This window comes from Mixophyes fleayi, chromosome 4, assembly GCF_038048845.1.
Source record: "Mixophyes fleayi isolate aMixFle1 chromosome 4, aMixFle1.hap1, whole genome shotgun sequence".
Taxonomy (NCBI): Eukaryota; Metazoa; Chordata; class Amphibia; order Anura; family Limnodynastidae; genus Mixophyes; species Mixophyes fleayi.
In genome coordinates this window covers 200,246,587-200,375,215 of record NC_134405.1, presented here as the reverse complement: position 1 = coordinate 200,375,215, position 128,629 = coordinate 200,246,587, and the positions used below count along the sequence as shown (strand labels likewise).

General features: G+C 43.2%; 1 protein-coding gene across 8 annotated transcripts; it reads right to left on the bottom strand.

Moving 5' to 3' along the window:
- Positions 1–16,581: 16,581 nt before the first annotated feature.
- Positions 16,582–121,183, bottom strand: BRD8 (bromodomain containing 8). 8 transcript variants are annotated; one of them, XM_075209106.1, is made up of 28 exons: positions 121,118–121,183; positions 120,828–120,924; positions 118,780–118,849; positions 118,342–118,391; positions 116,788–116,910; positions 115,927–116,007; positions 115,745–115,809; positions 115,227–115,363; positions 114,900–115,118; positions 114,654–114,780; positions 114,193–114,366; positions 113,708–113,973; positions 113,098–113,478; positions 112,919–113,006; positions 106,934–106,974; positions 106,627–106,850; positions 106,434–106,526; positions 105,626–105,694; positions 104,879–105,056; positions 104,561–104,665; positions 101,361–101,405; positions 74,359–74,580; positions 73,582–73,833; positions 36,655–36,833; positions 36,190–36,279; positions 22,313–22,381; positions 20,995–21,172; positions 16,582–17,045 (listed from the first exon to the last, which is right to left on the bottom strand). In XM_075209106.1, the coding sequence occupies exons 1-28, from the start codon at positions 121,134–121,136 to the stop codon at positions 17,013–17,015; spliced, it is 3,675 nt and encodes a 1,224-aa protein (XP_075065207.1). In that variant the 5' UTR covers positions 121,137–121,183; the 3' UTR covers positions 16,582–17,012. The 8 variants fall into 8 exon arrangements, with proteins under 8 accessions (XP_075065207.1, XP_075065208.1, XP_075065209.1 ...); XM_075209107.1 differs by having other exon boundaries at positions 114,193–114,249; XM_075209108.1 differs by having other exon boundaries at positions 114,193–114,249; positions 114,696–114,780.
- Positions 121,184–128,629: the final 7,446 nt, after the last annotated feature.

Genomic DNA, 128,629 nt, shown 5'->3' with positions numbered 1-128,629 from the left:
TTGTATAAGGGACCCCCTGTAGTGTTAATTTGATGTGAAATCAGTGATCCAAATTGATTTAATCCATTAAAAATAAGCTTTTCTGAATAAGAAGCTGGAGCACGAAATAGAAACGAATAAGAAGCTGGCCGAATAAGAAGCTAACTTCAGCCTCGTGAAATAGATAGAGGAGAGTGTTGCTTAGTGGTTAGCACTTCTGCCTCATAGTACTGGGGTCATGAGTTCAATCCCATGGCCTTATCTGTGTGGAGATTGTATGTTCTCCCAGTGTTTGAGTGGGATGCCGAATTAGTGGTGTCATATAAATAAACATTATTATTTTTAATGGTATGCATGTCTAAAGATTGTTATTTATAAAACCATGTGTAGGCTAACAGTTACCTTTTACACCTCGCTGTCCCTGCATAGATGCTAACTGTCCCTAATGCCCGAGGACAAATGTAGGTTTTAAAGGTTTGTCAGCATTGACCACCAAACTTACTTTTATTCATGTTAGATACAATTTCAATTATCTATTCTTAATATATGTAGGCTTTATAAGTTAATATTTATTAAAACAGTATTTTAAAATGACACTATTATAATGGGGATTTTGGCACTCTAAGTTCAGTAGTATTGCATATGAAGCACTTAGGTCATACTTGTCTACTCTCCCGGAATCCGCGGGAGGTGCCTCACAGACTCCCGGAAGAGTAGGCAAAGCTCCCGCATTTGCCGAAATTCACGGCAGCGCGGTGGCTCAGTGGTTAGCATTTCTGCCTCACAGCACTGGGGTCATGAGTTTGATTCCCGACCATGGCCTTATCTGTGTGGAGTTTGTATGTTCTCCCCGTGTTTGCGTGGGTTTCCTTCGGGTGCTCCAATTTCCTCCCACACTCCAAAAACATACTGGTAGGTTAATTGGCTGCTATCAAAAATTGAACCTAGGTTCTCCCTCTCTGTCTGTCTGTCTGTGTGAGTGTATGTCTATATTAGGGAATTTAGACTGTAAGCTCCAATGGGGCAGGGACTGATGTGAATGAGTTCTCTGTACAGCGCTGCGGAATTAGTGGCGCTATATAAATAAATGATGATGATGATGCAGTGAATGGACGGGGAGGGGCCTAATTGTGTCATTAAGCTCCGCCCCCTCCTTTCAATGCAGTGACATTTCGACTTTTTAGAGGAGGGGCGTGGTGTCCATGGAAATTGTAAAAGTTTTTGGCCTCATTGTAGTCCGTCCATAGAGCCGATCTGCTCCATTTTGGTTGCAGGATGGTTCTATATGTCATATTTGGGTAGCTGACCTATACCACTTTTGAGGTGGCAGATGATTGGTGCACGGGAGCAGTAGTGGTGCACATGTCATATGGTAATAATTCATATTATTACCATGTTTGCTCCACCCCAACACATGCTGAAGTCAGGACCCTGGTAGATGTCCCTGCCACAACCATGAGGAGGCAAATAGGGAGAAAAAAATTGGAAATGCCCCGCTCCATTCTCCATTTTTGCCTTTTTATATAAACCCCTTTATTCATATTGCTTTGTTTGGGGTGTGGATATATAGAGAAAATACATCCATTGACTCATGAACATGCCTCTCCAAAATGTGTAATAGTATTAATCTGGTGTATTCTTGCTATATATTTTAGTGTTTTGCAGTATCTAGCAATGCATAGAAAGTTATGTTTGATCAAAATTTGAACCTGGAAATCTGCCAAAGTCAATTCAAGTTGAAGTTCACTTTTGTAGAACTTTAGTTTTTAGGGGTAGGAAGGGTCTAGTCCCATTGCAAAGAGCTGGTGTGAGTATATAAGGGTGAGTGTAAAGTCTACAAAAGTGAACATTTCTTTTTAAAAATTACAACGTTTTTGCTGCTTCGTGAACGTTTTCACAATTTCATGGTGCTTTGTTTCACCACGACTTATCTTTTTGTTTCTAGGACTACTCAGGTAAATTTTATATTCTATTTTTAATAAAGACTGATATGGCTTTCTTTTGGTAGTAGTTTTTTAATAGATATTTTATTCTATTAGCACTATAAAGAAGGGTACAATTAGGAAAACAGTGCACACTTCCACAATTGTTCTGCACATTGGCAGTTAGCTTGTGTTTCCCCTTTGCCTGAGGTAGATTTTGGTCATCTAACACTGAACATAGCAGAATGCAGCTCAGACAGGACTTTAAAAAAAAGGTCATTAATCACTATGAGGATCACAAGCACCATTCACAGGTCAGTAGTGACAGTGCAGGGAGAATGCTTGATGCATCTTGCACTTTTGTGTTCTGACTATTCTCCATTGAGCTTTCTCTTTGTCTTAGTGGCGGGCATCGCCTCCCCGGGCCGCTATTAGGGCCGGGGGTAGGCCGACCGGCCGCCCCCGGCTGCAAAATACAATTCTTTCCCCCGCGGCCGCATCTGATGACATCAGATGCGGCCGCGTCAGCGCACAGGCGGCCGCATGACAGGGGATGCGGCCGCGTCATCAATGACGCGGCCTCTCCCAGCCCGCGTCTGCTTGTCACTAATGGTCATGGCCTTTGTAATTCTCAAAGGTGTCAAAAATCCTTTTTAAAACACCTTTGCTACATTATGCCTATGTACATGCAACCTTATTGCAACCCCAGAATATTACCTACCTAATTTATTCAACTAATCTTAAAAACAATATAGCTATGCCAAATACGTGTACTTTGCTCAAGCTCCGATGCTATTCTAAGACCCAGGACCTTAGAATATAGTTTAGTTTATGCACAAGTAAACCTATTTTTTTGTCATTAGTGACCTAAATAATAAACCTGAATTAAGTGTTTTATTTATGCACAAATCGAATGAGCATTCTTTCTGTTCTATCCTTTATAGAAAGCAGCCATTGCTTAGGAAAGTGGCAGTAAAAATCCTGAACTTGTCATTTGCTAAAATGTATCCAAGAAATGGAAATGCTCTATACAGCTGTGGAGGGATGCTCCGGCGACGAGGTGACCGAGAAGGAGACGCCGGAAGAAGCTGCTCACCAGTCCAGCGGTGAGTATCCTTCTCTCTTCACAGGGTCCGGGGGCAGCGGGCGGTTGAGCCAATCACGGCTCACTTCCCGCTGCTGGCCAATCAGCGGCCGGATTGGCGAGCCAATCCTGGCTCACCTCCGGCCATTCAAACTACTGGCGCCGATTGGCTCGCGGCGACGACTGATGACGTCAGCGCGGCGACAGCTTTATAAGCCGCAGGGCGCCGACACGAGGGCAGTCCGGCGGCGGAGGAGAAGGAGAACGTCCCGTCCAGAGCTCCAGCGGCTGAAGCGGCAGGGAGCCCTTGTAAGGGCTGTGAGCTACCCTGCCGCCAGAAGACTTCAATCAAGACGGCGGGACAAGCAGAGTTTCCTGCGCGGAGCAGGTGAGTATCAATTACTCTTTTAGGTCGGGCACAAGGCCCGGGGGCACCTTCAGGCACTAGGCCTGTGGCGCAGCTAGGGGCAGCCATTGTAGGTGTTCGAAAGGGCACAAGGCCCTAGTCTTTAAAGGGCACAAGGCCCTAGTTGTTAGGAGGGCACAAGGCCCTAGTCTTTAAATGGCACAAGGCCCTAGTTGTTAGGAGGGCACAAGGCCCTTGTTCCTTAGGGCACAAGGCCCTTAGTTAGTGGGGCACAAGGCCCATAGTTAGGAGGGCACAAGGCCCTAGTCTTTAAATGGCACAAGGCCCTTAGCTGTTAGGAGGGCACCAGGCCCTAGTGTGTTAGAAGGGCACCAGGCCCTAGTTAGTTAGAAGGGCACCAGGCCCTGGTCTTTAGAGGGCACAAAGCCCTAGTTGTTACAGGGCAGGAGGCCCTCAGGTAGGAGCGCGGCTCCACCGCAGGGCACAAGGCCCTTAGGTGGGTACAGGGCAGGAGGCCCTCAGGTAGGAGCGCGGCTCCACCCCCACAGGGCACCAGGCCCTTAAGTAGCTTCGGGCTGTAGGCCTGAATAGGTAGGAGCTCGGCTCCCCCGCAGGGCGCAAGGCTCTGGACGGTAGAAGGGCGCAAGGCCCTCTAGTGCAGGGAGGCATAGGCTTCTGGTTAGGGAAGCGATAGGCTTCCGTGAGCGTAGCAGGGCGGCTGCCCTGTAGCTTAGCAAGGACTCCGGGTCCTTGCTGGTAGAGGGACATAAGGTCCCTGACGGTGAGCGGGCAGTAGGCCCTTGTAGTTGGCAGCGGGCATTCAGCCCAGATCTAGCGGGATGCTAGGTCCTGACATAAAGTAGGGAACACTTGGTTCCTACATAGGTACGAAGTAGAGTCCTGGAGCGGTGTTTAGAACCCCTCCATCCGTCTGGAAGGGCACCTAAGTCCTGAGCCCCAGAACAAGGCGGGCTTAGCGGCCTGTGGGGGCACAGCGTCTCAGGACGTGAGAGTGGTCGGTCGGAGGTAGGTATGGTGTGGTGAGGTTCATAGCGTTCCCTCGGGATTGGGTAAGTAACAGAGGTGTTGGGGAAGGGCTGTTGTTGTGTTGTATTTCTTGTCTTGCAGGTGCTGATCGGAAGACAAGGTAGCAGGCAGGAGTCCAGGGGGCATTGGCGGAGAGTCGCGTACGTGAGTATAGCCGCGGCGAGGACTGTTTCCTTGGTGCACTCACCTTGTGGAGTTGTCCCTCCCGTATTCTCCCTTTCCCTTACAGCAAAATGAGTGCCCTGTACACAAAGTCAGGGGCCATCTCCCCCTGAGGCGTTTGGGTGCTCGGACATTCCCCCCCCACCCCTCCCCCCGGGGGCACCTCACACAGCCTGCAGATTTGTATTTTCATACAGCAGAGTTACTGAAAGCACAATTTTCAGGGAAAAGGCAGCTACGCTAACCATTTACACTACTTCACAATGATCTCCACATTGCAGATACCCCAAACTACTGCATATAACACTTCCCCATGTCACAGAAAACCCTTTTTATTGAAGATTCCCCATTCCAAAGAGATTCTCTCTATCCCACAGATCACTCCCCATTTCTAACCTGCCTTAATCCTGTATTGCACTCATTTCCACTTTGTTATGGACTCATTTAGGGCTATGAGCATCTCTGAACAGAGACATCCATAACACTAAGAGCGTCCCTATGAGGAAAGATGATTATCGCCTAGAATGGGCCCTGAATGTAATACAGTAATGTGGTGGACGATGAACAATTAACCTGTTTCACTAACCTAAAAGGTCAGGGTAGGGGAAAGGGGTCTAGTACTGACAATGTGGTTATTCATGGGAAGGTGATGTAAAGTAGGACTTGCACCTCAGCTGTCACGTAAGCTAATGGAGCCATAGCTGCAGCCTTCTGGTTCTCAGGGCGCTGGCCAAAATGCAATAGAGTCTATGTCACTAATAATTCTGCATTGTAACTTTTTGTTGTGTAAGATCCCATTGGGACACGGATCTAAAATGGAGGCATCTTCAGCTATCGGAAATTGAGAAAACGGCTATTGTTCAATATCACTTTATATTTAAACAGCGGTATAGTGGAAGGACAAAGCAAAACAGAACAAAGTATTTTACCATCCTGTTTCAAACATGTAAAAAAAAAAGGATTTGAAAAATTACCAAAATTAGCATATATAAACAAGGCATCTGGGTCCCCCTTGTAGTTCTCACCTCTGCTAACATAGTCTGTCATTACGCTCCTTTACAGTTGTTCAGTGCTTGATGACTGCTCTGTGTGTATTTCTTTATCCAGTCACTATATAAGGAAATTCATGACCGCCATCACAAATAGTGGGGAGAGAGGGCAGATATGTATTGGTTGATGCCACATGGGGAAAAAGAGTCCTTGCTCTGTGTTCAGCAGTGAGCATGATGGCAAAGAAAAAATACTGGGCACACAGCAACTTAGAACTGGTAGAATTGTACGTATTCCCAGTGTGAAAACCACAGAGAATAGTTGTAAATGTAAACAGAGCGTCTTTATTTTGAATACCGGTCACACAGGTTATAACTAAATGCAGTCAATGGTAATACAACTATCACAAGTCCATAAGTACAACAGGTAATTCTGGTTATATAAATTGCAGACAGGAACAAAAGTACTTGAAAATGTTGGTTAGATATATTGCAGATTGGAACAGAAGTACTTGGTAATGCTGGTTACCAGGATTAGCAGATGAGCTGGAGACTAGGCACAATAGGTGAAGTGCAGATTCAGGTTACCAGGGCCCGTCAGGAGGCACGAAGCACTGGATGATCTACGGTAGAATTAGGCAAAAGCAAGGTCAGGCAAGCCAGAAGATCCACAATATGCCAGGGAGTAAGCAGAAGCAAGGTTAAACAAAGCCGGGGTCTGGGTCACAAGAGGAGACACAGGACGATGGAACAAAGCAGGAGTCAAATGCCATGGAGAAGTCAGGATCCAAACAGGAATATCACAGAAACCAGCTGCAGAGACAAACAAACTGGCACTATTCTGTAGGAAAAAGCAGTCTCAAAAAGGCTAGGTGCAGGTGTTCACAAACCAGATCAGATGATGAGGGCTTATCTCTGTGCAGGCAAGGAGAAACTCCAGGTATAACGTCTTCAGAACCAGAAAAGGAATGATAAAGATAAATGGTGAACAATAGTTATACTTACCAGTAGCTGAATGTCTTAAGATTTCTACAATGACTAATTCTTTTTTCGGATCTCTAACTTCCACTGTCTCTCCTAGTCCCAACCATTTCAAATCACTAGTAGCTGCACAGAAGTACCAGTCACCAATGGTAGCTTTAATATTTGTTGCCGATAATACTTCTGCCTTACAGTTCACACAAACTTTTCCAACAGCTACAATTGTTATTACTTTCATTTATGTATCAATTGTTCTATCATTATTTCTTAGATTGTAAGCTCATTAGGGCAGGACCATCGTTACCTTCTGTTTTATGTAATTTATTAGTATCATCCCTCGAGAACATTGCTGCGTAACATGGTGGAGCATTATAAAGAATAATAATATGTACAATTCAATAAGAAGGCTGATACTTCCCTAGTGAGCTCAGACAATACTGTAATGTCACCAAGGTGGCTTCATCAGGGACTTTCCTCAGTGTAGGGTAGCCCTGATAGAGACAGCGAAACTTGCATCTAACATGGTTAGATCTAGGTTACACTGAAAGTTGACTACAGGGGAGCTTTCTGGTTAACAAATAAAGAAAATATAATATAAAAATATAAGATTTCCTTATATTATATTTGGTATCTGTCAGGATATTCCTGCAGGCCTCTGCATTACATGTTGCTTGCATTGGCAGCTCCTTCCTCCTGGATTTTTGACTTGTGTTTTATATATTATCTGCAGTGCCTCTGTTAACTAGAGATGCTGCTATTGTGCCTTCCCTTTCATCGCTAGGGGTTGACTTGTGGCACCAATTATGTCTTGCACCTGGGTGTCTCTCTACTTATACCTGCCACTGCTTGCATACCTTGATGGTCGTTGTTGTTGTATGTTGCAGTGCTGTTCCCTGTTGTGCTCCTGGTTCATCTGTTCCCTGGGATTTCTTCATAGTACCTGTTCACCTGTACCAGCCATGTCACTGGTATATATATATATATATATATATATATATATATATATATATATATATATATATATATATATATATGAAGGTACCTTTTTGAGTGTCTGGATGTAACTCTCTTTTGATGTTATCACACTATGTTTGGCGCTTCTCTTTCTGTTTTTTCTACATCAGTTTTACATCTGCAATTTGATGTTATAGTGGAGCAGCCTACTGTATGTGATTTCTGAAATATTAATCACGATGTCACGTGAATTTTTTGATTATTCACTAAGCGCCTGTTTGTCTTTTTCACTTTTTTGGTTTTATATATATATATATACTATATATATATATATATATATATATATATATACTATAGGGGGGGCTGCATACATATATAACAACACTATAGGGGGGCTGTATATATATAACACTATAGGAAGGTTGGCTGCATGTATATCACAACACTATCGGGAGAGGGGAGGCTGCATATATACAGTCATAGCCAAAAGTTTTGAGAATTACACAAATATTGTTTTTCACAGTCTGCTGCCTCAGTTTTTATGATGTCAATTTGCATAAACTCCAGAATGTCATGAAGAGTGATCAGATGAATTGCAATTAATATCAAAGTCCCTCTTTGCCATGACATTGAACTTTATCCCAAAAACAACATTTGCACTGCATTTCAGCCCTGCCACAAAAGGATCAGCTGACATCAGGTCAGTGATTCTCTCTTTAACACAGGTGAGAGTGTTGACGAGGACAAGGCTGGAGATCACTCTGTAATGCAAATTGAGTTAGAATAACAGATTGGAAGCTATAAAAGGAGGGTGGTGCTTGAAATCATTGTTCTTCCTTTGTTAAGCATGGTTACCTGCAAATAATGTGCAGTCCTTATTGCTTTGCACAAAAAGGGCTTCACAGGCAAGGATATTGCTGCTAGTACGATTACCCCTAAATCAACCATTTAGCGCACCATCAAGAACTTCAAGGAGAAAGGTTCAATCGTTGTGAAGAAGGCTTCAGGGCCCCCAAGAACATCCAGCAAGTGCCAGGACCATCTCCTAAAGTTGATTCAGCTGCGGGATCAGGGCACCACCAGTGCAGAGCTTGCTCAGGAATGGCAGCAGGCAGGTGTGAGTGCATTTGCACGCACAGTGAGGTGAAGCCTTTTGGAGGATTGCCTGGTGTCAAGAAGGCCAGCAAAGAAACCATTTCTCTCCAGGAAAAACATAAGGGACAAAATGATATTCTGAAAAAGGTGCAGGGATTGGACTGCTGAGATCTGGGGTAAAGTCATTTTCTCTGATAAATCCCCTTTCAGATTGTTTGGGGCATCTGGAAAAAAACTCATCCGGAGAAGAAAGCTGAGCGCTATCATCAGTACTGTGTCATGCTAACAGTAAAGCATCCTGAGACCATTCATATGTGGGGTTGCTTCTTAGCCAAGGGAGTCGGCTCTCTCACAAGTTTTCCAAGAACACAGCCATAAGTAAAGAATGGTACCAAAACATCCTCCAAGAGCAACTTCTCCCAACCATCCAAGGACAGTTTGGTGATAAACAATGCCTTTTCCAGTATGATGGAGCACCTTTCCATAAGGCAAAAGTGATAACTAAGTGACTCTGGGATCAAAACATCAAAATTTTGGGTCCATGGCCACGAAACTCTCCAGACCTTAATCCCATTGAGAACCTGTGGTCAATCTTCAATAGGCGGGTGGACAAACTCCAAGCATTGATTAGGCAAGAATGGGCGGCCAGGGACTGATGTGAGTGAGTTTTCTGTACAGTGCTGCGGAATTAGTGGCACTATATAAATAAATGGTGATGATGATGATGATGAGTTTTGTGTTGGCCTCACCAACAGTTGATTTGGTCTCACCCACATGAGCCTCTCCAAGAATTTTTTCCAGGGCCTCTTTAAGTTCCCAATACGCCCCTGATGATAATCCTCAGAAGATTTGACACTCAGTGCCTAAGCATCACATTTGGGACTCTCACCAGCTAGTGTCTCATAGAAAGTAAAAAATGTGCAAGATTTTGATTGTAGGCTGAGAAAATAACTCATATGAAGAACAGGGAACAGAACAATCTTGGTTAAAACTGCAAATATAGACCTGAAAATTTAGCCCCCAGCTTTGGCTTAACAATATCCATGTTGTCACAAAGGACAGTGATGGGCCACTGAACTCACAGCAAAGTATTTGAACCCATTAGGATCATTAATTGGTAACTGACTGGCCCAAAGATGCCAGAGACCTATGGACTCCTCCCACCACTCAGCACCAGATGGCTTCCAGATATACGCCTCTAATAAATTAAATCAGTTTAAGTTTGAATTTTCCCTAGATCTTTGCAAAAACACCTGTCAGCAGTCGCCTTTCCACTTGTTCACTATAATACTGGTAAGTGCTTTTCAAAAACCTTTTCATTGCTATATCTTCATTTGTGAATTGCCCTGTTTATTTTGCCTAACAACCACTAGTGGAAGCAATCACTCCTTTTCCAGTCTGTACATCTAGCATGTATAAAACAAGCTTCAAGCTGCAACTTCTCACTATGAGACCCTTCATCATCAACAACATTTATTTATATAGCGCCAGCAAATTCCGTAGCGCTTTACAATTGGGACCTTAGGAGTATATTTACTAAACTGGGTTTGAAAAAGTATAGACGTTGCCTATAGCAACCAGACTGTAGCTTTTGTATAATGTATTAAGTAAATCATAACTAGAATTTGAGGGCCTGATCCATTAAGAAAATGTAAGCAAAAATTGAGTAAGTTTTCTTACTCAAGTTTTCTAGAAAAAACCGTTGTACACTGAAATTTAAAGTTGATCTAGGACATGCCCTACCCCAAATATAAATTTGCCATCACATTTTAAACTTACCTCCCCCTTCAAAGCAAAATGGTTTTGCCTTACTCACTTTTTCTTAACTTTCCTTAATGAATCAGGCCCTGAATCTCAACTTTTTCAAACCTGCAGTTTAGCAAATATACCCCTTGGTCTGATAGGCTAAATTCTCAGTAATTTCAAGTTGCCAAATGGCTCTGTAGTGTATGTTGAATAATTATGTAATAACCCATCTTCATAGTTTGGATGTATGTTATTATGGGGGAAAGTGACTGATAACAGCCCTTCATGCCACATTAACTCAAGTGCCTCAGCACATCTCTGATTAAACATGAATTTATTACATAATGTGGAAAGACAACAAAAGGTCTAAGAAGTGGGACAGCTATCCAAGAGATTTCTCTCCTCATCTACTATGTACTTAAAAAATTCCTGATTCTCTCTCCAGCAAACTTAAAAAAATAATACAAATTCTGCAGCACCTCAAGTTCCTCCCCACTAAGTAATACTTTGAGACTCTTGAGCGTCATATTCAAGAGCCAGTTAGAGTGGAGGTGGCCAATATCCATACCGAAATATCCAGCCTTACAACTAGGCTAACCAATCTTGAGGAGACCATGAAAGACCTCAGACAACTTTTGCTCCAAGTTACAGTAAACAGTCAATAAGTAGTTACTGAAAGTTTGATTATTGCAGTATGAACTTAACAACAGAGATTGTCATAATAATGTATGCACTTAGAGCATTCAGGAAGACATTCCCCCAGGGGGTGGACAATGAAATGACCTACACTTTTAATGAGATCCTGGAACAGAATCCAAACTCATAAATTGCTTTTGACTGGGCCCACAGAGTTTTCCGGCCACAAAAGCATAGAGATATTATTTTGCATCACCAGAAGAGATTTTAGAGAAAGTCAGGAAGCTCAAGTTTATCTATTTGGAAATAGAAATAGAGTTCAGGTATTGCAGAACTTTTCCTGTTCACGTCTAGGAACTACTCGTGTAAGTGGATAATTATTTGCACATGTCAGATGCGTGTGGTTGTTAATAGTACACAGTTTATCCTAATCTTTCTACAATGTTCATTTAGCTGTGGTAATACAGGGCTGCTATTGCCATGTGTATCCTGTGCCTTAAACCACTAATATTAGTACCAGACCATGAGTTTCCTTCCAAGGCTTTCTTGAGCAGTTGAACTATAATACATTTTTATGAGTATACAACCATTTGTTAATGTGTGTATTTCGTGTAAGTGTTTTATGACCCCTTTTACCCTCTATCCCTTTTGTTTTTTCCTCTTCCATCCTTGTCCTTTACCCCTGCTCCCTCCCCTCCCCATACTCACTTCATGACTCAAAATCCCATTTTTCACATAGACCTCAACTTCAGAGCCTGCAAGTCTTGGCATTCACTATTCTCTTTCATCACACTAAATATGGTAGATGGGTTAAGGATGTATTCTGTTAACACTAAGAGGATAAACATCTCCGAAAAGAGATCACGTTCTTTACAATCATCATATAAAGAGAAATTTGACAGCCCTTATGCAAGATACCCTCCCAAACATGACTCAGCTCAATCCTTATCGTTCCTATCCAAATTTTGTTTTAGTGATAAACCTAGTGGGAAATAAAAAGGAGAATCAAATGTGTTCTAGAGATTGCTACACTGAGTTCATTAATACCTGGTTTGATGATTTGAATATTACAGTCTCTCTTTCAGGTAACTGATATTCTTTCTCAACTGGCTTGGTTGACATATTCTTAGGTACTTCCTCTCAAACCACTCCCCCCCCCCCCCCCCATTTTAGGGATATGACTTGTTATTGTGAAAGGTTCACAATTGTGTTTTTGATTTCCCTTTGAATGTTAGATTGAAAGTCCTTGTATGACAGCACATTAAAAAGAATAGAAAATATATTTTTTCATCCACTGGGACTCTGTATGTATTGCAGATGGATCCAATAAATGCACTCTTAGAAGGGTCCTGAAGGCTTTTCCGTAACCTTCCTCCTATCATCTTTCCCTTCTTCCTTTGTTGGTGTTTCCATTTTGTTTATGTCACCTCACTCCCTTTTTTATCTTCCAGAGGATGTGGTCTAGGACCAATGAAATGTCATTGTTAAGCTAGAAACACACTGCAACAAACTACCAATGGTACGATATCTTTACCAATTTAACGAACGAGAAAACAAACAAACAAAAAAGTCCTGATCTGCATGTCGATTGAAGTGTACATACTACACCCGATTACCTCCAGATCTGTGCTTGTCATCTGTCATAACCATCGACTGAAAAGTAGCAGCATAGTGTCCTCTACTGTTACCCAGCTAAACACATCAAATAGCCTTTTGCACAGTATTGGCAGCGGAGCATTCTCAGAGGTGAGACACCACCGGAACAATCACATTCTTTCCCTTGAAACGCTAACTAATCTAAATGACAGTTCTGCCATTAAGCGCCCAACTCCCTCAGACTTTCGTTAGTCCCATTAAAGAGTCTATATTTTTTTGTACACCTTACATGCCATAATATGCATGGAACACACACTGTGCATGATTCGTTCTGATGCTTGCTACATGTCTGCATACAAGTGCGCTTGGGGACGTATAAGTGCTCTTTGTGAAAGTGTACAAAGAGAAGGCAACTCAGAGACCATGGGGCATATTTAACAAAGCACGATAGTGCTCTTATCATGAAATTAAGGTCCCTCAGTGTCCTCCGCATATTTATGAAAGGTGCATCGCAGCAGATATCGTGGATATCTGCTGCTTTGCACTCCTCTTCGTTTTTGGGAGCAGTCACCATTCAACATTATGGTGACTGCTCCTGGCCGCAATCTAAAAAACATTTTTTTCGGAAACTTGTCTTGATAATGTATGCCAGCTGAAGCTGGCGTATATTATCATAATTGTCAGATTTCAGGGCTGTCAGCTCCTCTCCGAAGAGCAGAGCTGGACAGCGCATGCGTCCCTCCCTGTCACTCACCGCTCTCTCTGCAACTATAGTTGCAGAGACAGAGCAGGGATGTTTTTTTGCGCATGTGCAGTTTTTCAAACTGCACATGCGCAGTTCCAGAGTAAGGAAAAATGAAGAACACCTGGAGGAGATCTGTGGACACCGCATTCCGAAGAGGGGGGTAAGTGTGATTTTTTTATCACAGAAACAGCAGTTTATCGGAACTGCTGTTTCTGTGATCCTTTTAAATAAATTTGAGAAATAGTTTAATCCTTATCCATGCGATAAGGATTGATAACTATTTTTCATTTTTGGCGATGATTGATAAATGTGCCCCCATATATCAGACTTCTCATTGTTGGACATCCTATTCATTTATTCAGGAGATATGTAATATGGAGTGCCAAGAAAAGTTTTAGCAAAATGAATAGTGTTTGTAAAGAGTAGTATTTGTTCAATCAATGATACGGTCATAGTAGCGGAGAATGTTTGGATGCTTCAGGTCCCGCAACAGGCTCACTTCAGAGACCAGCATCTGTTTCTCTGCCTCACTCATGGTACCATAGTCCAGCTCTTTCCATACCAACAGCTTCCCGTCCCCTCTCCTACGAATCATCTGGCACTTCCCATAGGACCCCGAAACTATTGTGTACATTACATCGTAATCCTCCACTCTTAACGGCATCCTCCTGTTAGCCAGATCTATGCTCCAGCTGCGCCTCGTGCTCCATTCCTGTACCAGCCCACAGGACAGCCAGACTCCACAGCAGCAGAAACGGTTTAAAACTTCTGTTTAACGCAGCAGTTTGGAACTGTGTTGGGAACTAGTGTGATCAGGGGATAGCCGTTTGTAGCATGACAGGTACAAAGCGCGGTCCATGCTAGATGCCGGTGCTGCTCAGGAAAGGGGCCATCGTATTTCCAAAAGCCGTACTGGCGCATAAGGAGAGCGCAGCCTGCATGGACCCGTTCACACATACTTCGGAAGGGTGACAGCGGCTTTTTGCAGTTCTTCAGACAGATCTGAGGGTACATGCTGCACAGGAAGAATTTCAGATCAGGCGGGCATGTAATTGTAGCCGATGCCCTTACACAGAGGCACAGTGATCTCTTAGCAGGCCAGGTCGTTGGCAGCAGCACTTTGAGCTGTGGGCAGTCACTACCCAGTGATCAGAAACAGCAGCAGGCACATCTCCAGCCAGCAGCACCCCTCCTTTGTGCACAGTTTCTGTTATAAATCACTGCAACACACTCTGAGCTGTCCCGTGGATTATCTATTATATCTGCTGTCACAGCCCAAGGTGAAGGGTCCTTTCCTCACCTTTCTGGACGACAGTTGTGAGAATGCTGGATTGGAAGCTGATCGGAACGGCAAAAATCAAAGAGTACGACCAACGAAATGAGACAATGATCGGCACTTTGGGACAACTTTCGATCATCGTGTAAGTATACACACTCACATGATATCTGGCCAATCAGTAGTTTATCGTCTGATTGGCCCGATAATCTGCTGAAAACAGTGTAGTGTGTACCCAGCCTTACTGGCTACATATTTCGTATCACATCTCATGTGCATCAAGCCCGGTCTGATTCATATACATATTTCGAGGACATTAACTGGGAGTCTTACTGTTACAATATATTACAGATATGCCTGTTATATTTTCTGCAACCATCAATAAAAAAATATTATACAAAAAGGGCTAAGGTAGCACTAACTAAGTGAAGAATCATGGAAAAGTGTATGTTTTTCCCAGTATAAAGTACTGATTTTTTTTTTACTAAGCTATCAAAACGAGTACAATCTATCCCATAAGAAAGCTATGTTGAAACATAATTCGCATTGTATCCAACAAACAGCAAAACTGTGAAATGTGCTCTGTTCACAAAGGTGTGAATGCACTCTGGTCAAAAAGAGGTTAATGCAGTGGCCTCCAGTTCCGTATTTCGGCACAGACCCCGGTCCTAGACTCCTTCCTATCTGCTAGTGCTACTCTGAATTCTGTCAGTTTACGGAGCATACCTCAGCATTCCCTAGACAAGGCAAACGTCCTAAGGCAAAAGAACACTGAAATAGAGCTTGGTAATAAGAGCCTCAGTGCTGTTCGAACTTGGTATATTTGGTATTTGGGATGAACGGATGGATTTAAATCAGGGGCGCAGAGAGGGGGGGGGGGGGGGTACTAATTACCGGGGCCCGGGCCCACACTACAGACTACCAACGTTTTTTGGGTTTTTTTTGACTAATTTAATTTCTTCTGCTATTTTGTTGTGTTTTCTGGGAAGAAGGAGGGGGGGGGGGGGGCAGCCTATGCGGTCCCTGAATAGGCTGTGAAGTCGCATACTACTAAATGCGGCAGTGTCATTCATTCACAGAATATTCTACATCTTGTAGTACAATATTCTATGAATGAATAATGCCCCCGCAGTGAGTACTATGTGCTGTCACAGTCTATGCACGGACTGCACAGACTGCCTGCATCCATCTCCATAAGACAGGGGCCAGATCCCGGTCCCTGTGACATCAGCAGGTCATGTGGCTGTGATGGGGAGGGGGCATGTGTGTTTAAAGCTGCTGGTCAGAGGGGGGGCAAGTGTGAGTAAAGCTGCTGGGCATTTCTGTAATGACAGTGCTACAGGGCTCCGTCCTTAAACTAAGAGAGCCCTGTAGCACCAAATGATTGTATGCTCTAATGAGGATATATTAAATTATTCCTTGCCTTGCACTTTTTACCTCCTAAGCACGCCCCCAATGATGCACAGCCACACCCCCAATGATATTACCACACCCCTTTGACAGTGTGCCACTGTTAAGCGCCGGAACATAGGTTTCCCTTCTTTTCGATTATGAGGCGCCCCATAAAGTTGCTGTACCGGGGCCCAAAATTTCTCTTGACAACCCAGATCTAAATGAGTGTTGCCAGCTTCAGTGTAATAAGTAATAATATTTGCCTGGGCATCTTTAGTAACTGTAACTATATCATACTTGCCTACTTTCTCATAGCTCTTTCCGGGAGAGGGGCGTGACTAGAGGGCGGGAGGGGACGGGGCGCCGGAAAATGCGTCATTTTGTCCCCGCAACGGATACGCCGTTTTGTCACAGTGGGCGGGGCCAAAATGACACGATTCACCGCCAATCTCGTCATTTTGGGGTGCCAGTAGCTGGATGTGGGAGATTTTCCAGCTCTCCCGGGAGTCCGTGAGACCGACCCGAATTTTCGGGAGTCTCCCGGACATTCCGGGAGAGTTGGCAAGTATGAACTATATGCAGACTAATTAATTTATAAGCCAAATAGATATTGATTATAGAGATTATTTTATTGTTTTCATTTGTGTTCTGTTATATTAGTCAAGTTGGTTATAAGGGGTGATGTATAATGCATGCTTCAATCATGGACCAGAGGTTTATAATAAAAATGTTCATCTATTGCTAATAAAAAAAATCATGCAACCACTTACTGTAACATATATTTTTTAAACTTCTTTTCAAACAATACTAAAAATACACTCACAGATATATTAAAACTTCAACAAAACACATAATTATACAACATTGTTTCCTTTCAACAACAAACAAAAAAAGGACAATATACTTATAGATTATGGACAAAATAGCACATATCACTATCACTGAGGTTTGGACAGTAAATCTGCCCAATGTCCTTGAATTTTGGATTGAAGAACTGGAACATACAGGAATGGTCCTTCTCATCCACTGTCATTAAGCTACCTAAGATGTTTGGTCCACTTGCAAATTTAGAACCTAAAACACAAAAAAAACTTTAGTTTAGCAAGGGTAACTGTAATGTAATTTCTGCTCATGTGTTGACACCAAGGGGTATATTTACTAAACTGTGAGTTTGAGAAGGTGGAGATGTTGCCTATAGCAACCAATCAGATTCTAGAGTCTGATTCATTAAGGATCTTAACTTATGAAACTTCTTATTTAAGTCTCCTGGACAAAACCATGTTACAATGCAAGGGGTGCAAATTAGTATTCTGTTCTGCGCATAAGTTAAATACTGACTGTTTTTTCATGTATCACACAAATATGAACTTTAAATGTCAGTGTACAAATAAGCTATCAAGTATTTGTGTGCTACATGAAAAAACAGTCAGTATTTAACTTATGTGCAAAACAGAATACTAATTTGCACCCCTTGCATTGTAACATGGTTTTGTCCAGGAGACTGAAATAAGAAGTTTCTGAAGTTAAGATCCTTAATGAATCAGGCCCCTAGTTATCATTTATTTAGTACATTCTACAAAATGACAGCTCGAATCTGATTAGTTGCTATAGGCAACATCTCCATTTTTCAAACCCGCAGTTTAGTAAGTCTACCCCCAAGAGTATATTCCTACAATGAGGTAAGCTGAGGCAGATGTATCAGAAGGTAGCATATTTTGAGGGACACAAAATGAAGAGAGTTGATTTTTTTTTTTTTAAATGACCATTGCAAAAGTTCCCCAATAATGCTTAAAATGACAGTTATAAATAAATAAAGTTACAGATTGCTCTAATCCATATAAAGTCATGAGGCCACACGCGCACTGTAGCACTCCATAATTCTTATAGCAGTGCCTATACTTGGAATTCCCTAAATATAACCATGGTGGCTTGTCGGGATTATTACTTGATGATTTTTGTACTGCTTTTTGTTTTCACTTACTTTTTAAAATCAGTAGTTTAATAATAAAAATACACAAACCTAACATGCAGCATAGGGTCAGGTGCAGAAGAGACCACTTACAGATGTCAACTTATGAGAGTATTTACAACGATCAGTGTTCTCCCCAGCACCTATTTCCCGGGCTCTTGGAGCCCAACAGAGTACTATTATAAAATGGAAAAGGAATTAGATGGCGCTATTGATGTTTACATACAATAAACAAAACAGTCTGAGAAATAAATGAAAAGTCCATAAAAAGTCCAGAGAAAACGCTCATGAAAAAACGCACTGTCACAAATCCAAGTCCACTCCGGATAGTGTCTTTCACCTTATTTCAACACTAAATGAGCGTTGCCACACCAATTCGTTTCAATAGATTCCATAAAAGGAAAAATACATAACTTTAGTGTATCTCTTATCAAATGTCTGTACTATTGAATACTTTGATGTTCCCCTATTTACCCGAGGAATAGTACATATAGCATGCAACACCACGTGGTGAACTCAATATAACCTTTCTCAAGGTATACACTTACACCAAAAAACAGGATTGAGTCTTATGAGATGATCACTTTAACTTCTCTGAAGTCAATCTTCACTCCGTTTCATTATAGAAAGAAAGGAGGAGTTGCACATGTGTAAAATCTTACATTCATTTATTAAAACAGTGGGCACCAGCCCCGATAAAACATAGAGACAGAAAAATATAAAAACCGCAGGATCATACAGTGAAGGTGAACTCTTACCCCCACTTAGAAGATAACGGGCATGTAGAAAAGATGTGAATGTCCGAATCCGGACCGCCGGCTTGTTCATACAACATTCCCGCTACCGCCGGGTGGAAGGGAGTTCTCCTGAACGTTCCTGACGTCACCTACTCCTTGCCGACGCATTTCGAATATCAAATCTTTATCAAGGCATCTTGGTGAAATAAGGTGAAAGACACTATCCGGAGTGGACTTGGATTTGTGACAGTGCGTTTTTTCATGAGCGTTTTCTCTGGACTTTTTTTGGAATTTTCATTTATTTCTCAGACTGTTTTGTTTATTGTATGTAAACATCAATAGCGCCATCTAATTCCTTTTCCATTTTATATTGTTACTTTCTGATGCACAAAGGGGGTTTTGTGCTATAAGGAATAAGAGGCTGCATTTGATTTTTGATGCGCAGGTGCTTTCAATCATTTTGGTTTTGTATAGAGTACTTTTATAATAGAATAAACCATTGTTTCTCCTATTAGAACAGGCACTATGGAGGTAATTCAAAAAGCCGGCATTGAATCTACCGTAATAACGGTATTTAAGAGCACTATTACTGTTATTATGGTAATAGTGCGCTTAAATACCGTTATAACGGTAGATTCAATGCCGGCTTTTTGCTCGCAGCTTCCTGAGCTGCGAGCAGAAAGCCAGGTTAAATTTACTGTAATAACGGTAATAGGGTTAATGCTGCGCTACTTTGGGGGGGAATTGAATACCCCTATGTGAGCAGTACAGCCAGCAGTGTGTGTTAGACCACTGACTACCAGTCTGATCAGTCCTTGCAGGTGTGGGCAATAACCTCCAACATTTTTCAATATTATTGCAAAGTATTACAACTGCCCCTAACCGGCTACTTCTTAATACCAACGAATGGCAACATTTTCTGGGGAGAACACTGACGATATTCTTAGATACATGTTGGACAGATCATATTAGGTGTATAAAAGAGGATGCAAAACAAAGAGACTACACTCAGCATTAATGGGCGAGATATCTTCTACCAAACTCAAAATCTATACCATTGGGTATAGATCTTTTCCAGTGATCAGTCACAAAGTCAACATTATGTTTCCAGAACTGCACATATTTTTTGCTGAAACACATGACTTATCTTCCTGCTGTTGCTGATGTTTCTACACACCACATGCACATAATGCCACTTGTATCTTTCCTAACAAGGATGAATACCAATCTTCACCATTTATTTATATAGCGCCACTGATTCCGCAGCGCTGTACAGAGAACTCACTCACATCAGTCCCTGCCCCATTGGAGCTTACAGTCTAAATTCCCTAACATACACACACAGATTAGGGTAAAAAAAAAAATATATTTTTTTTTGATAGCAGCCAATTAACCTACTAGTATGTTTTTGGAGTGTGGGAGGAGAACCGTAGGACCCAGAGGAAACACACACAAACACGGGGGGAACATACAAACTCCACACAGATAAGGCCATGGTCGGGAATTGAACTCATGACCCCAGCGCTGTGAGGCAGAAGTGCTAACCACTGAGCCACTGATATGATAATATAAACAATCTTTGAAATGAAAAATACATGACTACTAAGATTCATGCTTTTCAGGCACTCATATTTCACAATTGGTCTGGCTAACATTTCTATAGGTTCAAATGAAATACTGAATCATCCACGAATACTGCAATCCAGTGCATTGTGGACAGTGCAGCCCACCTACTGCATGCTTCCAATATGGACTTATCACCATTAGTTATATAAGGTATACAATAATCAATTGCCCTCTATCATTGTCAATATTGCAGCATGTAACCCACTTTTCTAGGTTAGTTTTGTTAAACAACATTGTAGAATTGTAGAAGCATGGGTGACTTGGAAGTGTACAATACATCCTCAATATAAAAATGCCTCTATTTAGTATTCAGCAGCAGCATGAACAAACCACCAGGTGGCGATCCCTCTATATCTCACCCAGCTTGTACTATGATGGAGGTGGAAAGCTTGAAATATCCCGAGGAGGATAGCTATCTGTATTACCATCATATTTCCAGGTAAAGGGCAAAACATTTCAGTCTTCTCACAACGTGTTTCCTGGAAGAAATCTTACACCTGATCAGTAAAATGCTATCTAACATAAGTGTTATAATCATGAATTTTCCAGGCTACTGGTAAAATCTGCACAATCCATTATGAACATCACAATAATTTAGACATTAAATAGTACAGTTGGGGATAATTGCATGTTGTGACACATACAAACTTGCAAAGACAGGGCTTAGCACATAAGAACTGCATTAACATACCTTTAGCAGCTCCTCTACATCTCTCTGCATCTCCAGGGCTTTTTGGTGAACACTGTGTTGGATGCTGTTATACATGACAGAGTTTTCAAGCATTAACAAGACATCTCTCTGGAACTCTGATTTTGTCTTAATCCTTCCCTTCGATATCCCACGTTTTATTGTAGTGAGGTCCATTGGCCTAGAAGCACAGAATACTTACATCTGTAAGAAAATTCAGATTTCAGCACTGTATACACCCCCTCACACAATTTAGCGTTCATCATTGTAGGTTTAATACAATGCTATAAATCACATTTTCAAATCCATCATTCAAAAACACTGGCATGTGTTGAAGATGGATGAGGACTGCAATAAAATCATCTCAGACAGACCAAGAATAGTCTATAAAAAAGCGAGCAATCTAAAATCCATTCTTACTGCCAGTTGTATTCCACCCATCTTGGGAAATAATGACACTCATTCCTCCAAAGGTTTTTTCTTTTGTTTGAATTGTAATGCCTGTAAACATCTTGGCATTAAGACCACAATAGCCAATTACTATAAGATTTTATGGGTTTAGTATTGCAACCCTTTTAGATTGATATACTTAATAAGTTTACAATTTCATTGAACGAAGTGGTGGTTTTTGATTTTTTGATTTTTTAGTTTCTGATTTTTTTTTTGATTTTTTTTTATCTTTTATCTTTTTTTTATCTTTTTTTCTTCTTTTTTATAACTATATATTTCACTTTTCAGTGGTTTGTGTCAGATATATGACAACATTACCATTTGAGCTTTATCTCCACGTTTAATAGTTATTTTAATCAAGCAATTAAACAATTAAGAAGAATGAATAAAAAGCCCTTCTAACAATGCAGCAGTATTCTTGACAAAATCCCCCAGTGGATGAAATGCGTTGAACTGACTGCATCTTTTTGACCTATCCAGCACATCATAGTAACAGGAACCACCGCCGAGAGAAGCTGCACAAACATCGTTGGAAACATACAGGAGACGTGTGCGCTGTTAAGCGCCGGAGGAACAACCTGGACACATCACCTCCTGGCCTCACGGAGACATCGAGAGGTAGGGTAAGCGGTAATGAGGTTGAGGGAGAGGTTTACTGGACACACGCGCTGGACTGCTCACAATTGCAAAGGAGTGTAAACATTGCCACTTTTGATCTATGTTTTTCTCTCCTTTGTTTGTCATTATATCCGCAGCTATTTGCGCTCCTTTTTCTGCCTTGAAACAAAAGTGATTTCTAAATAGGATTTACTTTACCTTTAAACATAACACTGGGCATATGAAAAAAAAACATAAAAAGTTTTTCACTGACCGTTTAACTATCTCTTTGTATCCTGGAGCCTCTCTGTCTTTCACTGGGGTCATGAATGCTCCTGCGAATCTGCAATGAAATTAACACAATACTAGGTTGGTCAGGCCAAAAATGTCTGTGTATATATTATACTCTTTGTTTAGTCACATAGTAGTTATCTGTCCCTAGATTTGACATTATTGACAATGAGAATGTTTCATATTACTGACAAATTGCACAGCAACAAATATTTAATTCTGTGTATTGGATGCAGTTATCAGTATATGCTCCCAAGTGATACAAAGTGGCATTAATTGAAGAAGTCATTACAAATACAATCGATACAGAGAAATTTATTAACGGCAGTTATGGTGGGTGACACCCTCCAGTTATTAACACTGACAAAATAAAATATGGCACATACGAAGCTGTAAATAGCATTAGGACAAACAGGAAAGGGTATAAAATTATTTAGTGCAGCAAACAAAGTCCATATTCGCCATACAAACACGATTCTCTGATAGGGCTGGTAAAGTCCACTAGGTACAGAGATACAACAGAGTCAGTAGTGTACAGATGTAGCAATCATGAAATCTCCTTAAGGCTTGTTAAGCCACACAGACACGTTTCTCTGATAGGGCCACTGGAGTCCACTGAATTACCAGAGATAGCGACAAAGTCAATTCTATGCGTGTCAGACAGGTATAAAATCTCCTTTAGGAATGTCAGCCGACATTGTAATCCGATAGAGAGCGCCTAAGAAAGGCTGGGTGATAGAGGACTTACCCTCAATGTAGATGGTGTTAAGTGCATATTGTCGCTAACCAATAACGATTGTCGAACCTCGATTTGTGTTTCCAAAGCACTAAGATTTATTCTCAAAAAGTAGCAGAATAATTCAAGCGAAATAATAATAATAAGCACAGCCGTTACTTATCGCAGGCGCTCTGGATCCAGTGTGCAGTCATTCAATCCTGAAGTCTGGGGACAAGATGTCTGAACACTAGGGGGTAAATGTACGAATCTCCGGACTCTTCATCTCCGGCGTGTTCAGCCTCTTCAGTGCTTAAATTTAAAGCGGCGCTGCATTGTAAAGGGAAACTTCCCTTTACAATGCAGCGACGCTTTAAATTTAAGCGCTGAAGAGGCTGAACACGCCGGAGATGAAGAACCCGGAGATTCATACATTTACCCCTAGATGTGAAGCTGCTGCTTATATGCACACAGAAATACAGTAATACAATGAAGATGGTATAGCTTGCTTCTATTGGTCCAGGTTTCAGGAAGGGGTTGTCAATCATTGGCTAGTTCATCCTAAGGAATCCAAAGGAGGGGGTCATCTCTCCAGGGGGTATGCTCTGCTCTTCCTGCCAAGATTCCTTAGTCTTAAGTAGTTCATAATTCCCTATCTTTCATAACTTGTGTATGCACTCTGCGATTCCTTCGCAGAGTGAACCAAACAGTAGCAAATGTTAAGAGGTTTATTATGATACCACACATGAAATATGATTCCTTCAACCTGTTCCATATATTTCACTAATGTGCATATAACTTATATTATAACACATAAATACTACTATATTTCGACATAACTGACTATGTGTTGCAACTACCATTAATGTGTACTATTTTACAAGTATGCGTGTTTGTGCGAATGTATGGTAAAAGACCAAATACTGTTGCTGCCACGTGTAGTAGCGGAGTACGCCCTTCCACGCCGTAGCGTGCCCTTGTACGCCGTAGCGTACCGTACACATCTTTTCAGACAAAGACAACCAAGTTTGCTCGATTTTAATTGAAATGACTTTATCCAATTTGCTGACTTCGACAATGGGCTGTGATGTCCTTCCAAATAGTCCTGCTATGTGCCAAGATAGCCGATATGGGGGCACATTTATCATTAATCGGCAAAAGTGAGAAATAGTTATCAATCCTTATCGCAAGGATAAGGATTGAACTATTTCTCAAATTTATTAAAAAGGGAACACAGAAACAGCAGTTCCGAAAAACTGCTGTTTTTGTGATAGAAAAAAATTTAAACTTACCCCCCTCTTCGGATGCGCTGTCTCGGGATCTTCTCTTCGTTCCTCTTCTTCCTTCAATTGCGCAGTGGATTTCTTCAATTCTGATAATGTACGCCAGCTTCAGCTGGCGTACATTATCAAGACAAGTTCCCGAAAAAAAAAAATTCGGGACTTGTTAGATTGCGGCCAGAGCAGTCACCATTCTGTTGAATGGTGACTGCTCGCAAAAACGATCAGGAGTGCAAAACAGCAGATATCCATGATATCTGCTGCGATGCACCTTTAATAAATTCGCGGAGGGCACATCGGGACTTTAATTCCACGGTAAGTGCACAATAGTGCACTACCGTGATTTGTTAAATATGCCCTATGGTGAGCACGCTTGTGCCATCCCGCTGAAGTGTGATAGTCAAACCCGGAAGTCGCTGGCAGTATCGCAATCTTAGCAGAGTTGCGCATGCGTGAAGTGGGTCCGTTCGCTTCCCACAGCGGCGGTTTCTGGTGTATGTAGGGTGCCTGTGAGAGGCACAAATATGGTCAGTCAAGTGTGCTGTAGGCCCCAGCTGGAGTTTAAATATATTACTTCCTGGAAGTGCTCCAATGGTTAGTGACCTGGGCTGGGCCTGTAGATGATGGGCAGCCGGATCGTCCAATCCGCGATTTGTATTGGTTTATTCTAGATGAAGATCTGTAAACAACATCCACGTGTATACAGGGAGAGAATGAACTGAAACATCGTACCATTCAGTATATAGCTAGTCTTTATGGTTTTAATTGCATTATTTCCCATTTCCATATTTATCTCAGAAAAAGGAAGGGGAATGAAAGTCACTTATAAAGTACAAAGCGGCACTGTTATATTGCCTTAATCCACAGAATGTTTCTTTGTGGATTTGATTAAATTGCTTCCCATGCTCCTCATAATTAAGGATTAAAATTACTATTTTGCTGTGAAAGCAATATTAATATCCTTCCTTAGTCATTTGTACAGGTGACAGGTGGTACATCTTAAGGGATGGGACTAAGGACTCGGAGTTTTGATATCACAAAGGAGAAAAAAGAGGTGGTGGTTATGTTAATGGCTAATGGTTATTAGAGGTAAACTCTAGATGGTTGTTAAATTTATTGGAGGAAGTGGTTGAGCTCAAAGTCTATATTTAGAACGTGTGGCGTACGGGTCTTGATGTTATATATTAGTTTGGATTCTTCTTTGGACATGAACTTGATGTAATCCCCTCCTCTCCAGGGCTTGAAAACCTTTTTAATGCCCATGAAATTGAGAAGGGAAGCATCCTTTGAATGGTGTTGTCACGGGCACTAGGAGTCTTTACCCAGGGATCACCAGGTGATAGGCTTACCAGAGCAGTATAGATGGTAATATGGTACTCTGGTAGCAGGGTGATCACGGAACAGGAAATAGTAGATGATAGAGATGCTCAGGAAAGTCTATGACTAGCAGCACTGGTAATATGGATGTAGTAATACACGAGGAACTGTATGGACAAAGGACACGTGAGGGTAGTCAGTGGTCTGCGGTAGCAAGTTGTACCACTGCTATAGTGAGGAGGAATGTCCAACAGAAACGAGGAGGTGATGAGAGTCAGCGGTCTGCGGATAGCAAGTTGTACCGCTGTCTGAGTGAAGGAATGAAATCCAAGTGGAGGTATCCGGGGAGTCAGTGGTCTGCGTTAGCAAGTTGTACCACTGCTATGTGAGAGGATACTGGAACAGGTGACACAGGAAACAGGGATCAGTGGTCTGCCTCTAGCAAGTTGTACCACTGAATATATATGTGAGGAGGAGCACGGGGAGAGACTGCAATACAGGGGATACACGGGCACCTTAAACTTGATCCACAATAACATGCACAATATATTAATGACTGAACAGCACTGCAATAATAGAAAGTCACTTGAGGTAATCCGGCACAAGATAACACAGTCAATGATGGCAATAGTCTCAGCGGATAGTAAACTCCAGAGGAGAACAAACACAGTCCAGCAAGATATGCAATACACCAGCACAGTCAATGAGAAGTATGCATACCGTGGTTCAGAAGCAGGCTGTCAGACAGGAGTGCAGAGATACCTGAACGGCTGGAGGCCGGCAGGATGCGAAGTCCCTGGAGGGGTGAAGCGGTAATCAAGTAGGTGCAGCGCACAGGTAGGTAAACCAGCAGGGGAACAAATACTCAGGAAGCAGTAGTATGTAGGACTGGACTCCTGGAGGACCCTGAAGAGTAGCGATGATCTAGATGAGATGAAAACAGTGAGGCGCAGATCCGATGCAGACTGGCGAGTAGAGACCAGCGGGAACACGAAGAAGCACGGAGAGCGGGTCAGCTGTTGTAGGACGAGTAGAACTGAGAAGTAGCAGCAGCAGGACTCTGCAGATACACGGAGGTAGCGGATAGCAACCAGCAGGTGCAGCAACGATGAAACACGGGAGAGCAGAGCTGAGCTGGAACTGTTGAGCACGGAGAGTAGCGGATAGAAATCAGCTGTAGCAGTCTCGAGGAAACACGGGAGAGATGAGATGAGCTGAAGACTGAAGCGCACGGAGGCAGCGAATAGGAATCAGCCAAACAGTCACGATGAAACACAGGCGAGTTGAAGTAGATTGAAGACTGTAGTGCACGGAGGCAGCGGATAGGAATCAGCTAACAGTCATGATGGCACACAGGTGAGTCGAAGTAGATTGAAGACTGTAGTGCACGGAGGCAGCGGATAGGAATCAGCTAACAGTCACGATGATACATAGCAGAGTTGAAGTGGCTTGAAGACTGTAGTGCACGGAGGCAGCGGATAGGAATCAGCTAACAGTCACGATGATACATAGCAGAGTTGAAGTGGCTTGAAGACTGTAGTGCAAGGAGGCAGCGGATAGGAATCAGCTAACAGTCACGATGATACACAGGAGAGTTGAAGTGGTTAGGAAACCACAGGAGTAGAAGTGGTATGGAAACCACAGGGGTAGAAGTGGTCTGGAAACCACAGGGGTAGAAGTGGTCTGGAGACCACAGGGGTAGAAGTGGTCTGGAAACCACAGGAATCAGCAGCGCTGAATACACGAGGAAACACAGGAACACCTTCAGAGGCTCATGGGGAATGAGACTCCAAGATCAGGCAACGTGGTATTGACCACAGGTGCTTAATATAGGGAGTGTTGCCTGATCTGCCAATTAAGTTAAAGGAACAGGTACTGAAGGGTTTGAAAGGGCTGCGCATGCGCAGACCCTCAGGATGGAGGACGACCACGGTTCCTAAATATACGGGAAGAAGCACTCACAGTCCGGTGAGTGACAGTACCCCCCCTTTTAAAGGTGGGCACAGAACACCTGGAACCGGGCTTGTCCGGATTTTTGGAATAAAACTTCTTAAGAAGAGCTGGGGCGTTGAGATCTTCAGCTTTGATCCATGAACGCTCCTCAGGACCAAAGCCCTTCCAATGAACGAGGAAACGGAGAACTCCTCGCGAAATTTTTGCGTCCAATACCTGAGTAATCTCGAAATCTTCCTCCTGAAGAACTTGAACTGGCTGAGGTGCTGAAGGAGGAGTCGAGAAACGGTTGATGATGAGAGGTTTGAGCAAGGACACATGGAAGGCATTGGAAATACGAAGATTCTTAGGAAGTAGAAGTTTGACACAAACTGGATTTATTACTTGAATGATCCTATATGGACCAATAAAACGAGGAGCGAATTTCATAGATGGGACCTTCAAACGAATATTTTTGGTAGATAACCAGACACGATCTCCAATTTTTAGTGGTGGAATAGCCCGCCTCTTCTTATCTGCGAAAGACTTATATTTGTCAGATGTCTTCTTTAAACAGGTTTTGACCTGAGACCAGATGTTTTTGAAGGTCTGACAAACAGTCTCTACAGCAGGAACTTGGGTGGGAGGGAGGGCAGGAAATTCCGGAAAAGACGGATGGTGACCGTAAACCACAAAGAATGGCGTTTTGGACGATGACTCATGGTACATGTTGTTATGGGCGAATTCAGCCCAAGGAAGCAATTCTACCCAGTTGTCTTGATTGGCTGATGAGAACATCCTTATAAAGGTCTCGAGATCTTGATTGACCCGTTCAGTTTGTCCGTTTGATTGCGGATGGTAAGAAGATGAGAGTGCTAATCGTATGCCCAAGGTTTTACAAAGGGCCCGCCAGAATCTTTAAACGAATTGTACTCCTCTATCTGACACAATCTCAGACGGACATCCATGGATACGAAAGATTTCTTTAACGAAATGTTCAGCCAGAGTAGACGAGGAAGGCAAACCAGACAAAGGGACAAAATGAGCAATCTTCGAAAATCTGTCTACCACTACCCAAATAGTATTACAATTTTTACTAGATGGCAGATCAGTAACAAAGTCCATACTAATATGGGTCCAGGGCTTGACCGGAATGGGTAGTGGTTGCAGCAACCCCGCTGGAGTTCTGCGGGAGGATTTGAACTGAGAACACAATTCACAGGAAGCAACAAACTCTTTGATGTCTCTCCTCATCGAGGGCCACCAGTAACTTCGAGAGAAAATCTCAAAGGTCTTGCGTTCACCAGCATGTCCAGAAAAACGAGAAGAATGGAACCACGAAAGGATTTTCCTCCTCAGAGTAGGAGGCATGAGGGTCTTCCCAAATGGTAGCACTTTGGTGGACGAAGCAGCCAGTGAAATACATTTGGGGTCTAATATAGAATGGTTGGAAACCTCTTCAACGTCAGAGGACGTCACAAAAGCTCGAGATAGAGCGTCAGCTTTCTTGTTCTTGGCAGCTGGTTTGAAGGTTATGATTAATTCGAAACGGGAAAAGAAAAGAGACCATCTTGCTTGACGAGGATTCAAGCATTGGGCAGACTGTAGATATGACAGGTTCTTATGATCTGTGAAAATCGTCACCGGATGACGAGCTCCTTCCAATAAGTATCTCCACTCCTCTAATGCAACTTTGATAGCCAGCAACTCCTTGTCCTGATCGTGTAATTTTTCTCTTCAGGCAGGAGACCCCGAGAGTAAAAGGCACAAGGATGGAATTTTTGTTGGTCCGAGCGTTGGGAGAGAATGGCTCCTAAGCCCACATTAGAGGCATCTACTTCTAGGAAGAAGGGAAGTGTCACATCAGGCTGTCGAAGAATGGGAGCAGAGGAGAAGGACTCTTTAAGAATTTGAAAGGCTTGGAGGGCCTCGGATGACCATTGCTTAGTATTGGCCCCTTTACGAGTCAGGGCCACAATAGGAGATGCAATGGACAAGAAGTCTTGAATGAAGCGTCTATAGTAATTGGCGAAACCTAAAAAACGCTGGATAGCACGAAGAGTAGTTGGCTGGGGCCAATGTAATACAGCATTCACCTTGTCTGGATCCATCTTCAGGCCAACTCCGGAAACAATATACCCCAAAAATGGAATCTGGGGCAACTCAAATGAACATTTTTCTAGTTTACAGAATAATGAATTTTCCCGGAGTCTGGAAAGGACCTCTGCCACATGTTGGTGATGAGAAGGCAGGTCCTGTGAAAAGATCAATATGTCGTCCAGGTAGACAACGACACATACATATAATAAGTCCCGAAAGATCTCATTAACGAAGCCTTGGAAAACAGCGGGGGCATTGCACAACCCGAAAGGCATTACTAGATATTCATAATGCCAATCTCTGGTGTTGAACGCTGTCTTCCATTCGTCACCGGGACGGATTCTAATTAAATTATAGGCACCACGAAGATCCAACTTGGTAAAGATCCGAGCTCCCTTGATGCGATCAAATAACTCAGTGATCAACGGAATGGGATACCGATTCTTAATAGTAATGGCATTGAGTCCACGAAAATCTATGCAGGGGCGTAGTGATCCATCCTTCTTTTTTACGAAGAAGAATCCGGCTCCAGCGGGAGAGGTGGAAGGTCGAATGAACCCTCGCTGGAGATTCTCCTGGATGTACTCAGATGTGGCTTGAGTTTCAGGTAACGAAAGTGGATAGACCCGACCCCTAGGAGGAGTCTTGCCAGGTAGAAGATCGATCGGACAATCCCAAGAACGATGAGGAGGAAGACGTTCAGACTGAGCTTTATCAAAAACATCGGCAAATGAAGCATACTGAGGAGGGAGTCCCGGTGAGGAAGATGAGATGGAAGATTGCTGTACTTTAAGAGGAATGACTTGAGAAAGACAACGATGATGACATTCAGCTCCCCAAGACGTAACTTGAGGAGTGCGCCAGTCAATCTGGGGAGAATGACATTGAAGCCATGGAAGGCCTAAGACAATCGGACTTGTCGTAACTGGAAGAATTAAAAACGAGATCTCTTCATGGTGTAGCACACCAATCTGAAGTGTTACTGGAGACGTACTCTGAGTGATGAGACCATTGATGAGACGTGATCCATCTATAGCAGTCACAGTAATCGGTGTTTTCAAAGTAATCACTGGTAGGTACCATTGATTCACTAGGGATTTAGAAATGAAATTTCCTGCTGCTCCAGAATCAATCAGTGCCTGAGACTCAAAGGATTTGGTAGCAAAGGAAATCGTAACATCAAAAGCGCAGACTTTTAATTTCATAGAAGATGGAGAGGACTCCAGGGACCCTAACTTCACCTCTCCAGAACTAGTTAGGGCCTGGCATTTCCCGATTTCTTAGGGCAAGAACTGAGCATATGTGTGGAATTAGCACAATAGATACAAAGTCTATTCTTTACTCTTCGTTTCCTCTCTTCTAAAGATAATTTGGAACGTCCTATCTCCATGGGAATCACGGAAGGTGAAGCTGGACGAAACTGAGGGGTTGAGCGAAGAGGTGCTTTAACTGAAGTTGTTTTCTCAGATTCTCTTTCACGAAACCTCATGTCTACACGATGGCAAAGAGAGATCAAATCTTCTAGTGACGAAGGAAGCTCTTGGGTAGTCAGTGCATCTTTAATTTTATCGGAGAGTCCCTGCCAGAAGGCGGCAATTAATGCTTCAGTGTTCCACTGAAGTTCAGAGGCTAATATCCTAAATTGAATGACGTACTGGCCTACTGTATGAGAACCTTGACGTAAACGAAGAATGCTGGAAGCAGCGGAGGTCACACGACCTGGTTCATCGAACACACTTCGGAACATAGAAATGAATTTGGCACTATCTTGTAATACAGGATCGTTTCTCTCCCACAGAGGGGAGGCCCAAGCCAGAGTTTGTCCAGAAAACAATGAGATAAGATAGGCCACTCTGGAACGGTGGGTAGAAAAATTTTGAGGTTGGAGCTCAAAATGAACTGAGCATTGGTTAAGGAAACCCCTACAAGTTTTGGGGTCTCCATCGTACTTTGACGGAGTAGGCAGGTGAAGCGTGGGAGCTGTAGACACCTGGGATGGCACTGGGGAAACGGAGGAAAGCACAGGAGCTTCAACATTAGCTGTAACAGGCTGTCCAGATGGTCCTTGGGAGGCTAACGACTGGTAGCATTGAAGTAACAGCTGTTGGCGAGCATCCTGTTGCTCCACACGGGTGACCAGATGCTGCAGCATCTCTTTGGCTGTAGGTTCCGTATCTGGGTCTGTCATGGCCTGATCTTACTGTCACGGGCACTAGGAGTCTTTACCCAGGGATCACCAGGTGATAGGCTTACCAGAGCAGTATAGATGGTAATATGGTACTCTGGTAGCAGGGTGATCACGGAACAGGAAATAGTAGATGATAGAGATGCTCAGGAAAGTCTATGACTAGCAGCACTGGTAATATGGATGTAGTAATACACGAGGAACTGTATGGACAAAGGACACGTGAGGGTAGTCAGTGGTCTGCGGTAGCAAGTTGTACCACTGCTATAGTGAGGAGGAATGTCCAACAGAAACGAGGAGGTGATGAGAGTCAGCGGTCTGCGGATAGCAAGTTGTACCGCTGTCTGAGTGAAGGAATGAAATCCAAGTGGAGGTATCCGGGGAGTCAGTGGTCTGCGTTAGCAAGTTGTACCACTGCTATGTGAGAGGATACTGGAACAGGTGACACAGGAAACAGGGATCAGTGGTCTGCCTCTAGCAAGTTGTACCACTGAATATATATGTGAGGAGGAGCACGGGGAGAGACTGCAATACAGGGGATACACGGGCACCTTAAACTTGATCCACAATAACATGCACAATATATTAATGACTGAACAGCACTGCAATAATAGAAAGTCACTTGAGGTAATCCGGCACAAGATAACACAGTCAATGATGGCAATAGTCTCAGCGGATAGTAAACTCCAGAGGAGAACAAACACAGTCCAGCAAGATATGCAATACACCAGCACAGTCAATGAGAAGTATGCATACCGTGGTTCAGAAGCAGGCTGTCAGACAGGAGTGCAGAGATACCTGAACGGCTGGAGGCCGGCAGGATGCGAAGTCCCTGGAGGGGTGAAGCGGTAATCAAGTAGGTGCAGCGCACAGGTAGGTAAACCAGCAGGGGAACAAATACTCAGGAAGCAGTAGTATGTAGGACTGGACTCCTGGAGGACCCTGAAGAGTAGCGATGATCTAGATGAGATGAAAACAGTGAGGCGCAGATCCGATGCAGACTGGCGAGTAGAGACCAGCGGGAACACGAAGAAGCACGGAGAGCGGGTCAGCTGTTGTAGGACGAGTAGAACTGAGAAGTAGCAGCAGCAGGACTCTGCAGATACACGGAGGTAGCGGATAGCAACCAGCAGGTGCAGCAACGATGAAACACGGGAGAGCAGAGCTGAGCTGGAACTGTTGAGCACGGAGAGTAGCGGATAGAAATCAGCTGTAGCAGTCTCGAGGAAACACGGGAGAGATGAGATGAGCTGAAGACTGAAGCACACGGAGGCAGCGGATAGGAATCAGCCAAACAGTCACGATGAAACACAGGCGAGTTGAAGTAGATTGAAGACTGTAGTGCACGGAGGCAGCGGATAGGAATCAGCTAACAGTCATGATGGCACACAGGTGAGTCGAAGTAGATTGAAGACTGTAGTGCACGGAGGCAGCGGATAGGAATCAGCTAACAGTCACGATGATACATAGCAGAGTTGAAGTGGCTTGAAGACTGTAGTGCACGGAGGCAGCGGATAGGAATCAGCTAACAGTCACGATGATACATAGCAGAGTTGAAGTGGCTTGAAGACTGTAGTGCACGGAGGCAGCGGATAGGAATCAGCTAACAGTCACGATGATACACAGGAGGGTTGAAGTGGTTAGGAAACCACAGGAGTAGAAGTGGTATGGAAACCACAGGGGTAGAAGTGGTCTGGAGACCACAGGGGTAGAAGTGGTCTGGAAACCACAGGAATCAGCAGCGCTGAATACACGAGGAAACACAGGAACACCTTCAGAGGCTCATGGGGAATGAGACTCCAAGGTCAGGCAACGTGGTATTGACCACAGGTGCTTAATATAGGGAGTGTTGCCTGATCTGCCAATTAAGTTAAAGGAACAGGTACTGAAGGGTTTGAAAGGGCTGCGCATGCGCAGACCCTCAGGATGGAGGACGACCACGGTTCCTAAATATACGGGAAGAAGCACTCACAGTCCGGTGAGTGACAGGTGTTTAGCGAAGTGATCAGAGACACTATGTTTATCGAACACATTCCGTATATTTCTCTGATGTTCGGAAATGCGGATATGTAGTTTCCTAATAGTTCTGCCTACGTATTGCAATCCACAGCGGCATTGCAGGAGGTAAATAACCCCTGTGGTATCGCAGGTGATCTTGTCATCTATAGTGAAGTTTTCCCCGGCAGTATGGGAAGTAAATTGGGTGGTGGGTTTGGTGGAGCTGGTATTGCTTTCCCTGCATGCTCCACATCTATTGCAATGATAGAACCCAATTCTATTCTCATTGAGCCAGGTATTGTTCGTGGTGGATATGCTGGGTGGAATAGTGCTCTTGACTAGTTTTGTTTTTAGACTTTGGGCTTTGGTATATATGAATCTCAGTTTATTTGAGATGTGACCCTTCAATTTGTCATCTTCTAATAAAACCTTCCAGTGTTTATTTACAATATGCTCTATCTTCTTAGCATCCTTACTGTATTGGTTAATAAAGGGAATCTCAATGAACGTTGTATCTTCTTTGTTTCTGTTCATGATATGTTCCCTATTAGTGTCTCTGACAGTGGAAATGGCTTGTTCCACAGACACAGAGTCATAGTTTCTTTCTAGGAACTGAAAACCCACCCACACAAGGGAATGATAAGAGACAATACTCACGTCCATACACAAATAAGCCTTTCCCTGCCAGGCACCAATATCCAAGGGACCTAAGGACTTCTAGGCTACCAAGAGAACAAAGCAAAAAGCCACATCTGGGCAGACATCAGAATACAAATTATCCTAGGCCCTCTAGGTCACCACTCATCAAAGATACTCCAAGAACAGATAATAGGAGGAGGTTTTACAAACCCCTTAACCCAAGGAATTTGAGCTACAATTTTTCCAACCCACCGATTAATAGACCTGACCAATTGAAGTGTTAGATGCAAAAACAGCTCCTAAGCTTCACAGTCACAGCTCCTTTTCATTTAGGAGCTGTATTGATTATATATTGTGACAAAAAACACTGGGAAAGTAGTAAATGGCAGGTATAAGTCCTGAATTTCTGACATTTGTGTTTTAAATACCCCAGGGAGATTGTAAAGCTTCCCAAAGAGTGTGTTCGGCTGTAGGAAGAGCCAATATAAGGGTCCCTGGGATATGAGAGAAGAGAGAAGGATGGGTTCCATTTATAATGTCTATTTCGGGTTTTCCAACCAGCTAGCAGATTGCTAGTAATCAGAAGTTGCACCTGATGATGTGCTATTAAAAGGCTGCTAGGCAGTTCATTCAGTCTCGCAATACCTGGGGAGGAGGTCAAATGGCTCCTGAGAGATACTGCATTTTGAGTTCTGTTGTTTTTTATGCGTGTGGGACACTAGGTTCCTTACTTTAGATAGGGAGTTCCTGTGTATTAGTTAGAAGTCAGAGATGCAAGGATTTTGTTTATTTTCATGCTAGTCAATAAAACTAGCTGAGGCTATTTAAACCAAAGCACTGGATTGGTGTGACCTATGTGCATGTAAAGTGCAGCTGTCTACCCCAGAAGACGGCACCCCTAACATGACCTTATGTCAATATGTTCTTAACGGAAGTTAAAATCTCCAGTTCAGTTTTCATTGCTGTATCGGTTAGCTCTTGTATTCTAGCTGTTATTGCTGGAGGTGCTTGGCTGCAACAGGGCGAGTCCCAGAAATGAAGGGGGTCGACTGCCACTCCCCCAAACTCCAGCTATTTGCCCCACAAATTAATTTGCATTCAATACTGTGAAGGAAGCATGTGGTAGCTTTTATGGGCGTAGAGTGCAAGCTCCGGCAATCAGGTCCCTCTAAACCAATGTCCTCCTCCTCCTGTTACCTTCATTTTGTCACCAGGCCTCGTCCTTGGTCTCCTCATCTCCCTTGCCTTCGCATGTCTATCACTGGCTCTGATCCTGCTAGTTGCACCCACACTCCTGGTCACAGGTTCAGCTTGCTTTAGTTCATTCCCCCATCTCTCCTCCTTCTCTTTTCTAGTTTCTAAGTATTCTGGGATTCACTCATACCTCTTTTCCCTGTGTGTCTGTTCCTAGCAGAGTTGATATTTTAACTGCCCTGTGTTTATTGTATTTTCCTGTTATGCTAAGTACAGTTTCGTCCTATACTCTCTTTATGGCAATGCTGAACCTTTTGTGGTGTTCTATATTAATTATATAATTAGGATAATCATAACAGTCTTTAACAGTCCTACATATTCAAGCATTTTGTCATGGTTGGTGCTTTAGAGGCAATACTGTAGTTTTAACTGGAAACAATAGGTTCATATTGGCAAAATGAGTAAATCATGTCAACATTCTGAGCTTATTCTTGACAAACCTGTGAGTAGCTATCATTTTCCAAACAGTTGTTAACGTCTTTTTGATGCTGATGCGGTCTTGATGGGATTCTTTAGTGTGTAAAAGCAGTCTGAAAAAAGTAGACACACATATGACATACATATAGACTTTAAAACCATATATGTATAGATGTAGTGTACTCTCTGGACACAGTTCAGTATTTTGGAATTTATATCTCTGCTTGGATAGCTTTTAGCAGACTGGAGGTTCAATGTATTGTAGGAAGTCACAGGTGCAATGACCATCTTTCACTTACTACAGTGCACTGGAGTTTCAGGCAGTCACAATACTTTCATGCAGAGATGCTTAGATTGTGCTAATGGTGGGGGGTACCAAGGTAAGCAGCATAATCATGCTATTAGTCAGCAGTAAAAATAAGAATTTATAAAAAACTCCTCGCAGCATCAACATCAACTTTAAGTAGCAGAAGCTGGAAGACACTCACACTTCGAGTAGTGAGGGGCTTATGGTTGCAATATGGTCAGTACTCCCATAAATAAAGACTTCACTGTCACTTTGTGTTATAGGAGAACTGGAATGAATGTCTGATTCACACAGCTGTGATGAATATTGCTGGTCCAAAAATAGAGGGTCAACACATTCTTCTTCTTTCTCAAACAGATCCTGAAAGATAAATCATGATGAAAATCAAATGCTGTACAGTTGTATAATTCTAATATGTTCATGTTGCAGGTAAAGGTGGGTCTTAGGCAATTTGTGAGTCACCTGGTTTATCTCTCGCAAATCTTAATTGTCTAAAATACTTTCTGACATAGTTTTAAACTTTCACATTAGCTCTCGTGCTACGTTTACATGGACAGGCCTGTGTGTTGGTTACTTGTTGGCAGGGCTGCCAAGAGGAGGGCGGTGCGGGTACTAATTACCCGGCTACTGGCCACGATTATTTTTTTTGTATGGCTTAATCGTTTTTTTTTCTTCTGAAGCTTTTTTTTGTTTTTTATCGCAGCGGGGGTGTTGCGGGCAGGCTCGGGGCTCCGACCCTTCGTTGGTGGGGGGAGCAGGGTAGTAAAAAAAAAAAAAAAAAAAGATATACTCACCTGATCGTCGTGCCGGAGGCACAGTAAGAAAAAAGTGGGAGAGAGAGGCACAGTAAGGAAAAAAGGGGGGAGAGGCGCAGTAAGGAAAAAAGGGGGAGAGAGAGGCGCAGTAAGGAAAAAGGGGGGAGAGAGGCACAGTAAGGAAAAAGGGGGGAGAGAGGCACAGTAAGGAAAAAGGGGGGGGGGAGAGGCACAGTACGAAAAAAGGGGGGGAGAGAGGCACAGTAAGGAAAAAGGGGGGGAGAGGTACAGTAAGGAAAAAGGGGAAGAGAGAGGCACAAAAAGGAAAAGGGTGGGGGAAAGGCACAGTAAGGAAAAAAGGGGGGGAGAGAGGCACAGCATGAGAAAAAAGGAGGATAGGCACAACATGAGAAAAAAGGGGGGGGAGAGGCACAGTATGAGGAAAAAGGTGGGAGAGAGGCACAGTGTGAGGAAAAAGGGGGGGGGGAGAGGCACAGTATGAAAAAAGGGGGGGAGAGAGGCACAGTAAGGAAAAAGGGGGGGAGAGGTACAGTAAAGAAAAAGGGGGAGAGAGAGGCACAGTAAGGAAAAAGGTGGGGGAAAGGCACAGTAAGGAAAAAAGGGGGGGAGAGAGGCACAGCATGAGAAAAAAGGGGGATAGGCACAACATGAGAAAAAAGGGGGGGGAGAGGCACAGTATGAGGAAAAAGGTGGAAGAGAGGCACAGTGTGAGGGAAAAAGGGGGAGAGAGGCACAGTATGAGAAAAAAGGGGGAGAGGCACAGCATGAGAAAAAAGGAGGGAGGCACAGTATGAGGAAAAAGGGGGGAGAGAGGCACAACATGAAAAAAAGGGGGAGAGGCACAGTATGAGAAAAAATGGTGAGAGGCACAGTATGAGGAAAAAGAGGAGGGGAGAGAGGCACAGTATGAGGAGAAAGGGGGGAGAGAGGCACAATAGTAGGGACTATTAATTTAAGATGGGGTGGTTTGGGCGCTACTGAATGTGGGGGTGAGTTTGGGGAGAATGAGGTCTCTTTATTAAATGTGCCTATAAATTATTTAATGGCAGTGACGGTTGCGGGAAATAGGTATATTTGTCACGGGCACTAGGAGTCTTTACCCAGGGATCACCAGGTGATAGGCTTACCAGAGCAGTATAGGTGGTAATATGGTACTCTGGTAGCAGGGTGATCACGGAACAGGAAATAGCAGATGATGAGATGCTCAGGAAAGTCTATGACTAGCAGCACTGGCAATATGGAGGTAGTAATACACGAGGAACTGTATGGACAAAGGACACGTGAAGGTAGTCAGTGGTCTGCGGTAGCAAGTTGTACCACTGCTATAGTGAGGAGGAATGTCCAACAGAAACGAGGGGGTGATGAGAGTCAGCGGTCTGCGGATAGCAAGTTGTACCGCTGTCTGAGTGAAGGAATAGAATCCAAGTGGAGGTATCCGGGGAGTCAGTGGTCTGCGTTAGCAAGTTGTACCACTGCTATGTGAGAGGATACTGGAATAGGTGAAACTGGAAACAGGGGTCAGTGGTCTGCCACCAGCAAGTTGTACCACTGAATATATATGTGAGGAGGTGCACGGGGAGAGACTGCAACACAAGATATACACGGGCACCTTGACTTTGATCCACAGTAATATGCACAATATAAATGTATAAATGACTGAACAACACTGCCAATATAGAAAGTCTCTAGAAGGAATCCAGCACGAGATAACACAGTCAATGATGGCAATAGACTCAGCGGATAGCACACTCCAGAGAAGAACCAACACAGTCCAGCAAGGTATGCAATACACAGCACAGTCAATGGGAAGTATGCATACCGTGGTTCAGGAGAAGGCAGTCAGACAGGAGTGCAGAGATACCTGAACGGCAGGAGGCCGGCAGGATGCAAAGTCCCTGGATGGGTGAAGCGGTGGTCTAGCAGGTGCAGCGCACAGGTAGGTAGACCAGCAGGGAACACAGGAAGGCGTGGAGAGCGGATCAGCAGTAGATGGATGAGTAGCGCTGAGGAGTAACAGCAGCGGGTCTCTGCGGGAACACGGAGGTAGCCAATAGCAACCAGCAGGTGCAGTAACGATGGGACACGGGAGAGCAGAGTTGAACTGGAACTGTTGATCACGGAGAATAGCGGGTAGCAATAGTGGCAGCAGACTCAAGGAAACACGGGAGAGTTGACAAGGACTGAAGACTGAAGCGCACAGAGGCAGCGGATAGGAATCAGCCAAACAGTCACGATGAAACACAGACGGGTTGCAGGTTGCAGACTGTAGTGCACGGAGGCAGCGGATAGGAATCAGCTAGCAGTCACGATGATGAAACACAGACGAGTTGCAGGTTGAAGACTGTAGTGCACGGAGGCAGCGGATAGGAATCAGCTAGCAGTCACGATGATGAAACACAGACGAGTTGCAGGTTGAAGACTGTAGTGCACGGAGGCAGCGGATAGGAATCAGCTGGCAGTCACAATCATGAACAGGTGAGTGGATGTGAATGAAAGACTGTAGTGCACGGAGGCAGCGGATAGGCATCAGCTAACAGTCCCAATAATACATGGTAGAGTTGAAGTGGTTAGAAGACTGTAGTGCACGGAGGCAGCAGATAGGAATCAGCTCACAGTCACGATGATACAGTAGATGGTAGAAGTGGTATGGGAACCACAGTAGTAGAAGTGGTTTGGAAACCACAGAGGTAGAAGTGGTTTGGAAACCACAGGAATCAGCTGGGCTGAATAAACGAGGAAACACAGGAACACCTTCAGAGACTCATGGGGAATGAGACTCCAAGATCAGGCAACGTGGTGTTGACCACAGGTGCTTAATATAGGGAGGTTGCCTGATCTGCCAATTAAGTTAAAGGAACATACACTGAAGGTTTAGAAAGGGCTGCGCATGCGCAGTCCCTCAGGATGGAGGACGACCACGGTTCCTAAATGTCCGGGAAGAAGCACTCACAGTCCGGTGAGTGACAGTACCCCCCCTTTTAAAGGTGGGCACAGAACGCCTGGAACCGGGCTTGTCCGGATTTTTGGAATAAAACTTCTTCAGAAGGGCAGGAGCATTAAGATCTTCAGCTTTGATCCATGAACGCTCTTCAGGACCAAAGCCCTTCCAATGAACGAGGAAACGGAGGACTCCTCGCGAAATTTTTGCATCCAATACCTCAGTAATCTCGAAATCCTCCTCCTGATGAACTTGAACTGGCTGCGGTGCTGAGGGAGGAGCCGAGAAACGGTTGATAATGAGAGGTTTGAGCAAGGACACATGGAAGGCATTGGAAATCCGAAGATTCTTAGGAAGAAGAAGTTTAACACATACTGGATTGATAACTTGAATGATCCTATATGGACCAATAAAACGAGGGGCGAATTTCATAGATGGAACCTTCAAACGAATATTTTTGGTAGATAACCAGACACGATCTCCAATTTTTAGTGGTGGAATAGCCCGCCTCTTCTTATCTGCGAAAGACTTATATTTGTTAGATGTCTTCTTTAAACAGGTTTTGACCTGAGACCAGATATTTTTGAAGGTCTGACAAGCAGTCTCCACAGCAGGAACTTGGGTGGGCGGGAGGGCAGGAAATTCCGGAAAAGACGGATGGTGACCGTAGACCACAAAGAATGGAGTTTTGGATGATGACTCATGGTACATGTTGTTATGGGCGAATTCAGCCCAAGGGAGCAATTCTACCCAGTTGTCTTGGTTGGCTGAAGAGAACATCCTAATAAAAGTCTCAAGATCTTGATTGACTCGTTCCGTTTGTCCGTTAGATTGCGGATGGTAAGACGATGAGAGTGCTAATCGTATGCCCAAGGTTTTACAAAGGGCCCGCCAGAATCTGGAAACGAATTGTACTCCTCTATCTGACACAATCTCAGACGGACATCCATGGATGCGGAAGATTTCTTTAATGAAATGTTCAGCCAGAGTAGACGAGGAAGGTAAACCGGACAGAGGGACGAAATGAGCCATCTTCGAAAATCTGTCTACCACTACCCAAATAGTATTGTGATTCTTACTTGGTGGCAAATCAGTAACGAAATCCATACTAATATGGGTCCAAGGCTTGGACGGAATGGGTAGTGGTCGCAGCAACCCTGCTGGAGTTCTGCGGGAGGATTTGAACTGAGAACATAAATCACAGGAAGCAATAAACTCTTTGACGTCTCTCCTCATTGAAGGCCACCAGTAACTTCGAGAGAGAATCTCAAAGGTCTTGTGTTCACCGGCGTGTCCAGAAAAACGAGAGGCATGGAACCACGAAAGGATTTTCCTCCTCAGAGTAGGAGGCACGAGGGTCTTCCCAAATGGTAGCATTTTGGTGGATGAAGCAGCCAGAGAAATACATTTGGGGTCTAGAATAGCATGGTTGGGAACCTCTTCTACATCAGAGGACGTCACAAAAGCTCGAGATAGAGCGTCAGCTTTCTTGTTCTTAGCGGCTGGTTTGAAGGTTATAATTAATTCAAAACGGGAAAAGAAAAGAGACCATCTTGCTTGACGAGGGTTCAAGCATTGGGCAGATTGCAAATATGACAAGTTCTTATGATCCGTGAAGATCGTCACCGGATGGCGAGCTCCTTCCAACAAGTATCTCCATTCCTCTAATGCAGCTTTGATGGCCAGCAACTCCTTGTCCCCGATAGTATAATTTTTCTCTGCGGGCAGAAGACCCCGAGAGTAGAAGGCACAAGGATGTAATTTTTGTTGCTCCGAGCGTTGGGAGAGAATAGCTCCTAAGCCCACATTAGAGGCATCTACTTCTAGGAAGAAGGGGAGTGTCACATCAGGCTGTCGAAGAATGGGAGCAGACGAGAAGGACTCTTTGAGAATTTGAAAGGCTTGGAGAGCCTCAGATGACCATTGCTTAGTATTAGCCCCTTTCCGAGTTAGGGCCACAATAGGAGATGCAATGGATGAAAAGTCTTGAATGAAGCGTCTATAGTAATTGGCAAAACCTAAAAAACGCTGGATGGCACGAAGAGTAGTTGGCTGAGGCCAATGTAGTACAGCATTTACTTTGTCTGGATCCATCTTCAGGCCAACTCCGGAAACTATATACCCCAAGAATGGAATCTGGGGTAACTCGAATGAACATTTTTCCAATTTACAGAACAATGAGTTTTTCCGTAGTCTGGAGAGGACCTCTGCCACATGTTGGTGATGAGAAGGCAGGTCCTGTGAGAAGATCAATATGTCGTCCAGGTAGACAACGACACATACATATAATAAGTCCCGAAAGATCTCATTGATGAAACCCTGGAAAACAGTGGGGGCATTACACAGCCCGAAGGGCATTACTAAATATTCGTAATGCCCATCTCTGGTGTTGAACGCGGTCTTCCATTCGTCACCGGAACGGATTCTAATTAAATTGTAGGCACCACGAAGATCCAACTTAGTAAATATCCGAGCTCCCTTGATGCGATCAAATAGCTCAGTGATCAGCGGAATGGGATACCGATTCTTGATAGTAATGGCGTTGAGTCCACGAAAATCTATACAAGGGCGTAATGATCCATCCTTCTTTTTGACGAAGAAGAACCCAGCTCCAGCGGGAGAGGTGGAAGGTCGAATGAACCCACGCTGGAGATTCCCTGTATGTACTCAGATGTGGCTTGAGTTTCAGGTAACGAGAGAGGATAGACCCGACCCCTGGGAGGAGTCTTGCCAGGTAGAAGGTCGATCGGACAATCCCAAGAACGATGAGGAGGAAGACGTTCAGACTGAGCTTTATCAAACACATCGGCAAATGAAGCATACTGAGGAGGGAGTCCCGGGGAGGAAGATGAGATGGAAGATTGCTGTACTTTAAGAGGAGTAACTTGAGAGAGACAACGATGGTGACATTCAGACCCCCAAGACGTAACTTGAGGGGTGCGCCAGTCAATCTGGGGAGAGTGACACTGAAGCCATGGAAGGCCTAAGACAATCGGACTTGTCGTAACTGGAAGAATTAAAAACGAAATTTCTTCATGGTGTAGTACACCAATCTGAAGGGTTACTGGAGACGTACTCTGGGTGATGAGACCATTGATGAGGCGTGATCCATCTATAGCCGTCACAGTAATGGGTGTTTTTAAAGTGATCACTGGTAGGGACCATTGATTCACTAGTGATTTAGAAATGAAATTTCCTGCTGCTCCGGAATCAATCAATGCCTGTGACTCAAAGGATTTGGTAGCAAAGGAAATCGTAACATCAAAAGCGCAGACTTTAGATTTCATAGACAATGGAGAGGACTCCAGGGACCCTAACTTCACCTCTCCAGAACTAGTTAGGGCCTGGCATTTCCCGATCTCTTAGGGCAAGAGCTGAGCATATGCGTTGAATCAGCACAATAGATACAGAGTCTATTCTTTACTCTTCGTTTCCTCTCCTCTGAAGATAATTTGGAACGTCCTATCTCCATGGGAATCACAGAGGATGGAGCTGGACGAAATTGAGGGTTTAAACGAAGAGGTGCTTTAACAGCCGTTGTTTTCTCAGACTCTCTTTCACGAAATCTCATATCTACACGATGGCAAAGAGAGATCAAATCTTCTAGTGACGAAGGAAGCTCTTGGGTAGTCAGTGCATCTTTAATTTTATCGGAGAGCCCCTGCCAGAAGGCGGCAACTAATGCTTCAGTGTTCCACTGAAGTTCAGAGGCTAAGATCCTAAATTGAATGACATACTGTCCTACTGTATGGGAGCCTTGTCGCAAACGAAGAATGCTGGAAGCAGCGGAGGTCACACGACCTGGTTCATCGAACACACTTCGGAACGTGGAAATGAATTTGGCACTATCTTGTAGAATTGGATCGTTTCTTTCCCACAGAGGGGAGGCCCAAGCCAGGGCTTGTCCAGAAAACAATGAGATAAGATAGGCCACTCTGGAACGATGGGTAGAAAAATTTTGAGGTTGGAGTTCAAAATGGACTGAACATTGGTTAAGGAAACCTCTACAAGTTTTGGGATCCCCGTCATATTTTGACGGAGTAGGCAGGTGAAGCGTAGGAGCTGTAGACACCTGGGATGGCACTGGGGAAACGGAGGAAAGCACAGGAGCTTCAATATTAGCTGTAACAGTCTGTCCAGATGTTCCTTGAGAGGTTAACGATTGGTAACATTGAAGTAACAGCTGTTGGCGAGCATCCTGTTGCTCCACACGGCTGACCAGATGCTGCAGCATCTCTTTAGCAGTAGGTTCCGTATCTGGGTCTGTCATGGCCTGATCTTACTGTCACGGGCACTAGGAGTCTTTACCCAGGGATCACCAGGTGATAGGCTTACCAGAGCAGTATAGGTGGTAATATGGTACTCTGGTAGCAGGGTGATCACGGAACAGGAAATAGCAGATGATGAGATGCTCAGGAAAGTCTATGACTAGCAGCACTGGCAATATGGAGGTAGTAATACACGAGGAACTGTATGGACAAAGGACACGTGAAGGTAGTCAGTGGTCTGCGGTAGCAAGTTGTACCACTGCTATAGTGAGGAGGAATGTCCAACAGAAACGAGGGGGTGATGAGAGTCAGCGGTCTGCGGATAGCAAGTTGTACCGCTGTCTGAGTGAAGGAATAGAATCCAAGTGGAGGTATCCGGGGAGTCAGTGGTCTGCGTTAGCAAGTTGTACCACTGCTATGTGAGAGGATACTGGAATAGGTGAAACTGGAAACAGGGGTCAGTGGTCTGCCACCAGCAGGTTGTACCACTGAATATATATGTGAGGAGGTGCACGGGGAGAGACTGCAACACAAGATATACACGGGCACCTTGACTTTGATCCACAGCAATATGCACAATATAAATGTATAAATGACTGAACAACACTGCCAATATAGAAAGTCTCTAGAAGGAATCCAGCACGAGATAACACAGTCAATGATGGCAATAGACTCAGCGGATAGCACACTCCAGAGAAGAACCAACACAGTCCAGCAAGGTATGCAATACACAGCACAGTCAATGGGAAGTATGCATACCGTGGTTCAGGAGAAGGCAGTCAGACAGGAGTGCAGAGATACCTGAACGGCAGGAGGCCGGCAGGATGCAAAGTCCCTGGATGGGTGAAGCGGTGGTCTAGCAGGTGCAGCGCACAGGTAGGTAGACCAGCAGGGAACACAGGAAGGCGTGGAGAGCGGATCAGCAGTAGATGGATGAGTAGCGCTGAGGAGTAACAGCAGCGGGTCTCTGCGGGAACACGGAGGTAGCCAATAGCAACCAGCAGGTGCAGTAACGATGGGACACGGGAGAGCAGAGTTGAACTGGAACTGTTGATCACGGAGAATAGCGGGTAGCAATAGTGGCAGCAGACTCAAGGAAACACGGGAGAGTTGACAAGGACTGAAGACTGAAGCGCACAGAGGCAGCGGATAGGAATCAGCCAAACAGTCACGATGAAACACAGACGGGTTGCAGGTTGCAGACTGTAGTGCACGGAGGCAGCGGATAGGAATCAGCTAGCAGTCACGATGATGAAACACAGACGAGTTGCAGGTTGAAGACTGTAGTGCACGGAGGCAGCGGATAGGAATCAGCTAGCAGTCACGATGATGAAACACAGACGAGTTGCAGGTTGAAGACTGTAGTGCACGGAGGCAGCGGATAGGAATCAGCTGGCAGTCACAATCATGAACAGGTGAGTGGATGTGAATGAAAGACTGTAGTGCACGGAGGCAGCGGATAGGCATCAGCTAACAGTCCCAATAATACATGGTAGAGTTGAAGTGGTTAGAAGACTGTAGTGCACGGAGGCAGCAGATAGGAATCAGCTCACAGTCACGATGATACAGTAGATGGTAGAAGTGGTATGGGAACCACAGTAGTAGAAGTGGTTTGGAAACCACAGAGGTAGAAGTGGTTTGGAAACCACAGGAATCAGCTGGGCTGAATAAACGAGGAAACACAGGAACACCTTCAGAGACTCATGGGGAATGAGACTCCAAGATCAGGCAACGTGGTGTTGACCACAGGTGCTTAATATAGGGAGGTTGCCTGATCTGCCAATTAAGTTAAAGGAACATACACTGAAGGTTTAGAAAGGGCTGCGCATGCGCAGTCCCTCAGGATGGAGGACGACCACGGTTCCTAAATGTCCGGGAAGAAGCACTCACAGTCCGGTGAGTGACAATATTTCTGAAATGTAAATACTATTAATTTAATGCTGGGACTGTTTGTAGGGAGGAAAATAGGTTTTATTTATTAAATGTGAATACTATTATTTTAATGTTGGGGCTGGAGGAAGGCATAATTCTTAATCGTGGGTGGTATTGATTTAACGCCGGGGCTGGCTGTAATGTTCCAAATGTACCCATTTTATTTTCCAAATAGGGCTCCCAACATTCCAGGATCCAGACAAGCCGCAACTAAAGAAACCTGCAGCACAGGTGGTGAAAGTGAGAAGAACAGGTAGAAGAGAGCAACAGAGTCTGTGAAATGTCGTGATTCTAGTGGGACAATCCCAATTTTTGGTGACCGTTCAATGGTGTACACAACAATGCAGGCTTTTTGTCTGTAGGAGGGTGGCCTGGCCATGCCCAATAATGCATAGCCACGCCCCCAATTGTATTAACACACCCACTAGCAATTTTTTTACATTCTCAACTATAAGGGGGCCCCATGAAGTTGTTGTACCGGGGCCCTGAATTCCTCTTGGCAGCCCTGCCTGTTGGTTACTTAGTTCACATGTGTTACGAGCCGCAGCAGTACGCCGCATCCTGGCGTAAGGTAGCAGCTGAGCATGTGCATTAGTTTCAATGCACTGTTGTATTTGTAGAGGTTATAGGGACATCCTCCAACTCCAGAGGGAGCTCTCGCATGATTCTATTTGTCATTCATACATGTTCCTGGTTGTAATATGACCTATGCTAGTTCCCAGCTAGTAATTAATCAGCAGACTCCTGAGGCTGGTTATCAGCCCTGTCCTCCTCCTTTCTGATTTGCCCATCATAGTATTTAAGCCAGTGACGACTGGGCCTCACTGCCGGTTATAGTTCCTGCTTGCTGCATACTAGCCTGCTGTGTCCCTTGCTCTCTGTGCTATTTGGATACTGATTATTGTTGCCGACCCTTGCCTGAATATCTGACTACGATTGATTGCCTGTACCCCTTGATCTTTTGCCTGGACTCTAACGCTACTGTTCTGCCTGTGACCTCTGACCTCGGCTTGTTTATTGAATTCTCTGTTTGCTGCTTGCCCTCGACCCTTGCCTGGACTTCACTCTGCATTACTGGGTTCCCCCCAGCCGGTTTGCATCTCACAACCCTCTGTTAGTCTGCAGCCAAGTCTGTCCCCACCACTAGGGGCAACAGTGAATACCAGACTCTCAGAGCAGACTCCGGGTTTTTCTGTACTGGTTTGAGGGGTTCCTAACATTATAACCGGCCTAAAAAAGAAATACTGGTGGAACCTAGGATGGAGCCTAGTCCAACCCAAGTCCTTGCAGGGCAGATCCAGACTATTTTGCAGGTAGTCCAAGACCTTTCAATCAGATTGGCTGCCCAAGAGGAAGCCGCCAAGGCCTCTCAAGCAACCCTGTCACCTGCCATAGAACCTAAACTGAATCTTCGGGATCGGTTCTCCGGGGACAGAATCCAATTCCGGAACTTTAAAGAAAGCTGTAAGCTTTATTTCCGCCTCAGACCCCGCTCCTCAGGTTCGGAGCAGCAGAGGGTGGGCATAATAATTTCCCTGCTCCAGGGTGATCCACAGTCCTGGGCCTTTAGCCTGGCCCTAGTCAGTCCTGCACTGCAGTCCATGGATGCCTTTTTCAACGCCCTTGGTCTCCTCTATGACAACCCAGACCGAGTGGCTTCAGCAGAGTCGCACCTAAGGGCACTTAGACAAGGGCGGCGTACCGCCGAAGAATACTGTGCCAAATTTAGGCACTGGTCCGTTTATAGTCAGTGGAACAACCCTGCACTGAAAAGTCAATTCCGCCTTGGCCTCTCGGAGCAGATAAAGGACTCCTTAGGTCAGTACCCCTCATCTCCAACCTTGGAGACACTTATGCAACTTTCTATCAAAATTGACCGCAGAATAAAGGAAAGGAAAGCGGAGAAGGACACGCCTCTACTATCATGCCCTCCTCCGGTCTTTTTCCCTGTTTCTCAAGACCCATCTGAACCCATGCAGCTAGGAGCCTATCGCCTTTCTCCAGAAGAAAGATCTAGGTGGCGTTTCTTGGGGCTCTGCCTGTATTGTGGAAACAAGGGTCATCTTTTGCGCACCTGCCCTAACAAGACGGGAAAAGATCTGGCCTAGGTGTATGTGAAGAGGTGCGCCTAGGCCTCCAAATGGTCTCTTCTAAGAATTCGGTCCTAATTCCTGCCCGGGTTGCCTTTGAGAATAATTCTGTTTCAGTGTCTGCCTTTCTGGATAGCAGTGCTGCAGATAATTTCCTTGACGTGGAATTTGCCAAGTCCCTCAGCATTCCTGCAGTGAAACTGGAATCTAGCATCACCGTCTGTGGATTAGACGGTAGACCCTTGATCGGAGGCAGGATCCACTCCAGAACCCCACCGTTGCAACTCTGTGTGGGAGCCCTTCACTACGAAGTTCTTTCATTTTTTCTTATTCCTTGTTCCTCCGTGCCTTTGATCCTAGGGTATCCCTGGCTCCAACATCACAACCCTCATATTGATTGGAGTAAGGGGGAGATCTTACGTTGGGGTACAGCTTGCTCTTCAATCTGCCTGACTCTTCCTCTCCAGGTTGTTCAGTCCTGATCTGAAAAGCTTCCTTCAGCCTACAGGGAGTTCCAGGATTTGTTCTCCAAGAAGGAAGCAGACTCTCTTCCCCCTCATCGGGACTATGATTGCTCTATTGAACTTTTATCTGGTTCTAAGTTCCCCAAGGGGAGATTGTATGCCTTATCCATTCCTGAGACCAATGCTATGGAGGAATACATAGAAGAAAACCTTCGGAGGGGATTCATCAGGCCTTCTAAATCACCGGTGGGAGCCGGTTTCTTTTTTGTGTCTAAAAAGGACGGAAGTCTTAGGCCATGCATAGATTACCGTGGCCTAAATTAAATAACGGTAAAAAACACTTACTCTTTACCACTCATCTCTGTTCTTTATGATCAGCTTAAACAAGCTACTGTTTACTCCAAAATTGATCTGCGAGGAGCATATAACCTGGCTCGGATCAAACAGGGAGACGAGTGGAAGATGGCCTTCAACACCCATTCAGGTCATTACTAGTATTTGGTCATGCCCTTCGGCCTATGTAATGCCCCTGCCGTGTTCCAAGATTTTATTTATGATGTGCTGCGAGATTTTCTGGGCAAGTTCGTTGTGGTCTACCATGATGACATTCTAATCTACTCCAATTCTCTGGAACTTCACCTATTACATGTCAGGGAGGTACTTCCCAAATTACGTCAGCACCATCTCTTCGCTAAATTGGAGAAATGTGAGTTTGAGGTTACCCAAGTCACATTCCTGGGATATGTCATCTCCCCTGATGGCTTTTCAATGGACCCCAGTAAGGTCCAAGCAATCCTTGACTGGGTACAGCCTACCAATCTGAAGGCCATTCAGAGATTCTTGGGGTTCGCCAACTACTACAGGCGATTCATTCGTTCCTTCTCGGTATTGGTGGCTCCCATTACAGTCCTTACTCGCAAAGGGGCCGACGCCACTAAGTGGTCTCCCTCAGCATTGGATTCCTTCAGGACGCTCAAGAATGCATTCATTTCTGCAGCGGTCCTTCAACATCCAAATCCAGAACTGCCGTTCATAGTTGAAGTTGACGTCTCCGATGTTGGAGCTGGCGCTATCCTTTCGCAAAAGGATCCCTACGACCATAAATTGCACCCCTGTGCATTCCTCTCTCGAAAATTTTCTTCCGCCGAAACCCACTATGATGTCGGTAATCGGGAGTTCTTGGCAGTAAAGTGGGCATTTGAAGAATGGCGCCAGTTGCTTGAGGGAGCAGCTCATGTGATTACGGTATATACTGACCACAAGAATCTTCAGTTCATTCAATCCGCTAAGTTCATAAATTCCAGACAAACCCGGTGGGTCCTGTTTTTCTCTCGTTTCAAGTTCTTCATCACATTCCGACCAGGATCCAAAAACACCAAGGCTGATGCCTTGTCTCGCAGCTTTATCTCCACACATCTTCCTCTTGCTGAACCATCTTCTATCATCCCTGCCTCTGACATTGTTCTAGGTTTGACCCAGGATTTAGGCACGATCCTTCAGGACTTCCAGCATTTGGCACCACCAGCAACTCCCACAGGTAGATTATTTGTACCGGACCACCTGAGAAAGACTGTCCACACCGAATGTCACGACAACAAGAACTCGGGTCATCCTGGAGTATCTAAGACCATTGAACAGCTATCCCGTTCGGTGTGGTGGCCTTCTTTATCCGCTGATACCAGAGAATTTGTGCTTTCCTGTGAAAGTTGTGCTAGGAATAAGTCCTCTCGCAGTCTTCCTACTGGTCCTATCATGCCGCTATCTGTTCTAGCTAAACCATGGACACATATCTATGGACTTTATTGTGGAATTACCTCGCTCATCTGGCTTTAACACCATCTGGGTAGTCGGTGACCGGTTTAGTAAGATGGCTCACTTCATTCCACTTACAGGGTTGCCATGTGCCAGAACGCTGGCGTCCTTGTTCATCCAACACATCTTCCGACTCTTGGACTCCCTGTCAATATTGTCTTGGACCGTGGCTCTCAATTTATCGCTGCCTTTTGGAAAGCCTTTTGTACCCGGCTGGGAATCAAACTCTGTTTTTCTTCAGGATATCACCCACAGTCCAACAGACAAACCGAGAGGGTCAACCAAACCCTTGAGCAATTTCTTTAAATGTATGTATCCAAATGCTATAACGACTGGTCCTCTCTGCTTCCATGGTCGGAGTTCGGTTACAACAACGCATGCCACTCTTCTACACAGGTGTCTCCATTCTTCTGTAACCTGGGATTCCATCTACGGTCAAACTCCTTGTCCATTCTGGCATCCTCCAATATCCCGGATTCTCATCGCTCTGCTGGCCGCCTCTCACGGATATGGAAAAAAGTCCATATAGCCCTCAAACAAGTCTCTTTTAAGTCCAAACTTTTTGCAGACCTGCATCGCAGACCGTATTCTTTCAAAGTTGGTGATAAGGTCTGGCTGTCTACACGCAACCTCAGACTCAAGCAGCCCTGCAAAAAGTTAGGTCCCAGATTCATTGGACCCTTTGTTATTACTAAGCAGATTAATCCAGTGGCTTTTAGACTGAATCTTCCGTCTTCTCTCAGGATTCCCAGGACATTTCATTGTTAGTTACTCAAACCCGTTACTTGGTCTCAAAAATTTAGGCCGCATCAAGCCCGCAAGCCTCATTCTGTTACAGTCAAGGGACACCTGAAATTCATAATCAAAAAAATTCTCGACTCCAAAAAGGTCCAAGGACAAATTCACTTTCTGGTCCATTAAAAGGGCTATGGCCCAGAGGAACATTCTTGGGTGCCACAAAGACATCTACATGCTGACAAATTGCTCAAGGATTTTTTCAAATGGTTCCCTGGGAAACCAGGTTGTCGGGGTTCCTTGACCCCTCCTCAAGGGGAGGTACTGTTACGAGCCGCGGCGGTACGCCACTGTCACGGTTACAAACAGAAGTACAGCTAGGAGTCACGAATATGGTGAAAACCCTCTGTGTTTATTTGCAGACAAGTATAAATAACAGGTAGTCAGGAGTAGTGGTAATTACCAGGTGCAGGCTGATGCAGGAAATAATATAAATGTCCAGAAACAAGCAGGTACACAGCTAATGCAGGGAAGCAGTGATATGAACAGATTCCAGGCAGCATGAACCAGAGGAGCAAGGCAGGAGGAAGAATCCACAGGTAACACAGGATATGACATCAGAATAGGACAACAATAACCAGCCATGTGTGCTGGGGAGGAACAGGTATATGTATGGGAAATGAGGACACACCCAGGTGCATGGGATGATTGGAGAACAGAAAGGTTAACCCTTAAAGCACAAGAAATGCACAATAGCAGCACCTCTGGACATCAGAGGTACTGCTGCAAACACATAAAAAGAACAAATACAAATAATAAAGTCCAAAAGGCAGGAGCTGCCAGGTGGATCGTGACAGTAGGCTTCTCAAAGTGCTGTCTGCCCTCAGGCTTCTCAAAGTGCTGTCTGCCCTCAGGCTTCTCAAAGTGCTGTCTGCCCTCAGGCTTCTCAAAATGCTGTCCCTGCCAAGCCTGCCGCCCAGTCCGGGCCTGCTGGCAAGCCTGCCGCCCAGTCCGGGCCCACTGCCCAGCCTTCTGCCCAGTCCGGGCCTGCTCCCAAGTCTGCCGCCCAGTCCGGGCCTGCTGCCAAGCCTTCCGCCCAGTCCGGGCCTGCTGCCAAGCCTTCCGCCCAGTCCGGGTCTGCTGCCAAGCCAGCCGCCCAGTCCGGGTCTGCTGCCAAGCCTTCCGCCCAGTCCGGACCTGCTGCCAAGCCAGCCGCCCAGTCCTGGCCTGCTGTCAAGCCTGCTGCCAAGTCCGAGCCATCTGTTGCTGAGGATGCTAAGTCTGAGCCGTTGCCTTTCTTTGAGGGGCACATTTCCCAACTTTGTGCCCTTCTGAAATTTGCTGCCTCTTATATGCCCTCCATACCAGAGCTGGTTAACAACCCTAAGGGACGGGTACTGTTCCTTATTTCATATTTTAAAGGAGAAGCTTTGGAATGGGCAAATCCATTTATTGAAACGGATCATTCCATACTATGGGACTTACAACTGTTTGTTGAGGCAGTAATCGAAAAGTTTTCTCCAACCCCTGCAGTGCCATCTTGCGGGGCCTCTACATTATCAGCAGTACCACCCATCTCACCTGGCCAAGTGATACCTTTGTGCTCCTCCCAGTTGGCGCAGATCCCAACTCCAAGGAAGGCCCGTAAGAGAGGAGGACGTAAAAAGAAAGGAGGTTCTACGGTGCTTCAACTTCCATCTGGCATGATCTCCTTTGCCTCTCCACCCATGGATAAGGACTTTTCTGCTGGGCCCCCAATTCTGGACTATGATTCTGATAAATTCAGACATTGGTGGTAATTTGGGCGTCTGGAATCCGCCCTTAAGGGAGGGGGTACTGTCACGATCCGCCTGGCAGCTCCTACCTTTTGGACTTTATTATTTGTATTTGTTCTTTTTATGTGTTTGCAGCAGTACCTCTGATGTCCAGAGGAGCTGCTATTGTGAATTTCTTGTGCTTTAAGGGTTAACCTTTCTGTTCTCCAATCATCCCATGCACCTGGGTGTGTCCTCATTTCCCATACATATACCTGTTCCTCCCCAGCACACATGGCTGGTTATTGTTGTCCTATTCTGATGTCATATCCTGTGTTACCTGTGGATTCTTTCTCCTGCCTTGCTCCTCTGGTTCATGCTGCCTGGAATCTGTTCATATCCCTGCTTCCCTGCATTAGCTGTGTACCTGCTTGTTTCTGGACATTTATATTATTTCCTGCATCAGCCTGCACCTGGTAATTACCACTACTCCTGACTACCTGTTATTTATACTTGTCTGCAAATAAACACAGAGGGTTTTCACCATATTCGTGACTCCTAGCTGTACTTCTGTTTGTAACCGTGACAGCTGCATCCTGGCTTGAGGTAGCAACCGAGCACGTGCATTAGTTTCAATGCACTGTTGTATTTGTAGAGGTTGTAGGGACATCCTCCTACTCCAGGGGGAGCTCTCGCATGATTCTATTTGTCATTCATACATGTTCCTGGTTGTAATATGACCTATGCTAGTTCCCAGCTAGTAATTAATCAGCAGACTCCTGAGGCTGATTATCAGCCCTGTCCTCCTCCTTTCTGATTTGCCCATCATAGTATTTAAGGCAGTGACGACTGGGCCTCACTGCCGGTTATAGTTCCTGCTTGCTGCATACTAGCTTGCTGTGTCCCTTGCTCTCTGTGCTATTTGGATTCTGATTATTGTTGCCGACCCTTGCCTGAATATCTAACTACGATTGATTGCCTGTAACCCTTGATCTTTTGCCTGGACTCGAATGCTGCTGTTCTGCCTGTGACCTCTGACCTTGGCTTGTTTATTGAATTCTCTGTTTGCTGCCTGCCCTCGACCCTTGCCTGGACTTCACTCTTCCTTCCTGGGTTCCCCCCAGCCGGTACGCATCTCACGACCCTCTGTTAGTCTGCAGCCAAGTCTGTCCCCACCACTAGGGGCAACAGTGAATACCAGACTCTCAGAGCAGAGTCCGGGTTTTGCTGTACTGGTTTGAAGGGTTCCTAACAACATGTAGAATTTTTTTTAATATTACAAATTGCAAACAATAGCAAATATAGAATTCAAATAGTTCAGAATACTATTAAATAGTTTTCTTAAAAGGTAAGATTGGATCAAAGATCATGATGGGTCCCTGAATTTTCAATGTGCTAGACAAATAAACATCCAAAGTGAAATCAAGCTCTTGTCTTTTGGTAAAAAGTTCAAGTATTTTGTACATGTATATAGCCATTACGATTGATAAAACAAAACAAATGGTAGCTATCACTTTGTAGAATGTACTAAATGAATGATAACTAGAATCTGATTGGATGCTAAAGGCAACATCTCTGCTCTGCCAAAAACTTGCAGCTTGATACATTTACTCCCTGAAGTTGAACTTCTGCACAGCACCTTTTATTTGCTGAAATTCCAGGGTAAAGCAGCAGCTATGACTGCTTCACTGCTTTTTACTTAATAGAAAGAAGAGTTTAAAATGCCAGCTGTACCCAGTACCTTCGAGAAAAACAGAGCTTTTATCTAAAAATAATGTCCCACTTAAAATATAAAAAGATATAAAAGGATAAAAACTTTCACATTTTATTGTTATATGTCATGTAACATACCACTTTGAGCATTACCTCTCACCAGTTCCACTCCTGCTCATAGTAACATCTGTATAAGTGTGTGCCCCACAAACACTCAGAGCAAGGGTGGGCACGCATTGTCCCCCAATGGAAAACGAGAAATGGATTTTACGATGAGTACCAAAATCCTATTTTCTCTTACATCCTATTTGGAAATACTGCTTGACATAGGCGACATACCAAAGCTGCCCCTAAGTGAGGGACTGCTCTGACACCGCTGCACGCAAAATCTTAACGCCAAAGCTAACATTCTGAGATGCAAAGCCCTGCAGCCTATAAAATTCCACAAAGGCTATGGGAGGGTCTACTTTCGGAAAAATCTCCCATTTCTCACATTCTTCTACCGGCAGTGGGTAGAGAGATCTAAACTTACCAGGCATGTGAAAACGGCAGCCAGGTTTTTGCCATGCCTCTGCAATCATATCCATTAATTGGGGAGATGGAGGAAAATAAATGAGCCGTTTCATTTGCTCTTTAAAAAGGAAGAAACCTGCAGCATGTGATATCTCTGGGTTGGCAAAAACTAAAGTTTGTCTGACTCCCAGCACCAAGTCACTTACACCCTGAACAGTGGATGAGACGGCCACACTATCTGAATCCTCGTTGCCAGAATATCTGTTGATTTCACCCTCTTCCTCTGATGAAAGTTCTATAGTTGAGTCTAGAGGCCTAGCCTCCTGTGAGACCTGGCGCTTATGAGCTTACCTGTATGATACATTTAGTAAGCGGTTCAGCGAAGAAAAGGCTTTTGCCAAACCCTGGTCGGAGACAGCAAGGGATTAGGCAAAGTTGGATTCCACGTGGGACATCCCTGAGGTGGGTTGGCTCGTTTGTGAACCTGATTGGTGTGGTGTAGAAGTGGAAGATTGACCTACCTCACGGTGTGATATTACCCTCGTGAGCTCTGCTAAGGTAGATTGCAGAGGACGCAGTCATGCAGATTCTTGCACGACCGTAGCCGCAGACTGGGTCTGGCTCTGGTCCCAATTTTCACCTCACAGGCTGCACACAAGGCCAGGATGGGTAGCCACAGGGCTACCCATCCTGTCCTTATTTAAGTCCATTAAGAAAGTCTTTTGGCAGCTTTGAGAAAGTCCCATCATAGGGACGAAACGCGTCAAAGCCTATTCCTTTTGTGCAACAGTGGCTTCTACCTCTATCAGTAATGTAGGAACCTCACAGTAGGAACCAACTTACCCCGCAGTGGTTTCCGGCCGACCAAGAGTAAATAGGTGCACCTATGAGAACGCCCATATTAATGGAAAAGAACACACGGACACGCAAGTGAGGCACAGTTTGTGATTGAGCGGTGAAGTCCGCAGGTACTCATTATACCGTGATTGTTTTCAACCCCTCCAGAGGGTCTGTTCCATTTCTGGGTGCTGGTAAGATCTCTTTCCCCGATTAGGGTATTATTCATGTACGTTTTGACACAGACTGGATAAGTGTCTACCTTGTCTTCAGCCTATATATATCTCTCTTGAAAGTTCCCTTTTTTGGTCTATACAACTTACTGAAAACATTAGTTTGACTTTGTTTCCATATTGCAATATGATGAGTATCGGGACTTAATATATCTAATCCGGACACCTTATAAAGAGAATTTCCCCAGATTGAATTGAACCGGCCATTTATTCTGTGATCTTTACACGGGAGCCCTGTCAAGCAACTGGATTGTATAAGTGTATATTTTAATATGTGATGTATTTTATTGTGATGTACTGAATAAATTTTATTTTTATTTGAAGTTTGAGCCAATCTGGTTTAAATGTCTTTGGATGATTGACTATGTCCCTCGCCAGTGTCATTATTCTGTATGAATTTTCCTCTCTTTTTCTAGGGTGTCAATAGACCCTTAATGTGCTGCAGGGGAGGGTGGTCTATCCTCTAGAGATCTTTTTACCCTTTGCATATGTAATACATTTTTGTAGAGCACCAGATTTAACCCCTTGGGGTTCATTTTATTGTATTCAAATACATATATTTTAATATAAAGTTGGTCCCCTTTTGCAGCGATAACAGCTTCCACTCTTCTTGGGGGGCTTTCCACAAGATGTTGGAGTGTTTTTGTGGGAATTTGTGCTAATTCTGTAGAGCATTTGAGGTCAGGCACTGATGTTGAACAAGAAGGCCTGGCTCGTAATCTACATTCCAGTTCATCCCAAAGGTGCTCGATGAAGTTAGGGCTCTGTGTGGGCCAGTCAAGTTCTTCCACACCGAACTCATCAAACCATAACTTTGTAGTCCTTGCTTTGTGCACTGGTCAGTCATGTTGGAATATAAAAGCATAGCATTGTCCAAAATTACTTGGTATGCTGCAGCATTAAGATTTCCCTTCACTGGAAATAAGGGGCCTAGCGCAAACCCTGAAAAACAGCCCCATACCATTATCCCTTCTCCATCAAACTTCACAGTTGGTATAATGCAGTCAGGCAAGCAACGTTCTCTCAGCATTCACCAAACCCATACTCGCCCATCTGACTGCCAAACGAAGAATCGCGATTCGTCACTCCACAGAACACGTTTCCACAGTCCAGTGTCGGTGTGCTTTACACCACTCCATCCAACGCTTGGCATTAGTCTTGGTGAAGTGAGGCTCGCATGCAGCTGCCCAGCCATGGAAACCCATTTCAATAAGCTCCCTCCGCACATTTTTTGTGCTTACATTAATGCCAGTGGAAGTTCGGAACTCTTCAGCTATGGAATCAGCAGACCGTTGGCAACTTTTACGCATCATGCGCCTTAGTAGTCGCTGACCCCTCTTTGTGATTTTATGTGGTCTTCTGTGGCTGAGTTGCTGTTGTTCCTAAACGCTTCCACTTTCTAATAATATCACTTACAGTTAGCCGTGGAATATCCAGCAGGGATAAAATTTCACAAACCATCTAATTGCAAAGATGGCATCCTATCACAGTACCACACTTGAAGTCACTGAGCTCTTCAGAACAACCCATTTTGTATCACAAATGTTTACAAATAGAGACTGTATGGCTAGGTGCTTGATTCTATACACCTCTGTCAACGAGTCTGATCGCAACACCTCAATTCAATACTTAACAGGTGGGGCCATATAGCTTTCTATTTTTTTCAGGTCCACAGAGAGTCTGTGGAGACTTTGATTTCCACACTAGCACAATCTTGAACCAGTCCAACAAGAGTTTTAACCCCTAGTCAGCCTGGTGTGGCCTAGTCTCAGATAACAATTCCCTGCTGGAATGGGTACCTACATAACGGAAGGCAGCCACTGAGCCTCACCAATTTATTGGGTTGCACTTGGCAGAGTGCGATTCTGGGAAATCTGGCTAGATTCACTGGAGAAAAATGGGTATCCATTTGTCAAACAATAAAGGATAATTCAATTAAGTCTCTGGTCCATCCTTAAGTTAACCCTGTCTGGGTACCCTCATAACCCAAGATGAAAATAACTCTCTTAGGGGAAATTTTGCAGGTCCCAGTGGTACCTAAAGAACCCACCTGTGGTAATTTATGAATATGTAAACCACCAACTTTAAAATGCATACTTTCAAAGCTCTAATACATACATATAACAAAGTCCTGCCGGGATTGATTGCTAAGAGGGTGTCACGGCTTAGGAATTTTGTGGATCCCCAACCTCTACTTTAGATGGATTAAGCAGAGGGTAGCGGAGACAGACCACACTGGGGCATAGTCCAGATAATGGATACACAGCAAATAAGGACAGACACGATGAAGTAACGTTGCAAATGTAGTATATTACTTTAGTAGTGCAACAGCAGTTGATAAGTTGGTACAATTCAGCTATGCTGAACACATGGCAGTTCATAAATAATAATATCACACAATAGTACTTCAGTTGGTAACCAGTAGCAACGGCATGAGGACAAGCAAATACAGTTCAAAACGCTGAGATGGAATCCGAACTCATGAGCCTTAATATACAAACAGCAAATAGGAAGAATCACTGACACAGCTGAAAGTCAATATGAGATGTATGTAGACTTGCTGATCCAGATAGAATGTGATTCAGTAGCGAATGGTTATAGGCAAATCATAGTTCATAACAGCGGAACAATAGATGTTATATGCAGTCCAGATATAACGGTAACACAGGAGCATGCAGCGGAAGGTTGCTTGGAAGTACAGCGTGACAATAATAATCAGATGATGAGTAATCGTGGAAATCCAAATAACATTAAAAGTTCATCGGTTGATAACGATACAGCTGCAAAGCACAGAACTTAATTGACAGAGCTTACTCCAAACTCGGGGACACTTCTTATAAATAGTCCAGCAATAATAACAGCAGTAGTAGAAACGGCCGGCTGGTCTTAGAACCACAGATGACAAGAGTTTGATTGTAGTTCAAATAAGAAATGCAGATAGTTGATAAGGGAGTAGCTGAGCAATCAGTATGAGCACAGTTGTAACAGGCAGCTCACAGAATAGTTCAATGTGCTGATGAAAGTTCAAAGAATAGTTACAGCTTGTAGATAACCAACGAGATGAAATATCACGGAGCCAAATGGTGAACAGCTATGTCAGGCAATCACGGTAACCGGTACTCCAGGGAACACTCAGAGAATCAGGTATACAGCCAGAACCACGGCCAGGTGAGTAACATGAAGATCAGGCAATGAATCCCTGATCACAAGAGGTTGAAATAGTATGTGGCAACCAATTAGCTTCAGAGGGAGGTTCCAATTAAGGTGAAGGAAAACAGCCATGCAAAGGTAGAGACTCTGAAGCAGGAGATAAGCACCAACAATGTTCCTTAAAGGGCAAGTCACACAACAATATCTAGTTATAGGAGCGGTGTGTGACAGTACCCCCCCTTTTAGAAGTGGCCACCGGACACTTAAAGATGACTTTTCGGGGAAATTTACTATGGAACTTGCGTAATAATGTGGGAGCATCAATCTCAGAAGCCTTAACCCAGGAACGCTCCTCCGGACCATAGCCCTTCCAGTCCACTAGATATTTAATCACTCCTCGGACCTTTTTTGAATCCAGGATTTGAGTGATTTCAAAGTTTTCTTATTGAGAGAACTCTGGTACTGTTGAAGGAGATGTTATGGATGAAAAACAATTAATGGTTTCAATAGTGAAACATGAAAGGAGTTTGAATTATGAAGTGATGATGGCAGTTTCAACTTAAGACACTGGATTGATGACTTTCAAAATTTTGTATGGTCCAATAAATCGAGGAGCGAACTTCATAGAAGGAACTTTCAGACGAATGTTACGAGTGGATAACCAAACTTTGTCACCCACTTTGAAGGCAGGGACAGCTCTACGTCTCTTGTCAGCCGCTGATTTGTATCGAATCGAAGTCTTCCTGAGCTGAGATATCGCTTGATTCCAAACAGTCGAAAAATTTTGAACAAGGTCCGTGGCTGCAGGAACATGGGTGGGAGGGAGGTCAGAAAATTTTGGCAACCCAGGATGTAGACCATATACAATGTGGAATGGAGAAGAGGAAGTAGATTCATGAAATAGATTATTATGTGCAAACTCTGCCCATGGCAGAAGATCCGTCCAATTATCCTGAGAAGCAGAAGAAAACATGCGAATGAAAGTCTCTAGGTCTTGATTCACTCTCTCCGTTTGGCCATTCGACTGTGGGTGGTATCCAGATGAGAAATTAAGCTTGACTCCCAAAGCTTTACATAATGCACGCCAAAATTTAGAGGTAAATTGTACTCCTCTATCAGACACAATCTCTTGTGGACATCCATGCAAACGAAAAATTTCTTGAATAAAATGTTGTGCCAAAACTGAGGAGGCAATCCTTCTAATGGTATAAAATGAGCCATTTTCGAAAAACGGTCCACCACTACCCACACCGTATTATAACCTCTACTGAGAGGAAGGTCCGTTATAAAGTCCATACTGATGTGGGTCCATGGTCTAGAAGGTATGGGAAGAGGCAACAAGGGTCCCATAGGAGCCAAACGAGAGGATTTGTGTTGAGCACAACCATCACAGGAGGCCACAAAATCTTTAACATCAGTACGAATAGATGGCCACCAATATGAGCGAGATATTAGCTCATATGTCCTGCGAAATCCAGCATGACCAGAAATTTTAGAGGCATGATACCAGCGTAATAACTTCTTCCGGAGTGCTTTGGGAACAGAGGATTTACCAGGAGGAGGAGTCTCAGATACAGTTGAAGCCAACAAACACTCAGGATCCAAGATGAGACGATTCTCAAAGGACTCTACATCGGTTGAAGTGTCAAAAACCCAAGATAGGGCATCCGCTCTTTTATTCAAATGTCCAGGTTTGAAGGTGATATGAAGATTAAAACGAGAGAAAAAGAGGGACCATCGAGCCCGACGAGGGTTGAGACACTGTGCCGTTTGTAAGTATAAGAGATTTTTATGATCGGTGAAGATTGTTACTACATGTTGTGCTCCTTCCAATAAATATCGCCACTCAGACAAAGCCAATTTCATTGCCAGTAATTCCTTATCTCCAATAGTGTAGTTTAGTTCAGCTGGCAAAAACTTCAGAGACAAAAAGGCACATGGCAAAAAACGATTGACTGATGAACGTTGAGAGAGGACTGCTCCAACTCCAACTGCAGATGCGTCCACCTCTAAAAGGAAGGGCTGTAAAAGATTTGGCTGTTGAAGGATAGGTGCAGAAGAAAAGACTTTCTTGAGATAAGAAAAGGCCTCCAAAGCCTCTGCTGGCCATTTCTTAGGATTAGCTCCTTTCTTGGTAAGAGCTGTAATTGGAGCCATGATAGTGGAGTAATTCAAAATAAACTGTCTGTAGTAATTAGCAAATCCTACAAAGCGTTGAATGGCTTTCAGAGTCATTGGAAGTGGCCAATCCAGAATGGCTTGTACTTTTTCTGGGTCCATCTGTAGACCCGATCTAGAAACAATAAAACCCAGGAAAGGCATGGAAGTGGCTTCAAAGGAACATTTTTCCAATTTACAATAAAGATGGTTCTTGCGGAGTCTACTTAATACCTCAAATACGTGTCTTCTGTGAATCTCCAGATCTTTAGAAAAAATGAGAATATCATCTAGATATACAACAACATAAGAGTACAGAAGATCCCGAAATATTTCATTGATGAAACTTTGAAAAACAGCTGGGGCATTACAAAGTCCAAATGGCATCACCAAATATTCAAAGTGTCCATCACGAGTATTGAAAGCGGTTTTCCACTCATCTCCAGGCCGAATACGGATTCAATTGTAGGCACCTCTCAAGTCCAGCTTGGTAAAGATGTTAGCACCTTTAATTCGGTCAAATAGTTCAGTAATTAGAGGAATGGGATACCGATTCTTTACAGTCATCAAATTAAGGCCACGATAGTCAATACAAGGGCGGAGAGAACCGTCCTTTTTCTTTACAAAAAAGAATTAAGCCCCAGCCGGGGAAACAGAAGGTCTAATGAATCCTCTTTGTAAATTTTCTTGTACATAAACGGACATGGCTTCAGTCTCAGGTTGAGAAAGTGGATACACCCGACCTCTAGGTGGAATTTTGTCAGGTAGTAACTCTATAGGACAATCCCACAAACGATGAGGCGGAAGAATCTCTGCACGAACTTTGTCGAACACGTCAGCAAAAGATTGATACTGAGGAGGTAGTGTAGACAATTCTGATGGTACATTCATCTTGGAGGAACAAAGAGGTCTTACTTTGTGTAGACATTCAGAATGACACTGTGGAACCCACGATAAGATTTCAGAGGTCTTCCAATCCAGTTGAGGAGAGTGGAATTGGAGCCATGGGAGGCCCAAGATAATTGGTGACGTAGTATATGGCATTATAAAAAAGGAAATACTTTCAAAATGTAGCGCTCCAATATTAAGACCAATTAACTTGGTACGAGCTTGAATCACACTTTTTGGAAGTCGAGAGCCATCAATAGCTGTGATGACAACAGGATTCTCTAGGGGAACAAATGGGATGGCCCATAAGGTAACTAAGTCTTGTGAAATGAATCAATCAAGGCTTGGGTACAATGTCTCTTAGAATCCATCAGCACCGAAACTGGAATGGTACAAGCCATGGAAGAGGAGGTTTCCTCTAGCCCCAATCTGACCTCCCCAGAACAGATCAGGGTCTGGCGTTTCCCGGCCTCTTACAACAGGTGTTCAAGAAATGGCCAGAATCGCCACAATAGATACACAACTTCTCACGCCGTCTACGATCACGTTCTTACGGAGTCAACCGAGATCTCCCAACTTGCATAGGCTCATCAGCCATAGGTAAACTCACGACCCCAGTGCTGTGAGGCAGAAATTCTCACCATTAAGCCACTGTGTTGCCCTGTATGAATATGATCAGATGAAGAAAAGCATTTCTTTCAAATATTATAATGTACATGTCATGATTGCAGCCTAACAGAAAAATTTGGAATGATCTCTCTTAAAAATTAAATTGCTTTTGATAACATGATTTCCAGCAAACCATGGTGTGTAGGTAAACAAAGGTATTTCGATGTATGCTTCAGAGACCTGCTTTATGTCACCTGGCTTTATCTGTGATAAAAGGCAACTATGAATAAACAATCAGCCAGTCAACTATGTGTTTAATAAAAGATAATTTTGTCCCCTGGCGCAGAAATGTGAGATAGGTATATGAATAACCTATATCATATGTTCATGTCAAGTAAAAGGACATGAAATAATACAGTTTATTGTATCAATGCATTTGCAACAGTCAGCAATAAAGCAAAATTCTTCCTAAGCTGCAGCTCCCATAATTAGGCGTACATTTATATATATACACATATGTTGCTGTAAAGCCTTTGGATAAACCTTTCATTAGAGTGTACACAAAAGGGTCAGTGGTACAGAGTATGATATAAATTAATGCTTCACCATTCCACAGTGGCATAGATATAAAAATAAATATGAATAATAAGCAAACACCTTGATGTCTCACTTGGGCATGGATCTGTTGAGACTATGCTTTGATGGTGAATCTGATGTCCATTGCGGTTTTAAAGACAAGGAGCCTGATTCATTAAGGATCTTAAATGAAGAAGTTTCTTATTTAAGTCTCCTGGACAAAACCATGTTACAATGCAAATTAGTTTTTCTGTTTTGCACATAAGTTAAATATCCAGTATTTAACTTATGTACAAAACAGAATGCTAATTTGCACCCCTAGTTTTGTCCAGGAGACTAAATTAGAAGTTTCTTCAGTTAAGATCCTTAATGAATCAGGCCCTCTTGGAGTCCCTCTGTGATTTCCGACGTATATCAAACGCCAGATGTGGTTGTTTTCAGTTATCAGATGTTAATAGCCGCGGCTAAGATCCATTACGATCAGGTGGGGTTCATCCTGGGTCGCCAGGCTAGGGATAATACCGGTTGCACGATAGACCTAGTCCAAATAATCAACCAGAGACGTCTCCCGGCCATGTTGCTCTCCCTGGGTGCAGAAAAGGCATTCGACCGGATTTCATGGACTTTATGTTTCATGATATGAAGGTGTATGGCTTCTTGGCTGAATTTCTGACGGGGTTATCTACCCTCTATAATTTCCCTACAGGTAGGGTTTTGATTAACAGCTCTTTATCTAACCCTCTCTCCCTTTCCAACGGGATGAGGCAGGACTGCCACTAATCGTCCTTTATCTTTGCGCTAGTTATAGAACCCTTGGCGGCAATGATTAGACAGATGACTGTGATAAGGGGTGTGGAGGTGGGACCCAGAGAATTCAAGGTCTCCCTCTTTGCTGATGACATACTCCTCTCCCTGTCGAACCCCCAAGAATCGCTGCCCGCCATATACAGACTCATGGATGAGTATGACCTTCTGTCAGATTATAGAATTAACTTTACCAAATTGGAGGCCATGCTCCTCCATGTCCCCCCTTCTCTCAAGACCAACCTACAGGCTAATTTTGCATTGCGCTGGCAGGCAAATAAAATCAAGTATCTTGGAATCTACATCACCTCTTCCTAAGATAGGGTATATTGTGAACATTTCCTCCCCCTTCTGACTAAAATTAAACAAGACCTAGAGATATGGAGGAGCTATATTATATCGTGGCAGGGGAGGTACATCGCTGTAAAATTAAACCTGATCCCTAAACTTCTATACCTTTTCCAGACTTATTTCACCTCTGGAGCAATCCATACTTTAGTCCCGGTAACTTATCAAAGCAATTTAAGCATTGGATACATGCGAGAATATGGGTGAGCTCGGACCTGGTTGTCAATGGGCCTCTATGTCAGATCTTTACTGCAAGTATGAACCTTTTTGCCCGCTTTTCTTTGAATACTTCCAGGTCCAACACTGCGCACAGTCCTTGCCCTCCGATGAAGCTCTCCGAACCCTCACTTTCTATAAGCATGTGTGTCTGTATTCCCCACTCACCAAAGGGATGATATCTGGGATTTATAATTGGCTTAGAGTCCACCCTCGACACACCACGATGGCATGAACGGGAATGGGAGAATGACCTGGGATTTTTGAGATTGTTGGCCCTCTTATAGATAAACCTGAGCCTGGCGGGTAAGATTTCCCTCATTTTGTTGTCATCTAATAGTACCTTCCAGTGCCTCTTAATGAAATCTTCGACTCTTAAAATTTTGACTGAACCTTGTGATAAATGGAAACTGGATAGGGCCCTCACGTGTACCTTTCTTTTTTTCTTTTAAGGAGACTTTCACGATTTGTGTTCTTTAAATATTTGTATGCATGTTCATTTTCTTTGTCATACTTTCGCTCTATAAACCACTCTTTGAGAATGTTAGCCTGTATGTCATATTGCTCATAATTTGAGCAATTACGCCTTAGTAAATTGGCCTTTCCGAATGTTTTGTAGCCAATTCCTATGGTGACTGCTAGAAGATGAAATATATGAATTGCAATCAACCTCTTTATGTTAAAATGTATTTATTTAAAGAGAAAACAACATGAAAAGAATACAAGGTGGCTCCTCTTATTTGGGGTTTTATAAATGAGGGGAGGAGGGGCCATAAGAGTGAAACCAGAGATAATAGAAGAATGTGGTGGTGGTGGTGTGAAACAGACACTAATGGCTCAGTGACTGGGTCCAATGGGATTAAAATAATGGATCTATAGATAGAAGAGTGGGGGGAGGGTCACCTGCTGTCATGGGAAACAAACATCAACATATACACAGCACTTTCCCAACTTGGCCCACACCCAGCCCGGAGGATTTGGAGGCGGACCACAGTCTGTTGCGGGGTGGAACTTGGGCGGGTATGCAGCTACGGTTTTCCCGGAGATACCAAGGAGCCCATATCTTGTCATATTTATGTGGTTTGTCGTGGAGGTAGTAGGTAATACTTTCCATGCTTGTGATGTGCCATACATAGTTCCAAAGGCCCTGCATGGAAGGAGGGTTGGAATTCATACAATGATTAGCAATCACGGATTAAGCAGCAGTAATGGGAGATTAGCTTATTAGAAGATGTGCGCTCATCAGACAGGGGGCAAGAGAGAAGGAATGACTAGGGGTCCTTAGTCACTTATTGTTCTGATACAGTATTTATGTGCGAGAGGACCATGATCCTGAAGGGTGTTATATGTGGACAAGTCCACCAAATGTGAAGCATCATGCCGCTCTGACCACAATCCCGCCAGCAGCTCGGAGTGGACGTAGGAAATATTTTAGATAGCTTGTCGGGAGTATAGTACCATCTGTAGTACAATTTATAGGCCGTTTCCTTAATTAGTGTGGAGATCGATCTCCTGGCGATCCCCTTCCTGACCTCTTCCACGCAAGACTCATCCAGAGGGGATCCCAGTTCTCTCTCCCACTCCCATTTGTGGCGTCCTTGCGTGTCAAAGGTGGTCTCTATCAGCCAATTATATATTACAGATATCATCCCTTAAGTAAGCGGGGAATGTAAATACAGGTGCTCGAAGAAGGTGAACACCCGTAAAGTTTCAGGGGGAGAGGGGGGGGGGGGGGGGGCAAGGATCCAGCAAAGTGTCGGACCTGGAAGAACTAGAAGAAAAGTGGGTGGAAAGGTCGAAGACTACCCATATCCCAGCTGGGATCCAGTGATTAAATTAAGGAGAGGAATTAATGAGGGTGGAGCGTGGATTGTTCAAGAGTGGGGTCAGGGGGGAAACAGGAGCGGACAGTTATTCCCTGGACCGGCATGTGTCCCAGAGAGACAGACTAAATTAGAGAAACTGGACGGAAGAGGTAACAGGCGGTCTGTCTGTGCTAGGGAGGCCCCAGAGAGAGGCTAGGAAGCGGACACCTGTGAAATGTGTTTCCAGATCCACCCATGCTACGGTCCGGTGGGGAACATAGGTGTGGCCACCTGGCTGAGGTGAGAGGCCAAATTATAAAATTTGATATTGGGAAAGCCTCTGCTTACCCAGGCCCTGGGCTTCCTGAGTACTGTCACCAAGATTCTAGGGGCTTACCCCACTAAACAAATTTCAGAAAAGAAGACTGCAGGTCCCAGAAGATGGAGTCTGGTACCTTCACCAGAAGAGTCTGGAAGAGATATAGGAATCTGGGGACCAGGATCATCTTGACAGCGATAATCCTCCCCAGCCACGATAGAATAAAGTCACACCGCACTTGAGGTCCTATTTGATTCCAGTCAGAAGGCAGGGAATATTTTCCTTATAGAGTTGGTCATATGAAGAGGTGTATAGACTCTGAGATACTTGAACTTATGCATCTGCCAGACAATTATTCAGGCAATTTTGATTGATGTACTCAAGGAATAGATCAAGCTTGTATTTTGGGCCTGTCCATATACAGAGGACATCGTCAATGTAGCGATGTCACCTCAGTGCATGTTGGGCATAGGGGTTGTTACTCCAAATGGCCATGTTCTCCCATTCTGCCATAAACAGGTTTGTGTAACCTGGCGCAAATTTCACGCCCAAAGCTGTTTCGCTAACCTGTTTTTAGAAGCAGTCTTCTGAACAAAAATACTTATGCTCATTCAATTTGCTCCCCAGGTAGGTTAGATTTGTTAGTTAGAATGTTCCGAATGTGGGCACAACTTGCCTTGTGTTCAATGATCGTGTACAGGGAAGCAACGTCACATGTGTCAAGTGTGTATCCATCTTTCCTCTCTACTTTATTAAGGACTTCAAGGACATGGCCTGTACCCCTAAGATAGCTTTTTTTGTGGATTCCTGACAACTATATTTGAGGACAAAGTATCTTGTCTTTTAAAGACAAGATACTACGCCCATCTGATTCATCACCAAAGCTTAGTCTCAAAAGATCCATACCCAAGTGAGACATCTAGGGGTTTGCTGATTTGTTTGTATTCATATCTATGCCATTGTTGAAAATTGATGCATATCCTATACCATTGACCTTTTGACCTTTTGTATACACATATACATGTGTAAATATATATATATATATATATATATATATATATATATACACACACACGTATGCATATATATATAAAATGTGTGTGTATATATATATATATATATATATATATATATATATATATATATATATATATATATACACACACATACATACATATATACGTGTATATATGTGTATTAGATTAGTGAGAGCTGCAAATTGATATAAGGACTCGTCTATAGTTTTGCAAGGTACCACCTCTGTAATCCCACAATAATATCTCTGCAGATCTACACAAAAATAAATATAAATGCGGCTGTGTTGCCACAACCCTAAAGAAGTGACCATAAATTGCTGATAGGAATTAAAAGGAAATGTAATATGCACTTCCCAACATTAGACTCCTAAATTAAAGACTGGATTTCCCTTTGTGGACTCTCAAAGAATGTATGCTCTATATACGGGGATCATAACCTATCCCTGTATATATAGTTCAGATCTACAGTATGGAGTCACATATTTAATACATCTGTATCGGAAACTTCCAAGTTTTAGACTGATATGTACACTGGTATTGAAGTTATATGCCTTTTAAAGCTGCAATTTTTTTAACAAAAAATCTGAAACGGTCAGTTTGAAACCCTGTTGATTTGATGTGGAATAACCCTTATAGAACCTATTACTAGAACTGTTTTTGAACAGAGAGCAATAAACCGGTTGTAAAACTGATTAGCATACCAGCAGACCACTTGCCAAGTCACAAAGGAGGGTGTTTTGGCAAAGAAGAACATTTTAAGTGTAATGAAATTTTATAAATTGCCAGTTTTAGGGATCAGAACCACTGAAAATAGTACACACAGAACAATGGAAGCGCACTCGTCCACAAAGCTGCTGAAAATAGAGGTATTATGCAACTATATAGGGATACCATCCTTAAGATCTGACCCAGATGTCCTATGTGCTGCTGTACCCCAAGAGAGCCAAAAGGCCAACCTGCAAATCTGTCAATGTGGGTGGTGAGGATTACGAAACACAGTTGCTGACATTACCCTTCTATGTCCAGCGCTTTAGGGCTCTGAGTATACAATACATGGAAATGCTATTTCTGTGAAAGGTGTTTCGAGCAATCCACACTGCAGTGCCAACGGTTGTACATGGAATAGGGTACATAGAGGAGACTGCATGAAGTAGGGGTATCAGACAACATTCTCACAAATGTTTTGCTAGGTAGTGCTTTAGGTGAAATACTTGCCTAATATGTCTCAGGTGATACTAACTTTGCTATGTTAGAAACTAGCAATGTTTTTCCTCAGGTACTGTGTCCTGAGGTAAGGGTACAATCTGACTGGGAGGGAGGGCGGAGGAAAGTGTGTATCCATCTGTACCTAAACTGGCATACATCTGTAGCAGATAGTGTGAGGTCTCACGTGAATGAGTCTATGGGAGAGGAGGGTGTTCTCTGAGTTAGTCCACAAGAGAAGACTCAGTAGTAATAGTTGCGAGGTGAACAGTAGGGTGACCCTAGTCTTAACCTTATAAATACAGTAGTGTGGAAGCGGTAGTGTTCCACACTGTGAGGTAAGAGTTTAACTGGAAGGCCAGAGGTTAAGTATGTACTAGTTTGTGCCAGAGCTGGTGGGTTCCCACAAACATTACTATAAGGGGGCGAGGGGAGAGATGTATTCTAAGCTAGCCCCTAAGAAGAGACTCAGGTAGGGACAGATACAAAAGATTTACACAGTGGTGTGACCCCAGCCTTGACCCTATACTTACACAGTGAGTGTTGTAAAGAGTCCTTTAACACTACTAGCTCAGGGGACAGTATGACTGGGTGACAGGACAGAGGAAGAGTATTGTGACTGGATCACTAATAAATAACTTACTTGTGGCTGGATCTTATAAAAGTAATTTATTGTAGATATGTGTTTCAATCAGAGGTGCAGGCACCTATGTATAATTTGAAATGCACTTATTGTGTTACATTGGGATTTGTTTTGTATGCAAGTGTCATTGTTTGGGTTTGTATCTTTGCAAGAAGTCTGTTTGCTGATAGCAGGAAATGTTAAGTAAGTCTTTATGTGAAGTGACAAAAATCTGTTTAGCCTGTATACCCAGCTGGAGGCCGCTGCCTGATTGTCTGGCGTTACTAGATCTCAGATAATGCAACTGAAAGCTTCAATAAAATGTATTATTGGGAAAAAAAGAAAAGAAAATGCAAGCATCAAGTTTTAGCACATAACATAGAAGTGTAAATATTGTTAGCTTTGCATTGCATGTAAATTCATAATTAGATAAACAAATTGTATCCCGATTCTAAAAATAGCCTGTGAGGCGATGTTCAAATCTATATATAAAGCCCTGTCTTGCATTGAAAATTGTTCTTATTGCTTCATCGGACCTGCTCCTGGTACCTCTAATCAATGTGAGCAAATAAACATCACTTGCTTCAAAGACCTGCTTGAAAAACTTCTCTATCCCTGTGACCTACAGATTAGACACAAAATCTAATCCATTCCCGGCTGTTTCTGAGGTTTGGACCCAGCTTTTCCGATACCCCCACTCTGCCCGCCACCAAGCAGCTCTGGCCAGTGTGATAGGCCAGGGGGGATCCATCCACAGCAACCCTGATCAATCAGAAGAGGTCAGGAGTACCAGGCCAGGTACACCAGCAAGAGGTACATTAGCAGCGTCAGTTACCCAGAAGAAATCCAGTACTAGATGCCGGTAAGGAGTCCAGTGGTGGCAGCAATTGTAAGCCCCTCCTACTGCGGCAAGAGGGCGCATTTGGGATAACGAAAGGGAACGGTGGCAAAGTAAGCCCAGCCGGTTCCCAGCAACAGCAGAGAGGGTGGCATAGGTGGTAAAACCTGTCACAAGTATGGATTGTTCTGTCCCTGAACTAGCAAGAGTCCAAAACTTCAATGTTGAATAAAGCTGTTGCAACAGTGAGCTCCCAGCAGTTAAGAGAAGGCTGGCAAGTTTTAGCCCAGGGGACAAGACTCAACTCTGCAACCTATTAGGTACATTTTAAAGGAAAAAATGCAGGTGGCCCGGTCACTCAGCCTAAGGTAGCCCCAGGGTTTTTTTCCCCATTGAACGCTGGGAACGGCATTCCGGCACCTTTTTTTTAAACTTTTTTTTTTTTCTCTGCGGTGCTGCTACAGTGCAGCACTGCATCTAAGTGTGTCCTGCTTCTGTCGGCCGGAAGCAAGACAGCGAGAGGAGCCGCGATCGAACTGAGAAGAGTGAAAAGAAGCATACATACAGAGTAAGTAATACAGACTACAGAAAGCGAGGGAGGGGGAGCAGAAAGAGGGCTACAGAAAAAAGAAGGGGGCGCATAAAGAGGGCTACAGAAAAATGAGGGAGCAGAAATAGAGGGCCACAAAAAAACGAGGGGGCAGAGAGAGAGGGCCACAAAAAAACGAGGGGGGCAGAATAGGGATCAGAATAGCTAGTGGGCATATGTGAGAAAAGTTGGTAGGCAGCAGCGGACATGTCAGTGTGTAACAGGTGAGTGATGTCCAGTTGTTTTGTTTGTATTATTAAATCTAACATATGGGGCCTCCCCTCTAGATATCCTGCGTCTACTCCTGGACAGCAGTGAAGACTGGACAGCATTCTGCTTTAGACATCAGTGCATCTGGACTGCAGCCTTGCCAGCCAGCCAGAAGGAGGTAAGAGTAATTATTTTTATTTTACAATTGTCAAGTGTGTGAGGGGCAAGGAAGGGAGTAAATTTATGTTATATATATATATATATATATATATAATTTTCATAAAAGATTAATAAGACGTGAGTTCCGGCACCTTTTTTTTTTTACAAAAAAAAGCACTGGGTAGCCCACGATGGCACCAGCACGGGGGCAGATGCCCCCCCAGCCCAGCCAGCCCGTGAGAAGTAGACTTAGAAAGTGGTAAATATACACTTTTCTGGACAGAAATCTAAGTAAGGCAAATAGTTCAGTGAATGAACATTTTCAATTTCAATGCATAAAACATTTGTTTAAATATAAAATCTATATATCCCCGTATGTCACGGAGGGATTGAGAGAAGTGGAACTCTCCTGATTGAAGCTTGGGGCAGACATCCAGCCGCCTATTATGTTATTAAGATCAACGATTGTATCTTGTATTGCCAAAGCTGTACCATTATTTCACTATATCTTGGAAAAATGTATATATCTTTACTTGGAAATGCTTTTCCTAACTGCATGGTGTACATATACTTGACAATACTTGTATCACTGTATGGGGTATAGTTGGGGAGATAACCTACTGTGTTGGGTTTTTGTTTTTGTTGTTGTTTAAAGGAAAAAATGCAATAAAATTTTACCTGATTTAAATATAAAATCTATATAAGTTGATCTGTTACCTTTCGTTTTATTAAAAGTAAGTCTCATTGTTTATTCACTGGGCATGTGTGTTCATTTGCTGGCTTTATGCGTTCAATCATTGGTAATTTCTGCACCTCTCCTGTTTTTTGGTTTTCACAATTCTAACTATTACCTCAATCTTTAAACCAAATTTTTTAGATCTCAAAAATGTTTTTATGTTGTCTCTTCTACATGCACCATCTTCTAAATAAGAGAATTCCCTTAACCGTTCATTCACTGGACAATTCACCTATTAACAAGGCATCAACTGAATTTACCACACTTCTAAAGAAAAGGGTGGGGAATATACATTTCCACTTTGGAACTGTCAAGACATGTCACCTTTCTGAGCAGGCTTATCCTCGTGAATCAGAGGAACAAAATCTTAGAGACAGATATGTGCACACATCACCACACAGATCCACAAAGCAGACAGCTCCCAACTCCCTGCATTTGTCACCAGCTACTTAACCATGCAGCCCTAAAGTATATCGTGTTACCTGTAACTGCCCTAGATAGTCAGACAACCCATGCATGCTAATATCCAACTTCAAATCACTTCTGCATTTCCTTACATTTTAAAACATTACTAGAATATTTAACTATTTCACTTCAGTACTTGACATCTGTTTAACTTCTAAAACGACTGATTGGATAAGTCATAAGGGAAAATGAAAAATAAATTGCTTGCGATTTAAAATGCCAACGAAAATTGTAAGTAAATATATAAATATTGGACAAGAAAAAGGAGAAATGTAGGGTCTTTAACAGCTTTTCTCTCAAGTATAGTTTTACCTGTGTAAAGCACAGAAGAGGATTATTTATCATAACTGCCACAGCTGAAGACTGAGTTATATCTGTTGTCTTTGAGTCTACTATCTTTCTGGGGCCAAGATAACTTTGACACACTGCATTTTTCTCAATTCTATCTAAATTGCTCCCTGGTCCATTTCCATCTTCCTCACCGAAAACCTCAGAGGAATCATACAGGCAGCTCACTATATCATCTATGCCGGTAGTGGAGTGAATCAACCTCAGATCTGGAACCTGCAATCGGCATAAGGACAACAATGTGAAAAAAGTGCTCTACATATTGATACTACACAGGGCAACTTTCATGAATGGGTTTCATATAATTTCCTTTCTACCACAGTGTTTCTCAAACCCAGTCCTCAGGACCCCTAACAGTGCCTGTTTTCCAGGTGACAATGGAAATAATGATATCATCTGTGGATCTGTGTCAGTTAGCAATGAATACACCTGTGCTAAAGCAAGGAGACATAGAAAACATGCACTGTTAGGGGTCCTGCGGACCAGGTTTAAGAAACACTGCTCTAGCAGAAAAAGTTTTTTTGCTCACCTCACTTGAGAAGGAACATTTTACCTAGACAGATTATATCAGAGTATGATTCTCCCGTTTTCCATTAGCTTCTAGAGTTAGATCCATTACATAAAACGCTTTTGTACATAATCATTGCTCGCAAGAGTTAATGATTAATAAATTACAAAGTTATCTGTTATATATTTTTCAGTGCTGTATTTGTGTACTACTCTATTATAAATAATAAATACCTGGGCTTGATCATGAAGACTCTGATCATTTGTATTGAGCTGTGCACTAGCAATGGGCAAAAAAGTGGATTTTCCTCCTGCAACTGATCTACCTCCACTATTAAGTTGCATCTCCCTGGGTTCTTTAAACACACAGTGATCCTGACTAGAGTTTGCAACCAAAATCTCAGATGAAAAAGATGTTTGCACTCTGTTTAAGTTCTGCACCAAATGAGATTTTATCTGTAACAAAACAACAAAAACAACTTGTTTTTTTTCTGTCTTGGATCATGTAATGAAAGTATATTTGGCCTTATAAGTCTAAGAAAGGAGAATATTTTGAAAGGGTTTATTATTTTACTACGATAAAATAGAGAATAAAAAATATGTAATGTATCAATAAAAGGAAAAATTAAAACATACAAGTAACATACTTTGGTAAGTACAGTAAGATGCAAATTCAAATGTCAAAAAGAAAAATGCTGTATTACGTCATAAACAAATGAAAAAATATACATAAGTATCATTAAAACTAAAAACAAAAACACAAAGACAGGGAAAATGAAGTGAAGATGGAGTGAGAAAAAGCAAGAGAAAGTAGGAGTTTAAACGTTAATCAAGCCAAGAGCATGTTTCCAGTACAGGAGTATGCGATAGGCATCGTCATCATTCCTCTTAAAATAATTTTTTTAAGTGCTGGGAGCAATATTACTGAGATACAGAATATCCTTGTGTGTGTTGGTCCCTGTAAAGTCAAGCCAAAGCCATCATGTTACTCGGTATTTTTCATATTGGTCAGACCATTCAAGGTAATGTTACTCTAACATTTTAGTATGACCATGCAATCAGGGCTGCCAAGAGGAATTCAGGGCCCCGGTACAACAAATTCATGGGGCCCCCCTCATAGTTGAGTATGGTAAAAAAAAAAAATCGGGTGTGTGGTCATGCATTTTGGGGCGTGGCAAATGTGCCATTGGGGCGTGGCTAACACATCAAAATCACTAGGCTCTCAATTCGCCCGAGCATCACATATGTCCAAGCACTCCTGACTTTCAGGACATCTAGCACCAAAGTGTAGTATAGAAAAAATGCAGTGTGCACACAAAGAGTTCAGTCTTGGCCTCCACCTTACATTGGGCAAACACTCAAAAAAAATTGACATTGTCCCTACTGGAATCACAACATTTCACATACTGTCCTGCTCTCTCCTACCTGTTCTTCTCACTTTCACCACCTGTTGCTGCATGTTTCTTTAGTTGCAACTTGTCTGGATCCTGGAATGCTGGGGGCCCTATTTGGGAAAAAATAGCTACATTTAGATAATTCCAAACAACCCTGGCGTTAAATCAATACCATCCACGATTAATAATTAGGCCTTCCTCCAGCTCCAATATTACAATAATGTGCCCCTTAATCATCGCCATGCCTTATGATCACACTGCGCCCTCCATGCTGCTTTTGCCCCCTTCATCTGGCTCCCCTTCATCACACTATACTATGCTGCTCCCCCCTTTTTCAATCCCACTGTGCCATGACTCCCCCCTTTTTTAACCCCACTGTGCCATGCTGCCCACCATTTTTTAACCCCACTGTGCCATGCTGACCCGTTTTTTAACCCCACTGTGCCATGCAGCCCTGTTTTTAACCCCTCTGTCATGCTGCCCCCCCCCCCCCCCCCGTTTTTAACCCCTCTATGCCCCCCTCGCTTTTTAACCCCTCTGTCATGCTGCTTCCCCGTTTTTTAACCCCCCTGCTCCCCCCCCTCGTTTCCTCCCTTCACTTACCTTTTCTCCTTTCTTGGTCTTCTCTGCTGCTCTGTGCTCCATTGCTCCAGACTGACTGAATGCTGGGCATGACATGATGACATCACACCCGGCATTCAGACAGTCTGAATGGAGCACAGAGCAGCAGAGAGGAGGGATGCCGGCTCCGCGATCAGGTGAGTATGTTTGTTTGTTTTTTAAACTAGCCTGCTCCCCCCCCCCCCACCGCCCAAAAAAAAAAAAAAAAAAAAAGAACGTTTTGACGTTTTACCGTGCGATTGCGATCAGTACACCATGTGTTACGTGTCATGGCGCAATCGCACGATAAAGCATGCACACATACCCTCACACTTTCACCTTCATTTATATATATATTTCATATTTATAATAGCTCCATTCCACAGTCGTTCATGAGCAGATGTTATTTGGTTTATAGTTATATATTATTAGGTTATATGTACACTTTAGTGATATTTTAAGTTCAGGTCACCGGAAGCATGTCATGTTTGGTATCATTATAATCTCCTATTTATCCGCAGTTGTCCGGTTCATTTGCCGAAAGGATCGTACATTGCGTGCGCTAGTTATCGATGATAGGAAATTAATGATTAGAATGATATTGTCAGTGTAATGCTGATAGACCAGTTTGAACCAGTTCTTGGCGGGACAACTAAATATGCATCATCTGAAGAGCAGACCCCCACCCTTGGAGGGGGTTGTTTGAACTGGCCAATGACCTGCATTGCACTGGACCCTCCTGAAGCCTGAACCAATGGAAGCAAGCCAACTCATCTGTATTGTTTTCACTGTATCACTAAGTGTTTATATACAGCTCCCTGGAACCAGCTAAACAGTCACTCTGACCACAGTCTTCTTTATTGAAGGACTGTCTCGCTGGATCCAGCAGAGTATGCATATATGTATCATGTATCGGCTGTACTTTACTAATTTATTGAACTGCTAAACTTTTGCTTTTGCTAAATAAATTGCTTGTGCTTTGGAACCACACAAATCGCTTAGACAATGCTTATTGGAAAACGATGACGTTACTTTAATAGTATCCACTAGAAATACCTAGCCTGAGTTCTACAGTACAGCAAAACTTGGAAGAGATGACCTTTTCAGCTGTAATAAATACCACCTCTACTTTAATTCATGTAGAAGATTCCTTACAGCACTGCTGACCACTGAGAGATAATTTACACTTTGAAATTGTCTCTTCTCTTGGTTTGGGAATAATGGCAATATTAGCAGAAAACGCTTGTGGGTCCAGTGGGGAAGAGTCAGAATTAACTAGAGATATTCACTGACCCCCGTATTTTGGTTTTGGATCTGTATTGAGTTTGTGTTTTGGTAAAACCGCCCTCGCGTGTTTTGGTTTTCTATATTTTTTAGAAAAATTGCTAATATGCTAAAATCACATAATTTTGCTCTTTTTTTGCTCCTACATTATTAACCTCAATAACACAAATTTCCAGTCAATTTGACCACCTTCCAGATCACAATATTATTTTCATACGCTTTCAGACAAAGACTGCAGCGAGCTAGCTGGATGCTAAGCGACAGAGCAACGACACAAACACACAGCAGTTCATAGCAGATCTAGGAAACATTGCCACAAAGCAGTGGTAGAAAAGAAAAGTGTTGCAAGATAGAACTGTCCTTGGGCCCTCCCACCCACCCTTACGTAAGATATTGAAAAGGACATGTACAGTTTAACAAACCAAGCACTCCAGCGATAAAGAGTGCCACTTTTGTGGCTGAAGTGCTTGGTTGTTTGGGCCCCCACAAAACAAGCTACCAATAGCTTAACTGCCTTAAGCCCAACAATGCTGTCAATGAACTCTACATTATTAAACCATGTCTGCTCGTGCTGCATCTTTAATCTCCTTTTCCTATGTGGATACCTCCCTCTCATCCCTGAACTGCCAAACTAATGTAGACACAGGAACGGATATTACAACTGGAGTGGCTTTACATCATCAGACAGACTGTGACACAGCACATGTGGGCAGCATGGAATCCGTCATGTTGGAAAATGCTGCATTGAACAGAGATTTAAAATACTATATATAGATGCAGATGAGAAGACCGTACTTAAGTTAAAACGTGACCCACCGGATGAGAGCACAGATTTAAGAGAGCTTGTACATGAGAGATACACTGCGTTTTAGAAGAATTATACAGAGGAGGCCCTGAGGCAGGGCGATAAAAAATATGTCCAGTTTAAAGAACAGCTAAGAGACCTGAGAAAACAAATGGGTGTGTCATTGACCCCTGCAGACGAAGCTTTGGAAGATGAAGACGAGGACATCGTCGTCACCCAGAGCACTGCGAATTTCACTTGTCCTATAACACAGCTGGAGATGGTGAAATCAGTGAAAAACAAAAGTATGTGGTCACACGTACGAGAGAAGCAATTGAAAGGATGATTGAAAACAAGCTTCAGAAGGGTAAATCAGCCAGGTGTCCAAAAATTGGCTGTGATTACTCTGACATTAGTATATTAGATCTTGTTCCAGACAATGCACTAAAAAGAGCCATTGACATTCACAGCAAAAAGCAAGGTCATCACTGAGCTTCGAATCGGCCCCTATCCCCAAAAAATTAAACTATAGATAGGTACCTGACGTAAAGTGCAGATTACAAACACTTTGCACAAAACTGATGAAACGGCAGCAAAGTGGAAGGTTTGAATAATACATATACATGTCTATTTACACATCCATGCTTACATTTCTTCTGCAAGTAACTTTGTTCTTTGTTAATAAAACTGTAACGATACTGGTGGTATTATCTAAAGCCCAGTAGCTGAGGAGATATCCAGCGAGTAGTCAGACGTTTGCCAGTTCGGTACACAAGAGGGTAGTCAAACGTTTGCCGGGTCGGTACACAAGCAGGTAGCCATGGATGCCAGGAAGTGTAGCAAATAGCAGGAGCTGAACAAACAGAATACTCAAGCACATGTCTGATCCAGGAAGTACCTATTATAGGCCCAAACAGGAAACAGGATCCAAGATGGTTTCTCCTTGATGCCATTCTGGCCATCTTGGATAAGGGCAAATCTAAGGGCAAATTACAAATACAGAGACCTCTAGTGGTCAGAGGTGCAAATATCAGAGTAAATCCTTACAAAAACAGTTGTATTTATACTGTTAAAAAAAATAAATAATAATCCACCACAATTCTTTGGATGTTGATAGTAGGATCAGGTGGCGTTATGGCTGTGGTGTCACGAATTTTGGTCAATTCTTTTAGAGTAGACCAGATGTCAAAATGTTGTGCTGAGTCATCTGCATCATCAATTGGTGTCTTGGGAAAGATAAGTTTGCAAAGCACACGACATTCTATAGCACATCTAAGTAACATTGGCACACAGCACTAGCTGAAAGAAAAAGTGGTGCAAGATGGAATGATCCTTGGGCCCTCCTATCCACCCTTATGTTGGATCTTAAAAAGGACATGCACACTTTAACAAACCAAGCACTTCAACGACAAGGAGTGCCACTTTTGTGGCTGAAGTGCTTGGTTTGTTTGGGCCCCCACAAAACAAGCTAACAATGGGTTTAAGGTACCTAAGCTAACAGTGCTGTTAATGAACTCTAGTATGGCAAAATGTTGTTGTCATCATCCTTAGCATCATCCTCATACATAATTAATTCAACCCTACTGGAATCCGCCATTACAGAAGTATCTGTACTTTGATGTAATTGGCGCTAAAGCCCTTCCTTGTGGAAATTGTAGTTCCTTTTTATGAACATTATCTTTTCCACATTTAGTAGGATCAGGTGGCGTTACGGCAGAGGTGTCACGGTTTTTGGTCAATTCATTTAGACCAGATGTCAAAATGTTGTGCTGAGTCATCTGCATCATCCCTGGGTCTCTTGGGAAAGTTAGAAACTGAAGGAAGAGACGCCATCTTGTCACGTAACACTTGAGCTGTCATCTTGCTCACCAGGAGCTCCTTGCATCTCTTGAGATCTGGGTCAGTTAAGAGAAGACATAGCTCTTAAACCTAGGATCAAGCACAGTCGCCAAAATGTAGTGATCCGATTTCAAGATTTTGATAACTCTTGGTACTGGCGAATAAAGTACTTGATCTACAAGTTTGACATACTTAGTGTAATTGCTTTGTTTCATTCTTTCTTTCAGTTTCTCAAGCTGCTTTTTAAGGGAATCTAATTAAGGGAATCACTTTGCTCAAGCTAGCAGTATCTGAACTCACTTCACAATTGACTACTTTGAATGGTTTCAGCCCCTTGGACAACACGGAAATTATTCTTCACTGCACTTGAGTAAAAGACATTCCCCCTCCTTTCCCAATATCATGGCTTGGGGAGTAAGCGTGTATGGCTTTTCGCTGTTCCACCATCATCAGAAGCATATACATAGGATGGAATTCCACCTTGCTACCACCTCTTGCTTCAGTTGGTGGCAGGGCAAATTAAATTGTTCTTGTAGCTGCTGCAATCTCCTACATGTTGTTGCCAATTGCTGGAAATGTCTAGATATTTTACGGGCCACAGACAACATCTCCAGCACGTCCCTTTCCTTTTCAAAAGGCTCTGCACCACCACGTTTATTGTGTGAGCAAAACAGGGAATGTGATGGAATTCACCCAGCTGTAATGCTCTCACAATATTGGTGGTGTTATCATAAATTACATATCCTGAGGAGAGTCCAAGTGGGATAAGCCATGTTGCAATGACATCCCTTAGTTTTTATAACAGATTGTCAGCTGTATGACTCTTAATGAAGCCGGTGATACACAGAGTAGCCTGCCTATGCAAAATGTGACATAGTTGGGTACATGTTGCTGCTGTTTCTGCTGAAGGCAAATCACCAACCCAGTGGGCTGTCACAGTCATATAATCTTTAGTTTGCCCAGTTCCACTTGTCCACATATCTGTGGTTAAGTGTACAGTGGGCAGAATGTCATTTTGTAGCCCAATGATTAAATTTTTACAAACCTTCTGGTAGAGAGGATGAATAGCTTTTCTAGTAAAATGGTGTCCTGATGGAATTTGGTAAATGGGACACAAGACCTCAATTAACTGTCTAAAACCAACTGCATTAATAGTGGATATTGGATGCAGATCTAATACTAGCATAGTCGCCATGGCATCTGTGATCTGCTTTGGAACTGGGTGACAGCTTTCATACTTGTTTCCTTTTGCAAAGGATTATTTAACAGTCAATTGTTGTAAACTACTCGTAGGACTTCTTCTTGGTCTGCTTCTGGGATGAAGATCCACTCTCAGCAGCAGCAGTGGGACTAACACTTAAGAATTAATCTGAGGAATCCTGGATAGGGGAGGAGTCATCTAGCCTTAGAAACTTGGATGCAGGACTAACTCTGATCGCTATTGAGGATATTGATGAGAAAAGTGTTGTGGGTGTAGATTGCAGGTGCCGGGATGTAGCTGATGCTGAACTGCTGGTTATTTTATTAGCATAAGTTTCATATTTTCGCAACAGCTTGCTGTGACAAAACGAGTATGATATGTGAATTATAGCAAATACTTTGTATAGCCCTTCTTTTGTTTCCCCAGCTCATCAGACTACAACTGCATTGTCCAATTACATGTGGTTAAGGGGACATTGTAATTCAATTTAAATATGTATATTTTGTATTATATATTGATGACTTGAAGTAATGTTATTCATTGTCCTTAAACTGAAGCCAGGAGGGTTATGGGTAAAGATCAGGTGGTGTCTAGGATACAGGTGAGAGGGCTTGAGCTGCATTCATTCTCCCCCCTCCTTCCTCTACAGGAAGCATGGAACAGCTGGGGACCCTGTGACATCACAAAGTAGTGTAAGGGGTTAATTTTAGGAGGGGCTCACTGCTACCTTATCCTTGGAAGTAGGGGAAGCCAATTAAGCATCAATTGTTCTCCTTAGGACTAGTCCAGACGTTCTGTCTGCATCCCAGCAGGGGGCTTCTGTGAAAGGACATCTCATCTCCACTGCCCTGTCCAAACCCCCTAGTCCTGCACTGGCCAATGGGGAAGTAGAATAGATGCAGGGGTTTGTCCAGGGAGGGGAAAGACTGTGGAAATTAGACCTGTGATATATAAGGAACAACTCCAGGGGGGAGGGGTGCTCATGCTTGGATTTCATTCAGGAAGGTGCAAGATGGAGTTTTGAATTGTCGTTTTCTAACTCAAGTCTATATATGCAGCTGAGAGGGATCCATGGGTCATGAAGTCTGGACAGCAGGTGACTATATCTCCTTAAGTTATTGGGGTAAGGGACAGATGATGTGGTAAATCAGCCTGGCATTTATTTACTGTGTGTACATAATATTGTAGTGTGATTTGTATGACAATAAATATACTGTTGTATGTTTATAACTGCATTTTGCCTGAGTGACCATACGAATCCTAGAAGGTACTGGGTAGCACTGGGCCAGATAAACCCGGTATCTTCACATTTTTGGTGGCAGCAGTGGGATCACTCAGTCCCAGGTCTTCTCTGGGTAGAGCTGCAGGGGAACTGTATCGTGATACATTCCAGGGCTCTGCAAAGCAGTTAGCACTAGAAACCAGTTACCACATTATCCTGAACTTACTCCTAAAGGCTTTAAGGTAGAAAGTGTCACGAAAAGCGCTGTGGGCTTTAGGCGAGGGAAGATGCCGCCTAAGTGCCGATTTGATAAGGGGAAGCGCACCCCGCCAGAGGAGAGCGGAAGATGGAACCGTGTCTCAAAGAGAGGAAATCACAGTGAGGTGATCCCTGGAAGTAAAATGGGTGTGAGCTCTAGGAACAAGAGAGCAGATCACAGCCCAGTGTTGAAAAAGTTCCCAAAGGAAGGGATGAAGCAGACCAGTACAACCAGGAGAAAGGTGTACTGGGATGAAGGACTGTGGGAGTGTCTGCAGGATGGGGATATGGATGTGTTGCACCACCCCACCACAATGCAGCACATTTTGGATTATTGGGATGAGGAGTGCCCAAAGATTATTATGTGGGAAGGAGCCAGTCTACAGGAGAAATTGGAGAACCTGTTGGATGTGTTCCTAATGTTGAAAGAGGAGGCAAGTGCCTGTAATTTTCAGGATGAACCAGCATGGGATGATTTTACACATGAAGTTATTTGTACTATGCAGAATCTGGCCAAGGGAGAATCCAGATACAACAATAATCAGCAGTACAAACAAGACGTAAATGGACTATTACAGCACAGGGACATGCCTGATGAATCCCCTGCAAATGTATTAATAGAATCTGTCCCATTAGCAGATTCTACAGATCCACTAGAGACAATGAGTATGGAGGAGCTGATAGTGGAATGCCAGATCCGGGGTGTACCTTACCTGTACAGCACACACATGGATATCCTGAAACGTTTGTTAAAAGATCAGGAGAATCCCATCAATGCCTTTAGTGTTTATAGAAAATGGATGCTCACTTTAGGTCCCCACATACCTCTCTGGGAACAAATGCAATGTCTGCAACAGAGTTTTGAAGAAGCAGAGGATGAGGTATGGCGGCAAGGATTTACGGACACTGAAATGTGGCAGGATCAGTGTTATCGAGTGAATACTGAAAAATGCCAATTGGAATATCTTTTATCACACTCTAAAAAGATGGCTGCTCAGTCTGTTAATCAGGGGGAGGTCCATCCCAGTGGATTAAATACAGTTGCCCAAGCTACTATCTTGGGGGAGACTGGAGAAGAACTGCTTGGTGAGGATGTTGTACCTCTGACTACTCAGAAAGGATTAGGAGAAATTCTCCCATTTGGTGACTTGGATGGAAAAGAGCTACCAAGTAAGTACCATGTAGTAGCATCTTCTGATAATTTGCCAGTGTTATTGGAACCTGAGACTGTGTCTGAGTTAGAACAGAATTACAGAAAAGACCAGTTATCCATCCCTGTTGTGCCTGAAAAGAATTTGTTTAATGAAGTAACGCAGGATACCGCATGTGTGCTCTCCGGGGCAAGTGATGTACAGCTTTACCCAATTGTGACAGAAGAGAATCATAAACTTGCGCAACATATGATCTCAGCAGAAATCATGTTTACAGACTGTAGGACAGAATTAATGGGAGAGGATAAAGGAATTGTCATGTCAGAGGCCACTACCATGGGGCCCTGGGAAAATTACACTTATGCCTTCCCCTATGCAGAATTGGCAGATGAGGAGATGTTGACTGAGTGGGTGTCTGAGAGGGCACCAGTACAGCAAGATTCACCAGCCCCACCAGCTTTGATGCATCGCACTCCAGCTCCAAATCTGGGAATCCAGGACCCAATACCAGAGGCCTGCACTGGACCATCCACTTTGCTTTGCTGCCAGGAGGACAAGTCTGTGTCCAATGAGGATTCACACTACCCCGATGCGCCAGAGGCGAGGGAAGTAGTGCAACAGTTGGATGTGGTAGCAGGGGAGGGGAGATGCACACAAACATACTTACAGGGGCACCCACATGTGGTTTGGGAGGGGGACAGAGGATTCCCCATAAGCAAAGAATTAATGGAGCCCCCACGCTTGCCTGCCACTGGGCAGTTGTCCCTTGAGTGTTTGGGGGAGGGGGGATTGGATCTTTGCCAGAAACAAACGGACAAGGTGCCAGAAAGTTTTCCTGCCACTTGGCAGTTTTCCCTCGGATATGTGGGGGAGGGGAGCATGGTCTCCAGAAACAGAGGACAGGCCAAGGGACTATTTGCAGTTGGGCAATTAAGGGTGGATAAGGCACCCAAGGGATGTTGGACTACAATTGTAATACAATGGATGTATGCACCGGAGTGCCCCAGTTTTATTGTTGTCTCATTTTATGACACAGGGCAGCATAAACCCCCACTCCAGCTGGGTGGGATGATATCCCTGCAGCCATGGGACCCTGGTGGGAGATTGAGAAACAGTGTACTGCTGTCTACCTTGCCATCAGACCCAGGAGAAACCACAGCAGGCCAGAAACTTTGGACTTGGAAGAAATGATTACTTGGGGCTAGGGAGCCACTGGGAAACAAGGGCTAAAAAAGTAGGGGAGGAATGTGACAAAACGAGTATGATATGTGAATTATAGCAAATACTTTGTATAGCCCTTCTTTTGTTTCCCCAGCTCATCAGACTACAACTGCATTGTCCAATTACATGTGGTTAAGGGGACATTGTAATTCAATTTAAATATGTATATTTTGTATTATATATTGATGACTTGAAGTAATGTTATTCATTGTCCTTAAACTGAAGCCAGGAGGGTTATGGGTAAAGATCAGGTGGTGTCTAGGATACAGGTGAGAGGGCTTGAGCTGCATTCATTCTCCCCCCTCCTTCCTCTACAGGAAGCATGGAACAGCTGGGGACCCTGTGACATCACAAAGTAGTGTAAGGGGTTAATTTTAGGAGGGGCTCACTGCTACCTTATCCTTGGAAGTAGGGGAAGCCAATTAAGCATCAATTGTTCTCCTTAGGACTAGTCCAGACGTTCTGTCTGCATCCCAGCAGGGGGCTTCTGTGAAAGGACATCTCATCTCCACTGCCCTGTCCAAACCCCCTAGTCCTGCACTGGCCAATGGGGAAGTAGAATAGATGCAGGGGTTTGTCCAGGGAGGGGAAAGACTGTGGAAATTAGACCTGTGATATATAAGGAACAACTCCAGGGGGGAGGGGTGCTCATGCTTGGATTTCATTCAGGAAGGTGCAAGATGGAGTTTTGAATTGTCGTTTTCTAACTCAAGTCTATATATGCAGCTGAGAGGGATCCATGGGTCATGAAGTCTGGACAGCAGGTGACTATATCTCCTTAAGTTATTGGGGTAAGGGACAGATGATGTGGTAAATCAGCCTGGCATTTATTTACTGTGTGTACATAATATTGTAGTGTGATTTGTATGACAATAAATATACTGTTGTATGTTTATAACTGCATTTTGCCTGAGTGACCATACGAATCCTAGAAGGTACTGGGTAGCACTGGGCCAGATAAACCCGGTATCTTCACACTTGCCATGAACTCACTTCAAATGATGTAACATGGATGAGGTTCCTAGATGGTTAAGGTCTCTGCCTCTACTGACTGTGGCTTTACAAACACTACAAATGGCTAGACAACTGTTGTCAGGATTGGGCAAAATAATACCACATATAAGAGCTGGATTTTTTTACACACACTGTATATATACATGTATGTTTTCATATTGCAGAAATATGTACATGCATATTGGATGAATGGCCATACTGCAACTATGAACATTGGATACACTACCAAGTTGCACGCAACCAAACCCAGCCTGTTACTCTTCAACAAAGAGAAATGAATGCTACCGATACAAATACAATTCTCTTCTTGACCCTCTCCAATCTGGTTTCTGTCTCCTCCACTCCACTGAAACCGCCCTTGCCAAAGTAATCAATGATCTCCTCTCTGCTAAATCCAGGCTCATCCTCCTGGACCTCTCCGTGGCCTCTGACACTGTGGACAACCCCTCCTTCTGCAGACCCTTTCTCTTGGTCTCTCTGGCACAGTCCTCACTTGGTTCACCTCATACCTTGCCAACCGCTCCTTCTGTTTCCACTCCTGACTCATCCTCTCCTCCCACCACCCTTTCTGTTGGGAGTCCCACAGGGCTCTGTTCTCTGCCCTTTTCTTTTTTCACAGTACACTACCTCCCTGGGCAATCTCATCTCTTCCTTTGGTCTCCAGTACCACCTCTAACTGACATTCAGCTCTACATATCTTCTCCTGACCTTTCCGCCCCCCTCCTCTCTCGAGTTTCTGACTGCCTTTCTGAAATCTCCTCCTGGATCTCTTCAAGTTTTCTCAAAATCAACATTGCTAAAACTAAACTCTTTGTTTTCTCTACTTCTAACAACTTGATCTCTCCCTCACCGTTAATATCAACACCATTTCTTCTGTCCCCCAACTCCGCTGCCTGGGTGTCACCCTTGACTCCTCCCTCTCTTTTGCCCCCCACATTCAATCTCTTGCCCAATCCTGTCCTTTACAACTTCATAATATCACCCGCATCCGGCTCTTCCTTTCTGAGGATGCCACCAAAACTATTATCCACAGTCTTATTATTTCCAGTATCGATTATTGTATCCTTCTCCTCACCGGCCTCCCTCACTCACATCTTGCCCCTCTTGGCTCTATTCTCAATGCGGCTGTGAGACTCCGCTTTCTTTCACGCCACTCTTCTCTGTGCCTCCACTCTCTGCCATGCCTTGCACTGGCTCCCTTTCCCCTACAGAATTCTCTTCAAACTCAGCGGCAAACGCAGGATTTTTAAGGGGGGGTTTCCAAATGGTTGAATTCGGAACAAAGCAAAATAAAACATAAAAAATCATTCCTACTACACACTAAAATACTATACATTAAAACAATCTAAACCCTTCATTAAAATGAGTATTGACACTCCGTATTTAAACTAAAATGATACCGCACATCAAAATAGCATTTCTAACGCACATTAAAAAAATGAACAACCACAAAAATAAAGAAAAAACATTGATACCATGACACAAGTTTGGACTATATTACATACATATATGCAAAACATACTAGTAGGTTAATTGGCAGCTACCACATTGACCCTAGTCTGTCTCTCTCTGTTTGTGTGTTGTATGTTAGAGAATTTAGACTGTAAGCTCCAATGGGGCAGGGACTGATGTGAGCTCTCTGTACAGCGCTGCTGATAATGCTATATAAATAGCTGATGATAACCAATATGTTATAGGATCCACTATTTTAGCCTGCTACGTAAAGCTTGAAAAAAATATATACCTTACAGTCACAGTAAGCCAAGTAAGTCTAGTTACTTGTGATTGGCTGCGATTTTCCAATTCATATCTATGGGCAATGCATATTAATGGGCTTTCTGTGGAAACTGAGATGCACAGTTATTCAAATGAGTGGCAAAAGGGAGATTCTGCTCAGCAAAGTAAAAGCATCTAAAATCTTTGGAATTGATGATTTACCTCATGATGGCAATTTGAGCTGGACAAAGTGAAACTTTCACAGATCTCCCCTCTAATCTTGTGAAACTGGGCAAGATTTTACAGTGAGAAAATATGGGAGAAATAGGCAAAGATGACAAAAGTTTTAACTTGTGTGTATCTTGTCTGTGTGCCTCATGTGAGTAGTGCTATCACGTTATTGGTGTGTTTAGAGGGGGTGTTTTTGAGGGTTGGTGTGTGAAATTGTGAGTATTATACAATATTGCTATTTACCGATCTATATATGTATAAGATGTAAATTTGGCCATAGTGATCTCTCACTTTTCACCAGGCCAGCGCGGTAATCCCTGCAGATATGAGAGGGAGGAGCTGCTGCGGCCGCGCATGCGCAGCAGCTCCATTGGGGATTCTGAACTGTACAGCAGCCAGCACCGAGCGGAGGCTTCTCTGACAGCGCTGCGGCTGCTGTACAGGACAGCAGCCGCGGCGCTGTCAAAGAAGCGTCCACGGCGGTGCTGTCGGGGCATTGTTTAGCATGTTAATACATGCTGTTTTGTGCTTGTTTGTTCACAGAGCAGAGGGGTTTCTGGAGAACCAGAAACCCCCCCTGCGTGCGCCCCTGAAACTCCTCACCATAACCTACAAGGCCCTCTCCCGTTCAAGTCCTTTATATCTCTAACCTCCTCTCCATTCACACTCCCACCCGTTCCCTGCGTTCAGCCAATGACTATCGCCTCTCCTCTACATTGATCACCTCATCCCATGCCAGAATTCAAGACATCTCCCATGCTGCCCCCTCCACTGGAAGGACCTCCCTCGCTTCATCCATCTGTCCCCAATCTGAGCACTTTGAAATAGGCTCTCAAAACCCATCTTTTCCTCAAAGCATACCAGCTATCCACCGCCTTCTCCAGCCTTGTTCTCCTCACCTTCCTCTTCCCTGTCTCTTGCACCTGATCCCCTCCACTGTCTCCTCCCTTTAGTATGTAAGCTCCTACGAGCAGGGCCCTCTTTCCTTGTGTCTCAATTCCATTTCTTCTTCTCCGACATCACTGTACTTGCTATGCCTGGAGCTTTTGAAATCTTGGTTCTACGTGTTTTGCTCTGTTGTACCCTGTACTATTTTGGTCTACTGTTTCTTTTTGTATTTGTACAGCTCTACGGAAACCTTGTGGCGCTATATAAATAATGATTAAATACTGATATTCTGTGCATAGATATACCATTTAAAAGTCAGTTTCATTAATTTCACCATAGGGTCCTTAAAATAACAATGTAGCCTACAAGTAAAGGGTAAATGTTTATGAATTTGACAAATCTGGAAATTTTCCTATAATCCTTTGGATATTCAGAATCAATAAGACCAGCAGCCTCTTGTAACAAAGGGAAGGTAATCACAGGGTTAGTTAATAAGAGCAGGTGAGAGACCTGGTTCCTTAATAGTTTGAATCGCTCTGTAATAGCTTCCTTTAATATTTACAGAAAGTGGAATAAAAAGTAGTAGAAAATGTGGTACATTAATGATTCAGTAAAATGATCTAATTTAACTAATGTCTAAGTTTCGAGGGTTAATTAGCATTCTTCATAACATGGTCTTTCCTTGACCAAAAGCATTAGATACAGGATTTAGAATATTGGCTGAAGCATCACTAACACATTTGCCAACCCCTCCCCCACACCCCTTAACAAATAAATGAAAGCACATTTATACTATAAAAAGGGAAGGAAATCTATCACTAAAATGTACCTCAAATTACAAGAGAACAAATGAACAGACATAACTATCCTATAAGGTATATTTAATAGAGGCATCACTAGTGTGCTAATCAACATTGGGGTAAAAGCACATCTAATCAAAAACATGGGTTCATAAAAACAATCAAACTCACTGACCTGATAATATATAAAGAAAAAAAAAAAGAGGCAAAGATGACCCACAACAGATCAATAACACCTGTGTGACTGGATCACTTATAAATAACTTATGGTATAAATTTATGTAAAGGAAATAGCGCAGGGCGCTTATTTATATAATTGCAAATGTACTTATGTTCAATATTGTATTGCACTTTCTTAGTAGGAAATGTATTGACCAGGAAAGGGATTTGCTTTTGTTTGTAAACTTGCTAGAGGAAATGCATTCATGTCAGAGGTATGTTTGATTTCTGAAAAGCATTTGTAAGTCTGTTGTGCAGTCAAGAGGATGTTCTCATTAAGCTAATTAAGTATATTCAATGTGAGTGACCAACACTTCAACGCACAACATAGGTCCGTTACCTGAATCCCGTTCGTGTCAGACAGACAGGAACTCTAAACAATGGAGACAACACATCTGAAGAAATCAGGGTGATGTGGAAGTTAAATTGTGTTAGATGCTAAATTAGAGTATATCCTGAGATCTGAGGGAATATTCTAGGCAGGTTGGAGCCAGCTAGGTCCAAGGGGCCAGCTTACCCGCCCCTTGGCCTTAGCTGGCAGAACTGTATAAAAGGTGAGCTGTTTGAACATGTAATGTATCATTCTGATGTTCCATCTGACCTAACCACTGATACCTTTAATCAGTGGAACTGTCCTTATCAGGACACTTGAGAGAAATAATCACCACTCTTTGCTTCAAGACCCTGCTTGGCAACTTCTTCAATGTTGCTGTAATCCTACTTCGGCAGGAGGGGCGTATTCGGAATAACGAAAGGGGAGGGTGCCAAAAGTAAGCCCAGCCAGTTCCCAGCAACAACAGACAGGGTGGTATAGGCGGTCCAACCTGTCACAAGCTCCATAACTCACAGGCAAGCAGATTAAAATGCTGCAACCTGGAAAACGTATATCCTGTGCAGTAGAACAAAGCTGACAACAAAATCTAACCATAATGCTAACAAAACAAACAAAAAAAAACAACAAATGCACGCCTCACTGCATGGAGAACGCTTTTGTGAAGGAGGTGCTTTTGTCTGTATGACAGGAAAATTAATTCACTATACGAAATGCTGTGAGCAATGGCTAAGAAAAGATTTTTATGCTTACGTTAAATCCATTTCTCTTAGTCCATTGGGGGATAGAGTAGGGGCCAGGGCGATCTGCCACTTTAAAACTTCAGTTTACCAAGCCCTAGCTATTCCCTCTCTATACCCCACCTCCTGTTAAGCCAGTTTATGTTTAACCAAGGCAACAGAAACCGAGAAAAAACAAAATTCTCTCAAAAACAAGACAACATGTCAAACAGTAGGAGAAACTAGAGAGTTAAGGGGTGGGCGCCTGATGTCCCCCAATGGACTAAGAGATTTTACATAAGTATATAAATCCTATTTTCTTCTTTAGGGGACATGGGGGACATCCTAAAGCCGCACACGGGAGGAATCGTTCAGAATAAAATGCAAGCAGCACCTTTCTTTCAAAACTTGCATCTGACACAGCTGTTCACTTGAGGCACCATGGCAGGCCGCCCAGGAAGCACTCACAGACTTTATAGAGTGCACCCGAAGACTATCTGGAACAGACTGCCCAGCCCCACTATAAACCTGATGGATTACAGCCGTAATCCACCTTGCAATAGTCAATTTAGAAGCTGGACAGCCTCTCTTCTGTGCAGCATAGAGAATCAAAGCTTTGCCCTCCGAAGACCTAGACGAAGTCAGGGAAGGAATGACAATGTCTTGATTCAAATGAAATCTAGACACCACTTTAGGGAGGAAAGAATGCTTTGTTCGAAGATCTGCCCTGTCCTCATGGAAGACAATAAAAGGAGACTTGCAAGATAAAGACGCAGGCTCTGAAACTTTTCTTGCCATAGATATGGCCAAAATGAAGACCATCTACCAGGTCAGAAATTTGAATCCCACCGTATTCAAGGGTTCAAAAGGCGGATGCTGTAAAGCATTCAACACCAAATTTAAATCCCATGGTGCTACCGTAGGCCATGCTGTTAAAGCCAGAAGTTCCAAACCTAGATGACAAAGGGTCCTTGAGTTAATAAGTCTGGGCGTAGCTACAGATGCCACCATGACACCCTCTCGCTTTACCTTTTTTTTTTTTAACACCCATGAAAGCATGACTACCGGTTGGAAACAGTACACCAAGAGTTACCTCCAAGAACAGACATGACGTCTACTGAAACAGCCAGAGGATCTCTTGCACGGGAGCAGAAGAAATGGACCTTGTGGTTCAATCAATCATGTCGACATCCAGCTTGTGGTTAAATGAGGTATTAATATCACCCTAACCAGCCTGTCCCTCGTTTCTCACAAAATGTGGATTATAACATGTACTTTTTATAGCCCTAGCTTTTGTTCCCCAGCACAGAGTACAACTGCAGTGTCTAATTACATGTGGATAAGGAGACATTGTAGCTCATTGTAAATATGTATACTGTATATTGATGATGTGGCAGTGAGGTTGTTATTCATTGTCCTTAAAGTGAAGCCAGGTGGTTTATGGGTAGCGATCAGGATGCAAGATACTGGTGAGGGGGGAGGCTAATTCGTATCCATTGTTCTCACAAGACTACTCCAGACAGTTGGTCTACAATCTGGGAGGGGAGTTTCTATGGAAGTACAAACTCATCTCAACTCCCCTCTCCAACCACCATAGTCCAGGTCTCACCAATGATTAACAAAGAGAGGCCCAGGGGTTCCCCAGAAAGATTTAGAGTTGCCGTTCTCGACCAGTGAGATCCACGAGTCGTCAAGTCGGTACAGCAACGTGACTAACTCCTTAAGCTAATGGGGTAAGCGACAGATAATGGGGTAAACCTGCCTAGCATTTATTTACTGTGTGTATATAATAATTTAGTGATTGATTAAGTTACAATAACTGTATTGTTTTACTTTCTAACTACATTTGCCTGAGTGATTAATAAAAACCTTAGAAGGTACTGGGTAGGCTTCCCTGGCTTAGGAAGACAAACCCATGGGTGGGTGGCCAGCCAGAGTGTGTAGAATTGGGCCAGAAAACCCGGTATCTTCACATACCTGACCCCACCTGTCCACCGACTGGCAAAACACCTCCGGATAGAGGGACCATTCGCCCGGATGCAGAGTCTGTCTGCTTAGGAAATTGGATTCCCAATTTTTTATTCCGGGAATAAAGAGGACTTTGGCCCACAGAAAGATTTTGTGCATCTCTCATGGTCAAGTGACTCTTGGTGCCACGCTGGTGATTGAGGTATGTCACCGCTGTGGCACTGTCCGACTGAATCTTCACCACCCTTTCCTGCAGCAAATGTTGCGCGCTTATTAGAGCATAGAACACCGCTTTCAATACACGGATTTGAATCTTGGACTCCTTTAGAGTCCAAAGACCCTTAAAGTGAGCGTAAAGACAGACACCCCCCAACCCCGAAGACTGGCTCCGTTGTGATCAATGTCCCATCCCAGATGGTGAATGGACGACCCCTGCAGAGAATTTGTTTCTGCAACCACCAAAGAAGCGACTGAAGCACATGCGGAGACAGGTGAAATATCTGAGCCTGAAATTGTAAGTGCTCTGACCGAACCGCAAACCTCAAGAGGGTCTGATGACCCTCCCAGATGGGAACATGGAGATGGCTCTAGACATCAAGGATGACTACAGCCACCATGAACTCTCCCTGTTCCATGTCGTGGATGACTGACTGACCGCAAAGACTCCATCTTGAACCTGGGCACTCCGACCTTGGTGTTCAATAATTTTTTATTTTTTTTAGCTATTTATTTTGAAAAATAGCACTGATATACAGATAGGAAACGGTAATTAGTACATTGCAAAAGAAAAAAAAAACATAGGTAGATGACAATGCAAAGGGAAACATTCGAATAGCAACCATCAAGAACAACAGATTGTCATAGGACAAACAAACGAGGAACATTTGTTGCACTAATTGTTCAAAATTCTATAACATTTTCTAAGAATATGAGGTGGGAGGGGGAGGGGAGACACTGGTCGTTGCCAAAGGAGAAAAATAAAATGCAGAGGAAAATACTTCCCAAACACTCGGGATGGGGGGACACAACTCCAAGGATCAGACAGCATATGAGCTGCTCACCAATGGGGACCAGGGGGGGTTCACTTAAAGGGAAAGAGCTGAAGGCGTTAAGGGGTTAAAAATAAACCCAAGAAGCCCAAATCTGGTGGAATTTATCATCCTTATTGTTTAAAAGGTGTGTAATCTGTTCCATCTGGGCAATTAACCAAGGAGCGTAGGGCCGTCATAGTGGGGGGGTTCAGTTTGTTTCCATGACTTGCCCACTAAGCATCGCGCTGCAGCAAGGATGTGGGAGGCTAATTTCAAGGAATGTCTGTCATTGTTGGTCAGGGGATAGCAGAGATGAAAGGACCATTGGTCTTTCCAAACGGGACACGGAAGGAGGGAGGAGAGGAGGGTCCTAATTCGATCCCAAAAGGAGGATATTTTAGGGCAGGTCCACCAAATATGTAGAAAAGATCCCATCTGGCCACAACCCCGCCAGCATAATGGAGAGCTAGAGAGAAACATTTTAGTAAGTTTGTCAGGGGTAAAGTACCATCGATAGTATATTTTATATGCGTTTTCCTTGATCAAGGTGGAGATAAATTATAAAAGAACAGGTTACCACCAGCTCTTCCAATAATCCTCCTCGGGCAGGGGGACCCAGGTCCCTCTCGTGTCTCCCGCCGGGAGGCAAAAGTGCGTCGAGGATTAAGCTTTAGATATAGGAAATTATGCCTCTACTCACGGGAGAGGAGAGACATAAGGTTTCAAAGGGGGAAATAGGAGTGTGGGAAGGAGCACCCCTGAGGAGAGAGCCTTCAAAGTGCCGCACCTGAAAATACTCGTAGAATTTAGGATGGAGATTTAGATACTTAGAACGCATCATGACAGGAGATAAAGGCAACTTGAAATAAGAGATCTCCAACAAATCAGACACCAGCAGTAGACCAGGCACTATAGAAAGCTGGGGAGAGCCAAGGAAGAAAGGCAGGATTACACCAGAGAGGCAGAATAGGAGGGGAGGAAGGCGGGATATTGAGATGGGGCCGGCAGGTCTCCCAGATCCCACCTGAGAATGATAGGGTGGGGCATCGGCCAGCGAGGGCCGATCTAGCTTGTTTTGAGAGGCCCCGTATGCAGGGAAGAAGCGGAAATTTGAGGTAGGCGGATTCAATGTCAACCCACAACCGTGCCGCCGGAGGGGGGGGGGGGAAGAAGCGTTTGGGCAAAGGAGGCTACAAGCTGGCTCAAATGGGCAGCCCAATAGTAAATCTTCAAATAAGAGAAGCCGCTACCACCACATTTGGTGGGCCTCTATAGGAGAGCCAGCTTGATCCTGGGAGACCAGCTGTTCCAGACAAACCTAGAAAGACATTTTTGGATAGAGGAAAGTTCCGAAAGGGGAACTCTAACAGGAAGGGTCTGAAAATAGTAAAGGAGCTTAGGAAGGAGATTCATCTCGACAGAAATGATCCTCCACAGCCACATGATAATCAATTAACGCCAGGAGAAGAGTTCAGACTTGAGGTTTGCAAAAAGGCCCAGGTAATTCTCCCGGTAAAGGGAGTCATAGGAGTCGGTGATAAAAACTCCTAGATATTTAGTTTTTTTTCTTTGCCACCGGAAGGTAAAGCGGGAGGTGAGGGCTAGCACTTACCGGCTGGAGATATTAAGCAGAAGGTCTTCTGATTTAGCAATGTTAATCCTATAACCAGAAAGGCGCCCGTAATGGTGTAAAATGTTAAAGAGTCCGGGGAGCGACTTTCCTGGCTGTTGAAGATTAAGCTCTCTCTCTTCACGGATGATGTCCTTTTGCCACTCCAAGTACCCCGTCCGCACACCCCGTATATCAGGACAGGCTCGGATGGAAGCCGCAAGAGTCTCTATAACGAGGGCAAAGACAGGTACTGTTGGTGATGGCAATAAGGTCAGAAGGAGAACTGTTGATCATGACTCTCGCAGAGGGTCGAGAATACTGGGCTTGGATACCAGTAAGGAGGTTACCAGAAATTCCAAACACCGACAAGGTTCGGGACATAAAGCTCCAGGAGATCCTGCCAAAAGCCTTCTCGGTGTCGAGAGAGAATAATGGCCGGAGCCTTCCTGGTATTAGCGACATGAATCAGCTCAACGGTCCTCCTGGTATTATCTCTGGCCTGACGGCCCGGAATGAAGCCAACCTGGTCATAATGGACAAGGGACGGAAGGACCGAATTTAATCTATTAGCCAAAATCTTTGCATATAATTTAACGTCTGTATTAAGCATGTAGATAGGGCAGTAACTAGCGCAGTCGTAAACATCTTTACCCTCTTTATAAATAATGGAGATCCGAGCTTCCAAGGAATCCCTGGACCAAGAACCTCCAGCCAGGATTAGGTTGAAGAGAGTGGGCAAGCAGGGAACCAGGAGCCCAGCAAATCTCTTGTAATAGACACCCGTGAAGCCGTCAGTCCTCAGAGCCTCACCTGATTTCTGGGACTTTACAACCTCTCTCCTGGTAATCTCTGCCCCCAGTAGAGCATTAGCCTGTGGGGAGAGTTTCGGAAGCTTAGCAGAGGAAAGAAAAGAACCAATCAACTGCGAGTGTTGTTGGGAGACTAAGGGATCTGAAGGTTGAGGAAGGTTATAAACTTTAGTATAGCAGGATTGAAAGGCAGAACGTATCCACTGGCGGTCATAATGTAAAACTTCATCGGAGTCCCTACCAGCAAGGAGATTCCGGGCCGCTATCATGGCTCTAAGTTTGATAACCAACAGTCTATCGGCCTTGTCACACTTCTCATAAAAGTGCTGATTGAGCCACTTCAGCTTATTGGCAACCTGGTGGGATAATAAAAGATTCAGTTCACCCCGAACAAAAGCAATTTCCTAGTGAACAAGAGGGTCAAGATTCGTCTTGAGACGTTGCGCTAAGGCTCTCAACAAGTCCTTCCAACAGTTTTTGCCAGATGGAATCGTTTTGACAGAGATGCTAGAGCAATAATATGGCTCAAAATTACAGCCTTATGAGCGTCCCAAAGGATCACAGGGGAAATATTAGGGGTATCGTTCGTCACAAAGTTCTCAGAGAGAAGAGATTGAAGATAAGTAATAGTTTCTTTGTCATGTAGGAGCGATTCGTTAAGTCTTGCTTTTGGAGGGCGTTGGGCAAATGAGGAGAGTACGGCCGAAACAGGGGCATGGTCCGACCAAGTAATAGGTAATATTGGGGAGGCGCCAAGTCTGAGAGCGAGGTCGTGGCTGAGCAGGATCATATCAATCCTGAAATAAGTATTAGGTGTAGTCCCTGGCCAAGGGATCTGATACTCTCCACGAATCGTATAAATTATGGAGTTTAAGAAAAGCCTGTAGAGCTCCAGTACTGTGGGCATCTCTCCTGAGGGGAGGGGAGGAAGAGGCTGAACAACGGTCTACAGTCGGTGCTAAGATGGCATTGAAGTCACCCGCAACAATAAGTTCACCCTGGCAAACACATGCTAGCAGAGAACCCAATTTTTTAAAGAATTTATGTTGATCAGTGTTAGGTGCATAAAGTTTTACTAGGGTGCAGGGGAGGTTATTCAAAGCCTACAAGGATCAGGAACCTACCTTTCTTATCTTTATGACAGTCGAGAAGGTCAAAAGTTAGATGGCGCGCAAACAAGATTACAACACCTCGTTTTTTCTGCCTACGATCACATGCAATGATAATTTTCTGGAACGGAGCTCAGGGTGGAGATGATTAATAAAATGTGTTTCTTGCAGGAATATCAAGTCTCCTTTAAGAGACTCGAGAGAAGAGTGGAGCTTGGCTCGTTTCTTAGGGGAGTTGAGGCCCTTGACGTTATAGGAGATAAGGTTAAGGGTCATATGAAAGTCAGCGGTCGGGAAGCAAGAGACCAAAACAGGAAAGAGATGCCAAGAGAGAAGAAAAGAAAAAGAAAAAACAAATAGGACAAGGATGAGCGACGACCAGTGAGGAGGGGAAGGAAAGACCAGTGGTTAAGGGTAAAAAGGGGTCGACATAGTGAACCAAAGTCCACTTGTCGCAATAGCTGGTTAAGGACAAGACTAAATTATCAGGGGGACCAGCATAGAGCCCTAAGCTCTAAGGGTGGTGTACGCCTAGCTAAAATAAAAAACAGAGGGCTGGGGGACCATAAAGAAGATCCTGGGTGGCCAACTTAGAGTGTATGACCTATGGATGAGGGGAAGAAACCTAATGTCCACAATACGTGATGATTAGAAATGCACATAACATAACAATGTGCATACACATTAACAATAAGATATTGCCCAGAGGAAGCATTGGCCAAATCTGAAATTAAGATATGGCAGATTATTTTACAGCCTATTCCCATAAAAAAAATATGATATAAAACAAAAAGAAACAAGTGTTATATTGTATTCCATAGGTTTCATTTATCTAAGAAGAAGCAGACACCAAACATTTAAAATAAAATATGAAACTTTATTATATGCAATTGAAATATTTAAAAAGGTCTCTTAATAAATCAAAATAGAAGCTGCCGATCATCGGCTAGTTTGTTGCGTTTAGATCCAGTTGTCTGTCCATCCATCCAAGGGGCGAAACTGGGCAGACCCAAACATTCAGCAGCCGATGACCACACAACTTATAGCATTTACATAATTGGAAGGATTTCAATCAGTATCACACATTTGTTGGGTCAATGGAGCAGTCACGGGCTATTTCAGCCCAATTCCGTCCTAAAACTGGCAGCGTATGACCACCAGAACACTAGACTCATGGGTGTTGATTTGCCTGTGCAACAAGCATACTTTTAAATCCAGAACCTACAGACGTCAACAGACTTGAAGTCCTTGTATGGCCACATATTCAGAAAACAAAACAGGATGACCAGGAAGAGGTGCCTGCATGCAGCTAAGAACAGACAATACGCCAACGAGCAAGGACACTGATCAGGTAGTACTGCAGCGAGTGGCATGTTACAGCCCTCCCACCCCTCCTACCGGTTACTTCCAGGTATCTTCTATCTGGATTCAATAAAGAATAAATATAACTATTTTCATCAGAAGCCCAGATCCAGGATCTCTCTTCAAGACCACAGCTCTTCTAGTCAACCAAATAAAATCTTCATTGAGAAGTCCTAGAGTCCATAAATTGTTTTGCTTCTGTTGAGAGTTGACTAGTAGCAGTTTTGGGGAGGATTTCTTGGAGGAAAAAAAAGTGTATTAAAGGTTGGAGAAGAAAGACAGAAAACATTAGGAATGCCTAAGCAGAAGTGCAATTTAATCAGAATATTAAACTCAAAAAGGCTTATAGAAAATATATACATGTGCTATGCATAAAAGAGGAAAATTAAAAGTATAAAACCTAATGCAAATGTTTTTTTCTTTAAACATAATCTATTCCCAAAGTGGTACCTTTATTTCAAATCAATCAAAATATACATCAAATACAAAGAGAAATATATTATGGTTTTAGTTTGCAACCTTTACAAAAAATATTGACAAATGTATTTTCCAGTTCATATACAAATCATGTCCTTTTTAACTTTGACAATATATTTCAAATGATGGATAACTGCCTTTCAGTACAACAACCGTACCATTATTTACTTATGGCCTACACAAACTAACAAGCTTGGCAAGTTATCCAACCCTTGTTTAGGGTAAAATTGCACCCTACATCAATGCTTTAGCTTTAATAAGGTTGAGTCAAACTATCCAAACCATGGTCAACTTCTATCTTCAGAAAACCATTCATTTAAAAACACTTCTATTTGATTATGTGTGCAACCAGGCCACTGGCTTTACACATAGACAACCAGTTTATAAATAAAACATTTACTACTCCCATTTTTAGTAGACTTTAGTTTATTTGCTTGTGCATACATATATTCAATCTTTAATAAATATTTTACTTGCGCTTGGATAGGACACATAGTTACACTCTGGAATCAATTGCAACCACTGCAGAGTGCATTGTATAGCTGTGCTGCATCTTTCGACAACAAAAGCAGTCAATGTGGGAATATAAAACATAGCTAATATATAATCAATAAGTTTAGCAAAAGCTGTAGGAGGGCATGTAAAAGCAATTCAATCGCATAACACTAACAGCCAAGCCTGAGACACATCTTAAGCTAGGTGCAAACATGCTAAGGACAAGTCTCCAGACAAACTCAGTAAATATTGTTAAGTTGCTAAGTGTTGCCATCCCCTTTACGTAAATAAGTTTCTGGATTATTTTTACATCTGACATTCTTATTAGAGAAAAAAAAACAAAACACATGAACATATTTAGTGCTCAGAGCCACTCTCCGACAATTGAAAAACTGTAGTTTGATGGCAGAAGTAGACAATGAAAAGCATGCTGCTGAAATAAGACCCAACTACAAATAGACAAACATCAAAGCACTCCTTTTCACATGATTGTTATTCTTCCGTTATTCATGATTTTCATCACAAGGTATAATTCCACAATTCAAGACAAGCACACTAAGTACAAAAATAATTACCAGTTACTGCTACTTCCTAGTATTCTAATAAATAATGTCCAAGCGTAACAACTGTAATTTTGACCTTCACTTACAAATTAATTGTTATGGCATGATGATCTAGCTTATTGTACATATTTACAAGTCATAATCAATACTGCTTGTATTGCCACTTCATGGAGGGCATCAAGGCAAACAGAAATGTGCTAACTACAAGACCCAGATACTGGGGGTTTACAAAGTATCTTGATGAAAAAGACATTGTTCCATCACATAATACAATCTTCACGTGCTAATATTACATTGTGTCCCATATGGTACACAGGACAAGCCACCTCATTTTTTCATTTTCATGTCTGCTTCAATTGCACAGCGACGGCCTCGAGTGCCTCCATCCTATGAAATAAATAAGAAATCATAAAGGGTCAGTGCAATGAGAGGCAATGGATGGCCAACATATCTGTGAAAGAATAAAGGTTTCTGGTCTCAGACAGCAGAAGACATCACAGATTAAGGAATTCACATTTTAGTACTATAGGAAAAGCTCACCTACCTGAAATACTCAGATTCTAAGCTGGCAACGTCTGCCTTCTCATCCTAGTTCTGTCTTAACCCTGTCTGTATTCTCATTTCAAAGCTCTGAATTGTTGCATTTACTGAAAACACAGCTAGTCTGAAATGAATTCATCTTTAACATGCACTAGATGACATAAATGTGGCCTTTCCACTTTGGCTTTATTATGGAGTAAGAGTCTCCAGGTGTATTTTTACAAATGAAACATAAATATCAGTTTGAAGGACAGAACAGGACACTAAGAAAGTAATACACAGCAGACCCAAAGCAGACAGTAATAACATGTATGACTTTCTCTAACAGCTCTAATGGAAGAATGAAGGACCTTGAGACACTCATGTCCCCCAATACAATGCAGCTATTCAATACTTACAAAGAGAGAGAGAAGGAATGCAGGAGAGCCCATGGGGACACTGTCCTGTTAAAGTACAAACACAAAAACAGGTCAGATTCCACGGAGACTCTCCAACACAAGACATAGAGAAGCTGGCAACACAAAAGCAGAAGAGGAGCCAGGACTTTGACATAGAGCCCATAGGGGAAACACATGCCTTAAATATGGCAAAACGGGTGCAGGTGTTTTTTCACCATTTGTTTTTTTTTTTCTTTTGGGTGGGATGGGGGGTGGGGGTGAAGAGACAACTTCAGTATATATTGGCAAATGATACCAGTACTGGCTTCTCTTGCTACTCACAATCTCAAAAAAGAACCAAAATAAGAGAAACATCCTCAGTAAAATGTTTATTTTTGATTCCTTCACCGATGATTGAGCACATAAATTATGGTTATCATCCATATATTGAGTACAATAGTCAGTTCGCTTCATCCAGCAGCAGACAAGATAAATTATTCCAAGTGTTTTATTTCATAGCACAGAAATTATCAGAAACAAGTTTATCAATCCTTGTCATGGAAGAGTTTTGTACAATTCAATCTAAATATAGCTGGCTCGTGGAATGCTATTTCTTCCTCATATCACTCCTGCCAGTGGATGCTACAGAGCAGGAAAAACAAAACATCTATACGTTGCAAGTTTTTTCCCTAAAATATAACATGATAAGGAAATAAATGTTTTAATCTAAAATACACTCATACATGATTTATATACCGCCACTAATTCCGCAGCGCTGTACTCACATCAGTCCCTGCACCATTTGAGCTTACAGTCTAAATTCCCTAACATACACCCATAGACTGAGGTCAATTTGATAGCAGCCAATTAACCTACTAGTATGTTTTTGGAGTGTGTGTGGAAACCGGAGAACCCGGAGGAAACACACACAAACACTGGGAGAACATACAAACTTCACACAGATAAGACCATGGTCGGGAATTGAACTCATGATCCCAGTGCTGAGAGGCAGAAGTGCTAACCACTAAGCCACCGTGCTGCTCATTCATAATAGGATTCATTATTTCATACTAATGAGCAGGCCATTTTAGCCAGGCTGCAACCATTAACCAAGATCATTCTGTCCTTACTTTGCCCAAATCACATATCTGTGGTTAGGAGTAATCCACAGATTTTTTTTTTGCGGTCCACAGGAAGCAGGACACAAATGCCTCAGCAGTCACCGTAAGCCAGTATCTGACATATTGCATTGCACCAAGTCTCACTATGGCGTCTTTCCAAATTCCCACCCAGTCATTCATCAATGAAGACATTGTGGCTTCAAATCATAATGAATCAGCTGCACAAACATCTATCCCTAGAGAGATTTTTTTTTTTATTTTTTTTTTTTTAAGAGGTATGGTACACCTGAAAATTAGATCTTTTTCTTAAGAAAAGTCAATGCATTTTTTTTTTCTTTTAAGGTGATTTTTATTGTGGCACCTTAAAATGAGAACAATCTCCTAATGTGGCCCATGGACTGAAAACAAAGACAAAAGGTTGTGCACCCCTACACTACAACCAATCACAGACCTGTATTAAATCAAATTGCTCTCAGACCAACAAGGGCTTTGCTCAAACGTGGTTAGATAAATGTAACTCTGTAATCACTAGACGCTCAAAAGCATCTTCACTAAAATTAGTTATAGCATGTACTGAAAGCATGAAGCATCACTTAGCTGCGACAAAAATTCTGCAAACACAACCCACCAGCCTGGAGGAAATGCAGAACTACAGGCGCAAGTCATCATTACTTTTTTATTGGTGACATTTGCCCCCAATCTCCAGCCTTTATTCAATATTATTGGTCATACTGACAGAAGGTTTCAAAGAAAAGATCTTGGGACTTTTTAGGCAGCTGGAGTTGCAGTGTTCATAACCTGTCTGCGCTTTGATAGAGGATCAGTAATTGAAGACTTAATATTTATTTGCAGTTTCAAGACCTTACACAGGGCGACACTCATGCTATTAGATTTGCTAGTTGTTGGTAAGAGATGGGTCATTACTGAACCCTTATTAGAAAATGTAAAAAGCCAAATATAAAATTAAACTTTAATTATGCTGAGGATTGGTGTGAGATTTGCGAGGGTGCTGCTTCTAGTTCTATATGCGTGAAAAGCAAAGAAAATGTTTATAAAGCTCTATATCGCTGGTACTATGTGCCTCCTCGTCTCAAAAAAATGCTAATGACGCTTCAGAACGCTGCTGGAGGGGCTGCTCCTTGGAAGGTACATTCCTTCATATTTAGTGGAGTTCTCCAAAGTTAGCTCGCCTCTGGCTCCAATTTACTAAATTGATAACTGTTATCTTACAGATAAAATGTCCCCATGGAGCCTAAATTTTTCCTTCTTCCATTAGGGATCCCTGCAGCCACACGTCACCAGAATAAACTTATTCCACATATCCTCACGGCGCCCACTTGTCAGCTTGCAGCTGACTGGAAGCAACAGAACCCACCCTCTCTTCAATCTATAATCAACCGGGTATGGCATGTACTCCGTATGGAATTTAAAACCAGCATCCTCAACAACTCCTCCAAATCTTTCAACAAAATTTGGACACCATGGTTAGCCTTCTTTAACGTCCGCTCTCCCTTTAACTAATTATTTAACTATGTGAAGTCTCTCTCCTTCCCCTATTGTTTAAACAGTCTTGTACACTCTGGTTGATGGTCTCTCTCTCCTAGTTCCTCTCTTTCTTTACATGGTTCTAGCCACGTCATCTCTTCCCCCTCTTCTTTTTTCTACTCTCCCTCTCTCTGTATATTAAAACCGGAGTCAGTCTGCTCTTATACGTAGCTGTTGATGTCAACCCTCTGTTAGATGTATACTTTCCCATGTTGATGTAATGTCTGACACAGTTAAACCAGATTTTCTTTTGTTTTGTATTGTTCAGACTCTTCAAAATAAGCAGTTTACAAAATAAATAAAAGTAAATCTATAATTATGCAAGAAGCAGTTAATGTAAAAAAAAAAAAAAAAAAAAAAAAATCGGGGATGTGCCTTATGAACACATTTGGCTAGGTGACAGTTCCACTTTCAGTAGAGCAGAATATAAATGATGCACAAAGTAAGCCATAATTCTGTCACCACACACACATTTCAACTTGGAAAATTGGTCAATAAAATCAATATTAATGGCAAAACGAATTTAGCTTACACAGCAAGTTAGCAAAACAGTACCTTTTCAGAGGCATCTTGCTTGCGTGTGGAGTCTCGACCCCTCAGACTCTTTGCACTGATCCCAGACTCAGACGTCTGCATAATCAACTGAGTGGCCAGGAATTGCTGTTATGGGCAGAATGAACAGACATTGCTCTTCTATTATGTTTCTACTATACGAAATTTGTAAGGCAACTTTATATATCACTTTTATTTTTATTTATTTTTTTACAATAAAAAAAAAAAAAAGCATAATTTTTCTATAATTATTATTCCATATCAGAAAATTAAGTTTAGAACAAACAATTCTTCTACCAATCACAATAACTTTAGCCATACCTGGATCTGTTCCAGCACATCCCTCTGCATCTCCACTGCCATGTGATAGACGTCATGATCAGAACTGTTATACATTACAGCATTCTGGAACATAAGCATGATGTCCCTCTGGAATTCTGCTGTGCTCCGAATTAAACCAGTTTCAATGTTCTTTTTTATAGTAGATAGGTCCATGGGCCTTGGAGACAAAGACGTGATGTAAATTTACAGCATAACCGTGGCCAATGCCCAAACACTGTTTATTTCTTAACCCATTTAAACATCAAGATATTTACAAACATAAATGCTGGTGCTCAATGCCCACCTCCAGCGATGCTTCTGTAACCCCATGGTGACGTAATGTGCCCCAGAATGGATGAAACAGAAAGTAACAAAAGTAAAACACCAGGTGAAAATGTACCTGGTTACTGAGGTCCAGACCACAATGCATCTATAGAAAAGTAATGTTCGAAAATAAAATACATCTCTCATTTGGTTCCTTATGCCCCAATTATTATTGGTCTTACTGGTTATTTGCATTATTTAACCATGCTTGGTCAGTGGAAACTATAGTTGCATGAGAATGGCAAAATATTAGCTAAATGGCAGTTCAAGCATAGCTCAAGAAGAGTGGCAAACAATTCATTAAACCAGATAAGGGAACATAGCTCCCCCTCACAAGACATGATTACAAAGGCATTCTAAGACTATGGATTGCTCTGCAACACCTAGAAATGTCATTATAGGCTGAACAAACACAGATATTACCTTTGTACTATACTGTGATAGCCAGGGGCAATGTCATCTGTCACAGGTTGAAGGAAGACATTGGCATATCTGGATAGAAAAAAACCACATAAGATTAAACCAAATATCTTTTTAACATGTTTGATGTAATAACTTTGCTTCATATAGTTGTACATTAAACATCAAATCTTACTTCAGAAGTTTAATTAGATTTGCAACTCACTTCTTTTCTGCTATGGTTAACTTTTGAATGTTTGGATTACCTTCATGTTGTTCTGGCCAAACCCTCTTCATCTCCTGCACCAGTATGTAATCAGTTTTGAAGACTGACTGAACAGTGTTGTGACACTAGTCCAGCGGACTTAAGTGAAGAAGTTACCATTGGAAGGTATTTTCTTTACTTATACATGTTCTGTTATACTCCCTTGCATGTAATGCAATTCAGGAATCAGGAAACCATTTCTCTCAAGTTTATATATCCAGGTATGGAGGATTTTTCTCACTTGATGCCAAAAGATATACATTTGTTCAAATATCCTAAATGATCTTTGCTTAAGTCTTCTTCTGTGTGGGCTAGGTAATTGTTTGGGCCTATGATCCAGTGTCAGGAAGTGATGGAAATACTGTTTGGTATCATGAATACATAGATCTTATTTTTAACTCAAAATTGCAACATTTCAGTGAGATTACAGAGCAATAAAGTGCACAACCTGTCTAAAAGAAGAGCCAGCAGCAGTAATCATGGGAGCCTCCAAGTAATGTCATCCCTGTTAGACGTAATGGACACAAAATTGTTACACTAAAGTAGAATGGCATCCCAATTACAGACCTGTGATTGGCTGCTGCGCGCCACACCAACATTATAGCTTTTTTCCAAATTTTCTGAGCTTGTATTGCCTCTTGATCTTCACTGCAGACCGAACTGAAATTATAATGTCAATGGTTGTTTTAAATAGAATGAAAAATACCTCATCTGATGGCTTCCATGAATGGTTATAAACACATAAGTAAATGTTACTCACAATTGGGAGGATGCTGGACTGCTGGGAATAGAATCAGCAAGTGTGTGGGACTGAAGTTGGGCATTATGAATACTGAACCCATCATCACTCTCACTGATTGGTGGCTCATTATCCATCTCTGACAAATATTCCTCCCCAGCTTCCTCTTCCTTTGGCTCATCTGGGCTGCCAACCTCACTTGTGACATCATCATCTTCTTCCTCCTCCTCCTCTCCTTGAGAGTCCTGGGAAAAAATACTTATGTAGATTCCATCCCATATACAATCCTACAACTCAAAAGACAGAAAACAGTAGTAGAGCAAGGTACCTTGTTCTGGCTGCTAGATGGAGGTTCCGATTTCAATGCGTCTGAAAATGGGAGGAGGACAATGAGAAAAGAGGATTTATGTACTTACTTTAAATCCGTTTCTCTTTCATCCAGTCTGGGGAACACTGCTTACCATGGGTTGTGGAGGGAGCTGGTGGAGTTGGCACCTAACTAGTTAAGTTTTAGTACTGCCGACAGACCCCTTCAATCTACAATCCCCCTGGACTCTTCAGTTTATTAAAAAGCCCTAGGAGTAAGGCCAGTCAAACAAGAGCACACAGAAGAACAGAAGAAGGGAGGGATCGCAGTGTCCCCCAGACGGAATCAGAGAAACGGATTTAACGTAAGTACATAAATCCTCTTTTCTCTTTCATCCAGTCTAGGGGACACTGCTTACCATGGGGACGTTCTAAAGCAGTCTCCTAAGGGTGGGACTACTCTGAAAATCCCGCTCGCAAAGCATTACGAGCGAAATTTGCATCAGAAGATGCAAATACATTAAATTGGTAAAACTTTGTAAACGTGTGGACAGAGGACCAGGTGGCTGCTCTGCAAAGCTGGTCCGCAGAAGCCCCATTTCTCGCTGCCCACGACGCCCCTACCGATCTGGTGGAATGGGCCGTAAGTCTCTCTGGCACAGGACGGTTAGCCTTTATGTAAGCATGTCTAATGGTTGCCGTAATCCATCTAGCGATGGACTGTTTAGAGGCTAGCCAGCCTCTCTTATTAGCATCATAGAGAACAGACAAAGAATCTGTACGTCTAATCTGACAAGTTCTTTTTACATAGATGCGCAGAGCCCTAACAACATCTAACTTTTCCATAGTCTGGTGATCAGATTGGGAAGAGGATGAAAAAGCCGGACCTACAATTTCCTGGTTAAGGTGAAAAGCCGAAACTACCTTCGGAACGAAGGAAGGAAGGGTTCTCAAGACCACTCTGTCCTCGTGGAAAACCAAATATGGTTCCCGACAAGACAAGGCTCCTAATTCCGAAACTCTTCGAGCAGAAGCGATAGCTAAAAGAAAAAGGACCTTCCAGGTCAACCACTTTAATTCTGCCACACGCAGGGGCTCAAAAGGAGGCCCTTTAAGCATTTCCAGTACCAGGTTGAGATCCCATGATGCTGTCGGCGGAACATAGGGAGGCTGAATATGCAGTACTCCCTGGAGAAAAGTCCTGATATCTGGTAAATCGGCTAATTTCATATGGAAAAAACCCGAAAGTGCCGATACCTGGACCTTTAGGGAACCTAACCTGAGACCTGCCTCCAGGCCATCCTGAAGGAAAGCTAATAAGCGAGTGAGGTGAAAGGAGGATGAGTGGCAAGTCCTACCTTCGCACCATCTAATGTAAGCTCTCCAAATCCGGTGATAGATGCGAGCTGAAACTGGTTTTCTAGCTCGCATGAGGGTGTTCACCACGTCTGGGGAGAAACCTCTAGCCCTCCAGAGGCTGGCTTCAACAGCCATGCCGTTAAACTGAGCTGAGGTAAATTCTGGTGTAGGAATGGACCCTGAAGGAGAAGGTCGTCTCAAGATGGTAGACGAACCCCAGGTCCTTCTGCCATGGAGATTATGTCCGCGTACCAGACTCGGCGCGGCCATGAAGGAGCTATCAGAATTACTGGCAGACCCCCCTGCCTGACCCGTCTGAGAACGCGAGGAAGCATGGAGATAGGAGGAAATAGGTATCCCATCCTGAACTACCATGGCATGGTCATGACGTCTACTGCCACGGCTAAGGGGTCTCTTGACCTTGCGCAAAACCTGAAAACCTTCTTGTTGTGTCTGGAGGCCATGAGATCTATGTCCGGAAGGCCCCACTTCTGAACTAGGGACTGAAACACTTCCGGATGAAGAGACCACTCCCCCGGCATCATCTGGTTGCGACTGAAATAGTCTGCTTCCCAATTGCGTATTCCTGGGATGAATACAGCCGATATAGCCGGAACATGAAGATCTGCCCAAGACAAAATCTGGGCTGCAATTTTCATTGCTGCTGCACTCTTGGTTCCTCTCTGTCTCTTGACATATGCCACAGCCGTGGCATTGTCGGACTGGCCCTGGAGGAGGGATTGCCCTCCTTTGACGGCTAAGAGAATCGCCTTCAGTTCCAACACATTTATGGATAGGGATGGTTCCTGAACCGACCAAAGGCCCTGAAGCCGGAGATGAAGGATAACCGCCCCCCAACCTTTCAGGAGAGAAGGATCTGCCCACTGTCAAGTGATCCTGAATCAGCCACCACTGGAGAGATTCTCTGGACCTCGGGGATAGAGAGATCTTCTGGAGGTCCAGGCGTCGATGGGATCCTGACCATTTTGTCAACAGATCCCACTGAAAACAGCGAGAGTGGGCTCGAGCAAAGGGAATGGTCTCGAAGGAGGCCACCATCTTTCCTAGCAACCGCATGCACAAGTGGATTGAGGGGCTGGGAGAGGACAAGACCTGGGATGTTATACTCTGAATTGAAGTGGCTTTTTCGACAGGCAGGAACACCTTTTGCTGGCTGGTGTCCATGATGAGGCCCAAGAAAACCATGCGTTGACACGGAACCATCTGTGATTTCTTCAAGTTGATGAGCCATCCGTGGCCCTTGAGAACCGCCAAGGCAAGGGACAAGTGATAACGCAAACAACTCTCTGAGGAGGATTTGAAGAGCAGGTCGTCTAGATAAGGCACGACCTGGATGCCCAGAAGGTGAAGACGAGCTGCCATAACCGACATGACTTTGTGAACCCTCGGCGCCGTGGAGAGGCCGAAAGGGAGGGCCCGAAACTGATAATGGGAGGGTCCTACAGTGAATCTGAGGAGGGACTGATGGCCCTTCCAAATGGGAATGTGGAGATATGCATCTTTTATGTCTATGGAACCCATAAATTGATCTTTCTCCAAACCGTTTATGACCGACCTCAGAGATTCCATCCGAAATCTGTCGACTCTTAGGTGAATATTGAGGGTCTTTAGGTCTAAAATGGGTCGGAAGGAGCCGTCCGGCTTCTTCACAAGGAACAGGTTTGAATAAAAACCCTGTCCCTTTTGGAATTCTGGAACCCTGCAGACAACTTTCTGAGAGAGAAGAGAGGCGACACAATCCTGTATTGCCCGTCTTCTGGATGGATCTCGGGGTAGAGGGGTTACGAAGAAACGATGGGGTCTGGGACCCAACAGGTCTATCCTGTATCCCCTTGATATAATGCCCCGAATCCAGGAGACTTGGGAGGACTCTGTCCACTGTTGAAGAAAAAAAGACAGACGACCTCCCACTGGGGTTTCCCCCTGGGGAAACGAGTGGTCGTCAGGACGCAGGCTTCTCCTGAGTCTTAGAGGCCTGGCCGAAAACGAGGATCTTCCTCTAGAGGAGGAGCCTCGGGCATTGGGCTGTTTACCCCTAAATGACTGTCCCATGGACAAGGAGGATCCTCGAAAGGGCTGACGGAAGGAGCTGAACCTGGGTTTCCTGCTTCTACCTGGGAAAACCGGCAAGGAAGTACTCTTGCCCCCAGTTGCCTGGGATATCAAGGTATCCAATTCCAGACCGAACAAACCTGCTGCTGAAAAAGGAATGATTTCAACAGACTTTTCTGATTCCGCATCTCCTTCCCAGGATTTCAGCCATAGAGTTCTTCTGGCTGAAATGGATGCAGCCTGTATAGAGGAGGAGACAGCCGCTGAATTTTGTGCCGCCTCATAAATGTACCCCGATGCCTCTTTTAAATGTAAGGCCAGGGGGAGTAATTCAGAGCCCTGTAAGGCCTCTGCCAGCTGGTCTGCCCATACTTCCATGGCTCTAGCAACCCAAGCTGAAGCAAATGTGGGTCTAAAGGACGAACCTGCAGCCGCAAAAATAGATTTCAGTTGGGATTCAACCTTCCGGTCATTGGCATCCGGAAGGGACGCTGAACCAGGAGCTGGAAGCAAGGTGTGTTTAGCCAAACGGGCTATGGGAACATCTACTTTTGGAATACTTTCCCAACAAATTACCTTCTCCTCCTGTAAGGGGTACAAGGAGGAGAATCTTCTGGGAACTGAGAACCTCTTCTCAGGTAGTTTCCATGCTCCTTCTGCAATGTCTACGAGTTCCCTAGACGGGGGAAAACGGCAAGCCTTTCTTTTGGCCTTCTTAAAAAGAATTCTGTCTCTAGGCGTAGGATCCTCCGGTTCTGGGAGGTCCAACGCCTGTCTAACTGCAAAGACCAAATCATTAACAAATTGGCTTTTAGAACTATCCTCCTGTTCCGAAGATTGAACTTGGTCAGAATCGGAATAAACTGCCCCCTCATCCTCATAAGATTCCTCAGAATCTGAAAGGACCGTGATAGGATTTTCTGATCTAGGTCTCTTTCTTTTAGCGGACGGGATGTTTGGGGACTCAAGCAACAAAGTTAAGTTTATTTAAACATTTAAGGAAAGCTGTAGACCATGCCGCTTCTGTGGGGATAGGGGTTTGGTCAGAAAAAGAAGAGGAGGGTCCTGGTAAAGACGCTCCAATGGACCCTGTGGTAACAGGGAGGCCCAGCTGAGTGCTATTATTAGAAGCCCCCGAAGTAGCCATATTAGATAGCAATTGGTTAGATTGTAATACCATCTGAGCTAAGGAGGTAACCGATTGTGTCAGGGAGGCCACCCAGGCCGGCTCCTCCGTCAGAGGGGATGTGGACTGATGAGTCTGCACAGTGGAAGCCCCTGCATCACAGGCAGAACAGAGCGCCAATTTAGGGCCCCCCTGCCCACACGGTAATTTAACTTGACATTTTGAACAAGTGAAATATTTTGCAATAGGGCCCTTTCCCTTATCTGTCATTCTTATAAGGAAGGCACACCAATCACACAGATTAAAGGGTTAATTTAGCTGTGTAAACAGAGAGAATAGAGAGAGATATGTATGCAGGAAAAAAACAGATTGTATAACAAGAAACAACTAATCTATATAATAAAAGTTGTACTTGTAATGGTTAAACATGAAATGTTTGTAGGCAAGTAGGAGACTATAATGTAAACCTTACTAGCCTACTTTTTTCCACAGAAAAATAAACAATATGTGTGTTTAAAAGCAATATTTAGCCCAGGGGCCACAAAGGAGAGAAGTCCATGGCAGTTTGTCCTGTGTCTGCTTCCTCAGCTCTGCTCTCTCTTCCCGGGCTTCCTTTGGCGCCAGAAGACTGGGATATACCATCTGGAAGGAGGGGGAACTCTATGTATTAGCTCCCCCCCCTTCAATAGCTCCAAAAAAGTTTTTTTTCAAAAAAAAGGAAAAAAAATGGAGCGTGGCAGATAGTGAAAACCTCTATACAGAGTTCTCCGCAGCGACATACCCGGCGCCCTCCTCCTATGCATGAGGGGGAACCATGGTATAGCCCCCTTCCTCCTCTCTCCGTAGCGCTGCTGGCCCGAAAATCCAAGATGGCCGCCGCTACTTGTAAATCCGATAACCAGCACTCTCTGCCTGTAATGGCAGCGCCGATTATCGGGGAAGCTGGAGGAGTGCAGCGGTCCACGAGACCGCTTGTCACTCCTCAGTTTAGGCACCCTTTTTTTTTTAGTTTCCCTGTCAGTGAGAGCCGCTGGCTCTCATCTGACAGGAGAATGCCTGCGCTGCTAGCTGTGAGTGTGTTCTCTATCATAGAACACACTCCAGCGCTGCCACCTATAGAAAGTAAAAAATAAAATAAAATAAATAAAAAATATATAAAATTAAGCTAAGCTATAAAAAACACTGCCCAACTCCAGGGCCCCTTAAAAAAACTGGAGAGTCCAGGGGGATTGTAGAGGGGAGGGGTCTGTCGGCAGTACTAAAACTTAACTAGTTAGGTGCCAACTCCACCAGCTCCCTCCACAACCCATGGTAAGCAGTGTCCCCCAGACTGGATGAAAGAGAAAATGCATACTTTCAACAAGTCACTCCTGTATAACCCAATTGTGTTCTAATCTCAAATAGTTCCCAACCCCATTATATACATTTTCTATTTCTCTCAGTGCGCACCAATTAGCACCGGGCTCTCTTCAGATCCCATTCCTTTTTCCTCTTCATTAGAATAAGCCTCACTTTGCGAAGTTTCACAATGTGTTTCCTGAAAGCAGAAAAAAAAATAAAAATGCTAAGTAACTACACATAAATGGTATCCTCTGTAATGTGATAGGTATCTATATATACATACACACCTCAGTTTTCAGTTGGTGCTCTGTTTTCTCTTCTTTAACTGGCTCTTCTACAGTGTTTACTCCTCTTAATGCTTCTTCAGGGGGCCCAAGCTGAAATATTGAATGAGAACTATCTAAGGTCCCCTCTGACTGAGGAGGCTCCACCTCAGATTCAGGAGGTTCAGTTTTTATATCAGCAGTCAGTTCCATGATATTCATTATTGTGTCGGTTTCCTTGGGCCCTGGAATAAGAGACTGGGCAAGTGTATCTTGTTTCGCTGTGTGTTCCTGCACAGCCTGATCCCAGGGCCCACCAAGTGCTTGGGGGTCATCATTCTCTTCACAAAAGGAAAGAGCTGCCTCAACTGCAGCCACATCCAGAACTTCAGGATGGTCATCCACCTATTCGGACAACATTCGGATTAACATTAACAACAAAAAAAATTAAAACAATTTGTTAAACCTATAATAATAAGTTTACCTATCACAACTATCAAATTGATAAAATAAGGAATTCATAATATTCATCTTGACGTTAACATGCATAATTTCTAGTTATACTCTTACCGGGGCACCGCAACCAAACTCTTTTAGAATGAAAGAGATATTTGGCACATATATATAACGTTACCTTGTCCTCAATGATTGCAATTATGTCCCCAACAGTTTCAAAATCTAACTCCTCGCCAGTGTAAGATACAGCAATATCCATCTTCTCTGCTAGATCCATGTCTCCCTTGCTTTCCGAAGACTCTCCTTTGGATTGAGTGCTTCCATCTCCACTTGCAAGGCAGTCTTTGTTGATAGAATCTATGATCATAGAAATGTCACTGCTGTCCATAGACACTGTAACTGTGTGTGGGTCTGAAGTAGATTCAGAGTCCTCCTGCTGCGTCACTATAGAGACAAATAAGATTCATTTGGTTATCATGTAAGTTGGAAGTCCTCTGAATAAGTATCACAGTAGTAATTAAAAAATTCCCCAACTCTAGTCACTGTTCAGAGATAACGTAAATGCATATAGCAAAAACATAGAATCAATACAAACTCATTCCAATCATTTCCAGTTTTAAACCAAGTGATTAAGACAAGCCTGAAGCCCAAGGCAAAAGTTACCTGGGACAGCTGCAGTCATTGGCAGAGCTGACATCATAATAATGGTGGCCTGGGACTCTATAGGGGTCAGCAAAGATTTAGACAGAGATTCACTTGTAGCAGCAGAGAAGGAAGCGAGAGTTGGAGCGAAGTGTGCAGGACCAGCTTCTAGAAGCCGGGACAGAGTGGGAGCACCTATCAGGGCAAGAATAGGAAGGGGCAAAAGAACAAGAGAGGAGGGCAGAGATGGGAGAAGGTAAAAGAATGAAAAACGGGCAACAAAAGGAGAAGAAAGTGTAATAAAAGTAAACAGTGTTGATATAACCAAATATAAGACGCAAGGTCCAAGTGAGAGGAGAGAAAGGGATCAACAGAAAGAAAGTGGATTAAGAAAGATGCAAGATGCCTTATGCGGCAGACAAACCTTTATCTTGAAATCTGGGGCCTACTTTGTGTGTCAAACCTAAATTTAGGTTGCATACCTGAAGCCGCTGGGATAGTGCCTGCAACAGGGTGCAGCTCACCTCCATGAAGATTTGGAAGGACATCCATTAGAATACCAGAAGCAGTCATTTGTGTAGATGCCAAAGTCATTTCACTCTCACTGACCTGTGGAAAAAAGAAATAGATATGGCAAGAAACTTGACAATGAGCAGAAATTCCTCCCTTGGCAAAACTATGGGTAGTGTTGGGGCACCCTCCGTGAAGACCAGGGTGGGGTTCCATACCAGCCGGGGACTCGTGGGCAACAGACTGCCTTTCTTCAGGAGCTCCGATAACAGCGGGGAGGGGGGTGGAGTTGATTTCTGTCCCACCATCTTTTTCTGGGGAGAGTCGTCCATCATAGGGGTCAACAGGGACTCCAAGGGGGCAGAAGGAGGAGGAGGGGTGTCAGGAATGCCAATGAAGGAAGAGACTGGGGTGCTTGTTAAAGACCCCACACTTACCTGGAAAGAACAAATCAGAATTGTAAATATGCAAAGACCAAGCAATCTGCAAAGTAAAAACATATCTAAAGAAATAGAGAACACAAGTCTTTTTTTAAGAGCACGTACCCCCACACTTCCCTCCTCAATACTACTTGGTGTCAGGTCTCCTAAGCCAAAGTCTCCACCCGGAGATGAAGATTCAATAGAAGAGCGACCTATTGTACTCGAAGTTCTGCGAGGAATGTTCTTAGCTGCCTGACGGGCTGAAAGTATGAAACAAATGTTGCAGTGCAATATAACTCTTCCACAGAACTTATTTACATACGCTATATAGCTCAAAACTAAAAGTAAAACAAATTGAGTGGATAAAGTTAAACCTAGTTGAATGGACCTGGTTGTCTCTGTATCACTCATTACTTATATAAAACCCCCAAATGACGACATTGCAGTCATTTATTGTGGGTTAAATATTAAAACACAGAAATAAAGTATTGAATCTACTTGGAATCGAAAACCAAGTCATGTATTACAAGAATGCAACAATTGCTGATCAGATGAATGCATAGTCCTTTATAGGTTTTTGTCTTTTTTTGGGACATACACCAAGGAAAATAAACAGAGGAATACTATCACAGCACCCTAACCTTGATATGAAGCATCGGTGGCCTTTCTTTTCATCTCTGCCTCCTCCTCCTCTTGTTTCTTATTGCTATACGATACAGAGAAAAGAATTAACTGCAGACAGTGGAATGAAAATGGAATCCAGACATAGCCAGTTTGTGCAGTGAAAGAGGTGTATAAAAAAAAAAAAAAAAGGAGAACCCACGCCAAAATGTAATTCCACAGCTCCTCCAATTTGCTGTCCATGTGGCCACTCTGAATCAGCTCTGCTTCCTTCTTCAATTTCCTGACAAACAAAGATAAAAGGATAGGCAATTGAACTGTATACTTGACAAAGATATATGGAGTTAAAACAACAAATCAATGAACAGGTAACGCACTCGCCAGATACACCAATGGACTGTTTCAGCTTTTAAGAGTGCAACACCAAACTCTTGGAAATAAATGCAATTCTTATCTACTTATAACCAATACAACTACCCATGATCTCACCCCACCTGACCTCTTGGCATCTTTTAAGGGCAATACATTTCTATAGCATACATTTATGCACGCAATTACCGAAAAAAGTTTATATAAAACAAAATGTATGATATTGTTTGTTTACTACAAAATTTTATCTGCAAGATTACACCACCCCATCTTTGAAAAGCTTAAACTGAAATAATATGCACTAAAATTAATGTAACCAGCTCATATTAAACAAGTCTTCATTTATCTTATTATGACTCTTCTGTTAAACACACATGGGTGTTTTTGTTTTATGATTCAGTGCTGTTTTGCATTTTTTAACTATTAGATGGAGAGGTGAATAAGAGAGGGACATGGCCGGCTCAAAAAAGTAGAGAATGCCTTTTCACAGCCATGTCTTAGGTTATGAAGCTGGTGTACATGCAACTAGCCTCCCTTCAGCAATAAGAAAGCACAGCAAAAGATTGCAATGTGACTCTTCTGCGGTTATTGCAATACAGTCAGTTTATGGACTTCTCAAAACATTTAATAGATTGAATAGAAGTAAAAAAATAAAAATAAATCTGAGTTCACATAAAACTTCAAAAATGTTTACCTGTATTTTTCCTGTGTGTCTTTAATAATTTTCTTCAATTCCTCAATTCTTTCTGCCGTCAGTTTCCGTACTATTACATCTTCAACTGTCTCCACAACTTCTCCCCGTTCTCCTCGTTTCCGTCTGAAAACATTTGTACAACATGAGAAACCCTTAGAGGGCTATAAACCCTCACCCATCACAGCTTGCGTCAACACAGAAACTTAATAAAAAAATAAAAAAAAAAAACACACAAAGACAGGAAACAAAACACATCTTGTTTCACACAGCTTGCAACTTTTTTTCTTGTACAAAATAGCTACACACAGCTCAGTCACCACTGGCACTAAGCATAAAAAGCACTTTGCTTTGTACGAGAAACTGCTGTCCATTATGTGCACTGTTCACAGTTTTCATTTCACTCTACCTTCATGGTTGCAAGCGGCAGTGCTTTTTTTTTTGTCATAGAATTCACCAGAACTGAGTTCCGGCACCTTTTTTGCAATGGATTATCCAAGTTTTAAAAGTAAATTTTGAACATTTTATGTTTGGTCCACATGGACTTGAATCGCCCCGGCAGCGGCAAAATCATTAAAACGGTGCATGCGGGCTGCTTGTGTGTCGAGTCCGATGCATGCGCACATTGTCCGCGCAGGTTGTGATGGCACTTCTCAGCTTGTGATTGGTCGCGTGTTCGCACACTGAGAACGGCGACCGTTATGTTTCGTTACACAACTGACGTGTGTGGGTGTGTCCAGTGATTGACTACGTGATGTGAGTTCGGGCATCTCTTTTCTTACAAAAAAAAGCACTGGCAAACGGTATCATTAGCTGAAACAGTTATGGCTGCCACAAATAGAAGCTGTATGGTCGCAATATGAAGTCACTGGGGCTTCGTTAAATTAAATCATGGGATTTCACTGGAGAGATCACTAGTGGAATATAAACATAAATATATGGAATCACTGAGCTTCATCTCTATACTATAGATCTCACCCCTGCTAAAATTGAGACAACACTAACTAAGTTCACATAGCAATGAAATGTAAAGGCATTTCAGGGAAGAGTCATTCCATGCCAAATCATCACAAAAAAAAAGTAACTTTTCAACCTGATCATCTCAGATTTTTGTGAAATTTGGTAGGATGGTAGACGACAAAGTATTGGGAGCATTGGGATGTAGAAAACTGATTAAATGTAACTTTATGTTATCTACCATCCTACCAAATTTCACGAAAACCTGAGATGGTCGTGTTGGAGGCTGTGATGATTTGGCATGGAATCAAATCTTACATTATCCTTCCAAGGATAATGCAAGATTTGTAAAGGGATGTACTATGTGGGCAGGGGACAAACACTGCATATGGAGGGCCCTGGACCCGAGACTAGTAATCTGGGCACAGGGTTGTATGAAGAAGTCATGCAGCTACAAACCTGCACACATGGCTCTATGTGGTGGGTATGAATCTCTTCTGCTGAGCATAAAGCTGTAAAAGTGGGCATAGTACCATGGTAGACATGTTACTTTGGCACAAAGAAGTATGTGGCGAGTATGGGGTCATTCTCTATACTCACTTTGGGGTCTCTGTAGTCTCCAGGAGCTCAGAATATTGTGAGGCACAATGCTAAGAGCAAAATAAAATTAAATGCAACATGTTTCATAAAACAAACTATGTACTGAACACACATAATGTCTATAATAGATAATATTTATACATGTGCAGAGAACAATTTTATACACACATCACAGTTGTAACCAATTATATACTGCCTAAATCCAAACAATAAATATAGAATATTAATGAACAAATCAAACTTCAGTATACAAGTTAACAATTTAAGCATTGGTTAACCCTACTAAACTATTAATGTCTACAGATTCAACTGTTTTTCAACCAGAAATAAAACTGCATATAATTGTAAGATAATCCTGACATTTTTCATGGCGAGGATGATAAATGTTTTACATCAACCCAGTTTTGTATGAGACAGGTTAACAAAATTGTAGCTTACCTTTTGAGAGAACCAATCAGGTGGGCGTCCTGGTTCCGCAAAAGGCTTGATAGCACGGCTCACGGACACCCTACAAAACAGAGTATTGAGTGCAAACACCACTTTTGCAGTTATCGTTGAAATTAGAATCTAAATGAAACAAAATGTTTAGTCTTATGGCACAGAGTTACATATGAAATGGTTCTCATCCGCAACAAACGTTCTTGACTGTTTAAGGAGGCATCTACATGTGCAGCTATGACCTTCCAACTGAGCTGCACGGCCAGAAAACAAATAGCACAAGATGCATTTCTGCCCTTTCTAGAGCCTTTTCTGAGCTGCACTCTACTTCGTCTTGAATGGTACACAGCACTCATACCAATACGTGGTAACCTCTCATTCCAACCCCAAATTTTTTTTAAAAAATCAATGGTTATCCATTTTTATGATGCTTTTAAGTTGGTTAATGCTCTGAAATCTGCATAATATGTACAATCAATAATTACAATGGAGAACATATCCAGCTAAAGAATAAAATAAAAGTTAATGTGACAAATAACTCATAACATTTTAATTCGTCAACACAAAAATACATAAATAAGTTGAGTGGAAAAGTACAAACGCCCGTACTACTTTCATGACATAGAAGGTAATTTGATATCTTGATCATTAGGAAGTGCTAAGACATCTATATAAGAGCACACCCTTTGGAAGGTTTGTGTTAGCACCATGTCAAGGAGGACTGACACATGTAATAATCGCAAGAGAAAAATTGTAGTTTGGAAAGGTTTATAAACCAAGTCTATCTACAAATGAAGAATACTGAAGAACGAAGACTGTTACTAATCCTCACAACAGTGCAAATTCACCCAAAGCTTATACTGTATGAAACTCAAAGATATCACACCAAAAAAAGCCAAAACCTACATCCTGGGACCTACAGGATTCTGTTAATGCAATAAATGTTAATGTTCATGTGTCTACCATCTGACTGAAACACATGACTTCTGTAACAACGTCCTCTGCACCAGAGTGTCTTGTTTGCAATAACGAAGCACAACATATCAAAAGAACCTCAAATTAACAAAAACAGTGATGGAAGGGTATTGTGATTTTCTCTTACAGTCACAGGACGTATCACAATCACTGGACCTACCATGAACACCTCTTCATAGAAAAGTATTCTATAAGAAAAACTGAACCCCTCTATCCAACAACTGAATATGGCCAAAAATGAATCATGCCACAGGACAAAGATCATAAGCACACCAGCAGATGTACTAAATAGCTGAGGGTAAAAAAGTTTTGGATTGACCAAGTAAAAATCCAAACCTCAACCCCTTTGAGATGCTGTGGCAGGACAAATGAGTTTTGCATAAACAAATGCATGGTGGCTAAGTGGTTAGCACTTCTGTCTCACAGCGCTGGGGTCACAAGTTCAATGCCCGACCATGGAGGTACAATGGCGCTATATAAATAAATGATGATGGTGAAATGCCTTCAAACATGGATTAAGCAGTGTTGCAAGTAGTAGTGGACAATTCCTAAAATAGTATGTTACAGACTGATAAATTCATACATACATAATGATTTGCAACTTTATCAAAGTGTGTAAGAGATGCAATTACTTATTCACTGACTACATGGTGTGAAGCAAGTACCATTTAGTGATGGCAAACAATAAGATTTCAATGTGTTACTTAGTAGAAAGCAAATTTTCAAGCTACATAAAGTTGGCATTGCATCTTAATTAAATGCACAACAGACTGTATGACTTTAATTGTAATACTGCCATTCATTTACCAATAACATTTTGTACAACAACCTGGACATGGGGGGGGGGGTAGATCATTGTTATAATGGCATCTCTAAGCAATATTTCAGTTTACACAAGTCAAACAAACAGCTCAATCATAGACTGCATGATACAGCATAATAAACTCTTAATATGGTACTTTTCCCGTATGAGAAATCTTGCCAGCAGCACTGATTGAGTAGAGCGTACACTACAGTCATATACTACCATAACAACGCAGTGTACTCTGGGAGTCAGTGTGGGGTTCTCTCACCAGTTCTGGTCGCCGCTGCGCATGACTGAGGAGGCAAGACACAGCTTCTCCCGGATAGACCATGGCTCTGTGGGACCAACATTTAGCAGCTTGTGCTCTTAGTGGGGGACAGAGAAAGGAATAAACGTCATTAAATTCACAATACAAACAGGACACGATATCTACACTGATATATGTCATGTATACAAAATAAAAAAAGCTTATATCCTATGAAACGATGGTAGCCGTTTTGTTTTGTTTTCATATGATGGTGATATTAGACGATTAGACCTTTTCTCGACAATACTTACTGCCCGTCCCGGTCGCCATTTTCTCAGCTACAATTAGCGTAGAAAAACCGCGACGTCGATAAGTTGATGACGTATTCCTGTTCAGCAAGCAGAGGCATGACGGTCATTGTAGTCCTTACAATGTATTTGCCAGTAATTATTATACTATATCATTTATTTCAAATTTCAATGTGTAGGAGTTATCGCATTTCACAAACAAGTTGCTATTTAGGAAAGTTGTTATCCTGTAAAGACACAGGTCTGTTGATTAAATGTCTGGTATACTATTTCTAATCACTTAATTCACAATTAGCAAGGGTATTGTAAAATCTAATCACGAATTGTAGTTCGTGCAGGTTATGTTTCTATACATGACAGTGCTGAATATTTTTGTCCTGTTCTACTTAGTGGCCTTTCTGTTAATATAATTTAATTGTGAGATTTTAAAAAAATATTTTGGAAACTTATACTCTGAAGGTTTTATTATACTTGAATAATTTTGATTTTGAATGTGTGTACTTTACTATGCAGGCTATTGTGAAGTTTTGATCTTTATCAATAGCCAGAAGGTGATTAGTGATTCCCTATGTGCTTCAAGAAGCTTCTTCACTAAAAATATATATTTTCATCGTCCCTCACATGGCAGTCCACTTAAATGGGTTTATTCCCACTTGCCATGTGAAGGTGAAGAAGTTGCAAGCTTTTCTGCAAACTGGACAGATAAATAAGTGTGCGCACAAGTGCCCAGGCACACCATAATGTCAGGCACCATTTTTGACAGCATAATTACCAGTGCCTCCAGCATTTTGATGAGCAGATAGTGTCAGTGAGTGACTCCTAAGACGTAGCGGCGCCCTCCCCTTCATTTTGTGCCCTAATTGTCTACGCCAGTGGTTCCCAAACTGTGCGCCTAGGCTCCCTGGGGTGCCTTGGAGATCTCACAGGGGTGCCGCGTAGAGATGAGCGCACTCGGATTTCTGAAATCCGAGCCCACCCGAACGTTGCGGATCCGAGCCGGATCCGAGACAGATCCGGGTGTTCCCGCCAATTGCAAAACTGAAACCAAGGATCTGAGTCATAATCCCGCTGTCGGATCTCGCGATACTCGTATTCTATAAATTCCCCGCTAGTCGCCGCCATCTTCACTCGGGCATTGATCAGGGTAGAGGGAGGGTGTGTTAGGTGGTCCTCTGTCCTACTATATCTCGTGCTGTGCTGTGCTGTTCAGTTCTGTGCTGTGCTGTGCTGTGCTCTTCAGTTCTGTGCTGTGCTGTGTTCTGTTCAGTCCAGTGGTGTTGTGTCCTGTGCTGTGTCCTTCTGAGTTCAGTGGTGCTGCTGGGTCCTGTACTGTGTCCTGTTCAGTCCAGTGGTGCTGTGTCCTGTGCTCTGTCCTTCTGAGTTCAGTGGTACTGCAATATTACCAAGTTCACACATTCTGCAGTATAAGTCCAGTGGTACTGCAATATTACAAAGTAAACTCATTCTGCAGTATAAGTCCATTGGTACTGCAATATTACTAAGTTCACACATTCTGCAGTATCTTGTGCTACATATAATGGAGAACAAAAATTTGGAGGATAAAGTAGGGAAAGATCAAGACCCACTTCCTCCTAATGCTGAAGCTGCTGCCACTAGTCATGACATAGACGATGAAATGCCATCAACGTCGTCTGCCAAGGCTGATGCCCAATCTCCTAGTAGAGGGCATGTAAAATCAAAAAAGCCAAAGTTCAGTAAAATTAGCAAAAAAAGGAAATTTAAAACATCTGAGGAGAAACGTAAAGTTGCCAATATGCCATTTACGACATGGAGTGGCAAGGAACAGCTTAGGCCCTGGCCCATGTTCATGACTAGTGGTTCAGCTTCACCCAAGGATCTTAGCCCTCCTCCTCCTCCCCCCCCCCTACAAAAAATTGAAGAGAGTTATGGTGTCAGCAACAAAACAGCAAACAACTCTGCCTTCTAAAGAGAAATTATCACAAATCACCAAGGCGAGTCCAAGGGTGTTGGTGGTTGTGAAGCCTGACCTTCCCATCACTGTAAGGGAAAAGGTGGCTCGGGAGGAGGCTATTGATGTAGCTGGCGCTGTGGAGGAACTTGATGATGAGGATGCTGATGTGGTTATTGTAAATGAGGCACCAGGGGGGGAAACAGCTGATGTCCATGGGATTAAAAAGCCCATTGTCATGCCTGGTCAGAAGACCAAAAAATGCACCTCTTCGGTCTAGAGTTATTTTTATCCAAATCTGGCCAACCAATGTATGGCCATATGTAGCTTATGTAAAGCTCAAATAAGCAGGGGTAAGGATCTTGCCCACCTAGGGACATCCTCCCTTATACGTCACCTGAATAACCTTCATAGTTCAGTGGTTAGTTCAGGAACTGGGGCTAGGACCGTCATCAGTACAGGGACACCTAAATCCCTTGGTCCTGTTGGATACACACCAGCAACACCCTCCTCGTCAACTTCCTCCACGATCTCCATCAGATTCAGTCCTGCAGCCCAAGTCACCAGCCAGACTGAGTCCTCTTCAATACGGGATTCATCCGAGGAATCCTGCAGCGGTACGCCTACTACTGCCACTGCTGCTGTTGCTGCTGTTAGTCGGTCATCTTCCAAGAGGGGAAGTTGTAAGACCGCTACGTCTTTCACAAAACAATTGACCGTCCAACAGTCGTTTGCCATGACCACAAAATACGATAGTAGTCACCCTATTGCAAAGCGTATAACTGCGGCTGTAACTGTTATGTTGGTGTTAGACGTGCGCCCGGTGTCCGCCATCAGTGGAGTGGGATTTAGAGGGTTGATGGAGGTATTGTGTCCCCGGTACCAAATCCCGTCGAGATTCCACTTCACTAGGCAGGCGATACCAAAGATGTACAGAGAAGTACGAGCAAGTGTCCTCAGTGCTCTTAAAAATGCTGTTGTACCCACTGTCCACTTAACCACGGACATGTGGACAAGTGGTTCAGGGCAAACTAAGGACTATGTGACTGTGACAGCCCACTGAGTAGATGCATCGCCTTCTGCAGCAACAGCAGCAGCTGCATCAGTAGCAGCATCTACACAACGGCTGCTCGTGCAAGGGCAGGCAACATTGTGTATTACAGGCTTTAATAAGAGGCACAACGCTGACAACATATTAGAGAAACTGAGGGAAATTATCTCCCAGTGGCTTACCCCACTTAGACTCTCATGGGGATTTGTGGTGTCAGACAATGCCAGTAACATTGTGCGGGCATTAAATATGGGCAATTTCCATCACGTCCCATGTTTTGCACACACTGTTAATTTGGTGGTGCAGCATTACCTCAAGAGTGACAGGGGTGTGCAGGAGATGCTTGCGGTGGCGCGCAAAATTGCTGGACACTTTCGGCATTCTGCCAGTGCCTACCGCAGACTGGAGCACCATCAAAAAAGTCTGAAACTGCCCTGCCATCACCTCAAACAAGAGGTTGTAACGCTCTGGAACTTCACCCTCTATATGCTGCAGAGGATGGAGGAGCAGCAAAAGGCCATTCAAGCCTACACAGCCACCTACGACATAGGCAAAGGAGTGGGGATGCGCCTGAGTCAAGCGCACTGGAGACTGATTTCCGTGTTGTGTAAGGTTCTGCAGCCATTTGAACTTGCCACACGAGAAGTCAGTTCCGACACTGCCAGCTTGAGTCAGGTGATTCCCCTGATCAGGCTTTTGCAGAAGCAGCTGGAGAAAGTGAGGGAGGAGCTGGTACACCATTGCGATTCCACCAAGCATGTAGCTCTTGTGGATGAAGCCCTTCGTACGCTGAGAACATCTGGTCCGGACTGAAGGACCTTCCAACCATTGCAGACATGTCTACTGTCGCTGCATTGGATGCTGTCACAATTGAAAAAATGGTGGAGGATTATTTTGCTGACACCATCCAAATAGACATGTCAGACAGTCCATATTGTTACTGGCAGGAAAAAAAAAGCAGTTTGGAAGCCCTTGTACAAACTGGCTCTATTTTACCTGAGTTGTCCCCCCTCCAGTGTGTACTACGAAAGAGTTTTTAGTGCAGCGGGGAACCTGGTCAGTGAGCGGCGAAGGTGGTTGCTTCCTCAGAACGTTGAAAAAATGATGTTCATAAAAATGAATTATCAATTCCTCAATCAAGTACAGCACTGCCCTCCAGATAGTACAGAGGGACCTGTGGTTGTGGAGTCCAGCGGGGATGAATTGATAATGTGTGATGAGGAGGAAGTACACACTGAAGGGGGAGAGGAATCAGAGGATGAGGATGAGGACGACATCTTGCCTCAGTAGAGCCTGTTTAGTTTGTACAGTGAGAGATGAATAGCTTTTTTGGTGTGGGGGCCCAAACAAACCAATCATTTCAGCCACAGTTGTTTGGTAGGCCCTGTCGCTGAAATGATTGGTTTGTTAAAGTGTGCATGTCCTATTTCAACAACATAAGGGTGGGTGGGAGGGCCCAAGGACAATTCTATCTTGCAACTCTTTTTTTGGCATTATGTGACCGTTCAACAGTCGTTTGCCATGAGCACAAAGTACGACAGTAGTCATCGTATGGCAAAGCGGATAACTGCGGCCTTAACAGCTATGTTGGTGTTAGACGTACATCCGGTGTCCACCATCTGTGCAGAGGAATTCAGACCATTTGAAGGCGGAGGTATTGTGGCCCCGGTACCAAATTGGGTACCGGGGCCACTCCACTACGCAGTCCAGATAGATGCGTATTACATATTAAACTACGTTCAATGTTGCTGCCAAATTAAAACAAAAGTAAAATGCCCTGTCATAATAGAAAGCAGGAGGTAGTGACGCGCTCGAACTACACCCTGTATATGCTGCAGAGGATGTAGGAGCAGCCATATGTGCAGTGGAATTTAGAACAGTTGAGGGAGGTATTGTGGCCCCACTACCAAATTGGGTACCGGGGCCACTCCACTACGCAGTCCAGATAGATGTGTATCAGATATTAAAAAACGATGTGTATCAGATATTTAAAAACATTGACTGTTGCTGCCAAATCCAAAATTAATTAAAATGACCTGTCATCGTCAAAAACAAGAGGTATTGACGCGCTCGAACTACACCCTGTATATGCTGCAGAGGATGTAGGAGCAGCCATATGTGCAGTGGAATTGAGACCATTTGGAGGTGGTATTGTGGCCCCGGTACCAAATTGGGTACCGGGCCCACTCCACTACCCAGTCCAGAAAGCTACCTCGTGCAACGTTTTGGACTAAAAACAATATTGTGAGGTGTGAGGTGTTCAGAATAGACTGGAAATTAGTGGAAATGATTGTTATTGAATGTTATTGAGGTTAATAATAGCGTAGGAGTGAAAAGAAACAAAAAAACTGGATTTTAGCACTTTTTATGCTTTTTTAAATATAAATCAGAACCCAAAACCCTAAATCAGAACCAAAACCTTTCATCGGGTGTTTTGGCAAAACAAATCAGAACCCAAAACCTCAAGCTAATCAGAGCCCAAAACCCAAAACACTAAAAGTGGCCGGTGCACACCCCTAATATTATGTACGTTAACGGAACCATTAATGCTGGCAGCAACAAAATAGCTTTTTTGAATTAAGGAAGTGATAGCCAGGATGCTTCAGACCAGAATAGTTAGACTATTTACTATAAAAAGCAAATGTATATTTGCAATGCATTTTAAAGTATTATGCTCTTAACATTACAGATCATTACAAACCCGTTGAATATAGAGTGCAGGAATTATGAGAGCTATGTAAAAAAATGACACAAGATAGTGGTTGGAATGTATAGATAAGTTAATTATTATTGCTTATGGCTATAAAGTAATGGTGAGATTGCAGAAGGTAGTGAATTATTTACGCTAATGAAGGTGCTAAAGGAACAGGCTGAGAGAGGAGAGTATAGTGACATAGAAAGGAGGAGTAAAGATGGTTCTGTGTGTATTCCATTGAATGGTTATCATTTTGGTTAAGAGTTAACAGTAAGCTTATAATGAAATCCTGCACCATGTATATCATTGTTTTGTTTGAATAGGCAAAATGACACAATATATTGTTGTCCTAAGCATTATTTAGAACTTTTTACATAAATAGTATACTCTTAGTTGTTTTGTGTCTGTTATTCAAGGCCCTATGATGCCACTGCTCAGAAGGATATTATTTGTGAAAACATTGTGTTCCTGTGTATGCTAAACATTACACTGCAGTATTGTAATCTTCCTGATTATAGATTATGTTGCAATAAATATATTGTATTAACGATGCCAGGTGACAAGTGAGTTCTTTATCACTAATTAATCAATAATAATTTCATCACATGACTGCAAATTACAACCTCATGATAATAATAATAATAATGATGATAATAATTAATATCAAGAATATGATTTTTTTTACAGTGGTACATATTACCTATATATCTATGGATCTGATATTATGAGGTTGACTAGAGATATTACTGGTGACGTACAATTGTCTAAAAAAAAATTCAGACTAATGATCGAAAGCACATAAGAGGAATTTGTAGCTGCATTGAGAATAACAGTCTTAGATGACATATTTTCTCATGGGTCCAGTGCAATGATCATAGAATAGATTTGCAATATTAATGTATTACAGTACAGTAAAGCTTTGGTTGGCCTAGGATACTGTCAATCATGGAAAAGTATCAAGACAGACGAGACAATCTCTCTGTGATCGCAAACTCAGAATCTGTTTGGAGGACAAAGGTGTCAATCAGGAACACAGTCTCTAATTGGACACAAGAATGTTTAAATATATGCCATTTGGAATAGCACAGCTGATGCCTGGAAGACGCTGTAATGGTTTCACATTTATAGAAGATAGTGGATTCACTTTCATCTACCTGGACTAGCGCTGGCAGTAACAGAGGCGCAGAGTCTAACAAACCACCTGCTTTCACCAGGAACCTCCGCAAGGAAGTTTGGACTTTGCTGCGGGTACGTTCGCAGGTTGTGGCCCTCTGCGCTGCCTCCAGGCGAGAAAAACTGGTATCAATTGCAAGAGATTAGTCAACATAGCCAGGACTGGTACACAACGGACTGCAGAATGCCAAATCAGGAAACCGAAGAATTGTCAAAACAAGCCGGGTCAGCAACAATACAATACACAGTATCAAACGACAGGCAGAAGAACAGTCAGGAGCAGTCCGGGTCAGGATACAAAGGAATCGGCCACAAGTTGCACAGAAATTTGAATTTTACCCAGCAGGCCACATAAAAAATATGCTGCATAGGTTGTTTGCAGTATGCATGCAGTGAAATTGAATTATGTTTGTGTTCACAGTATGGCATACACTAATTATACTGGTAAAGACAATATTTGACTAAAGTAGAATTTTAGAATAGATAACTAACTACAATTTAGTCTGTGGGCAGCAGAATATTAACACAAGGAATATATGATAGACAGAGACATAAACAGACAAAACAACCTACTATCTACTATCAGAAATACGGGAGACTACGTCATTCATGTTAATTGAAGTATTATTATAGTCACAGCGCTCCCTGAATCAATGCCCCAGAACA

Excerpts from the sequence above, each read along its gene's own strand:
- BRD8 (XM_075209106.1), bottom strand. Across the intron at positions 115,810-115,926 it reads CTGTGGAATTACATTTTGGC|CAATAAGAAACAAGAGGAGG; the intron begins GTGGGTTCTCCT and ends TGTATCGTATAG. Across the intron at positions 21,173-22,312 it reads TACAAAGAGATAGTTAAACG|GCCAATGGACCTCACTACAA; the intron begins GTCAGTGAAAAA and ends CTGTGCTTCTAG.